General features: G+C 39.7%; 6 protein-coding genes across 6 annotated transcripts; 3 read left to right on the top strand and 3 right to left on the bottom strand.

The window, feature by feature from the left end:
• Positions 1-3,237: 3,237 nt before the first annotated feature.
• fanca (FA complementation group A) lies at positions 3,238-38,194 on the top strand. The gene is made up of 42 exons (XM_074677398.1): positions 3,238-3,484; positions 4,556-4,668; positions 5,646-5,724; positions 5,810-5,958; positions 7,861-7,956; positions 8,955-9,028; positions 9,826-9,935; positions 11,123-11,233; positions 11,401-11,464; positions 13,540-13,652; positions 13,787-13,863; positions 15,439-15,580; positions 15,740-15,873; positions 18,335-18,445; positions 18,781-18,876; positions 18,993-19,055; positions 20,865-20,947; positions 21,076-21,136; positions 21,242-21,291; positions 21,504-21,574; positions 21,813-21,911; positions 23,782-23,915; positions 24,033-24,103; positions 24,599-24,698; positions 24,824-25,011; positions 25,129-25,225; positions 26,490-26,693; positions 26,818-26,891; positions 26,981-27,112; positions 28,655-28,733; positions 28,964-29,139; positions 29,215-29,320; positions 29,450-29,509; positions 29,614-29,718; positions 30,749-30,864; positions 31,068-31,227; positions 33,070-33,132; positions 36,003-36,096; positions 36,227-36,308; positions 37,536-37,680; positions 37,840-37,938; positions 38,025-38,194. Exons 1-42 carry the CDS (start codon positions 3,424-3,426, stop codon positions 38,121-38,123), a joined length of 4,341 nt encoding a protein of 1,446 aa, XP_074533499.1. The 5' UTR covers positions 3,238-3,423; the 3' UTR covers positions 38,124-38,194.
• A 78-nt stretch (positions 38,195-38,272) lies between these two features.
• On the bottom strand, positions 38,273-50,712 carry znf276 (zinc finger protein 276). Its single transcript, XM_074677399.1, has 12 exons — positions 50,587-50,712; positions 48,863-49,168; positions 47,783-48,098; positions 47,652-47,698; positions 47,144-47,563; positions 45,234-45,309; positions 45,017-45,100; positions 44,809-44,928; positions 44,643-44,718; positions 42,927-43,044; positions 42,053-42,152; positions 38,273-41,966 (listed from the first exon to the last, which is right to left on the bottom strand). The coding sequence occupies exons 1-12, from the start codon at positions 50,669-50,671 to the stop codon at positions 41,693-41,695; spliced, it is 2,022 nt and encodes a 673-aa protein (XP_074533500.1). The 5' UTR covers positions 50,672-50,712; the 3' UTR covers positions 38,273-41,692.
• Positions 50,713-63,761: 13,049 nt separating this feature from the next.
• LOC141797164 (C-C motif chemokine 4-like) lies at positions 63,762-64,538 on the top strand. The gene is made up of 3 exons (XM_074678616.1): positions 63,762-63,858; positions 63,944-64,067; positions 64,368-64,538. The coding sequence occupies exons 1-3, from the start codon at positions 63,795-63,797 to the stop codon at positions 64,465-64,467; spliced, it is 288 nt and encodes a 95-aa protein (XP_074534717.1). The 5' UTR covers positions 63,762-63,794; the 3' UTR covers positions 64,468-64,538.
• A 2,939-nt stretch (positions 64,539-67,477) lies between these two features.
• On the bottom strand, positions 67,478-84,108 carry chst6 (carbohydrate sulfotransferase 6). The gene is made up of 2 exons (XM_074676843.1): positions 83,963-84,108; positions 67,478-73,336 (listed from the first exon to the last, which is right to left on the bottom strand). The coding sequence occupies exon 2, from the start codon at positions 73,232-73,234 to the stop codon at positions 72,038-72,040; it is 1,197 nt and encodes a 398-aa protein (XP_074532944.1). The 5' UTR covers positions 73,235-73,336; positions 83,963-84,108; the 3' UTR covers positions 67,478-72,037.
• Positions 84,109-88,222: 4,114 nt separating this feature from the next.
• On the bottom strand, positions 88,223-95,998 carry tmem231 (transmembrane protein 231). The gene is made up of 7 exons (XM_074677734.1): positions 95,538-95,998; positions 95,224-95,390; positions 94,918-95,046; positions 93,348-93,491; positions 91,206-91,287; positions 90,918-91,023; positions 88,223-88,880 (listed from the first exon to the last, which is right to left on the bottom strand). Exons 1-7 carry the CDS (start codon positions 95,674-95,676, stop codon positions 88,718-88,720), a joined length of 930 nt encoding a protein of 309 aa, XP_074533835.1. The 5' UTR covers positions 95,677-95,998; the 3' UTR covers positions 88,223-88,717.
• Positions 95,999-96,510: 512 nt separating this feature from the next.
• Positions 96,511-109,913, top strand: LOC141796757 (gamma-aminobutyric acid receptor-associated protein-like 2). Its single transcript, XM_074678017.1, has 4 exons — positions 96,511-96,730; positions 98,229-98,284; positions 102,845-103,017; positions 107,489-109,913. The coding sequence occupies exons 1-4, from the start codon at positions 96,697-96,699 to the stop codon at positions 107,601-107,603; spliced, it is 378 nt and encodes a 125-aa protein (XP_074534118.1). The 5' UTR covers positions 96,511-96,696; the 3' UTR covers positions 107,604-109,913.
• Positions 109,914-110,968: the final 1,055 nt, after the last annotated feature.

Genomic DNA, 110,968 nt, shown 5'->3' with positions numbered 1-110,968 from the left:
CTTCCAGACTAGCACAGAGAATTGTATACCAAAGAAAAATAAATGTTAGACCAAAATAGATTTAAGAAACTTTGATGAGAAAATGTCAAGAACTTTGAAGCTATCTTGACAGAAAACACGCTGAAAGGGATCATTTTAATATGAACATACTATGCTGTCAGGTGGAAGAAGTCTAGAGGTGAGAATACACCACTGCAAAGTGATAAAATGTGGAATAATGTGTGAAATAATGTGTGAACTAACGTGGGATCAGAACAGTTCAGTGGCACGCTCATGTGCTCCTTCTCAAACTTTATCAGACACACAGAAGAAATCCTGCTGAGGTCCAGAGCCAGTCAGTCCTTCATCAAAACTCTGCCCTGCAGTGACAGAGACAGACTTATGATTCAGAGCTGCCACAGTAACTGAACGTACATGTGTGTGTGTGTGTGTGTGTGTGTCCTCAGGTGTCACTGTGTGTTGGTCTTCATGGCGGCTGACAGGTGATGACGCTCTGCCTTGTTGGTAGGTTTGCAATCAGCGCTGTTTGCACATCAGCACTCCTGTTTATACTACTATCCTGCACATTAGCAGCACAATAGAAGGAGAGAGCTCTTAAAAATTTATGAGGACACATTGCATTAAGTTTTCATGAGTTCCTCTCACCAGCTCCCATGAGACGGTTTTCCTGCTGCCTGCCGCAATGAAGCTGGGAAATCCAGAAAAACACACGAGCAGAGAGAAGTATGCACGATGAGAGGAGTCACCCGAGACGTCAAGGGCAAGATGGGGCCTGCTGCTGCACTCATGGCTTCTCAGTGTACTTGGGCAAGATGTCTACCATGCAACATCTAAATTCCAAATTACATTCCCTCAAAGACAAACTGATTTCATGTTTGTTCCTATACACAGAGTCCAGGGCACTTTACCACTGCACTATCAGACAATCCTGTAGGCTTTGTAAAACCAGGTCATCTCTTTATCATGAGTCTGAGAAGGTACTCACAGTTTTCCTTCTATACACCACATTCAGGTTAGTGTAAATCCCTGAGAAAGTTTTGCATATTGAATGTGGTTAAAATATTAAGTACTGTGTCAGACTGGTGGATTAAAAAATGCTCTGAAACAGAGATCCTCCTATGATGACCAAACTCTGTGCTACTGCTGCAAACAGAGCACAGACTGTACTATTAAAATCATACCCAGGGAGAGGTTTATACATCTGATATTTAAAAACTTAATCAAAATTCCATTGACCACAGCTGTTATTTATGCTATATAATCACTTTTACGGTCTGATCCCTCCATCAATGACAAGAACATAAAAGGTCTTTGTTAAAAGAAGAGCCAAACTCGGCATGGGATGATAAAAAAGTCAATCAACAGATGACACGCAGTCATGGTAAAGTGCAGTAAACTGATCTTCTGGTGTTAAAAAAGATGGGAAGTAGGTCACTGAACAAAAGTTTGTGTAGAGTTTCCAAACCTGTTCCAGAAAGTCCCCTTTGGCTGTATTCAAGAAGAACACAATGTAGCGCAGTATGTTCACATGAAGCTTTCTGTTTATAATACCACAGTCACAGGGCCTGCTTTATGAGTCCAGATGAAGAATAGGTTTTCATAATAACGCATGTGGATATCCACAAAATTGTACCTGTTTAGTTTTAAACAAATGTGATGTTTGTGAAAGAAAACCCAAGACCCAATCTCATATAAAACATCTCTGAAACTTAGAAAAAAAAGATTATTTACAAACTCATTACTTGCTATCTGACATTTAATTAAATTATTCTGGACTGGAAACATGTTGGCCTAATTATAGCTGGATTGTTGCTTCATGCCAGCTGTATTACTAACAGTTACACCTCTGAACCACTCCTTCTTTCAGTCAGTCAGTGCTGACATCTGAAGACCTGTCCTTGTTTGGTGAACATGCTCTCTTTAAAATGTATTGATCTGTTTGTACCCCCTTTGAGATCGATCTGTCATGTGATTCCTTGAGGAATCCTTGTGCTTCAGTGATAGAAATGCACTGACAGAATCTCCATATAATGGCCACTGTACATTTAAGTGCCCGCTTAGGAGCAAAAACCTGCACCAAAGGGCCCACTAGGTTGGCAAAACACACTCAACTGCCCTCTTGTCTAGTTGAAACAGGATAAACTGCCGTCTTGGGAGGCAAGAATGTGTCATATGTGCTTTTTTCCCCCTTTAACTCTTTGGAAAAGTCTGAGCATGCCACAGAACACTTTGAAACCCACATGAAGTCTCTAAGTGGGAGTATGCAGAATTTCTAGAATCTTAAACTTGCAGCAGTTTGAGAAAGAACTGCAGAAACCGTCTATTCAATTTGATGGGGGGGAAACTTTAAAAAATATTAAATCCTATAAAAAGAAAACAACAAGCAGTCATTTCCTGAACATGCCGAGTATGATTCAAGTTAAACAGTGAAAATTGGACAAACTGTGAACACTTTGAGTGCTTAAACATGTACTTTAGATTAAAAGTAGGAAGAAAATGAAGCAGAAGAACAAAATTTTGAAAATCTGAATCAGTATTGTAACATTAACACAAGATACTATTGGTCATATTTTACTCAGACTGTTCATCATATGTTCTCCTTATTAACTGATGACATGGTAATCAATGATGCATGAATGAATGGTTCAAACTCTTTATTATCTAAGTAGAAGAAACTAAAAGAAAAAAAAAAGGCAGCACATGAACATACTCTAAATGGTATCATGAAGGTAGAAAGGGCTCTGAGTCATACCTGGTGGGAAGGATTGTGAGCGCTGATGGTGATAATAATGAGCAGTGAGACAGTCTGAGGTTCAGCCTCAGAGTAGTATGAAAATATTACTGTGAAAAGCATTCTCTAGTGCTTGAATTAAATCAGACAAATCAATAACAACATCACTGACTGTTCAACCTGCATGATGCTTTATAATTCAGCTTTTTTGATTCACTGCTGAGAATTTAACATCTATACATCCAATAAGAATTTTATTATATTCAGCAGTAAATAATGCCATTTATTACATTTCATGATTTTTTGCTTATCTTTATTTTCTTTAGGAAGTGAGCTGTTTTGTTGTTTTGTAGTGTGTTGACACAAGTTAAAAATCGAAAAAATCAACAACAAAAATCGGACGAGCGCTGTTGTAAATCTAACTCCGGGTTAGTTTTTGTCCGTCCCACAGCCCAGCGGTGAATTCTGATTGGCTGTGGACAGACCAATGGGAGAGAAGAGCGCGAGAGGCAACATGGAGGAAGAGCAGAATCAAAACACAGAAGTTATTCATATTATTTAATTCTAAATTACTGTAAATACAACCACAAGTGCGAAATGTCATTATTACCATAAATACCACGGTTTTATTTTTAAAACGCACGGTATAAGACCTGTTATTGAATTCATTTTACGCCGTTTGAAAAAGTAAAATGTCACTAAGTGCAACGTGTGACTCGGTTTCCCAGAAGAGGACTCTGTCAAGCCTTCTCGGTGAGTTGACAGATAGTGAATCTAAGTCCGAGAGTTGTTTTGGTGGAAACGTCATGACTGTAAGGCATCGCTAGCATTGTCTGAAAACACTACTGATTGATTATCGAGATATATTAATCTCCTCTGGCCATTAACTTTCATATGAAGACAGATGGAAGCGGTTAACTGAAAGTACGTATAATGGTTTTATCCATCCCCCTTATAAATGAAATAAATTTACATCACCTAATCTTAGTTCTTGCTGATTTACGAGTATCTAAATTTTATTCTTTCTGTGAAGCTGTGATGCGAGTGCAGGGGCGTTTAGGATCAGACTTGTAGGGGTGCCTTGCCCAAAGTGAGATTGCAATATCTTTTCTTACAAGTGTTTAAACCTGCAAATACACCCCTCTTTCACTGCATATTAACACCATATCTGTTATACTACATATGAGATTTCAAATTGTAACGATAAAACGAAATAGCTCATGTTTGACACCATTATTTTTTATTATTAATATCTAATCAGATCTCGAGCTCATCAGGACTATTTAATGGTTTTTATTGTCTTGGGGGACAGAATGATCCTGGTCACAATGGTGGCACTCGTCATTGGACGTTATGAGAATCATTTGAAGCAGACCCTTGCTCCTCACAATGGTAACTGGCCTGCTGTCGAAAACCATCTGGGGGGCTCATGGTCCTGCAGTAGGAGTCCACTCTGAGTTCAGAGGCTATAGTCCTTGTCACAGTGGTTGCTTATTGAACCCTCAGCCACTTGCAGTCTGCCCCTGTCTTCTTTTCCTCCTAAAGTTAGACTCATTGGCTTGTGGGGATTTTAATTTCTGTTGGAATGAAAATGACATTTATTGCTGTGAAACATTCTAAGTGGTAATAGATATACTTGCTAATCTGAGCCCTTCTATTGACTCATAAAGAAGATGGACAGTATCACCAAACTCTCAGTTTAAACTACAGGATGAGGAACACTAGCAGCGACCTGTTGAATCAAGTCCTCATAGTCAATAGTAAGAGGGGACGTGCCAACATGCCTCTGAGCGCTGTTTGTTTCCCCTGCTGTTGTATTTCCAGCTGGCCGTGTGCCGAAGAGGCCAAAGCAGGAGGATGGTGAGCGGCTGCAGGAGGCAGCGATCCAGCTGTTGGAGCAGCAGCAGAGCCTCAGAGGTCTGCTCAGGGAGGTCGGGGTGAGTGAGGATGAAGAGAAAACAACCAAACATCTCAACATTATCTAATGTTCTCTGCTTATCGAAGCAGCTCTCAACAGTTGACAGCATTGTGTACATAGACAGCTTGATGGCTTGAAATACTCAAGATGAGGCTTAAAATGGGGTTGAAAGGACTGTGTCATGTTATTGTCCACAACACTTCTCCTCCTGGCTGGGTATTTGATGTATGAAAATTAGGGCTGAACAATTAGTCGAATTTAAATCAACATCGCAATTCAATACAATGCAATTTTCAAATCGCAAAGGCTGCAATTTAAAAAAAAAAAAAAAGAAAAGTTTTTAAGTGCATTTCAAAACTGCAATCCACAAGTAGACATAATATCAGTGGTTGTGCCAAAACTTTGTTTTTATTTACATTTCTGCACTTTATTTAGTGTGAGATTCATAGAAGAGAGGATTCATATTGATTTTTCAGATTATTGTTCATACCTGGCCTCTTTTTCTGCAGTACTTTGTTCCTTTCTCTGATTTTATTTAAGGAAATTAATGATAATTTTATTACACGTCTACAAGGCTTGAAGTTAAATCAATCAGTCAATATTCTACTGTGTTTGTAATAGTAAAAGATACAATATTCATTCAGTTCATCTCATTTCATCATAACATAAGACTTGTTTATATGTTGACAATATCCTTTGTTGTGTTGGTCATACTACAGAACGTTGTATTGCTTGTGTTAAGTGAATAATGTAGAAGACATACATTCCCCATTAAAAATTGCATGCTAAATCGTATCACAATATTGGTCCAAAAAAATCGCAATTAGATTATTTTCCAAAATTGTTCAGCCCTAATGAAAATCTGAAGAACTGCTCTGGAAAATTTACTGCCTCACATACAAAACCGCTCAGGATTTAGGATGTGATAAATCAACATTGAGTTGTTCCTTCTTTCTAGTGAGTTTGAAATGTACCTTGCCTCTAACTCTCTTGTAGAATCCAGATCTGTGCAACGTTTTCCAGAAGCAGCCAGAGTCCGAGGGCATCTCTGCTACTTTTACAGGATCACTGCTGGGTGAGTTACTCGTGCTCAGCTGGCAAACAGCAGGCATGGGTAAATTGATGATAACAAATGAACATGTTTTGTCGTCTGTGGAAAGCGTGTGAGCTGAGGCGTCAGGCCTCGCAGCTTGGTGTCCCCGTTGCGGGGGTGTCGGTGAAGATGGTGCTGGAGAGGCTGATGGAGATCACTGAAACTGGAGAGGAAGACGAGGACAAGAGGAGGGAGCTGCTCTCTTCCTCTCAGAGAGTGAGTATCTGACAGTTGGATTTCCTCTTGGTGCAAAGTCTGAACAAACCTTCAAAGAACTCTCTGAGGTGTTACTGGCGGCCTCATTGATGGTTTGTCGACTGGTTGAAAACATCTGCCTGACAAAGAGATGAGACTTTGTGCCAAAAGCGATGCATCTATTAGTTGATTTAGCCACGTGTTGATAATTTATTTAAAGTTGTGTTTTTTTGGGCTTTTCCATCTTTATTTGGATAGGACAGAGTACAGGGCAGGAAACCAGCAGAGAGTGGAGGACAGTGCTTCTGAAGTTAGACAATAACACGATCAGAGGACTTTTGATCAAACTGTGAGCACTGTGGAATAAGAGGGGAAGGCCAAGCTTTAATATTTCACATCAAATATTGAGGATTTCACCAAAAAACTGATCAGTATGCCTGTCACGATAACACATTTTGCTAGACGATAATTTTCCATAATATAATTGCAGACAAACGATATTATTGTCAATATTATTTTGATTTTTTTTTCATTTTTTCATTGATGTAATTATGATAAATGGGATAATAAAGTGAGTACACCATATCAAAAGCAAGAAACTTTAATTTCTTAAGAGTATTTAACAATAATTAAAAGGTCAGGATCTTTTAAATAAAATAAATTAACAAAAAAATATAAATTTAACAAACAAGAAAGTGAAAAAAAATACAATGAAAATGAAATGGACTCTCTTTTAGAAAAAAAAACATGTCACTGAAAATAATTAATACTAATCAAAAACAATAAAACATAGATCCTGTCTCTAAAGAAAAAACGAAAATACAAAAAAACAACAATAAAAACTATAGCCTAGATAAAAGGGAGTTTATACAGTTCCTGAATTGTTTGTAACATGTACTTTTTCCCAGTCAATCCGTACTGTCTGTCAAACATTTTTAACATTTTTGGCTTTCAACCGTATTGAAGGGTTGCATTTCTTTGGCAATGTAGCTGTCTTTGAGCACCCTCCATTTGGCGCTTTTATTTCTATTTACTTTGCCGACCAAAAGCCTCAGTAAGAGCGGATTGTCAAAGAACAAGGCTCCGCTGCACCTCCCCTTCTTCTTCTTCGTCGCCACTATTTTCAAACAAATGTGACATATCAGCTCGTTGGTGTTCATGAGCTCAGACTTTGTTCATTGTGATAAAAAACAAAATATTCCCACACTGGGACTGTGGCAGGCAGCTTAAGAACCGTATCTTTCGTGCCATCACTCATATTAGCGTGTGTTTCCTCCTTACCCCTCAGGACGCTCGCTTCAGCTCTCTCCGTGTGTACGCGCGAGCAGCCCCGTCTTCACCCCAAAGATCACATTTTTGACAGATGCTCACTCTGCTATAAATCCGCTATAGAACCTATGCACCCCGATGTTAGGAAAGATAGACGTAGTGAGCCATCTTCTCATTCAGCCTCTTTGGTCGAAAGAGAGGAGGAAAACAAACATGCATGCACAAGTCAGTTTATCGAGGCTGGCAAACTTACCGAAGACGTTTTTATTTATCGTTCGGTTAATTGATTTATTGATTATTGTGACAGGCCTACTGGTCAGATTGAAGCCTTGACTGTTGTTGATCCATGAGGTTGAACAGTTGACTGGTGATAGCTGAAGCGATCTTATCTTGTAAGTATGTGTAGGGTGGTGCTCTGTTTTTTAACCCTTTGTCATTGTGGTGACATGCACAATAACTTTTTGTTTCTGAAGTGACAGCTTTACTGTTGAACCAGATGCCTCACGTCTCTGCTGCAGATTCCTTTTGTCTGTGGTTTAGCTCAGACAAAGTGCACTTACCACAATGAGTGTGTTTTCCACGGTTCTTGTTTAGAGCTCCCATGGTATGTCAAAGATGAGATCCTAACAGTGAAAGTCTGATCCTTCTCCACAGGCCCAGCTGTGTGTCCTGCTGGAAGCCTGCACCGAGCTCATGTCACAGGGAGTCCTCTGTCCTAAACTCCTCTGGCAGGAGTACAGAAGAGATCAGGTGTGTAGGGAACACTCTGAGCACGTTTTCACTCCTCTTATTTTTAATTACAAAACTCATGACAGGGGTCTGCAACCTTTACTTTCAAAAGAGCCAGTTTGCCCCCTCTTCCACCAAAGAAAAGTAGCCTGGAGCAGCAAAACAGCTCAGCTTGTTAAGTTTTGTAAGTTTTATTCTTTTTCTATTTTTACCTGTTATAACAAAGGAAACTTCCAAACAGAAAAGTAGTGTGTATGTGTAGGCCTACTTTGAAATGTATTTACATTGAAATGTTCAGGCCTTTATGAGTCATTTCCATATTTGTGTAAATCAAATAAATAAATAAATAAATACCTTGACCACTTTAATGTCTATAAAATGAAGAGCTGCAGTTTTCATGAAAAGTAAAAGAAAAAAATAGGATTTTTGTGACTTAAGTCCATTTTTGTGTGCCGTGTGAGCTTCTCTATGTCAGGGCTGTAAGATGTGACTTCGATCTCAATTTTTTTTTTGGAGCAATTCCAAAATTAATCTGTTTTGTTTCTCTTCAGTTTGGTTTCAACAAAATGCCTCGTGTTAAATCCAAAAATATCTTTCAATGTTACAGTTTCTGTTGTTTTCTAATTTCACGCCACAAATCATGTCCATATTTTAGTTGACAAACTATTATTATTTTTTTAATTTGATGATAAAATGGTATCACCTTGAACTCCTAGATAACTGCAACAAAACAAGCAAAAACAAAACAAATACAACATAAATGAAAAAATAAATCAATTTGTTTATTTATTTATTTTTTTTAAGTCAGAGGGAGCCACTACAGGGAGGCTAAAGAGCTGCTGGTTGCAGACCCCTGCTCATGAGTCAAATAGAGACAAAGCCAAAGGTCTGTTTGGTTATTAAGAGCAGAGCTTTCTCTCACATTCAGTCCTCACAGTCATCTTGATGTCCCCACATAATGGAATGGAAGTATGAATTAAATATTTAAAATATTTACCTGCTGTGTTCTGTTTTTACAGAGGCTCCCCAACCCAGAGGTGGTTTACCAACTTCATGTTTACAACATCGTTAGTCTGAAGCACATTCTGGAGAGGTAAGAAAAGGACGTGGATCAGCATCAAACAGCTGCAGCAACTAATATTTACAACAACTGTAGAAGCAGAGTTTGGATTTAACATCACCCAAACACATTTTTGGGCACATAAATCTGTGTTTGAAACATCAACTTATTCTGTTTAGAGACTGAACTCTGGATAAAACAGGAGTATGTAGTACAGTTTGCAAAGTCAGATGTTCCATGTGTTAGAAAACTTCATCCAGGTTTCTGATTCATGCCTTAATATATTTTCCCAATGTCTTGTTATGTAATAAATGTTTGTGTTTGTAGTTGAATAATTTAGAAGTCCAACAAAGAGCCCTGAAGGACATCAAGTAGCTTTTTAAAACTTAAGTTTAAATAAATAATTACAGACTTTAAGATAAATGTATTCATTAGAGGTCTTAGATCTAAAATATGTTTAATAGTTCATCAAGTCACTGTTTGGGTCATTTAATGTGATTTCTTGTTGTGTTTTGTGGATCTGTTTGTTAGTGAGACAGTTTACTGATAAATAACTTTTACAGTAACAACAGTTGGTACATCATAAAACTACGTCACTGATTTATTAGTCCTGTCACTACCAGCTTAGATCTTTGCTGATGTCACAAATAAAACAAACACCTGAATGTCTGTAACCCTGTTTTGTTGTAAAGAGCGCCCCTCTGTGGACAAACTCTGAGCTGTTTTTAAATTGTGTACTGAGTTCAGTTCACAGGAGACTTAAATCTGAGTTCTCACCAATAAGCTCGTCTCTCACTTCTGCTCTCCTCTTTAATTTTTTCTCTTCCCAGCAATGAAGGAGTGAGGCTGTGGTTGGGCTCTCAGCTGAAGTCTCTGTGCAGCTGCAAACTCCCACAGGGAGAGGAGGAGAGCAGAGGAGTTCAACAGAAAGTTTTGTTGAGTAAGGGACTGGACCACTGTCTCTTATCTGGCTTTGATTAATTTAAACTGATGGATTATTCGCCCTCTGTCAATGTAGCACTTTGCTCAAAAGCTAGTCTCCAGTTTGGTTTCACGTCAGACCTTTACTTTGTTGTCCTACAACAGAAGTTTGTTTTTACAGCAAGGGTCAGAGTGAGGGGGTCACAGTCTTAAAGGTACAGTGTGTGGATTTATGCAGCATTTTAGAGACTAGATTGAAATGGTATGAAATATTCAAAAGATGTATTGAATTAGTAAATAACCACATGAATATTAACATCACTGTGTCTTTGTGAGCTTAGAATAAGCCTTTTATATTTTCAGAAAGAGCAGGTTTCCCTTTCTGTGAATGTGCCATCTTTATTCATCCAGTATCCACAGCAGCTTTGAAAGAACAAACTCCACCACATGTACTTTCTTCTGTTTTATTTCACTGAAAAAATGCTCAGTTGTAGGAGTAAGATCATAGACTGTATAATATAGAATAGACAGAGTGGCTCTGCTTTTTACCATCATTTTTGTTTATCATCGGTTTTGAAGCCAAAATACCCCCATGACAGGCACAGCCACTGTGCAGCCAGAGTCTGCGCAGTAGAGAATCTGAGTGGACAAATAAAAGTGTTTTGTTTTTATTTCTAAAGTCTAATCTCTTCTGGGCTCTCCCTCCCAATGTATTTCATATTCCTGAAAAAAACTACTCGAGAACGGCAGCTGTCAATCATTAGTGATCACAGCCCATCTGGAATGAATGGGGGGGACAGAGTTTTTGACCAGTACTGCAGCCAATCACTAGGGGGAGCAGTTTTTGTGGAGACCTAACTTTTTTTTACAGTCTGTGAGTAAGAAGAAGAAAGTAACAGCTGTTTCCTGTGAACGACTAAGTATTGATAAAAGTTTTAAATTGTAAAATCCTGAAAACGGAGACTTATGCTCATCTCAGCTGATAAGAGCTTTTATTCTTGAAGAGTGAGCAGTATTGCTAAATATTAAGATGTCTACCCACTGTATCATTGCATTTTGACAAGACATAGGTGCTTATACCTACTAGGACTGAACTCCCTCAGAAAGAGTTGTTCCATGTTTTTATACCAAACCTCAAACACCATCTTATCTGAGGGATAAAGAATCTGTATTGCTTTGTTTGATCCACCATCTTTTGTGTTTCAGCTGTGGTTGGAGTCTTGGTTGGAGTGGGATTTGAACAAAGTCCTGATCCAGCGTCAGCAGAGCGGAGGACGTCCCTGCTCTGCTGCTCCGTGCTGGACGACATGCTCTTCTGTGAGTGCGAGGCGCTGTCCCACTTATCGTGCCCTGCCATGATAAAATATTTAGTACAGCTCTTTTCATTCACACCTCTGGAGCCTGAACTCCGGTTTTATTTAGGAGCTTTCTTTTTTTGGTCCTGGGCTTTGACGTTTTATTGTTTTGGTGTCTGTCTTCTGCAGGGCTGCTGGACTCTGTGGAGGAGAGTCAGAGCCTCCAGTCTGCAGGACCAGGGCCTGAGCTATGGTGCGTTTTAAAATCAAATTTTATCAAATTTTTTTACTTCTTCTGAAGGAGGCTTGTGTTCAAAGACTGCATAACAAGAAACAGACATGTATATATTAACAAGGACATTGATGCTGCAGCAGATATCCCAGAGCAGGGGCGGCCAACCAGTCAGAGACCAAGAGCCACAAAAATCAGTGTGGTACTACTACTGTTTGCAAGTGTGTTTAAATTTGTTCTTCAAGCCGCGTCAAAGACAAATTTCTATCTATCTATCTATCTATCTATCTATCTATCTATCTATCTATCTATCTATCTATCTATCTATCTATCTATCTATCTATCTATCTATCTATCTATCTATCTATCTATCTATCTATCTGAGCGCATGAGGAATTGAGAGGAGCACATGTAGAGAAAAGAAACTAAGACTTAAGTATCAACCTCATCACCCAAGTATTGATCAATACTGATCCCAATGTTGGCATCAATATATCAATATTTCAGATTGATCAGCACACCACTACTCATAATAATATTTTTTTATGAATTGATTGAAGAGCCGCACACTGAAAGGCAAAGAGCCACATGTGGCTCCTGAGCCTCAGGTTGGCCACCCCTGTCCTAAAGAATTCGTAAAAATAAAAAACAAATTGAAGGAACACTTGAAAAAAATTAAATCTTATCAATTGTTATTGTCTTGTTTTCAGTAGAAAATGTCTTTTAGACTCAATATGAGCCACATTCGCCTAACCAGTCCAAAAAATGTGTCAAATTTCAAGTTATTTAAAAAGAAAATGAGGTCTGAATTGCTTGTAGCAAGTAACAAAAATCTGCCAATGGAACAAGAGAAAAGTTAGTTGTAATAAAACATTATTCTAGTTTTAAGCAAATTTTCTAGCAATTTTTTTCTTGCTCCATTGGCTGTTTTTTTAATTTACTTTCTAAGAGTGATTTAGGCCTCATTTAGCATGAAATGACATTTTTCTGGACTGGTCAGTTGAATGTGGCTCATGTTGAGTATAATAAGACAATTTTTACTTAAAATAAGACAAAAACACTGGATAAGATTTGCAGTGAAATGATTTGTTGTTAGGTTTATAAAGTTTTATTCTTTTTCTTTAGCGGTGAAACCAAACTCTCACACTTTAAAAGTATGCATCTCTAAAAGCACTTATTTTAAACATAATTTAGCGGGTTTTTTTAAAATCACATCACCCTTTTTCTGTCTTTCTTCCTCACTATTTTTGCCTCAAATAAAACTAAAAAGCCTGAACTTGAGGCTTCTACTTTTGCTTCGCCTCCTCCTTGTTGCTCAAAGGCTAAACGTGCCCCTCACAAAGCTTCTATTTAGACATCTTTTCTACTTGCTTCACATGTTTTCCTGAGTGCTTCTAAAGCCTGATGACAGGCTGGGGAATGACTCTGATCTGTACAGTAAACTCTGACTCTGAAGAGTGAACATTTGAGGTTCCTGTGATCAGACTGTGTTTGCTCAGATCTTCATGAATAACTAAATCCAGTCACAGCTTCACACAGACACTAACACTTCCATCCGTCTCTGCCTCTGTCTGCAGCAGAGAGCTGTTAATTTAAAAACGTGAGAAGTCTCAGAAAGATGATATTAAAGTGCAGCAGTATGTCCATCCTGTCTGATGTATGCACTGCCAAAAGTGAAATATAAGCAAGTGTTCATGTCTTATTTTGAGTAAAAGCATCTCATTAGACTGAATATGAGCCACATTCACCTGACAAGTCCTGAAAAGATGTCTTAATTTGGGATTTTAAAAGACAAAAATGAACCCTGAGTTGCTTTAAAAGAGTAAAATGAATCTGACAATGGGTAAAAAACATTGTGTTGTGTACTTTCTTGTATTAAGACATGATTCTTATCTAGAGAAACTTAAAAAGCAGCTCCATAATAATATCTTGTTTTACTAAATATAAGACATAGGCTCTTCACTAAATATGGATTTATTTGTGCCGATCGTACAGAAAAAAAACTTTCTTTCACTTCATGTGCTGAATAATGGTTTATTAATGTTGTACATATCATGCTTTTGGTTTCTGCTCTCCCTTTTTTGTACTTGGTGCAGGATCCAGATATTCACTGCTTCATTGTGCGGAGTGTCAGCTTCAGCCGATGCCCTTCAGCGCTTCTTCAGACACTCCCTCACTAGCACTCTGACTTACAGGCCTCGGCTGGCAGGTGAGGACCAGTCAAACACAGATTTAGAGAAACTTTGAATGAAGAGTCCTGATCTACAACACATCTGCCCTTCTTTTGGAAACATAATGAATCATTCATTAAGTCCTGAATCTTGAAACTTTGTTTGTTCTCAGTGTCAGACGCCATCACTCTGCAGCATGAGTGGACCTTTGCTAAAGCCAGTCGTTTGTTGACCTCTCTTTTCTGCAAGGTAAAAGCTTCATGGTATCCAAGGATTTTACCAAAATCACTTCTATCTCGGGATAAAAAGATCAGTACAAGAGACTTATTCTCAAAGCTCCACCAAGGAGACAGGAAGTGATCAGATCATCTGAGGATAAACACATCAAGCTTATTAAAAGGTACAAGGAGAAAAAAACGTAGCAGCTTCATCAGGGTAAGAAATTAGAAAAGCACTCAGAGAGTGCAGACCTCCTCCAAGCATATTGTGATTGTCACCAACACTTTAGTCCTACTTTAATGTTATACTCCCTTTCAGCAGACTGTCTGCTACAATTTGGTTGTAGTTGCAGGTTTGTACAATCATTTGTTTCCTAACAGTGTTGAAAATGATGATGACCCAGTACATATTTCATACTCCAGATCTTAGTATCCAGATTATTTCCAGGATCTGGATCGCACTTTTCTTTTAATATTCTTACTGGGCTTTTCTGTTGTATACATCAATTACAAAGTGCATATTACCCAGTTTTATATTTTTATAAACAAACAAACAGAAACATATCTTTCAGTGTGATCAAAGTCCATTCCAATATGTTTTAAAACAAATTATCTTCAAATTAAAAAATCAAGAAGGACTCATAAATTAGAAAAAGATAAAACAAAAAGGAAAATGATGGACAAATAAGTAAAATTACAAAAAATGAATAAAATCCTATAAAAAAAGGAACAAGAGAAAAAGGATGAGGAAACAGTAGTTTTACAATTACTTTTAACAACTTGCTTTATGGACATACATTATATCAGTCTTCAAGAGAGGAAATAGAATTTACAAAAAAAAACACGGGCCCCCAAATCTTTTTAAAATCACCCAAACAACCTTTAATACTGTACCTAATTTTTTTCAATAGAGGAAGGACATTAGGTCTTTTAGCCAAGAATTTTTAGATGGCAGATTATTGGATCATACTTTACTGTCAGAAATGATGGTGACCTTGTCTTGTATTGTTTTGCAAAGCAATCTGATCATTTATCATGGAGTTATTTACACATATGGTGAAAACAGCCCTATCTCACAATGATAAAGATTCCTTTAAAAAAACAAAATCCTGGATCCAGACGGTGATTCAGATCACCTCCAAAATTTAATCACTCCTTCCTTATCCCATTTTGAACATTTCCTGAAAATTTCATCAAGATCTGTTTGTTACTTTTTGAGTCATGTTGTTCACAGACAGACTCTGCCAAAATCATAACCTCCTTGGCGGATGTGAAAAACCCCAAAGGACTTCACTGAGCAAGAGAAATGTTTTTGTCTCTGAGGTGGTGAAGTTGGTGTAAGACTGAGGAAAAGTATCTTTTAGTGTTGAACTGATAAAAGATATTGTATGCATGTGTTTGTCATGTTTCAGCTGACTGACTGTTAGTTGATGTTTCTGTTTCATCCTTCAGGGCGTCAGGTGGACAGCTTCAGTAAACCTCTCATGTTTCTCTCATCAGCATACAGCTTGAGTTTTTGCAGCGTGTACATCGTTAGTTGCTGTTTTTTGTTAACTCAGATTTGCGGTCAGCAGAATGTCATGTAAACATCTGTCTTTGTGCAAAGCTGGCAGTGGTCTTCAGCATGGAGCAGCTGTTGAGTCACCTGCAGCTGGTTCTGGAAACCCATGAGGTCAACTGGAAACACGTGCTGAGCTTCCTCTCTACTCTGCTGGTTTACAACCCCTGTGCCCAGTCCAGCCTGGGAGGTACACACCCATGAATGTTTTAATGATCTGAAACTGCTGAGAGGCAAAACTGGTCCTGGTTGAACACAGGAGAAATAACACGAGGTGTATCATTCCATACATTTCACACATGCTTTATTACGTTGTTTCTATAGATCTGTTGTTCTTTCTGCCGCTCAGAGCTGCTGTCCAGACTGCTGACTTCAGCCTTTGAAGGTTATGATTTGGAGAACATGATAACCGCCTTCCTATTGGCTCGACAGGGAGCGCTGGAGGGACCCGCCATATTCCAGTCCTACAGCGACTGGTTCAAGGTTTCTATGAGCTTCTAACAAATCTTTGGAATGTTGCTGCTTGTTTGGGTCAAATGTTGCATCATCATCTGAGGCCTGTTTCAGGAGATTTTTTAAAATGTTTTTAAAAATTAAAAACCCAAAGACAGGTCTTAATTGAACAAAAAAAAAACAGAGCAATGAAGCATTTCAGTTTCACCCTGTCCAAACATAAAAAGACAGTGACATATAACAGGGAGGACAGGAGCAGGAGGACTGGTGGGGTAGCCAGCGTGCCCAGCGCCCCGCTCATCAGATGTGAAAAAAAGTACACTACGTCTTCTGCCTCTCCACTGCAGTAGATAGTTACTTTACTGTATGCTGCCCATAAACTATATAATAAATAAAATCTCAAAGTATGTTGAAAATAATTTATTCCTAAACTTGATGATGTGGGTTTTGATGCTGTAAACATCATTGTTTTCTCTCTGTTCTTGGGTCAGTTAGTTTAAAATCATTTGAAGTTTAATTTTTACAGTGTAGCAGACTGATAAAATAATAATCATAGTCAGGTTTTGTGCAATACTAGAATTTTTATGAGTAACATTGGTTACACCAAGTGACATTTATCAGTTTCACCAACTGACCACGTTTTTCTACCAACAATTTTTTGCTACATTAGTATAATGTCACAGTAGTCAATACCCCAATAATATCACAATATTGTGATTTGGTGATATTATTGTATTGTAACCCAACTGCCTTGATGCGTATCAAATCACAAGGTTCTTGCCAATACTCATCACCATCATTATCCCACCAAAGCTGACACGGTGTAGTCGAATGAGAGATTACTACAACCACAACTCTTAAAGGGGTCAAGGAAGCAACACAAGACCAGATGTTAAAGGTAAATTAAGGATGTTTAATGAAAAAAGTGGCAGAAGGAAGGGTACAACGAAGGACCTTTTATCAAATTAAACAAATAACCTTTTATCAAAGTAAACTTTGCCAACTGTCTCCAATAAAGAGCTGAGCGCAGGCGAGGTTTTTCGGGCGACAGGCCACAGCAGGTCAGCCACCCCCGACTGAAACTCCAGCCAACTTTTCGAAACTCTCTGCCACTGTCCTAACTCCACTCCTGATTGGTGGATGCCGGGCAAACTCTAATCACCCGCACCACCTGGCAGCCTGAGTGAGGAGAGGGAAAAAAAACCTCACGCAACAGGGCACACACACAAGCTGTGTCCCAATTCAGGGGCTGCAGCGTACGGATGCTGTAGCCTTCGGAGGACCGGGCCTTTATAGCCTGCGTAGACCGCAAAGGCCGAACTGAATTGAGACGGTCTGGTCTACGAAGCATTTCCTGTTTGTCACCCTCGACGTCACACAGCGCCGCCCTCACCTGTCAGGCTTACATTACCTTTAAACACACGAAAACCAAAACCTCACATTTAAACAGGATGATTTCTACTATCTTTTTATTACTTTGCGTTGTTATTATTATTATTATTATCATTATCATCATTTTTATTATGATTATCCCTATTGATAGAGTATAGATCTACCATTTACATGAGAGTAAGGCAAAAACGTACATTTTCAACATTTGATCAAGTGCTGGGGGGATGATAAATAAATAAGTATAAAATAAAAGCTGCTGAAATGAATTAATGTCTTTTGTAAATTCCCTGTAAAAAATACATAAATAAATAAAAAAACTCCAAGTAAGTTTTTTCCCCAAGAGAATTTACATTTATGGACATATATTTTTATATAATAATGAGAATATTCATAAAGAACTGTTTTTCCACAGTATATTAATTGAAAAGAGCCCAAACAACACATTTTCTTACACAGAGAAACAAAATATTCTTTCACGTTTTAGAAACACAATCACATAGTTGTTGCCAGAAATCCTTCATATCTGGATAAAACAGGACTCCTTTAGGAGTTCGGCTGTGTCCATCATGTTCGGCATTCATACGCAATGAATCTTGGGATATGTGAGGCTATGAAGGATTCACCGAACCCGTCCTTCGCGGCCCCCGAAACGGAGGACGGATTCGTCGGCCGCATTTGGAGGAGCCTCCGTATTGGGACAGCCTCCGACGCACCGCTGTGACGTAATCGGTCTTCAAATCCAGCCTCCGTAGGCTGCAGCCCCTGAATTAGGACACAACTACATACTCACATACCCAGACACACACTCAGCAGCACACATAAGGCCAGGACCGTAACAGAGATAAAGATTGTTTTATCTATTTTCAGTTTGCTTTCATTGAATTTTTGATAAATGTTGATTTTAAAAGTGTAACCTGTGTGAATTTTGATTATATCTGCATAACAACCTGAGTTATGTTTTATTTGATCAGATTTTACAACAAAGGTGGATGATATGATGTGTCTCTTTGGTTGTATTGCAAACAAGTGATCCAGTTAACATAAAAAGCACCAGAGGGCTGATGATGATGATGCTGATGATGCTTTTTTACCTTTTCAGCTGTCGTTCGGTGGAGGCAGTAGTTACCACGCAGCCAGTAAGAAATCTCTGGTGTTTCTGCTGAAGTTCCTCTCAGACCTGGTGCCCTTTGAACCCCCTCAATACCTCAAGGTGACTTTCTGGTTCAGATTCAGATTCAGACAACTTTATTGATCCCTCATGAGGAAATTAGTGAGGAGCAGCTCAGATACATAAGAAAGAACAAAGACAGGTTGACATACAAGCGGCAAATGCCTGCACGTGTCTGTCTCTGAGACTGTCTTACCAGTACGCTGCAAAGACTGAAGTCACCAAGTGTTTATATCTTATTGTCAGTACAGAAACTTCAACAAGAACACTTTTCTTAAGATAATGAAATGTTGAAATGTTAATGATAGATAATCATTGCGTCAGCTGTTATAAGGCTCTGTAAGTACAGGTGTGATGTTTGACCCCTCACCTTTCAGGTTCATATCCTGCACCCTCCATATGTTCCCATGAAGCACCGCAGCCTTCTGATGGAGTACGTTTCCCTGGCTAAAACCAGACTTGCAGACCTGAAAGTAAGACCAGGCGTAAAAACCAAAGGTCTTTCATAAAAGAACATCTCCTTATGCTTTATTTCCATCATATCGTTTAATGCAGACTTATGATCAGTGACTGTCTTGTTCCCGTGCAGGAATCTGTGGAGGAGATGGGTCTATACGAGGATGTCTCTGCTTCAGGTGGAGCGTCAGCGCAGGTAACAGTGACACGTAGTGGTGTGTATGTGTTATGATTCCCGTCAAGTAGAAACAAGGCAAGGCAAGTTTGTTCATATAGCACTTTTTTTGCCAGCAAGGCAGTGAAAAGAGCTTCACACAGGACATGAAAATAATTTCTGCAAAGGTGAACAAAACATCATGATTGATCAGTTAAAGGAATCAACTTGAAAAGTTCAAGCAAAGAAAATAAAATGGAAAAATATGGAGGTTAAAATAAATTGAAATGCATTTTAAAATATAAAAGCCTAGTTACAATGCAGCTGTTACATTGATTTATTATTAAAATTATTTAATAAGCGGAAGTTATAAAAAGGTGAGTCTTCAGAGATTTGGAGCATAGAAACTAAACGCTGCTTCTCCATGTTTGGTTCTGACTCTGGGGACTGGGAGGAGACCTGATCCAGATGACCTGAGTGGTCTGAATAGTTTGTATTAGGGTTGCACGGACCACAATTTTCCAGCCGATCACCTATCTTCAAAAAGCCTGACCTGAAGATACAGATTTCGCCAATAACAATTTTAAATTTTCATAATTGACAGCAAATACCTTCAATGTTCCAATCTTATTTTATTGCGAATCATTTAACAATATATTTGAAACAATAAAATCTTAATGTTTTAACTTAAACAACCAATAAAGTGTCCTGAGTTTTAGGTCTCAGAGCAAAAAGCAACAATGGCTGGCTGTCAGACCTTTCTGGAGGAATATAAGATCAGTTTCATATGTAAGGATGGGCCGTTCACCAATCACTGATCACCGATCAACAATCACCCCAAAATGAAGGAAACTGGCACTGATCGATCAGCTGATCAATTGATCGGTGCATGTCTAGTTTGTACTGAAGGAGAAGGTCACTGATTTATTTAAGCCCTAAATCATTTATCAACCAGCAGCAGTGTGATAGGAAACATCAGACAGACGCTTTCCAAAAGGCTCAATGATTAACTTGACTCAGTGACAAAAACTACACCTGAATTGTTTGTAAAAGGTAAAATTATCTGCCAGTGGGGCGTCATTTTGCTTTTTAAGATCTTGAAATAAGACATTTTTGGGGGAATTTTCAGACAAACATGGCTCAAGCTAAGTCTAATGGGACCAACTTGACTAAAAGTGAGACAACAACACTTCTTTAGATTTCAATTATCGTAGTGGAGGCACATTCAAAACAGTTTTACAGATAAAAGTCAAAATAAATGAAATGTGTGCAAGTTAAAGAAAAGACAAATGACTAAAGCTAGAGTATTGTTAAATCACTAAAAAGAAAGATTAAAACACACAGATTTAAACCTCAACACAACCAGCAGCCCTCAGAAAACTCTGTCAGCAGTGATCCTCTTTTTTCTAAGGATTACGTACAACTGCTGCCAAATAATCCAGATTATTGCTCGTTTAATAGAAGTGCTGAACCCGGCCATCTGGAAAGATCGCAAAAAATATAAAATGAAGTAACAACAGCTCAGCCCTCTATAAACTCTGGATCATATCCTCTTTCTTTTCTGTTTTCCTCTTTGGTTCATTTCATCGAGAGTTTATCCTCGGGTTTTTGTTCTGTCTTCAGTCAAACTGTGAACAGCTGATCTATTGCAGCGTGCTGCATGCAGAGATCTGCAAAATGAAGCAGTTCATTCTGGATGACACTAGTTTCTGTGACTGTTACATGTTTTGCTGCAAACCTGTTGCTGCTATAAAATGATAAACTGTTTGTCTTGACGAACCACCTGTATCATTTTTAATTGAGTTATTAACACTGTGTAACAACATGATGTCTGTGTGTTTGCTGCTCCAGTGCCCAGCTGCTCAGGATGTGGAGAAAGCCGTGTCTCTGTTTGAAAGCACCGGAAAGATCTCTGCCACAGTCATGGAGGCCAGGTATTCATCAGATGATCAGCTCCTCTGCTGCTACACATTTATAATTTATCCATAAATAACTTTCAACTCGTAGATATCAAACTGAAGAGAGGTAAGCACAGGTCAATGACCTCTTTGTTGTCTTCTAGTATTTTCCGTAGGCCGTATTTCCTCACACGCTTCCTCCCTGCCCTGTTGACACCAAGACTGGTGAGTGACTTCACTTTCCTGTCATTAGTTTGATGTGAGGACCTGCCGTGTGATCTATCACAGGTCTTCACGCCTCATGCTGAAGTTTCTTTCTTTCTCTTCCAGCTTCCTGTGAAAGCTGACGCTCGTATGAGTTTCATAGAAGCTCTGAAAAAGTGAGTTTTTATCAGACGGATAAATGTGATCTCATTATGTCTTAATATCAAAAATAATGTTAGAAACAAGACTTTTATAGACTCACCTGCCAGCCAAGTATTTCAGTGTCATCTACCAAAAAGTCCAATTTTACAGCCTCGCTTTTAAAACTCTTATCATGACATTGCGTAGTTATTCTGTACTTTACAGTTTTGTTTTTGTTTGTGTGTAGAGCGGATAAGATCCCTGCTGCACAAATTTCCTCATATGTGGAGGCCTGCCAGAAGCAGAGGCAACAGCAGAGTGAGTATTTATGAACACAATTAGTTTTATTGGATGTGGTTTATTTTAAGAATTGACATTTTCTATCTTCTGATTTCATAACTAGTAAAAATTGCACTCTTTCATTATGTCCTTCCTTGTGTTTAGGTCACAGTGAGATGAACAAAGTTATCAGTCAGCACCAGCTTCAGTTTGATAATTGAGAAAGAGATTGACAGGCTCTAAAACTGTCCTGTGTCCTGGTGTGTTTCTTTTTCAGAGAGTGAGGTGTGTTTGGACTCTAACGATGATCCTCTGGAGGTCCTGAAGATTCAGCTGCAAGAGCTCACGGAGCTGGTTGTTGAGGGCAGTGATGGAGGTAGGCGGACACAAGGACGGCATACACACACACACATACACACACACACACACATAGACACACATACACGCAGAAACACATTACACAGTGGTGGAAAAAAGGTTTTGGACACCGTTAAAGTTTTACATTATCTCAAATATTATCTTGAAATCTTTGTGGAAGAATCTTTTTAGTGTTGGTGTGGCTGCATCAAGGCTATAATAGTTAACTAAAATGAAACTAAAAACTAAAACTAAAATTTAAAATACATTGCAGTTAACTGTAACTAATAAAAACTAGAAAAGAAAACAAAAACAATAAGTAAACTAAAACTGTATCTTGTGTTTACAAAACAAACTGAAACAGACCAAAATTAAAGACAAAATTCCCTTAGTTATAGTTTTTGACAATATTAATAGCCTTTAGGATTTTAATTAATCCGACACATTTTCCCAAACAATTTTACGACAGTTTTCGGCAGTTGTCAGCGCCGTACAGCACCATCATAGCGACATATGGAGACATGCTTGTTTACTACACTGACTGGCTGTGCGCTGTGCTGCAATGAAACGTAGTGGAGCAATGAATCAGAGCATCTAAAAAAGTTTTATTGTTACAGAGTCCAAGTTTTTATTTATTGAAGCTCATATTATATTGTTTTTTAAAATTTATGTTAATATTATTTTTATGTAATTTATGTAAACATTATTTTATATAATTGATGCTTATATTTTTTATACTAAGTTTATATTATTTTCATGTGTTTAAGGAAGCAGCCAACAGTTCAGTATCAGCATTGACTGAGCAGTGAGCACTATGTTGGACTTGAAAATAAACTGTATGACAAAATATTTACTCTGACCTTTTTGAATCTTCTACCTGGTTAAAAAGGTATGAAAAAACTAAAACTAAACTAAAACTAAACTAAACTGAGCCTAATCATCAACTAAACTGTTGCAAAAATCAAAACTAAATAAAAACTAGAATGCCTGCTCTAAAACTAATTAAAACTAAACTGTAATGGGAAAAAAATGTCAAAACTAACTTAACTTTAATGACAAATCCAAAACTATTTTAACCTTGGGCTGCATTAGAAAAAACACAAACAAATACAAATTATATATAGTTTATTTTTGTTCACGAGAAAAACAAACAAAACTAACACCCTAAGACCTGGATCCTGCATACAGCTAAGTTCTCCTGGCCCTGGATGCGTGGCATGTTAACATCCAGGTTGGACTTCCAGGCTGTAAATAAATGAAAACATCATTTTGGTGTTGCCACATGTATGGAGGGAGAATCATATCAAAGCTCTGAAGCTTGTGTCTCTCCCTTTCAGTGCTTTTCTTTTTGTGACACATGGCTGATGATGATTAAAGCTAGATTTGTGATTTAAAACTCTGCTCAAACAGTTTGAGTTTTGAACTTTAAAGTTGGGTAAAAAAAAAACAAGGAAAGAAAAATAACCAGAGATAAGTCAGAACAACTTCACACCTCAACCAATGAATGTTTTTTAAAGTACCATGAACTGAAAAAGTCTTTGTCACATGTCTGGGGAGTTAAACTGAAAAGTTCAGGGTCAAATGAAGCCATTGCTGGAACCAATTAATTGCATAAAATACTGAATAACCTTTGAAAAGTACCCGAAGGATTAAAACAATAACAACGAGATTGATTGAGAGTTAAGTTTCTGTACCACTTTGAATGAGACTCGTACCTAAACACCCGCGCTGCTGCACACTCAAAAGGGGGAAAAAGGGGAAACTTTGTACAATCTGTAGAACAGTCTGTAAATCCAGTCACTATCAGTTCCACAGCCTCAGATCCTCATGTTTTATCAGTTTCTTGGAGTCCTTCTCCACCGCTCACGTCATGTTTTATGTTTTGTCAGACATGTCAGCTCAGCTCTCCAGAATCTCTCACACGCTGAGCGTTGTCTTTCCTGGACGTCCAAACGAGTCTGTTGGACAGGAAGTCATCGATCTTCACATCGACGCTCCGCTGTCACCTGAGCTCCATGTGAAAGTATGGAAGTCCCTGTTGTTCATGTTGATGTAAATCCCCTCTTCTTTTATTTCTGATGGCTTCAAGTGTGTTAGGAAACAAATCTACTTTTCATGCTTCTGTTCTGTTTATCATCAGGTTATCAACATGATCCTGAGAAACTTTTGCCAATCTACATTAAATGTCTCTCGGGCAAACCCTCCTAATAAGTGAGTAATGCTGCTTTTTGAAAATTTTTGAATTCACATTTCATATCTTGAATATTTTCACTGTAAACTGATTGGTTTGTGCAATTTTCTGCCATCTATTTTTGAAAAAGTGTCAGCTGTGCCACTGGAAAAAAATGAAATCTTATCAAGTGTTTTTGTCTTATTTCCACCAGAAAATGTCTTTTTAGACTAAATATGAGCCACATTAACCTGACCAGTTCAGAAAAATGTCCTATTTTCAAGCAAGTTTTTCTTGATCTATTGGTGTTTTTTTTACTTGTTACAAGCAATTCAGAGCTCATTTTTGTCTTTGAATAACTTGAAATAAGACATTTTTCTGGACTGGTCAGTTGAATGTGGCTCATATCAAGTAAACTAAGACAATTTTTATTTAGAAGAAGGTGAAAACACTTGATAAGACTTCAGGTTTTTTTCTGTGTAATATGAGGATTCAGTGTTTCATGAAGTGTGTGTGTGTCCATTGTGTCTCTGCAGACAGAGTGTGTGGGCCTCCAGGTTCGTCAGCATGCTGCTCGGTAACACTCAGCTCCTCCCCAGCCTCCTGTGCAGACTCTGGGACCTGCTTCATAACCAGGTACATGAACACTCAGAGCTCTGTGCATTGATTCATGCTGTGGATTTTTTTTATTATTATCAACAGCTGATTTTAAATCTCTCAAACTGCTTTATTCATTCATGTAAAACTTTTCTGTGCTGAAGGGACCATCTCTGACTGGAGCACACTTACTGGGTCTGGCAGCGTTCGTGGTCCACCTGGATGCCTCCATGTCCCACAGTCTCCTGGTTCAGCTGGTCCCTCACACCCTGCCTAAACCTGTACCTGTCAGTGACGCTCTGAGCTCAGCGCTCGTCTGCAACACACACACAGACATGCTCTTCTGTGTCAGGTGAGGTTACAAACACCTCATCACAGACTGACTGCAGAGGCTTTGTGGCTCACATGTGATGTCATCAGTCTCTGTCCCGGACGCTGTTGTTTGATCTGTCTTTGTGTTTCTGTCCAGGTTTTGTGTGGCAGCTGTTTGTTATGGGATCTGCAGAGGAGACTCTCTTCCTGAGCAAACAAAGCTGGACTACATCCCCAGCAGCCTCTACAAGAAGGTAAACTATAGTGTTAGAATCAGAGCGGCGTCACCATCGGTTTTTAAACCATGGTTTATCACTGAACTTCACTGCATTTTTGATTTCATGTGTAAAAACCCATATTCTTGGATATCAAAACATGTTTTGAGGGCGTGGTCACACTGGCCTTTCAAACCATTCAAACCACACTATTCATTCTGTATATAGAGTCTATGGTAATAGACACTTTAACATCAGATTCTCCAGAAAAGTCGTGGAGTTATTGTCTTTAAAAAAACTCCAAAGGGGTCTAAAAAGTCATCAAATGTAGAAAAAAGTCTCTAAGTTGAAAACACTCAGTCGTGGTTTCATCCTCCACTTTCTTACCGCCGTCATCAGAGCTCACACTGAATCTAAAGAGCTCCCAGACCGCAGAACGACTCAACGCCACAGGTACACCCTCTGACTCTGTCTTCACTGCTCGTCAACACACGCTGTACTCCTTTACCTTAAAGGGATAGTTCGGATTTTTTGACATGAACCTGTATGGCATCCTCATCTCACGAAAATAAAGCTCTGTCCACCTCTGTCAGCATGACTTCATACTTCTGACAAGTGCACCACCATTTGTCTGTCACCCTCTCTCTCTTTCATGGCTCCAGCTGTGGCTCCAGGAGCGACATGACTGTGCGTCGTCTCTCTCCACCCGTTGTAACTCCATCTGACGAATTTCAGCATCAGTATATTCGGGTTCATAAAGATATCCCCTTGGCTCTGTGCTAAATGTAATGTCATCTTCATCAGGATCGTAGTCAGACACGTTATCGTTAACTTTTTTAAGTTGTAATGACAGTGACAATGCGCGCCGGTCAGCTGGATGCACCGCGCAGTGATACGCACCAGAAAGTAGTGCCAATCGATAATGGAGTCTGACTTTTTTCCAGTTTGCAGTTTTGTGATGCAAATGTATCACTCTTTTGAACACAAATTGTTTTGAGAGGAAAAACGCTTCATTTTCGTGACCCCAGCCATGTTGCCGGACTACTTTCGTCTGGACCAAAACCGCACCAGATCTCAGGTCACAGGACGCTGACAGGGGTAAGATAGCACTGATGCACGTAACTACGGATGAGGATGCCATACAGGTTCATGTCAAAAAATCTGAACTGAAGTGAATAAGTTTGGATTTTACTCATAAACCGTTCCATCCCTGGTCAGTAATAAATTATCTTAAATAAAATTCTTCTGGGCTCTAAAATAAATGAATGACTTAAACCTGACGTGAAGGTGTTTTTTTTTGTAGCTCCTGTCCCTCATCCCAAGGCTTCTGCCTGATGCCAGAAGACCTCCCATCAGTGCTGGAGGCACAGTCAGCAAACACCACGAGGAGAACCTGCCCAGCCTCTGGAGCAGCACTACAGACACAAACAGCACCTGGAGGAAGACTGCCTGGCACCTGTGGAGACACCCTGCTTTCTGTCAGCTCCAACACAAACCACCTTACCAGGTACAGTTTCCTGTGGTTTAGGTGCTGAACGTTAAAGTCAGTGAGCATCAGGCTCAGTCGGTATCTTTGAAATGTTTATTTGTTTGTTTCACTGATGGGTGGGTGGATCCTCTGGTTTGTCCAGGTGTCGTTCTCAGAATGGCTGGCCAATGAGCTCAGAGTTCAGAGGAGTGCAGACGCTCTCTCAGACCCAGAACGGTGAGGAAGGAAACACAACCTCACAGATATACAGCAGGAACAAGTATTGACCCTTAAAGCTAATTTTGTGTGTGTATGTGTGTGTGCAGTCAGGAGTACCAGCAGTGGGCCTGCTTGGAGCACTTCCTGCCTCTTCCAGAGGAGCGAGGGGGCTGTGGAGGAGACATGAAGATCCTTTGTGCTCATCTGCTTAATGCCATCATGGACCACCAGCTCCTCAGGTGGGTGTGTATTCATCACTAACACAGTCATGGACATGTGGTTACTCTGGTGTTAATTCTGCAAATGAGAATGAATCTTTGTGATGGGATTCGGACCAATCTGAACCAAGTATTTAACACACCAAGGTTATGAATTGTTAAAAATGTCTTTGTTTTGTGGAGCACCTCATTTTATCCCGCATCAAAAATCTGAACTATCCCTTTAATTCATGATTCCTTTGTGATTCAGGGACAATGCAGCTGAAGAAAATGTTCACTTCAGGTTCACTTCAGAGTGTTTCACAGACTTCACTTTGCCAAATCTAGATAGCAAACCATACATCCAAACATTCCTGCCATGCCATAAATGGAAACAATACAATGAACACTTGCTCATCAGCTTTAGTCTTTCCGTAATTACCCTTCTTTTGAAGCTATTTGATTGAGGACATACAAAACGCATTTCTTAAAACTTTCACTCCAAACCCACTCCCCTACTTTGGTTTGTAAGACACAAACTCATGCATTAGTTGATATTCAGGAGTAACTATGTCCTTCAGCCTATTGTTGGCCACACCTTGTGTCTTGAAAAAGTTAGAAGTGAGTCCTTTATTTTTTCAACAATGACTTCAATAGTTGAGAAACATTTGGCGTCTTTTAAAACACAGACCACCTCTGATATATCTGACTCCTAAACCACCTCTCATTGAGCTCAACCCTTTGACAACAGCAGCTCAGGCGACTCTTATGTTTATGCATCTGTCTTTAACCGATTTTTATTTTTACCACACTCATACCAATCAGTCAATCAACAAATCAACCAATAAATCAATCAATCAATCAATCAGTATTTTGATAAGCCCAAATCATAACAAACTTCATACATGTGCTTCATTTAATTATTCATTTGATTATTTGTTTTTGTCTCATTTTTCTGGCTCTTTTTTATTTGTAAATTTCATCAACTTGGTCACTGTCAGCTTTAAAGCGTCTTCTTGTTTACTTATTTATTTTTGTCACACCCTTCATGTGAGTCAGTTATTTATTGTTTTGTTTCAGCTTACCTTTGGGACACTAAACTACAAACTGAGTTTGCAAAGTTTGATTGTTGTCCCCTTTCAAACAATAGCTCACTAAAACTAAGTAAATTACCATCTTGCTTTGCATCCTGGGAAAAAGTTGTCTTGGACAAAGAAAAGTAGAGCTAAAAAGATTTTCTCTTAATTCATTTGGTTTAAAAAAACACACACACCTTGGAAAGAGTCAGGTCTCAGGACAGAGGGTGCAAGTGCTCATGGGAAACAGAGTTTTTAACCCCCCCAGAACTCTAGCTTTTCAAGATAGTCCTCACAGCACCTGTAATGCAGAAAATCAAATAGTTTTATTTGATAATTTTTATGTGTAAGTATTTTTTTGAGTTACGTTGTCATGTTTGACACTCGATGCTTTCATTACTAAAGGACATGAATGAATGAAAAGGTGACACTCATAAGCTGCCAAGCCTTATTAATCCAGTCATAGAGTAAAACAACCCTTAAGCTTTACCACATTTTATGTTGACAGCAGCCAGTGCCTGGAAACACCACATCCCAGAGAGTCTATCACAGGAACCTGTCTGCCAGACATCCTGTCCAGGTTACAGGTGAGAACATTGGTTAAAGAGAGGTTGAAATGAAACAGATGTCACTGAATCATTAACAATGACTGCAGAGCTCTCTGTGCAGTTTTTAGTATTTCAGCCCAGATTACACAGACTAAACCTGTCCATTTACTGTGGTCTGTGTGTGTGTGTGTGTGTGTGTGTGTGTGTGTGTGTGTGTGTGTGTGTGTGTGTGTGTGTGTGTGTGTGTGATTGTGTGTGTGTGTGTGCAGGAGGTTGTGTATGAGATGGAGGTGACCGACCTCTCCAGCAGTGGTACAAGCAAAGTTGATGTGAGTGACTTCCTGTTTGAGTTTGTGGGTCAGAGATGCTCCACTCAAAGGGCCTCAGCGTCTGCTGGCATCAGCAACGAGCTCAGCCTGCAGCACACCCTGAACACCTGGAACAGGTACACACACACACACAATGAGACACATACTTTATTTAATGTGTGTGTGCTGACAGCTGTCTGTGTGTGTGGCAGAGTGCTGCTGACTCTTCCTGCTGCTGTGGTTGTTAAAGTAAAGACTGAAGGAGGGAAGACGACTGTGGACTGTAACAAACTGATCGAACACGTCAACCAGCATCAGGTCAGCTGAAGAGAGCATCCTCCAGACCAGAAATGTGTTCACAGACTCTATGGGATCATCCATGTTTGTGCAAGAGAAATGTTTATTTTTTAGAAACTGCTCACGGCCTTTCTTCCCTTCCTGTCACAGAGGCAGGCGTGCTCTCCAGCTGGTTTACTGTCCTTCCATCTGACAGCACACCTCCTCAAAGTAACAATCATTTCACATTAATCCACAAATAAATACCTGCAGAGTCAAGATATCATATTTTGTTTACGAGTTCAAGGGTAATATTGTTTTGCTCCCTTCCTCAGGGTTTGTTATGTGCAGGTGCACGGTGTGGATGCTCCAAAGAGGAGGTCAACAGATCCTGGTCTCAGATCACTCTACGCTGTCCCCTTCTCCTCGTCTCCACTGTGGTAATGTTTGTTTCACCAGTTTTTCATGAATTATCTTCAAGAAATCAGAGTTTCTTGTGTTCTCCCTGGCACTTCCATGTTTAACTGACTAATGCTGCATGACATTAAACTCATTAAGAAAGGCATCCTTCTCTTTGTCCAGGACACAGGTGGGATCCTCATAAACTCCACAGAAAAAATCATTCTTCCACTTCTCCAGAAACACTCCGTGCCCAACATCAACCTCTCTTTTAGCCTTGACAGGTTGACAAATGTTTGGATTTAGTCCACTTGGATTCAAGCAGTGATTATGTTGCGTTCAGGGTCAACATGGAAATCAGATACTTCTTCCCTGGTCCCTACAGCAGACTGGGCCATGAATGCTGTGGGCCAGATTTTACTACATATTAGTATCAGGTTGTGGGTCGTATGAAATGGTTTTGCAGGCCCCAGGTTTGAGACCCCTGCTCGTAGGGCTGGCTGCAGGAAGACCAGAAACCACAAACTTCAACCTTAAGACACACAAAAAATAATGTACATGAAGACTTTGTCCATTTATTGTACAGTCTGTGGTCTAATCTCCACTAATAAAATGCTAGTCCTGCCCACCATGGTCCACTGAAAATTTCACGCTGTGAGGAGTGTGTGTGGACAAGTTACTGTAAGTTAGAGACAAAGATTGCACAAGTGATGAAGAAACATTTCATCAGAGCTTCTGGAAGTGAAACACTTGCAGGCTAATTTATTATGTTGTATTTTATGGCATGTCGTGGATTTAAGATTCAGATTCATGTTACACAGTATCCAGAAGAGCCCACAATACAAGAATACCTCAGAATACGTTCAATTAAAAGGTTGTTTTTTTTCACAGGAGAGAACATGTCAGATTGCCGTTCAGAGATGATGTGATTCAGTTTTATGATGTGTGCAAAGAGCAAGACATGCATGCTTAAGAAATGGTTTGTTCAGCGATTGTCCTTTGTTTTTGACTGACTTTATGTTGTGCTCTGTGTGTGTGTGTGTTTGTGTGTGTGTGTCTGTGTGTGTGCAGCACTGGTGGCAGCATCTGTCTCCAGTTTTGTTATCACTGTGGAGTCGTTTGTGTGATGAAGGGACTCTACCAGAGCAGCTGCAGATCCTCATGGACAGTCACAGCTGGGCCTTCAGGTACCAAACCTCTTTCTCCTGATGCACCCTGATTCATCTCCTCTGTGCCTCATTAGAGTAACACTCCTGGAGAAGTGCACAGATCAGGCACAGTGTCGCCCTGTTGGTTCTCTGGCTTGATGGATGATAAAAACATGACATTTGGCTTCCTGTTCTCCTCCCTGTCTCATGTCACTGTAACTTTTGATCCTGTCTGTGTTCAGTTTAGAGAGAGGACCCCAGTCCCCATCACCACCTGGATCTCCAGCTCTGCTGCTGGCTGCCTGCCTGCACCGGGCCTGGCAGAGCTGTGGGTACGACACGCAGGATGTCATAGCTGCCGTGAGAAGGCTGAGACCAGAGGGAGGAGCACAGAACCATCAGGTGTTTCTTTTGTTCAGAGAAACGTTCTGGTTGTGTTTACTGAATTAAGACAGTCAAATTCTTAATTAAAGTCAAGTCAAGTCAAACTTTCAGGGTGTCCGCGGGGTCTTAAAAAGTATTAAAAGTTGTTAAATCAATTTTGGGAAAATTGAGGCCCTTAAGAGGTATTAAAAAGTCTTAATTGCAGTTTTATGAGGTATTAAGTTTCATAGGTATTCAAGCTTTGACCCAAAAAATATCCATGAATATTTATTTTCCTCCTTGCAACTGTCCCCTGATTGGGACATTAAACATTCAGCTGATAAAGTTTTAAAATAGAAAAGAATAGAAAAGAATAGAGTTACTTTATTGATCCCAAACTGGAAAATTGTTGTGTTAACAGCAGAAATCAATGGAGTCAGTAGAAAAATACAAAAATAAAAAATAATAAAACAAAAAAAACCCATAAAGACTCTAGTTAGAATAAAATACAACATAAGGATTGTGAGCGGTATAAACACCAGCTATAAATTAACGTCATTTCTAGTTTCATAAAGAGAAATTAAATACAATATTAAAGCAAATCACACAATCTCCAGGACATGCTCTAAATTTTAAAAATGATCAAATAATTTTCTCATTTTCTTTAGAAAGTTGGCCTCGAATAACTGCTGCTTCTTGTTGTGGGAGTGTCGATAAACCTGCTTTTAGTTTAATTTGTTTAATTTCAAGCTTTATTCCTCCTTAGATTACATCATTTCTGTAAATATGTAAACTACAACTGTTAAAAAGTGGATGCCAACAACAACTAAAAGTTGCGATAAAGTCTTAAAACTTTTTTAAAAGGTTTTTGAAAAAGTCCTAAAAAGGTATTGAAATCAACCTCAGGATTTTAGCATATACCCTGACTTTATTTATATTGCACATTTTAAAACAACCGCAGTTGACCAAAGTGCTGTACAAGCTTAAAAACAAGTTCAGTAAAACTAACTTTTTAAGACTAACAACACAATTTTGTACTGGATCCTGAAAATGACAGGAAGCCAGTGAAGAGAGGCCAGTACAGGCGTGATGTGATCATGTCGTCTCTTTCCCATCAGCTGGCGCGCAGCCACGTTCTGAACCTGCTGGTGGCAGCGGAGGGACAACTGATCCACACTGACATACAGAGTTACAATAGTCCAAACGGGATGTAATGAACATGTGTCTCCCTCATGAGGAGGGAGATAGGCCATGACTTTGCTTAGAAGTGTCAGCTGGAAGAAGCTTGTCTTCAGCTGATCTGCTTATCAAATTTAAAAGAGACACAGAGGTTTCTGACTGAAGGACAGCAGTAAGACAGCAAATTACCAATAACACTGTCCACGCTATTCAGCAGATCAGGAGAACAAAAAACAACAATTTCAGTTTTCTTTTCATTCACACTCATTAAGTTTAACGCAATCCATGATTTAGCATCTGCCAGACAGGTCATCAAGGCTTTTATTGATTCATTTGTTTTCAGAGACAGATAGATTTGCAAATCATCTGCAAAACAGTGAAAGGAGATACCTTGTCTTTTAAAGATGGACCCCATTGGAAGCATTTACAAAGAAAACAGTAATGGTCCTAGAATAGAGCCTTGAGGGACGCCAGAAGTTAGAGGGGCCTTTGGAGAAGAATGTTGGCCAAGGTGGACAGAGAAGGATTTAAAGAAACTTGACAAGCAAATTTCTTTACTAGACATCAGTTCTTGCAGCACAGTCTAACCAAGACTCTGGGATGAGCTGCCAGATCCCACAGCACACCTCCACAGCAAATTTTTTCTCCTTACTGTTTTGCTCTCTTCATGAATCTGTTTACCTGTTAAACTTCTTCTCCCAGGTGCTGGTCTTCCTGTTTTTCCTCGGTGTACACGACTACCTGTCAGGACTCCTCTTCCCTCAGGTAACAGGCTCGTTTTCACAGAACAGGTAACATTCACATTCACACTGGGGTGTAGTGAAGGAGTTTGTATCATCTTTAAGCTGCAGCTTCAGTGTGTTCACACACGTTTACATTTATTATCAACATGCTCGTTATGGAAGCTATAAAGATAATGGAGAAGTTTCAAGCACACACTTGTGTTTCCTCCTGAAACACAGTGTTAATATCATGGACAGAGTGAAATGTAGCTGGAAATGTTTGAGCCTGTATAAGAATCTAAAGGAAACACTGAATGATAAAACACAATCAGTTCAGGTTTCTCTGTAGAGTAGACACGTGGGCTCCTGTATGGACCAGTGGTTAGAGGTCAGCCTACAAGGAGTCAACCTGGGTGAATCCAGACTCTGGCCATTTCCTGTTCAATTATTTTTTTAACCTAAGCAGAAGCTTTCTTCATCTTAAACTTCACCCAACTTCTCCTTTAAAGTGTATCTGGAAAGTATTTACAGCACCTCACTTTTCCACATTTTGTTATGTTACAGCTTCATCCCAAAATTGAATAAATTCATCTTTTTCCTGGGCAATCAATGCTCAACACCCTATAATGAGAATGTGATTGAAAAAAATATATTTTTCCAATTTTTGGAAAGTAAAAAATAAGACATCACATGTACATACAGTAGGTAATCACAGCCTTTGCCACAAAGCTCTGAACTGAGCTCAGGCTCATCCTGTTTCCACTGATCCTCCTTGAGATGTTCTCACAGCTTCATGTTATTCCATCTGTGATAAATTCAGTTGATTGGACATGATTTGGAAAGAGACACACCTGTCTATGTAAGGTCCCTCAGGTGACAGAGCATGTCAGAGCAAAAACCAAGCAGGAAGTCAAAGGAACTGTCTGTAGACCTCAGAGACAGGATTGTCTCCAGGCACAAATCTTGGGACACAACATTTCCTCTGATTTAAAGGTCCAAGTGAGCTCAATGACCTCCATCATCTGTAAATGAAGAAGTTCAGAACCACCAGGACTCTTCCTATAACTGGACCCCCACCTGGACCCTCCCTCTATCAGGGGAGAAGGGAGCCCACTGGTCACTTTGTCAGAGCTTCAAAGCTCCTCTTTGGAGAGAGAACCTTCCAGAAAGACAACCCCCTCTGCAGAAATCCACCAATAACGCTTGTATGGTACAAAGGCCAGATGTCTTTAGTAAACGGCTCATTGCAGCCTGCCTGGAGTTTGTAAAAAGGTCCCTGAAGGACTCTCAGACCATGAGAAAGAAAATCCTCTGCTCTGGTGAGACAAAGATTGAACTCTTTGGTGTGAATGTCTGGCATAATGTTTGGAGGAAACCAGGCACCACTCATCACCTGGACAGTACCATCCCCACAGTGAAGCATGGTGGTGTCAGCATCAGGCTGTGGGGATTTTTTTCAGCAGCAGGGACTGGGAGACCAGTCAGGGTTGAGGGAAAGATGAATGCAGCAATGAACAGAGACATCCTGGATGAAAACCTGCTCCAGAGCACTTTGGACCTCAGACTGGGGCCACGGTTCATCTTGTCACAATTGGCCCCACTGAATGACCACAGCGAAGGGGCTTAAGAGTTTGAAAGGCGCTGCAAAAAGATAATGGGCCAAACTGCCCAAAGAGAGGTGTGCCTGGTTGCCTGTGGACTGCAAAAAACTGAAATCAAGTGTTTTTGTCTTATTTACAGTAAAAATTGTCTCATTGCACTTGATGTGAGCCACATTAAACTCATCAGTCCAGAAAAATGTCTTATTTCAAGTTATTTTAAGACAAGAATGAGGTCAGACTTGCTTGTAACAAGTTCAAAAAATCGGCCAATGGAACAAGGGAAATTTACTTGAAAGCTTGCTTGAAACTAGATTTACATCTTCCTTTTAGTAATTTTATTCTTGTTCTATTGGCAGATTTTTTGAACCTGTAACAAGCAAGTCTGACCTCATTTTTGTCTTTAAATGACTCGAAACAAGACATTTTAGTGACCTAGTCAGGGGAAAGTGGCTCAAATTAAGTCTAAAAAGACATTTTCTACTGACAAAAAAGACTTGATAAGATTTCTGTTTTTTGCAGTGTGGCATCATATTCAAAAAGACTGCTGCTTAAGGTGGATCACCAAAGTATTGAGCAAAGGCTGTCAATACTTATGTACATGTGATGTTTTAGGTTTTCATTTTTAATAAACTGCAAAAAAATATATTTTTCAAGTTGTCATAATGGGGTGTTGAGTGTAGGATTTCAGGGAAAAAAGGCACAGGGACAATGACACAAATCAAGTCGAGGCTTGGTTTTGGAGGTTGCACTGCAAAAACTGAAATCTTATCAAGTGTTTTTGTCTTGTTTTCAGTTAAAAATTCCTTTTAAGACTCAATATGAGCCAAATTCACATGACCAATCCAGAAAAATGTCTTGTTTAAAGTTATTTAAGGACAAAAATGAGGTATGAATTGCTCGTAACCAGTAAAAAAAATCCGCCAATGGAACAAGAGAAAAGTTACTTGTATTAAGACATTGTTCTAGTCTCAAGGAAATTTTCAAGCAATTTTTTTCTTGTTCCATTGGCAGATTTTTTTACTGGTTACAAGCAATTCAAACCTCATTTTTGTACTCTGATAACTTGAAACAAGACATTTTTCTGGATTGATAAGTTGAAAGTGGCTCATATCGAGTGTAATAAGACAATTGTTACTTAAAAAAAAGACAAAAACACTTGATAAGATTATAGTTTTTTGCAGTGTGTCCAAGGAAATAAAAACAATGAGGACTCAGGCTTTTATACTGAAGAGAAGGAAAAACACTTTTATTGGATATGACTGCCACATGAAAGAGTCCTGGTACAGTTTTGTGTCTGTGATGGTTTCTGTAGGAGAGGAAGCATCAGAAAGCCGGCCCGCTCTGCTCAGACCTCTTGCAGGAGTTGGTGAACTCAGCTGACTGGCTGCTTCTTTTTGAGTCAAACGGTGAGTCCTCACGAGCTGTGTCAGCTCACTCTCTTCTGTCGTTACAAGTTTAGGAGCACTGACACTAACTGAGGTGTGTTTTGTGTTTCCTGTAAGCATCAAATAAGAGCTGTGTGTTGTTGTTTTCCAGCTCTAAGTAAAAGTGTGTACCAGTCAGCCGCCATGCTGACATCAGACGAGTTTACTCACCTGAAGCCCTGGGCCTTCTACAGGTGTGTGTGTGTTTTTATAAAGACGCGTCTTTTTTAGGGCTGGGACTTTAACGCGTTAATTAGATTAATTAATTACACCGCACATTAACGCGTTAGAAAAATCAACGCAAGATTAACTCATTAGCTACCGGTCATTTTCAGGGCATCTTGAACGATCTTTTAAGACCCCAATAATCATGTTTCCTATGACTATAACAACACCAAAGTTACCTTAGAAAAGTGGACTCTCTTCTTTTATGTCTCTCTTCTTATTTTTGATCCAAAAAACAGACAAATCAAACTTTTTTGATCGTGTTCATCTCGGGCGCTCCATCCTTTGATCCTCCCGATAATCTCCGTCGTCTTTTCTCACGATGGCGCTGCTCTTTCTCTCTGAGCTACAGCGACACATCTTCAGAGCCTGAGCTGCCTGAACTTTCCTGACTTGCAGCGTCTCTCTGTGTCTCTGTCATCTCACATTTCTCCTCATATCCATGCTGAGCTCTCATCCAAAGAGCGCACCACCCACAATAGTTTACAAGCAGGATTTTAATTGACAAGCTCCACCAGACCTCCAGCCTCCCTCCGCTGAAAAATATAAATTACTTCTATAGACGCAGTAAACAGTAATCGAATGTCAATGGCAGGGAACACAGACATTTTAATTAATATTGACCAGTTGAAAAAAAAAAGGATTTACAAATCTTCTCTTTTTCGTGTATTCATTCAAATACATTTATTCACTCATTAGTCATGCACTAAGATTTTGTAATGCCTTAGAATTCAATTTTTTTATGTGGGGACCTTAAGCAGATATAAGATTAAAATGTGATTAATTAGATCAATTAATTACAAAACCTGTAATTAATAAGATTGTTTTTTAATCTCCTGACAGCACTATTTACCACATAACGGCTGATGAATGTACTTGAAAGTAGTGTCCTCAAAAAGACATCTTCTGAACAAAATAAACAGGATTTTGTTGCATAAACTTGTGTATGAGAATATTCAATGATTTAGTCTTCTACCAAAATCTGTTTGAATTGAAAAGTGTTGCTTCTGATGTTGAATATTGATGTGATAAAAATGTGATTAATTAGGATAAATTGATTACAAATGGCATAATTAATTCGATTAATTTTTTTAATCAAGTCCCACCACTACACTGTAACACTGGAGTGTGTTTTCTGTCCCAGCTGCAGCATAAGTTCTTCTGTGTTTTCTCCGTTTGTGTGTGTGTGTTTTTAGTCTGCTGCTGCAGCAGAGAGCTGAGCTGTGTCAGAAAGCTGTGAGCTGTCCTGGCTTCATCCACACTGCTGTTCTGTGCTACATCAGTCTGCTGCAGCTGTCTCTGGAAGGACACACACCAACCACTGCGCCCTCCGACCATCAGGTGACCCCAGAGTCTCAGATTGATGTGTGTGTGTGTGTGTGTGTGTGTGTGTGTGTGTGTGTGTGTGTGTGCGTGTGTGTGTGTGTGTGCGTGTGTGTTCGTTCTCACCCGAAGCTCTGACACTGGTGTTGACTCTTGTTCTGTGAAATGTTTGGTCAGATGGAGCCTTTTCAGATCCTGAGCCAGGCCAAGCAGTTTCTTCTGAGAGCGGTGTCTCAGACGTCTCTGACTGCTCTGTCCTCCAGCCGACTCAGACAGGTATCACATAGACACACTCTCACACACACTCTCACTCCTCTGTCTCCTCTCCCTCACGGCCTTCATGCTGTGTTTCCTGTGTCTAGCTGCAGTCTCAGTGTGCAGAGCTGGACCCAGAGGTGGCAGCGGCTCTGTCTGAGCAGCCGGACCCTCACAGTGACAGCCCGGAGATGGACTTCCTGTGAATGTTCTGCACGCTTCGTTCAAGCTTAGACCAAGAAACATGTTCTCCTTGATGTTTTGTTGATTGAGTAAAGGCTGAACTCAGGTTTGTAAAAAAAAGACATTTATTTACATAATGCACAAAGGACTTTATATACACATGAACACCTGAGGCCCTGTCCACTGTTCACGACACAGGAGTGCTCTTAAAAGAAGCTCAGCATTGTGCTATGTTTGTACAAACAGTGACCAAATAAAGTTAATTAATGTTGTTGATTATTCTTCAGATCTCTGGACGCCACACAGCTTTACTGTTTACTTTATTCACACTGAAGATGTTTCTGCCGCTGGAAGCTGAAATTGAAACAAGTCTCTATGTTTTATATCAAGTAAAAACTCTTATTTGGCCAAATGAGCCACATTCGGCTGACACCTTAAGAAGAAATATCATTTTACAAGATATTAAAAGACAAAAATGATGCCTGAATTAATTGAAACAAGACATAAAAAAAGTTTTCTGAAAGGAATTTAAGGAAGTCATGGTGACACTGTGTAAAGCCTATGAGAATAATATAAACAGAGTGGTAAGTTAACTATTTATCATGATTTAGTAACAAAGGATTTTCAACACACTGTATTAAAAAGAGATGGGGGCTGTGTAATACGTTTGTCACCTGAAGATTGTCACATGTGCAACAAACAACAATCAGCTCCAGGAACTGCACTGCAAAAACCTGAAATCGTATCAAGTGTTTTTGTCTTTTTTTAAGTAAAAATCGTCTTATGATACTCGATATGAGCCACTTTCAACTTATCAATCCAGAAAAATGTCTTGTTTCAAGTTATCAGAGTACAAAAATGAGGTTTGAATTGCTTGTAACCAGTAAAAAAAATCTGCCAATGGAACAAGAAAAAATTGCTTGAAAATTTCCTTGAGACTAGAACAATGTCTTAGTACAAGTAACTTTTCTCTTTTTCCATTGGCAGATTTTTTTTACTGGTTACGAGCAATTCAGAGCTTATTTTTGTCTTTAAATAACTTTAAACAAGACATTTTTCTGGATTGGTCATGTGAATTTGGCTCATATTGAGTCTAAAAAGGAATTTTCTACCGAAAATAAGACAAAAACACTTGATAAGATTTCAGTTTTTGCAGTGTGGAAGGAAGTCTGCTGGAAAAATATGAAATTTTTCATGACACCAAAGACGAAAAGGGCGTTTTTTAAACATGACACACACATACTGGAGACGGTGTGGACAGGAAATGCTGACCACACTCACACCTTTTGGAAATGTAGAAAACAAGGAAGGTACTGGGAAGTGGTATGGACGGAACAAAAAAAAAAAAAACTGGGATATCAAAAACCAGTTTCTGTTTCATACTGGGGCAACCTGAGCAAAGACATAAGCAACTAGGAAGACCCTCCTACTCTCAGGACCTGGCTGGACAGTGTAGAAGAGATATGCGATATGTAGAAATCAAAATGAGGAAATCTTCTAAAAGGACAATTCCACTAAAGATTATATTTGAACAAAGGTGTGAATGTCCAACTTGGTACAAGGGTTTGGTAAGTTCATATGAAGATGCACTTGAGTACTTTCCCCATGTATTTTGAAATGTTTGTTTCTACAACAAAAACAACAATACAATGTGTTTTTTATAAAGTGTCTCGAGATATATATGTGCTGACATGTCTTCAGCAACAATCACTTCAGGTGTCATTTTTGTCTTTCAGTATCTTAAAATGAGACATTTCTCCTATACCCACATCGAAAACACATTTTAGAAATTTTTAGCTGATGACTCCCTGATTTTACTCTCTTTACTCATGGGTTTGCCCATGATACCATTTTTTTTATTTTCTGAGATGTTGTATATGGAAAACCCAAAGAAAAGTCTTTCTTTACCATAAAGTGTTGAAATATATTTTTTGAGACGCTTCTTTCTATATGGGTTAAAATATCCCTGATGTTAGCGATGGCTGTGGTGGAATTGCCCCATTGTCTGATGTTTCTTCTATGTTAACTCTGTAAATTATTTCTGTTTGTGTCACATAGTCTCAAACCTGCATTTGGTCTTAAAGTTATCTGTGCACACAGACACTGTGGCTCCAGTCTGAGCGGGTCAGATACACACGTTCCTGTCTCATTGAACTCATGAGACAGCAGCACACAGCCTAAGCTGAGCTGAACCTATTTGATCATCAGACAAACAAAGCGACCTCAGAAATGATAAACACTGAACACACAGAACTGGAACCAACTATTTCATCTTAAGCCATCTGGATCTCCTGAGTCGTCTTCTTTAAGCTTCCTGAAATTCCCTCAACAATGGTGATACCATGTGTTACGGTAGTGCACTAGGATTCAGTCAAATAAGTCTGTTTTTTCTACAAGACATACAGACTTGCTTAAATTTCAGTTTTTGGAGTGCATCAGATCGGTAACGGAGGCAGCAGATGTGCTTTTTGTCTCTATGATTTCAACTCAAATTTCATGATACTTTGATGTCTTGGTTGCCTTATAGTTTTCTTTTTAGGAGCCACTTGTTGAAATTACTCTTACAGTAATCTCAAACTCCCTCACCAGATTAAAAACAGAAAGACAGCTGTTTAGTGTGTATGAAATCAGATCAGGAAACCTTCCGCTATGATTGATTGGATTTTATGAAGGTACAGGTTAGAGAAACTGAGCAGTAAAGTGAGAAAACAAATGATTGATGTGTTTGTTTCTCATTTCTGCACTGAAAGATTGTTTTTGTCACTGGAAGAACTACAGATTGAGCCACTAAACTAAAATCTGAATAAATACACATGAGAGACGACGACATCCTGGTTCAGATGGAAGATCAGATTTACTGAACTGACTCAGACGCTGGTCAGGTTGAAAGGACACGGTGATCAAAGGGTTCTTTAAGGAGTTAATACTGAAAAGGAAAAGTAAATCCTTCTCTTAGTTCACGATATCTTGTAATCAGGAGCCATACCACAGTTTAAAATAAGGTTATGAGAGTTATTTATATTTTTCCTTAACATTACCAGAAAAGCCTTTAAAGGGAGATTCTCCTCTGACACCAGAAACAGCTGCTGCAGCTGCTCTATCTCTCTAAAGCCACAAAACTCTGCTGAAAAATACAAACAGGTTCAAAGAAACGGAACAAAACATGCTTGTCCTCTGCTGCCGTGTAACACTTAAATATAAAACATATAAAAACTCTGAGTGTGGTGGCTTTGAGGAGAGCAGTGCACGAGATGTTTCTGGTTGCCTTAATGAGGGTGTAGAAGAGAGTCCAGGTTAAAAACCCCTGAAAGCCTTTAAGAGCTGCCTTTGTTCATCCCACGCTCAGCGGTGGTCAGGATCCACTGGAAGGTCCATGAATGGAGAGGCAAACCTGGAGGCAGAGGCAGGCTTTGATATGAAGAGCTAAATGCTACGTCGAAAAGAAACTGAGACCACAGGTTAGAGTCGGGTCCTGTTTGAGTCCAGGAGCCAAGTTTGAAAACATGGAAGCTACTGTACAAGTCTTCAGAGCTGGTCCCTGTCCCAGAGTTCATGTACCCGTGCAGCAGATCTGGACCCTGCCTCCCTGCTGTCATCTGTCCTGGTCCTGCTGAACCACCTCCCCGGTCAGAGTGATGGTGTGCAGGTCGGGGTACAGCGGCTGCGTCTGTTCAGCGCTGCCTCTGTGGACGTCCGTTTGCGTCAGCGGGTGGACCATGGACATGTGGACATTCAGGTTGTGAGCCTTCTCGAAACGTTTGCCACACATCAGGCAGGCAAACTCCAGGTCGGCCTCCGCCTTGTGTTTGGTCATGTGGTACTTAAGCGACGCGCGCTGGCGACACTGGAAACCACACACCTCACATCTAAGCAGAGACGGCGAAGAGAGTCAAACAGGTTGCTGAAGCAGGTCATGAGCTCAGGTTATCAAACAAACATCGTCAGTACTCACTGGAGTGGTTTGGCCCCCGAGTGTCTCATCTGATGGACTGAGAGGTGTTTCCTCTGTTTGAAGGTTTGGCCACACTGGTCACAGATGTAGTTCCTCTCCTCTGGAAACACACGCAGGACTTCAGCACAAACAAATCCAGACCTCAAACTATCAGAGCTGTGTTTGTTTTACACTGCTTTAATGACATTTAGAAAATATGATGGGGACTCGATCCTGGATGATCCAGAGGCTATTCAGGCTATTCAAATGAAATCTTTGCTGCCGACTGCGGTAAAGAATGAGTTCTTTGACTTTGTGGAGCTAACAGTGCGCCCGTTATGGGAATGTAATCAGCAAAATACAAAAACTATATTTCTTTTTGGAGGACTTTAGGATTAAAGAAAGATCGCAACGCTTGAGTATTTTTAAAAGAGGATGTTAAAAGAATTTAAGACGGCTGTGTCGTCGACTAGTCTTCAATCAAAATATTCTTTGATAGCAGCAGCTACATTAGTGTCACTGATAATGCTTTTTTTTTTTAATTGCACTGAGAGGCAGAATAACTTTCTGTTTAAATGATGAATGGTGTCTTCGTCCAATCAAGTCCTCCCTGTCATCCAATCGGCGATGACTCATGTTGCTCACCAGCACCTGCTTTTTCTGGTAGCTTAATGTTGTGTTTAGTTACTTGCTGTTGTGGTTTGCACTTCAGGGACACTGTAGTTTTACGATCCAACAGTGCAAAATGTAAATTTGTGCAATTTTGTGACAGGTCTTAAAATGTTTATCTGCTTGTCTGTGATGTTTCTTTTTTAAATGTCCGAAATGAACCACTCTAATTCAGTTTTTTTCCCAGTAACCCGGTGAAAACACTGAGCCTTGGTGCTGAGCTCACCTGTGTGGATGAGCTTGACGTGTCGCTGCAGGTAGCGGTCGATCATGAAGACCTTGTTGCAGCCAGGATGAGGACAGGGTCGCTCTCTCATCTCCTCATGATGCTCCTTGATGTGTTTCTACAAATCCATCAGATGAAAAAGCAGGTCGGTTATTCAGTCTGAAGCCGAGTATATCAAAACTTGATACCTAATAAAACTTAGATATTATGGAAGTTAACAACAGGAGTCTTTTTTTATCCAGGCAGACTAGAGAGGTCTGGGTTCACAAGTAAAGAGTAATGGGTCAGACTAAAAATTGCTGACATGAATGGATGAGAAAAGAAAATTGAAAAAAAAAAAAAAACAGTCTATTTTGTTCCTGATATCAAGATACTATTCATAATTAAAGAAAGTCAATGTTTAAAAGTCATTCAGGTGTCATTTTTGTCTTTTGAAATCTTGAAATAAGTAGTGCTGTCAGGCGATTAAGAAAATTAATCTAATTAATTACAGGATTTGTAATTAATTGATCCAATTAATAGCATTTTAATCTCATATCTGCTTATGGTCCCTAAATAAAGAACCTGAATTCTAGGACATTACAAAACTGTAGTGCATGACTAATCAAATGAACACATGGAGAAGAGAAGATTTTTTTAACTGGCCAATATTAAAATGACCGTGTTCACTGCCATTGACATTGAGCAACCGTTTACTGTGAATGTGGAAGTAATTGTGTTTTTCAGCAGGAGGAGGCAAAATAATCAAAATCATGCTTGTAAATTACTGTGGGTGAGAGTGATGTGCTCTTTAGGTGAGAGCTCAGCATGGATATGAGGAGAAGATGTGACATGACAGAGACACTGTCAGAGAGACGCTGCAAGTCAGAAAAGTTCAGGCAGCTTCTGCTGAGGATGTGTCGAGGTAGTTCAGAGCAAAAGAGCGGTGCAATCGGAGGTTGAAGAGAGAATCAAAAGATGGAGCCTCAGAGACAAACGAGATAAAAAAAAACAAGAAGGTTTTGTCTGTTTTTTGGATCAAACAGGAAGAGACTTACAAAAAGAGGGTCCACTCTTCTTAGGTAGTTTTGGTGTTTACATAGTCAGAGAAAACAAAATGATTTAGATCTAGAAAGATTGTTCAAGATGAGTTAGTTGTGTTAATTTGTAATTTATTAATCTAATTTATGTGTTGAAGTGAGAGCCCTAGAAGTAAGACATTTTTCTGGACTTGACAGGTGACTGTGGCTCATGTTCAGTCCAATTGGAACATTTTAACTGCAAACAAGACAAATACTCACTTATATTTTTGTTTCTGCTGCGTAACATTGGATTATTTAACATATTTTGTTAAACCAGATTGACTGAAGTTTTCGCCAACTCTAAGTGCTTAACTGTTTCTTCTCAGTTTGGTTTTAGTTGGTAGATTTTGATAAAAGTTGTAGCAGGTAAAAGCGACTTATATTTCTAACTTCAAGTGGTCACTTTAGAGCAGGGATCTCAAACTCAAGCCATGGAGGGCCAAGAGGCTGCAGGTTTTCTTTCCAACTAAAAGCTCTACCAGTTGATTTCACTGATTAGTTCCTGCTCTCTGCTTGAAGGTGAGGTAATCAGTGAAATCAGCTGGTGGAGTTTTTGGTTGGAAAGAAAAGCTGCAGCCTCTTGGCCCCCCATGGCTTGAGTTTGACATCCCTGCTTTAGAGCGTCAGACATGAGAGAGTATCTGTGAAACCTCACCTTGAGACCATCTGGAGCTCTGTAGACGGCTGTACAGCCCTGGTAAGGACACTTGTAGATGTTGGGAAGCTCCTCTCTAGAAACAAAACACAAAAATAAAACCATTTAAATGATTGGTAACTGACACACAGTGAGAAATATAATCCGCCTCTAATTGATCTCACACCCTTTAGGTTTGAACTTGTTCTTCCAGCCAGGTTTGGGTCCAGGTTTCTTTTTGACTTTGGGCTCCTCCACAGCTTTCGGACTTCCTTTCTTCTTGCTGGGAAAGGTCACTCTGCGAGCCCTGGGAAAAAAAAGTCTTCACTCAGTCTGTTTTTAAAGTTTTGGACAGAAACTTCTTTCTTTTTTGCTGAAGAATTTTCTGTGCTCACCTTTTTTCTGGGAGAGGCTCAAACAGCTCATCGTCTGAAAACGCTGTTTTTCGCCTCTCCTCAAACTCATCTTCTGAGATCACCCTGAACACACACAGCAACAGGTCATCAGGATTATTTAACATCTTACCGTGTTTTATTTAATCTCTGTGAAGATACACATCCAGGTAGCTACCACAAATCTGCAATCGTAAGAGGAGGAGTCAGTGTGACCAACCTGTCAGACAGATCACTGTCAGCAGCTCTGTCCTCCAGCTGGGCTTCAGGGAGTGTGCAGGGACCCTCTGGACCCTCTGTGTGAGAGTGATGTTTCAAAGGAAAGAAACAGTTTAATGGCTTTTTAGATGACAATAAACTTTGCTGTGCTCTCGTTGGTTAGTTTATCCCATACACACAAGTTTGTCTCTAAATCCTATTTACTGTTTTCTTTGCAAGGGAGGCTGTAAAAAAGTTTAGGCCACATGTTTCTCATCACTTGGACTGGACCGACCTCTCATCAGGGATTTCAGACATAATACACACCAATAAATAAGATGACACACCCAAAGATTGACTCCAGCGGATTAACCATTGTGTCGTCCTGCACAAACAACAGCAGATCTTAGTGACATCGTCCAGTAACGTGGTACCATGACTAACAGGTGTCCCACCTAACGGGTTTTTGAGATATTAGCCATCTTTTGGACAATTTTGCTTTGAGTCGAGAGTTAAAATTCAAATAACAGGCCAGCTTCAGTTAACGGGTCTGACTCGGGGTCCAATACAAAAGGACGTATCCTACACTCTGCCATTTTATTAGTGCTATCAATGCCTTACGGTGAAGTTTTGGCAAACAGCAAAATCGCTCGGTCTGCTCCATTCAATGTGGCGATTTTGTAAATACTGCCATGCTGCAAAAACCGTCCCCTGGCTCTACCCCCTCCGCCCCTCTGATAGAACTAACCAATCAGAGCACAAAGGGCTGTGACGTTGCGAGGTTACTGGAGGTCATTCTGGAAACGGAGCGTTTCAACGAGATCTTCAGAATGGCCTAAACTGAGGATATTGAGAACGCTATTGTGGGGCAATGAAGGAACTAAATGACTTGTACTGAGGGCAGAAATGCTTTACAGGCATCCTAGTCTGGCAAAGCGAAAAGGAGAAACAAGCATGATATGTCCCCTTTAAGTTGTTTTCTCACAGTGGGAGCATCAGTGTTGTGCTCGCATTTGTGATTGTGGTTGTTTTGCAAGACTTTCAGACTTAATTCAAAAGAAACCTCCAGAAAAATTTGCAACTGCGATGGCGCTATTTAATGACACTTGCTTGACTCATTTTGAAACATTCTGAAAAGAAGGTGAAACAGAGATCACTGGACAGGTCTTGTGGAAAAATCCTGCAGATGAAAGTGAGGAAAGTGTGGTGAAAAGGGTAAAAATCAGCCAGTTCAGATTTAGTGATTTGGTTCAGCCTTTCTCTTCCACCTATGCCACCAAGGTCAATGCTGAACATTTAACTGAATAAAACAAGTTCATTGTGTTGTGTGTCTATACAATATTCACTATTTAAAAATGCATTTTTCTTATTTAAAAACCTGAAAAAAAATATTGCAGTATTTTTTAGGGAGTCCAGAAGAGACTAATGTCACTTGAGTTTGTTTCAATGAGGAACATTAATACAGCATGCAAGTAATTTAAGTTAGGAGCTCCGTCATGAAACAAATTAAATGATTCATCAAGGCACCACGGTATAATCTCATAGGATTTGGAGATTTTCCTCAGAAATTCACATGAAAGTTAGATTGTAGTTATTGGGACTTTTTTGAACTTGTCAGAGAAACTTGATGATTTAGCCAAAAGCTGCGTCTGTAGGATATATTCTAACACCAGAGGAGTATTACAATATGCATTTTTGAGACTTGGAGTAGAAATAAAAAGCTGAAGTTTGTGCTTTAAATATTTAGTCTCTCATGGACAGCTGATCAGCCTACACACTGGAGAATTAGTTAATAACCGTGATACAAAGGATACAAGTGGGAATGCTGAGGATCAAATGGTGTGGCTGTACTGCACGTGTCCTAAAAGTCCCTCGAATAGGTCCGCTGATTGTGCAGCCCTGTCTCACACCCTGTGAGGGTCTCAGGCTCACCTTCAGAGTTGCTGGTCCAGTCCGCCATGCCTGAGCTCTGGGTCTGCCCCGGGACTACAGATGAAGTGTGGTGAACCAGACTTCCAGCTGGAATCCTCTCGTTCCTGCTAGCTTGCTCAGTTTCCTCTTCCTCTTGTTCCTGGTCTTCCTCCTCTGACATCACTCCGTCGCCGTTACCGCTCTCCAAAGCTCCCGCGCCGAGGTTCAGAGTGTAGCCTGTGTTTGTGGTGGATGTGCACTGAGTGTCCATGATGTACCTGTGCCCATCAACACAGCCCCAAACAGCCTTCACCGAGCCCCAGCACTGACCCTCCAGCACCTCCTTCAGGTCAGGGCAGTAGTGGCAGCCCTCTCCGTGGTGGTGAGCCCAGGACACCAGACTGTGGAGGCACTTGGGGTCTGAGCTGAAGGAGGGTGGTGCTAGAAAGAAAACAGCAGAATGAAAAAGTCTAACATAAAAATAACCAGAGTTTTCAGAAGCAAACGATGAAGCAAAAATGTCTCTTACCTGTTGAGGCCTGATTTTCAAAAGGCTCTGAACACTTAACATTCTTCCTGAAAAAGAAAAAGTTGCTCATGTATGCAATCGCTGCTTGATTATTAAAAATCTTTTTTACAACAAACTTAAGATGGACTCACTGGCTTTTGAGATTCTCTTTCCCAACCGGCGGGAGGTTGACTCTCTGAAGGAACCTGATCAGGATGCTGTGGCACTTGTAGAACTTGGCGTGGCATTTCTTGCAGATGAACTCAGATAGGCGCGGGTCACGGTCCAGTTGGACACCCACCAATCGCTGGAAGTCTGAGTGGAATAACAGGGGCGACTGAGACGCTGAGTCCGACTCATCTTCAACGATATCAGGGGAGTCCTGAGGCAGCTTGATGAAGGCGTGCCGCAGGCTGCGAGGAGAGAACTTCCCATGGCAGAGTCGACAGATCGCCGCTGATAGTCTCCCTGCAGGGAGAAACATCTGATCAGTGATTTTCAAACTTGGACAAAGAATCTTCCTCAAGGAGTTTTTTTTTTTTCATTTTAGTATCACTTCTGGATGCTGACAAAAGATTTCTGAGAAACCATGTGAACACACTGCATTTTTATTGTCACAACAACCTCAAAGATAGGTTTAATCTAATCAAAGACGACAGTTTTCTTTCTTCATTGAAGGGGTCACGAATTCTTTTCAAGATACTAACAATGCTTTTTACAAGTAAAAATACTATTACAATTTTTAAAACTAATTATTAAAGACATAAAGCTAAAAATCCACTATTTTTTTTATTTGCAAACAACACTAAAAGAAATAAACAATCAACATTTCACCCATTAAAGTTTCTGTTATGGATTTCCATTTCAAAAACTGGATTCTGACTTTCTTTATGTTGATGATTGCCCGTTAGCTTTCATATCATTATTTTTTTATTTATGTTTTCTCCAAATCAGAGCTTTTAATATCTCCAACAATCATGGGAACATGTTGACGAGCTCTTATTTAAGATAAAATATTCAGCTTTTATCTACCTGCCATCAATCACCACAAACTAAAAGGTGAAAGTTTAAAATGTCATGATCCCAAACAGTTGGGTGTTTCCTTTTGCCTTTTTTTCAGTAAAACAGAACCAACTGTTTCAGACCACTCAATGTTGTATGAAAAGGAGCATTTGAGATTTGCTGCTATATATATTAAGTTTGATTTATTTTTCGGTGACAGAGCCTCTCACCTGTGGGTCTGGACTTGCTCTGTGGAGGTTTTTGTGTGTCATCAGCTGCACCCGTGTTGAACTCAGAGTTAGCAGTCTGGTCTTTTGCCTTGTTATCACAGTAGTAACTCTTTGCAGTCACAGGGGCAGTCTTCTGTGCTCTTCCTCTGTTTCCTGTCGGCCTCTTCTCCTCACTGAAGCTTTCTGTGGTCTGCGTGCTGCTGGTCTGTCCTGAAGCTGATGACGTCCTGAGACGTCTGCTTCTCTTCTTCATAGTTTTTTTTTTTGGACCCTCAGCAGCTGATCCTGAGGACAGAGTCCTGCTCCCTGTACCACAGAAAAAGATACAAATTCAGCCGAGGTTTAATTTGTTTAAAGAAGAGTAGTCTGTTACTAACATTTCAGTATTTGTAATTTTCCAGAAAAACTTATGCTCACTTTTTACACAATCAACATTGTTATATAGAATCTCTTCACATGATCTTCTCCAAACCATTATTTCCTTCTGACAATATTTTAACACAGTTCTAAGTTACTTAGGGAACACATCACATCAAGGAGTTTCAACACTGCAAAAACTGAAATCTTATCAAGTGTTTTTGTCTTATTTTTTTGTAGAAAATTCCTTTTTAGACTCAATATTCACATGACCAATCCAGAAATCTGTCTTGTTAAAAGTTATTTAAGGACAAAAATGAGGTCTGAATTGCTCGTAACCAGTAAAAAAAAATCTGCCAATGGAACAAGAGAAAAGTTACTTGTATTAAGACATTAATCTAGTTTCAAGGAAATTTTCAAGCAATGTTTTCTTGTTCCATTGGCAGATTTTTTTACTGGTTACAAGCCATTCAAACCTCATTTTTGTACTCTGATAACTTGAAACAAGACATTTTTCTGGATTGATAAGTTGAAAGTGGCTCATATCGAGAATAATAAGACGAGTTTTACTTTTAAAAAAAGATGAAAACACTTGATAAGATTTCAGTTTTTTGCAGTGAAACAGCTTAAATTTTACCCAACTGATACTTGACTTTTAGTGATTCTACACATGAACTGATGATTTGTGTGACTCAAAACTAAAAGAACATCAAGTCACGTTGATGATGATGTAAAGTAATCATCAGAAGGAAACACACATTACCAGACCCTCAGTTAATGAACTGATATAAGAGTCAATTAGTGGTTTTACCATCCAGACTGACCTACATGTTTTCTCGCCTCTTTGAAAGTAGAGACCAGATCTTAGAGTATAAAGCTTTTATTTCTGCTTGTCAGATGTAAAAGTGTTCGTCATAAAGTGTCATATATGAACTACTACACAACAAAACTGAAACCCAGCGAACATAATGCATTCGAAACATTCCAGTTTGGTATGTAGCAGAAGATCTATTTGATTTTACATAGAATATAATTTCGAGTGTTTAAATAATGTATTTAAAAATCAAAGCTTGTACACTGTATGTAACTAAAAACAATTAGATCATTCTCATATTTACGATGTCCCCCGTGTCAACAGTCAGCTCAGCCTGTTCATTTCTTTCAGGTCAAACCAACAGGTACACATGTCTAAAAGATGTAACTTTAACAACAACAACAAAAACCTCTACGTAAATATTTCTGTTTTTATGCAGATGTGAACTCGGACTGCCTGACGTTAGCAGTTAGCAGGACAGACAGTGTTACCTTTAACGGTTTAGTGCGTCAGGATGTGTGAGTGCGTCAACGGAAAAATTATAAATGCCTACCGTAAGTGCATATAACTCCTAAAACTTGAATTGCATGTTGTTTCTGACACCAAACATCTCTCTTTGAGCCCATAAAACAGCTCATTGGGTTTAAAGCTGCTCCCAGATGTAAACATTAGAACCCGGAAGTGCTAACTGAAGAACACACAGCAGAAAAAGATGATAGCGCCCTCTGCTGGGCATGGATGATAACCTGTTTTCTTCCTAAGAAGAATATTATATTATATTATATTATATTATATTATATTATATTATATTATATTATATTATATTGTATTATATTGTATTATATTATATTATATTATATTATATTATATTATATTATATTATTTTCAGTCCGTGGAAGAAATCCTTGCAAACTAGGTGGGTTTAAGTAGATTGTGACATAGGATAAATTGGAAGTGTGTGTGTGTGTGTGTGTGTGTGTGTGTGTGTGTGTGTGTGTGTGTGTGTGTGTGTGTGTGTGTGTGTGTGTGTGTGTGTGTGTGTATGTGTGTGTGTGTGTGAGTGTGTGTGCGTGCGTGCATGTTAACTTGTGTGATATAGGCCACTGGAGTGTTGGTTTAGGTAATTAGACTCAACACTATCTGTGGTACATCTTTCTCCTGCTATAGTACTTTATCTCAATAAATATCACTTTAGTGCATCTTTTTTTTCCAGCTCAGTACCTATTGTTTCTATGTATTGTTTTCATCTTTTTGTCTGCACACACTGCAACAATAAAAACTTAAAATTGTTGGCCTAAGAAATGATTTTTATGGTGAAGTAAACAAAAATTGTTCTATTTTGCTGCAAACTGCTTCAGAATAGTTATCTAAACTATCTTTAAATATCTAGTTTGTTGTGTGAAGTTTGTCTCTTTTAATAATTTAAGTTGGCAGATAAAAATTATAGTTTTGAGGCTATAACTTGATTCTTTAAGTATGCTTCAGCACAGGATGGTGTCTCCAAGCTAAATCTACAGGGGTCTCCATCCATATTTTCAATCACCCCTATACCCGCCATTGCCCCTGTTCCTGTGAATAAAATGGCGGAGAATAAATGAATTTGCTCTGAAGATGTTTCTGTTTGTAATGAGAATTTAGCTTTGCAGCTACTTAGCAGGTCACCATGACTTGATTAGTTTGTGGTTTGTGAAGTGGGGTGTCTGTGAGTTGAAACCATCCAAAAGGCTAAGTCTGGCACATTTACATGGATCCTGAATTATTCATTTATATGTAATGTCCCTTTAAAATGATAACTAAACAAGTTTTGGCCAGCGTCAAACTGGAAGGTGACGTGAAAGAGATGTAAAAGAATAACATGCTGGGTCTTACATCAATACCAGGGCACACATTTTAAAAGTACTATGAAATTAAAACCAAATATATATGATGTTTTAGTGTAACAAAATAAACAAAAACCGGTTTTAAGGTCTGTTTTATTTTATCAATTGGGGTGTTAAGTTGGGACACCGTTTATATATGAACACAAAACACCTAAACACCTTGCAGGCCAGCCTTTAACCAGAGCAACTGGACTTTTTTATCAGCACAGGGAGTCACAGAGATGCAGACAAAAAACCACTTTATATACATATTGTACAGATTTTTAATGATTTATAAATGTAAAATTACATTAACTATAGTATTAAAAATAAATTAGTAAAGAATTTAAATTTAGTACAATAATTAAAATAAAAGACAATGATAAAAGAGGCCACATAAGAATGTATAATATTGGTGTGAGTATGTAACAGTTATAATAATGATAATAGATTATAAATAATGAATTATACTATAAAATCTTATTCATCCTATAGCGGTATGAATTAGTGAGGAAACCCCCCACATGTGCTGTTGGTATTGCTTACCGAAATGACCAATGGTGAGTGATTCACTGGCCAATAACAAGAGATTTAACTTTAGACCTCTAGGTAAGCCGTGCCGGATGTCACTGACGAAGTTACTCGTATGCAAAGTGTGTTCACAGCTCCGAGGGTGTGAAGGTCCCCCACACACCCCCACACACACCCCCACCGCCCCCCGCTGTCAGTGACTAGATCCCGGCTGTTCACAGCACGGTGGACTCCTGGTAAACGGCTCCCCCGAATCAAGGCGGTTTACAGACGCTCAGGGGTCTGATTATCTTTTTTTCCTTTCAGTATTGTTTTTGTGACTGGGTTCTGACTTATCTCAACTAAGTTGTTCACATTTATCTTGTAACAATGAGAAATATGGTGTTTACCGAATGTCCAACAACGATCCACTCACTGACACATGCATAATTTTAAAAAAAATATCTCCGAATTTTTCATTTCAGCATCAAAGTTAATAGAAAAGTGTTGTTTAAGTATGTAAGTATATGAAATATCTGCTTCTTTCTTGGTGTATACACAAAAAAAAGGCAGAGTACAGGTTTCTGTCTTTTTCTTCTTTCTGTGGTTTCTATATGACAGAAGTGATCACAAATTCTATTCTGATCTATATTCCTAACTGTGTGAAATTGTAATGACATTGCAGTATTTATCAATTACATATAAAAAAATCAGTAAAATAATTGTTTTTATACTTTTCAACAAAGTGTGTTAAATGTCAGAGACCAGAGAGCTATGTTAGACTGAAGACAGTGAATCAGCAAAGACTGACCCAAAAACATCTTAAAGGTCCAGTAAAGGATCTTTGGCTTTGAGCTGAGGTGAAGTGATTGATCTGCCTGCTGATAAGAGAATCAAGGGTGTCCTGTTAATCCAGGTGTAGTTCACTCCTCTCCCCTGGATTTCTGATGTAGGTGCATGCAGTGTCTCATAAAACCTGAGCTGTTAGGCAGTAATCTGCAGGCAAGTATAACCCATTAAAAGTAATCCCAGCCATTAAATAAGAAAACTCAGCCATGAAATACATTACATTAAAGTTAATCTATGGTAATATAAACCATGAGACTCTGGAGGTGTGGAAAGGATTAAAAAAGTCTGTTCAAGCCTGTCACCTCCGCCCCGGGGTGTCAGATTTCGTGATTAACATCAGGGTGCTAAACAGCTTTTTCCTACACTGGAGGTTAAACATTGTATCTAGAAATTTGAAAAAAAAATCCACCATAAAAAATCCCTTATATGTGTACAGACAGATATCAGTGAAAAATCTGACATAGCCCTGATCCAAAGGGTGCACAGAAAGATCTTCAAAAGGGCTTTAACACATCTGAAAACAAATATCTGATACATTTGAAGTGTCAAACATCTATACAAAGGGAGACCTTAGTGAAACCAGTTATTCTGAGAATCGGTGTATTTGACAGCATTAAACCAAAAGCTCAGCTCATTCTTTCAAGTCACTTCTTGTTTTCAACTCCACAGAAGCTCAAAGAAATGCAGAGTCTGTTTCCTCATTGCTTCACAAGAAACTCCTTTTTTGTTCTGAGAACTAGAAGAGAGGTCAAGATGCTTTCACTCTAAGATTAAAAATGACTCTGCTACTCTGTTATTTTTGTATCTACACTGAAAAAGAACAGGGTCAGTTTCCTCTGCACTCGGCCACGTCACAGACATCACTGACACCATTTCTAATTATTACTGCCAGTGTTCTGGGAGGTTTTAATTTATCACCTGCTGTTGCTTATTCCTCTCGATGTGAAAAACCTGAGTGAATACTACCTCTGGGGCGAGGAAACGAACTTCAATTGATTTTTCATGCCATTAAAACAGTTTGTGAATATGAAGTCAACTTAAAATACCAAAAACTGCAGTTCCTCAAGTGGTCATAAAAGGCTGAAAGCATTTAAAGAGACAAATTTAAGATTCTATTGTCTATTTAGCCATTTACTCAAATAACAATTAATATAAAGGCTTATTTTTTTATTTCAGGAGTATTGGAGATTATACTGCCTCTGTCACTGCCTGTTATTCCAGCAAGTGTGGAACACTTCTTTTTAAGTTGTTAGTGATTGTTTTCCATGTAGATGCTGAATAAACGATATATGATGTAATTTTTGATCTGTTTCACAAAACAGAACTTTTTCGAGGAAGCCATTGGAGTTCGATGTTAATACTTTTTGCTCATGATTTGTAGAACATTAGGTTTGACTTTGAATTCAGTCACTTTTCTGAATCACTGCCTTACTGTGCTTATGTAATAGTGAACACAATTTACTATGACAAGCATAAGTAAAAAAAAAAACAACAACACACGAGAAGCATGCTAAATAGTTTGCACTATAGTCTTCTGATGCATTACCGACATGTCCACTCCAGTGGACTTCATGCACCTGAGCATTCAACATCAAACAGTATAAACTTAATGTATACATGAATTAAATTGTGTTTTATGCTAAATCTGTGAGTAGTTATCAATTTTTGTACTTTCTGGAACATTTTAAATACATTTCGACACATTCTAACTTTGTATAAACCAGTCTCATCGTCTCTTCGTCCTGGCAGACTACCTGGGTTTGTTTATATCTGGCACGCTGCGCGCGCGGACTGATACACTAAGCGGCGAGCGCCTCATAGCCAGCTAAGGTAGCGCCGTTTTACGACACGATGAGAACTAGAGCCTTATTTATCGGTGTTTTTGTGTGAAAGTAACGCGCTGAAAATAAATAAATAAATAAAGCGTGAATGCAGACCCATGTCAGATTTTTTCGGTGGGAGTCTGTTTATTTGTGTTTTTGGTCAAGTAAAATATGGCCCCGTCTGAGTGCAGAGGAAACCGGCAGAGGAGCAGGGAGGGGGTGTTTGGTGCGAGCGCTCTGGGCTTCTGCTGCACAAAATCACTGCTGTAGGGGTAATTTCTGCTCTAAACTTTGTGATAGGACCCAACTTTTTCCATCCCAGAGAATCACTTTAAACTACAAAAGTTTGTAAATAACTTTTCATATTTAGATATAGATCTAGTATTGTTAATATGTTTGTTATAAAGCAGATTTGGTTGCTTTTTGATCCTTCAATATTTGCCAAAATTGTATAACATTTTAGTGTATCAGACAGCAATGAGTTGCCTCAACTTTCCATGTTTTATAGGCTGCAAGAGCAGCAACATTAACCACAGTTAAATAAAAGACAAAAATTTCCTGTCATCCCTAAATCATTCTCCAGTCCTACCGCTCACATGAGGCTGACTGATTCATAACTTTTTCAACCAACTGGCAATAAGATTACCAAACTTAGCTCATTTTATAAAAACAGGGCATCTAGCAATAACAAAAAGAGCTTAAAGTGACAAGATTATACAATATTCCTCTCTATAACTATTTTTTTTAAAAGAAAGAAAGAAAGAATTTTTCCTTCTTGTTTTTTCAAAAGGAAAATTTGAGGTGGGCCTGTCAGAAAGTGGGTGGGCCTGGGACCTTTGGGCCCATCCAACATGATGTAACAATGAGCTGAATGGAGTTTCGTTAGAATATATATATATATATATATATATATATATATATATATATATATATATATATATATATATATATATATATATATATATATATATATATATATATATATATATATATATATATATATATATATATATATATATATAGTAATTCTATAATTTTTTTTATTGTTATGCTTTGGAAAAACCCTTAAACATGTTTTAAGTTTGTGTTGGAAACATACCTGGGGTGCTTCACTGTGTCCACTTCAGTAGATGCATAGTTAATCCCAGTTAACTGCCTGTTTGAAACAAAATAGTCTGATGTCATAAAAAGATACAACCAAATAGATGTTACTGTATCATCATATTGTTTTTACCTGTAGGTTTTTTTTTTGTGATACAAGGATTGACAGGTCAAGCCAGCAGGGGGCCACAGGTGTGGCTGTCTGGTGGTCATGTTGGAGTCAGAGAAAATTTACTTGCGGTTACAACGACTGACCACTGAATGAAGCTCAAAGGAGAGTGGCAGCAGAGAGCACGACCTAGGCTGATCTGCTATTGGACCATAAAGTGTGTTGTATTAAAGAGAAAATGACTTTTAAAGAGCTTCCCACTGCAGAGACCACCATACACCTGAGGGTTAACATGAGTCTAATTCTGCTCCAGGTTTCTGCCTGGTAAAGGAAGTTTATTCCTACCACTGTAACTAACTAAACAGTGCAAAGGTCTGTACTCATAGAGGGTAAGGATGAGACCAGACTCTTTATCTTGTCTTCATGCTGAGTCAAACTTGTTGTAAATGTTTGGGGGTAAGTGTTAGAGCTGGGACAAAATGCTTTCCTCCTGATCCAATTCTTTTAGGAATTTTGGGGTGCTAATTCAATTCAAACCGCGATTCCTCTTCTGAATCTCAGATTTTTGCAATTTTTAATTCTCTTTTTATTTTTTAACACCAGACCAAGTGAAAAAGTTGAATGATGATGATGATGATGATGTCTACAGACTATATCAGGAGCCATATTTTCCCCCAAATTTTTCCCCAAAAATGCACATCACATGAGTCAATTTTTAGGATTATTCAGGGGATCTGACATCTTATCTTTTTTCTAACCCAGCTAATAAACAAGAACTAAAATGAAGGACTTATAACTGAAAAAAACCCCAATTTATTCAAATAAATAAATAAATAAATAAATCATTTAAAATCATTAAACCAAAAATCACGATACTAGGATACAACATTTTTCTCCCACCCCTAGTCAGTGTCTAGAGATAATTTTTGTTGGGATTTAACATTATATAGCTAAAGTTGTACTCATTGGTTAACTGGAATAATTCATTTCCTGCTACTGAAACAGCTTATTTTTCATTTTATATGATAAAAGTTTACAGTGAGTGATTTATTTTCATATCAAAGTAACCGAGGCTGAGATCATTTTACAGAAAATGAGTTGCACATGTACTGAACAGAGTAAACCATGGGGAGACAGTACAGCTTTGTCCAGGGAGCAGTATGATTCACAGATTTAAGCACTATACTCTGTATTGTAGGTCTATGTAAAGTAAGTGTCGAGTTGTTCTTGTATCATTCCTCATCATATCATTATATCATCTCTAGTCTTTCCGACTATTCAAAGCACTTTTAATTCATACACATTCATACACCAGTGACCAATGCTGATGCTATTTGTTGTTCAGTGTCTTGCCTCAGAGCACTTTGGTGTGTAACTGCAGGAGCTGGGATCAAATCCTGAACTTCAGGTCGAGAGCTCCACCACTGAGTCACAGCTGATCCAAAGCCTCAATCCTCTTGTTGAAAACTCTTCAGCTGCTTTTTAACACTGACTGCTGGCTTAATTAAACTAATAGACAGGTGAAAATAATGAATGATACTATTACCAGGCTTATTTTGTCAACATGAGTTCTCTTCCACTTTGGAAACTTCAGTAAAACTCCTGACATTAAAAATTGCATTGGCCCATTTATAGATCGATAAATGTGAAGCCATCACAGATAATGATCATGAGGAAACAGGAAGGTTTGACAGTGCATGTAAATAGGTCATAGATGCATTGCTAAACATCAGTTTGTGCATGCATCTAAGTAAAGCTGAGATAAGATCTGGTGGAGATCTCGGTGTCTCTCTGCGGCGCTCAGATTTACATAAAGGGAACTGACTCATGGGTAACTAGAGATGTAATTTACCATGAAGGGGTAAGGGAATTTTTCAGGCTGCTTTAAATCTTCTGTAACTATTTATAATCCTTAAAATCCCTCACCTCTGATATTTGTTCACAATCTAAAAAAAGATTTCTGTTCTGGTATGTTTTTAAAAGTCACAGACCCTGACCTCTCATTCAGTTTAAGTCATAAACATTTCTGAGTAAACTGATCTAACTGGAAGATAACCGGCTGCTCAGTGGTTGTGCTTTTGTGTCTGCTGTGGGAACAAAGAGCTCCTCTACGAATCTACCACTGAAGACCTGTTCTGACAGAAATACTGAGATTTTATCTTTGATATTTGCTTTGTTTTAGGTATGATTATAAAGTAATTTGATTGCTTTGCTGTTTCTTTTAAATGGTTTGATTGTTTACTGTCCTGTTTTCACTGCCCACTTTCTATAAAAGTAAAGTATGATTAACAAATCCAGCAAGTCTAGACTATATGAAATCATCTACAGAGGCCTGATATCAATCCAGTGTTGAGCAGGCTGTAGCCATCAGATCAGGCTGTCATCATGTTCTTCAGAGGAGTTGTGGAGGTCTGCAGGGGGTTTAGAAGCAGCAGCTCATGTTTTGGACAAACCTGGTGAAAGTGAGCACATCACTTAACTGCTGGCTCCCTGTTCGGAGCAGATCTGGTTGTGCTAGTGTCAAGTTTCTAAAGCAGAGTCAGAGGTCAGTGGATGGAAACCCCATCTTCACATTTATATAAATTGATGAAGGAGTCATCCTCAGAGGTGATGTGCTCAGGAAACTACCCACACCACTAAAACCTGGTGGTACAGCTGAATGGCGTGGAAAGTTCATACTCCCCAGCAGCACGTGGTATGTTGAGTAGTAGGCTGCATCTGTGCATTGCATTCGATTAGGAGCTCATTTTGACTTTTATTTTGTGTGCTATTCAATTGCGGCCTGCGGGCCAGATGCAGCCCTTGAGTGGCCCAAAAGCAGCTGCCAAGTGATTGAGATTTAGGTTTGATGAGAAAAACATCTTTTACCAACACTCACAAGTACAAGAGTTCCAACATTATTACAAATATTGACTGCAACACCTATCGTAACCCAGCAACTGACCCTATGCATTATGTCATTGAGTCGGTACATTAGCATCCCTACACAAGTGGAAGTAGCATGTCTCTTTCTAACCTAAAACAAAAGTCAATTTAACCCTGCATGGACTGGAAAGAATTATTTGTTTATTTATTTTACCACCATGTCCAAAAACCAAAACTAATTTGTTTGCTCTGCAACAAGTGCATTGCAGCTCTGAAAGATTATGATGTCCAAATAAACCACACTGAAAAACATGCCACGTTTCTGACAAAGTTTCCCCTCAACCGAGAGGGCAGCTAAAAACTCAGAGCTTGGCTGTGTCTTACGCTGCGTTCGAGGCAACTCGGAACTCATACGTTTCCCAGTTGAAATCTCTGAGTTCCGACCTGAGAGCATTCCAGGCAATTTATGACTTTGGTTTGAGCGCAAGGAATTCTGGGATGTAAACAAACCAGCATGGCAGAAATTCTATGATTTATGCTTGGTCATTTCAATTACCAAAGGAGCCTGAAAGTTCTTTATTTTAGTGAAACCGAGGAGAGGATCGGCTCATGAGGTATTTACATCATATTTTACAGTATATGTCGTTATTTTAAAGTGTATTTTTTGTTGATTAATGCACTGAACGCAAGAGTTGCTGCCAATGGGCAATGTGTGAACATCAGACTAGAAGTTTACATTTGTAGCCCAGTGATGATAGCTCTCTCTCTCTCTCTCTCTCTCTCTCTCTCTCTCTCTCTCTCTCTCTCTCTCTCTTAACTATTTCGTGTTAGCGACACATTTGTCCACTGTTTCGGACAAATAACAGATTATAGTACATAATGGTGTATGTAAATTGTGATGGCAACATTTGAATTTACTTTACATTGTTGTAAAGTCTATTTCTCACCGTGTGTCACACTCAGCACCACTGCATCCCTAGAGGCCTATAACCCCACGTATATATATCTATATTGTTTTGGCACAGATGTGACGTCACAAGTTGTAACTGGGAGTGCATCGATCTGGTTTGAGTTCACGGGTCATAAGTCACAAGTTCGACTGCCATTCCAGGACATTTTCACGAGTTACAGGTGGGAAATATACAAGTTACGGGTTGCCTCGAACACCATCATAACTAAAGCTGTGCTACAACAAAGCAGACTGGCATAGCTCAGGGGGAACCACAGCAGCTGAACTTTGCTGTTAAAAATGTGAGGCCCAGCTCATGTCCATAGTCTGAAAACCTGGCCCCACCAAATTTTTAGGTGAATAGCGCTGAGATAAGATGCTGATGTGTAGCCTGGTTTTGAGAATTGCAGTTGATTTTGCTCTGACATGCTCATGTGGGGTGTGACGGTCTCTGCCTTAGCTCCTCAGACTAAAACCTTCTCTCTCTCTCAGTTACCTGACTGAGCAGCGGTGATTGGTTCGCCTGGTGCCTGCTGGGTATAAAAGCTGAAGCCATGTGCTGCGCTCGCTCTCTCCCATCCTACCTGGAGTCACCTAGGCCGTCGGATCAGCATTTTGTTTGTCTATCCTTAAAACCTCATACTTCATTAACACATTTGCAGTTCCATAACCTTGTTTCTTTCATTTGGTTTGTCAATAAATCCCATGATTTACTGTAAAAACAACGTGTTCCTCCCGTATTTGTCACGGCCCTGAGCCAGGTTATGACAAATTGGGGGCTCGTCCGTCTTCTACCCTCTCTTTAGGTAAGATTGAGAGCTTAGAATTTGTTTGTTTGGTGCTTGTTCTGCCTTTTCTGCCTTGTTATAGGCTTTGTTATAGAAAAGTGGGCTTTGATACAAAATCTTCTGTCAGCGTCAAATAAGTTATTCTGTATTGAACTGGTCTTACTTGTCTGTAGCATTATTGTTTGTGAGATTAGAATGATCTATTTTACTTTGTAAATTGACAGAACAATCGTACAACAAGTGTATTCTCTCAAGAGGCATTACTTATACACCACCGAGGGCAAGTTGTACCACAAGACCTTTTTTTTTTTTATTTCTATAGCTCTATTTCTCAAACCATCTATTTAAGATCCACAGTGATTGTACCCAGGGGTGCACCACACCCTAAACTATGAGTTCATATTTAGTTGGCGGCTTTACTGTCATCTCCTTGCTTTAGAGGCACTTCAAAAAAAAAAAAAAAAAAAACTGTCACAGCTTCCCCCAGTCTCCCCTACACAAACAGGACCATTGCTCATAATCAATTGCACAATAAAAGCAAGGCGGGTAGGGTAAGTCATATGTTCAGGAAATGTCCCGGAAACCTCTGACCAACAAATTTGAATTACACATGGGTACTGTGTGTCTCCAAAATCTAATTTTGCTGTACATTTTTTATTATTATATTTTTGTTTTATTTTATTTTTCCAGAGGATTTTTTTTCATTCCCAAATAAACCTTCTCTTTCGTCTCAAGTGATAAACCATGAGCACAACATCCACCATCTTCAAAACAGCCAAACAGGTGTGTTAATCCTGATGTTAGCACATGTAATGGTGAGGTCTAAAGCTGACCATTGAATTTAATGCTCTGTTGGTACTTTAATGCGGCTCATTTAGGCTAGTGTTTTTTTCTTTTCATTGGGACAAATGGTCCATTTTTATCGATAATGGCTGGACGTGCATAGGCGATTATATTTTCTTTTTTACTGTGTCTATGAAATACCAACAAATACCTCAAATACATAAATTGATAAGACTTCTTATTTTTCACTCAAACTAGTGAACACACATATCTGCCCCATCTTGTAGGTCTAAGAGTCTCTAAAAGTAGTCTGGGAGGTGGAGCCTTCGGTGATCAGGCCCCTCTTCTTAAGACTCATCTACCAGTCTGGATCCAGGAGGAAGACACTCTCTAGACTTTAAGAGCAGACTTTAAACTTTTATTCTTGATAAAGCTAACAGTTAGAGTCAGGTCTGGACCAGACCTCGGTGATGCTGCTATAGGCTCAGACCAACACACTGAGCTCCTGTTTCCCTCTCTCCTCTGTCCGCCACTAACTTTAAATCATGACCTACTGCTGTAGACTTGACAAACTCTTGCACCACCATCATCATCATCATCATCATCATCATCATCATCATCATCATCATCATCATCATCATCATCATCATCATCATCATCATCATCACCATTGTTACAACACAAATGTTAATGTGGAACTCCTAAGATGAGATCAGACTCTGTGTCTTGTCTTGGAGTTGGATCTTTGTTAATGAAACATGAGCATGTCTACAGACCTGTTTCTGTTTTTGGAAAGCATCTTGAATATTGTTTGCTGTGTCTTGGCCACCAGGCTTCTGTTTGTCTGGGTGTAAAAACACATTAAATGAAGCACACAGATAAGATTGTATTACAGCTCTTTTGATGTTGGGTTGAATAGAATAACGGGAGTACGGTTTATAGCACTCAGTCATTTAAATTAAATCTGAGCTCAACCCTTTGAGCCCTGGCCTCTTTTTTGGGTCTTAGCTAGAAAAGTGACTTACCCAAATTAAAAAATATATATCTCTGTATTTACAGGGTCTGTTTGAATCATTCTGGTGTCATAATAAAGGGAACACACAGGGGCCAGTTTTAGTATTTATGCCACTGGCTTAGAACAAGTATTACTCAAGTATTGCTCAAACCAACAAAGAGTTCAGAAGAAGTGTGAATCACAGTGTTTAGTTTTCCTTTTTAATCTGATGCACAATATGACTAAATTTAAACCTAATAAGTGCTTCATTGTATGGCTTGTATTGTGAAGAGACCTCGAAGTCCTCTTGGGTTTAAAGGGTAAACATTATGTTTGAGTCAGGTGGTTGTGTTGGGTTTGGTCCATAGCTGGGTACTGATAACTGCCTGTTAGGTGTCACCTGGACTGATTCAGCCCCTGTGGTTTTTTCATGCAGATTCTGGACACACAGATCTCAGTTTCCTACACACAGCCTTAGAAACTGTGGCAAGTTTTACTGTGATGAAGTTTGAGAGTTATCTTACTTTAAAATTGTCTTTTTTGTGTGACTGTACTAATTCCCAGCTTGTGAATATGTCTGGAGGCTCTGGTATCTGGTGTCTTGTCGCTGTTGACAGAATGATAAATACACCTATCAAATAAGGGTGTTTTGATAATGCTAGCAAAGTGGAGGTTTAGGCTGATTTATTAAAATAATGACAACAGAGCTGTAACACCTAGAATATCATCTCCATGTTTTAGTTTTCATCTTCTTTTTGAACTTGATCTGATGATCTGATGATCTGATGATGGTTTCAGAGTCTAAAGATGCAAACAAGATAACGCTGAAGAAGCTCTCCTCTCTGTGGTTGTGGAGTTCACAGCGAAACTGTTGTTGACACTGTCTGTCATGTTTCCTTCCCTTATTTGAAAAGTGAATAAGTTCTTAGAGTTTGGCTTTGGGCCGGAAAGCACCCGCCATGACACACATGTTGTGAGTCATGGAAAGTTATTTTGGATCGGCCCCCTCCTCTTAATTTCCTTCATGGACAGGATAAAAGACGCAGCGCTCAGAGTTAATCACAACCAAGACAGGAGAAGAAGATTACCATCACCATCAGCATCATCATCATCATCATCTCTGAAAGCAACATGAAGACTCTCTGCTTCACTCTGGGGCTGCTGCTGTTCATCGCCTGCTACTGCCACGCCATTCGTGAGTGATCTCAGTCTGTGTCTCTTCATTTTCACACTTTACTCAAAGACATGTTTGCATTAACTCTCTGTTTATCCCCTCACAGCTGAAGCTCTGTCTAACACAGCACCCGGGCAATGCTGCTTTGACTTCAGTGTCAGACCAATACCCATCAAGTTTGTAAAGACCATAACCAAGACCCACAGGTCCTGTGAGGATCAGGCTTTCATGTAAGTTTGTGCCCTGTTATTTTGTCCAATAATACCTTTTGTTTAAACTAAAACATAGATGATCAATGCTCTACAAGAACGACCATGATTCAAAAGGTTTCATGTTAAAACAAAAACAGTTGTTTTTTTTATCATGATTTTAAAATATGATCTAGGTGGATTTACTGTTTTATTTATCCAGAACAAGATTATCCTGCTGCCTAACCTTCTTACTTTTGTGCATAATCAAAACCAAACCACATGAGACCTTTTGTCAGAGTGGACCTCTCTCTCACACACACCTCTCCTCTTGTTTTGCAGAGTTCAGACCAACAGAGGACAGACCTGCTTTGAACAGTCTTTCCCGTGGGCACAGCGGGCCTACAGGAGGATCCAGAACAAAGAGAGCAGCGGCATGTAGTCCTGATGGTGATTTAGGATGCTGTGATCTATCCAAGCCTGGTTTTGCAGGCCCAACGTGTAAACATTTTTTCCAACTTTTACCCAAAATATCAGATTTATATAACACCTATAGGCTGAAACGACTGTGATGTACATTGTAAAACAAATATTTGAATGTAAAGGTTTTCTTTACCAACTTCAAATAAAAAAACATTTATTTTCAACCAAATTCTCTGATTATTATCATATTCCTAAGGTGTCCACGAGAAGCTGTTCACTCCTCTTTGAGCAGAGTGTGTGGCTAAATTACATTGGAGTTAGAGAAAAAAAGGGATCAGCTCTACGCTATTATTGGTATGATACCTAAAAAACATCCAGGATGTCATTTTACAGATAATTTCTGTAATTTTACAGTTTTGTTTAATGTTTTTGAAGAACAGAAAAATACTTTAACAATCAAAGGTTAATAACTGACCTTAACAGAAAATGTATAAATGGACACATCATTTAGAGCATGATTCATTTCAGTGATTTAATTAAAACATTGTTAACCCCTGGATGCCTGTCGTCACAAAGTTTGTGACGTACCCTGTCAGGTCTTGATGCAGCTGAAATGACCTTTGTATCTCATTATTACCTATTGATTTATATTCTACACAAACCAAAGATCATATTAGACCCACTATGTCACAATTTATTGTTCAGGGGATGAACTTCTCATGTCAATATATATATATAATAAAACTTAGTTATAACTATTTTGTGTACTATACTCAAATTTACAATCTCCTCTTAATTTAACATCTGCAAGAATGCAAAAACACATAAAACAATCTTTTTTTATACAGTTGTTAATCCAGGTTTAAGGGGTTGTACATGTTTGTAAATTATTCTGAGATTGATTAATCCAAATTCCTTCAGTGGTTAAATGTAATAAAGGATTATGAAGAACATCAGAGCCAGTTTTAAACACTTGATTTTAATACATTGGTCATCTCATGTCAGTGTATCAGTTTGACTGAAGCAGAAAGCCTGAGCTCTGGAGCAGTAACCTTGAGGTAGGTTTGAGCCTTCCACCTCTGAAGAAGTTCACCATAAAAGACACAAATGACTCTAGGACTAGTCTCGTAGAAAACTTCCTTTATCAGAGAGCCCCTCACCATGTTTCCTCTTCATACATTAAAACCTGTGATACTGAGTAACTTTGAAGTTCAAATCCAAGGATCATCCACTAACTACCATCCTGGATCCTCTGTGCCTTATTTTTCCAAAATGTTTTGCACCGTACTATGTTTGACAACCAAAAAACAGTCAAATGAGAGCAACACATTGTAAAGTCATCAGTCAGTTGGTTGGAATTGAGCATGATTCCAATAATTAAGATATCTTTGTTACAGTATTTCTGTGAATAGACAGAATAGGTAAGCGTGTATTTGCAAAGGGAAAAACTCACATGAAGCCAAACCTCTGGGGTTCCTCAGGGTTCAATCCTTGGACCTCTTTTTTTTTTCCTAAGAATAATCTACCTGCAGTGATTCCTTACTCTAATCATTAGCCAATGGCAAGTCTTTTTGCTTCACATGAAACGCTTTGCACAATGTTTTCTGGTAAATGAGAAACAATCGTTGATTTTAACAAAGGCTTGAAGTAGTTCTTTCATCACACTTGATGTCCAGGAAACAACCTGCTGTGGGTGTGAAATGCTGTGGGCTGAAAGGGTGGGTGGAGAAATCACCTCATTTTTATAGCAACACTTCTGACTCAGCTGTTACAATAAGACAAATATTTGCTGCCTACCCCTATTTAAAGTGAAGAACATCGGACTAAGTTAACTTGGTTTATTCATTGTTCAAAAGTCTGAGATACGGACCTCAGATGGCGTTGTGGTTTAGGTTGCACTCCATGCGGTTCATCTAAGCACAGGTGGCCTGGGTTCAAATCCAACATGTGGCCTCTTTCCTGTTGTGCCCTGTTTCCTGCTCTATCCACTGTCCAATTAAAGGCATGAAAGCCTTAAAAATAAAAAAGAATTAAGAAAAAAAAGTCAGCTGGTAGGGGCAGGCAAAAGTCTTCCTACCCCCAGAGATGGCCCTGCGCTCATCTGTTCCTGTGTCAGGAATCATTCCCAGACCTCTGAAGAGAAATGTCACTTGTTCAGCAAGGACAGTTAGAAAGTGACTTTTTGAAGCTGGTCTGAAGACACACAGGGCATGTTTTGAGTTGATGTCCACTCCAGCCGATTTACTGGTTAGGAGGAGGCCTGGAGAAGCCTGTAAACCAGACTGTCTGACCCCTACAGTAAACCATGGGGGTTGATCATTGATGGTTTGGGGTTTTTTCAGTTTGGGTGGAACAGGGCAAAACTCTTCCTGACTCTAATGACTGGGTTTTCCAACAAGACAATGCTCCTTGATACACAGCGAGGTCAGTTAAAGCCTGGATGGAGAACCTGAACACTTGAACCATGCCTTGGCCAGCTCAATCACCAGATCTTAATCCAGCTGAAAACCTGTGGAGCATCATCAAACTCCAAATGGAGAACCACAAGCCCAAAAACAAATCAGATCAGACTCACCTCAAAATTATAATTACCTCACAAATTAAGCTGTGTCTGCTTCAGGGAACTACTTCTTCACATGTGGACTAATGACCAAAATGTGCATGTTCAGAGTGAATCAGCTGATTCCAACTTGTTCCTGATTGTAGTAATGGCAAGTGTTACAACTGACCTGTGTTACAACTGTCCTTTTTTTTTTTTTCCTTTTTCTATTTTATTTTCTGAATATAACAAAACAATACATTCTGTGTCATTACTGCATTCTTTAAAAACAATGCAAAAAAACGTAGGAATTATGACAGCGTTCCAGCTTAACAGTTTTTTCCAAAGAGTCTCCATTTTATCCAAAGCTGACAGAGATACTCAAATGGTAAAATTCTCTCAAACAGTTTCACACACTCAGCCAACAGATGGCGCCCAATCTCATATAAAAGTGCAGCTGAGCTCATCATGTCCTTTTTTTCCCCTCCTTTATTACACAGATGTTAAAAATCATCATGTACCTCTTGGTTAAAAGCAACAGAACAAAAAGAACCAAACGTCACATGTAAATATTTATTGTTTCCATCAGTGCCGTGTCGTGTCTAATCTTAAGACGAAAACAGACTGGCAGGTCAGTGAGCTGAAACATTATCAGCTCAGCTCCTCATTCAAGCTGAAACATGATGACAAAGACAGACGTGTGGATCAACAGAACAGGCATCACGGCGTTCACATTGCAGAGGGAATGTGGTCAATGTTCAGGCACGTAATGAAATCACACATACGTTTTTCCAAGCTTGCAATGAAACACTCGTGTCCACCATAAAACCAGTCATACATTTCTGCTCCTTTCTCCGTCTCCTTTAAAAAAAAGAAGTTACACTCTCTCTCACACACACACACTCAGGAGCATCACACCCAGACAGAACATAGTGTACCAGTGAACTCTCTGTTCCACAGGCTCCATATGTCTCCAGCAGACACACGGTGAACAGAAACAGATGCTTTTCTTCAGCTCCACTCACTCTGAATGACTCTATGTTAAATCCTTCTTATAGAGCGCACTGAGTCTGCAGCTGTTCTCCCATCAGCTCGTCATGAATCTGTGCAGAAACACTCTCAATGTGTTTCTCATGAAGCCAAACAAGAGGCAAACTTGCTGTGTGAAATATTAATGTTACACCTCAGGGCAAGTGTTAAACTTGCTATAATTTGCCCACTGAATGTTCTCTGTTCTCATTCTGAAAGAAAACTTTAGTCTGATAGCTGATGTGTATCCTGCTGAATGCTCCGTGGCCCCATCCACAGGAGGACCTGTTTCGAGTTTCCTGCAGCGTTAATCCACATGCATCTTGTGCACCGGTGTGTGGAGATAGACCAGCTCTGTGACCCAGTTGCACGCTACATTTCTTTTGTTAGTGATTGAAACGTAGAGTAAAATAATACAGAGTAATTACAATCAGCTTTAGGTGGAAGAATGTAGCACAAAAAATGCATTGGTATGGACAAACTGTACAGTGAAGGAAAAAAACAGAGGAAGTTATCGCACCTGGAACAAATTAAAGACATACTGTACGTGTACAGTGGAGAAAAGAAACCCCTTCACCCAGGGAGACACAGCGTGCTCTGTACTGTGTTTACACCATCTGATGTTTCAGAGTTAAATGCTGTGAGGGCTGGTATGTTTTCTAGTATTAATAAAACCTTTTTTATTCCCTAATACGAGGATGAGACTGAGAATCAAATTCTAGTATCGTCAGGCCTTTCTAACTTTGTGAACTAAACTGAGATAAAAACAAATCTAAACTGATTGGGTTATTGTCTTATGGGATCATTTTGTGTAAATGACGTAGTACACTCACATGGTTGTTGTAAACAAAGAAAAGCATGGGCCTGAGTTAAACATATCTGTCCTGTGGATCAGCCCTTTGTCACAGATATCTGATCTAACTTTTTTAGAGTCTGTATGTTTGAACTGACACAGGATTCCACGACTGAATCGGTGCATCTAGGGATGGGTACAGATTTAGGTACTTTTATAGGTACCACCGACTGAATTCTGTCCAAGTACCAATTCACTTAAAATGAAGTGAAGGGGGGAGATACTGTAAGACTTTCTCTTTCAGCTCCTTTTCATTCATTTTTTTTCTATTGTACTTTTATTTTTTCATGATATCATGAACGAAATAAAGACAAACAAAATCAAAAGGTTCCATGTTTAGGTTCCTAAATGCATCCTTGTGACTGTGAGAAAGTGGACGTGTATGATTTTCCATGGTGGACAGGAACACAGCATTACAAGGTTATATAGCGAAGAAAATGTGTATTAAATTAAAAAAATTGAAATTGTGTTATTAAAAAATTAATATTTATTGCCACATAAACACTAGGGATGCACGATATTATTGGCACAATATCAGTATTGGTTGATAAAAGCTTAAAAACACGTTTATCAGTATCGGCAGATATGAAAATTTCTGCCGATAAGCACAGCCGATAACGTGCTATTTAGTTAGGATTATTATTATTTTCCATCTGAAAAATAAGCTCCTTAAATAAAATGCAGCACTTCATTTATTTGCACTGCAGAGCTGTGTGTCTGTCACCAGGTTGTTACAGTAGCTCTAAAATAATCAAATGCAACTTGGTCATGTTTAAAAATGCATTGTACGTTTAAAGTTCATGTGATCTAAAGAAATTATTTTTCTGTATTTCAATACTGAATGTCTTGAGTTTGAAAAAATAATACATTTCTTATTTATGGTAAAATCAAATGTTTTTTGTCTTGTTTTATGTGTGTTTCTTAAACAAATAAGACCGTCACAATAAGAGTATCATATAAATTCCAGTACAGGAAAGACTGAGCTTTCTTTACAGTGAAAAAAACAAACAAACTCGTGATTATCAGTATCGGTATCGGTTTCGGCCAAAAGGGGTTTCGATATATCGGCATATCGGATATCGGCAAAAATCCAATATCGTGCATCTCTAATAAACACACAAAAGTACCGAAAATTGGTACCGTTGAGTGCCAATACCAATGGCCAGGTACCCATCCCTCAGTGCATCCTTTGTAAAGCACATCAGAGCAGCTGATGCCAAAGTTGGCTGCTTCCAGCTCAGACCATTTGTATTTCAGAATTTGGTGTCTATGGGAGCAAAACACTGAACCTCAATAGCTGTTCCTGCCCCGCTACCAGGGGGTCACATTAGTTGCTTGTCCCAGACTGTGACAGGAAGAGCATCTGATGTAAAACTGTGCTGAATCAACATTAGAAACACAAATCTGAAACAAGTGATCCACTGCTCTGACCTCTAAAAGGAAACAGCCAGAGGAAGAAGCAGAAGAAGAAAGTAGGGTGCAGCCGGGTGTACCACGAAGAGTAGATTCTGCAGAAACGCTTTTTGTGCATCTCTCAATGTTATTGCTCCAGTTCCTGTTATTTTAAAACACCGTGAAATCATGCTTTCAACACATTCACAAATACAGAAAAAATCTTCAAGACACAGTCAGAGATTTTAAGCAGACAGATTTATCTCTTAAGATAAACTTGATCTCTAGTTGTACCGCATACAGTCCTTTTTAAAAAAAAAACTCCCATCATAGTTTCTTCAAAGCTCCAGCCATGCAGTGTTACAGGGTCATCAGTGGAGAAGCAAAAACTTTTAAACCATTAAAAAACAACATTACAAAGGAAGTCAGTATCAGGCTAACACATGAACAGTTAGCCTGACCTGTGAGCTGTACCAGGTGATGTAGCACCTGCTGAGTTTTCAGCATCAAGGGTTAAAGTTTGAAATGAATCCAGATTTTTAATATATTATGGGGCTAAATACATTGACACTCGGCTGTTTCAATATCATCTCATTAAATAATTTAAAACAGGTAAAAGAAAAAAACAAACATTTTTTTCTTCAGTAACAAGTAATTTTAGTCTCTATGTTTTAATATAACACATTTAATTTCTACAAAGAATCAAACTAAAAACACAAGCTTTCTTTCTCACCTGTCTTTGTCAAATCCTTCGATCGAGCTTTAAAGAAGAAATCAAATTTTATGACCCCCACACACACCCACACACTCATTCATACCTTTCACAGATAAGAAACTTTCACACATCCTGTCACAGCGTCACACCTTGACAGGGTCAGCTCAGGTGTTCAGCGGACACGTTCATGGTGCCAGCTTCAACAACGCGCAGTAAAGGAGGGAGCACGCTGAATGACGCTGACTCACTCAGACTGACACAGGAGAAGATTCAGAAACATCCCTCCAGAAGACCTGGAGTCACATTTTGTGGGTCTAATCTGTGCGACTTCAGGAGCAACAGAACATCAACAAGAGTAAACTTCACTCCACTCCCAACACTTCATCCTTCAAAAGATGTTTCCAGAACTTTGGACGCTGTTTTGTTTTGTAACCAATAAACAAATCCCAAGATAGAAAAAAAACTGAGCTGTTCTGAGTCAAAAATCAGTGTTTTTTCTTTCCTGCTGACACAAGATGTCAGGGTGATTCCTGGATGGGTTATGATTGGTCCATGTGTCCTCTGCTTGTTTTAAGGTTTTTACTTGAGATGAACATTTAGAGTACCAGCCTGCTGCCGACAGCCAGAAACAAAACTCCAAACAAAGTCTTTTCAAGGAAAGAAATCTGACTTTTCAATCGATCCTCTGTGTGTAGCAGTTAGAGCTGCTATCAAAGTTTTGTGGGTAAATGATTCAGGGAAAGATCAAAATTGGGTAAATTATAACCAATCAAGTGGACGTGTTTTTGTAATCCGGGATCAGCAGTAATAGTTAACTCAGTTAACCATGTGTTTATTGGGGGTAAACATGAGATAACTGATAACTAAGTGGAAACTTTTCTGACATCTCCTGCTTAAAATCCAATAAAGCAAGCTTTTCCAGGTTGATTTAGGAGCTTGTGTGGTGCTGAACTACAAAAAGGAAGAATCATGTCTCAGATCTGAACACTCAATAAATCCTAAAGGAAAAGCTGGTTTTTGCCCAGTTTAGTCTCATGGTGTTCACACCTTTGTTTTTTGTTTTATCCGGTTTCCGGGTGCTCTGTTTTTGCTGGTAACCAGCTGAACTGGTAGGGCTCTCGTGGCACCAGAAGGTCTATTTCCAGACTCTTCTGCTCTTTTTCACTGTCCACTGTCCTGTACCCGAGCAGAGACATGGCTCCTTTACACACTTCCTGGACTCGCTTGACTTTGTCGTGTGGCAGCGTGCCACGCCAAGCCTGGGAGACATCAGCGGCGTTTCGTGATGTAATTTTGAACGCCTCTCTCCTGGTGCCTTTGCCCCTCCCGTGGGTCACTTGGTAGATCCACTCCTCCAGCTCTGAGGTCATAGTCAGACCTACGAACTCGTAGATGCTATTGATCTCCTCTAGCGGGTTGCGGGCTACATCCTCATATCGAACCATTTTGTAGCGACCTTTCAGAAAAGGAGGAGGCTTCATGACGGCCCTCTCATTGATGCGCACGTGGCTGCGGCAGATCTCCTGCATGACCTGGTACTGCAGCTCTGCTGCTGGCGTGTTTTTTTGTTCCAACACAATGTTATTATCCCTCGCCAGGGCTTTCACCGCGGCCTCTCTAGACCGGAGAACAGCCCGCGGGTCTCTGACCAGGTGGATGATGCGGAGGTCCAGGCTTGGGTCTTGAAGGAGAGGATAGAGGGATTCCAGCTCAAAAAAGCGTACCTCCTTCAGCACGACGTGGCTGTACGTGCTGCAGGCGTCCTGCGCCCGCTGCAGACCCCGAGCATCACACCTCTTCTTACACAGAGTCTGGTTGCTGAACTGGCTTCGTGGCGTTAGAGAACAGGCTGGGGGCGAGCACAGAGCCCGGCTCTCAAACCACATGAAGAGGGCGGAGACGTTGTGATGGTCTGGGAGGTAGGCCTCCATCACAGAGAGGTCACACTGGAACACGCTCCGTAACAAGTCCCTCACAGCCATCCGGAGCACCCGAGCACCAGGTTTATGCAGTTTGGTCCACACGTGCCAGGCCGGCTCCATGAGGTAGAACACAGACGGGTGCTGACTGAAGACCTGACCCAGGAAAGACGAGCCCGAGCGCCACGATGACAGCAGCAGAACGTGGACTTTGTCGTTGGGGGGCGGGGAGCTGCAGGAGCTGAGCTCCATGTACCAGCCACAGAAGAGCACCACCGCGGCCCCCTGGAGGATCACCAGGAAGATCATGGTGCTGAGGTTCACCCTGCAGCGCCACATGGTGGATCCGGATCAGCGTCAGCTGCAGGGGCTTGATGGTGAATTGATCCTTTTTCTCTTTTTATGCAGCAGAGCAGACAGGACTGTGGAGGAGTGAGGGAGCTGAAGAGAGGACAGGAAGGAAAGAAAAAAAGAGAGGAGAAGGTGAGAGAAAACAACAGTTAGACAGAAAGTAGAAATGAAAACATTAAAACAACTTCCTGTTATCTTGGTGTCTTCTGCTTTCTTATTAATTTCAGTATTTAGTTTCAGGTATTTAAAAACAGCAGAGGTTCCTGTGGGAAATCTTTAGAAAGAAGAGGACGCTTCACTTTTCACACACCCCATGAGTCTGAACGTCCACAATTATTAATTCATAAAAGAGCAACGAGAGTGACAGAGAGGGCTTTGGTCTGTCAGAGAAGCTTTCATTAAGAAAGCTGGATCACCAGGGACTGAGGGGATCCATGTAAGCATACTATAATCTGCTGAGCTTATTGTACAAGTCCTGACATGAGCTGCTCACCCCCAAGCCCTCAGGACACAAAGGTAAATACTGTGACGGATCCTTCCTCGACTCTCTGCACTCACCCAGACACTCAGGCTCATCCTGAGCTACACCATCCAGCTCTCATTCACATATTAGCTGGCTGTGTTAGTAAACTGTGATTGGTTAAAACCCAATGACGAAGGGAAGAGACATGGATGAACTGACCATCATAAATACCATAAAAGATAAACCAGAAAGCATTCCAGCACATTCACCTCTGCTGACAAACACTACTTTCTGTCTCAGGTTGGTCCAGAGAGACTTCAAATTATCTCAGATACAGGCACAGGTGTGAGAGCAGCCCTGAGAGCCACTCTCTGACAGGGTCAAGTAGAGCAACATCCTGTCCTGCAGCAGAGCTGGTCTGAGCATTGTCTGATCTGAAAAGTAACTGAGTCTGAGTCTGAGTAACTTTCACCAGGAGTGACCATAGACTGTATATAGAGTGGACAGCGTGGCTCCGCCATTTACCATTGTACAGTTTTGAAGCCAAAATACCCCGTCACAGGCGCAGCCACTGGCAGTAATTGCAGACAGATTCTGCGCAGTAGAGACGATGAGGGATTCTGGGAGAATCTGAGTGGACCGGGTGACAAAAATAATAATTATTTTTTTTCTTTCGAGAGTCTAATCACTTTTTGACTTCACCTCCCGACATATTTTACAATCCCTGGAAAAAATACACAAGAACGGCAGCTGTCAATCATCGTTAAACGTTACACAAAGCCTCGTTTTTAACCTCGTATAACTAATGAAAACAAAACTTTTCAGAAAAAAGGAGACTTGAATACAAAGCAGCCAAATGTTATCTTCAAATCCCCACAACAATGGGGCGTGAGAAACATTTCTGTGAGGATGATGTTGAGAAGATTTTGGTCAGATTTCAGCTCCAGATGCAGTCAGAACTTCTCTTCCAGTGCTAACAGTTAAAGTCAAACCAACAGGGGAGCATAAATGTGAGAAAAGCACATATCTAGGTTGAAGTTCCTGAATATTTGAGTTTCCTCTTTGTTTTTATTTTGGCTTTTGTAGACGCTCCCTACATCAAGTCACAGCCGGCTGTGAGTTCAAAGAGTTCACCATGAAGTGTCTGGATTGCAGGACGGCTTGTTCTGATCAGGATCAGGTTCAGGCTCACGTTTGAGCTGTCTGTGGTTGGAAAAAGGTGTCAACTTTATCAAATCTCTGTTTCTCTGAGCAGTTATTGACCTGAAGGACCAACCTGAGGAAGGATTTGTTGTGATTTAAGGCAGGCACAAAACATCTTTAAGGACTCTTCATATGTTCTTTATTCAGGGTATGAATTTTTGCCCTCTGGAAGACGGTTCGGAGCAAGACTATTTAAGAGCTCTTCTTCCTTCTAACTTCTATCACTCGACTCAAACAATCTGCATCAACTCAACATTGCTTTTACTACCATAGTTGTATGTTTTGTATTTATTGCCATAAGTTGTGTCATTTATTTCACAACAGGCATGTTATTGTAAATTGGTATGAATGAATGAATGAATGAATGAATGAATGAATGAATGAATGAATGATCAATGTATGGACTGTAAGCAGCACTGCACTTATGTTCGTGACAAATTTCCCTCGGGGACAAGCTTATCTTATCTTATCTTATCTGATCTGATCTGATCTTATGAGTAGCATGTTTTTCTCTACCTCTTGATTTGTTTGCCTGATCACTGGACCACAGGTGTCAGCCAATCAGCTGCAGGCGCCCTGTTGATGGACAGCTTGGATACTCTCTGCTTTTCTATACTCACTTACTAATGAAATGTGAAATGTAGTAAAAAAATAAACAAACTCAAAAATAGGGATGGGTACTTTTCACATTTTAAACAATACGGTACTGATGTCCGATACCTGGCAATCGGTCCCGGTACTCAACGGTACCACTTTTCGGTACTTTTTTGTGTTTATGTGGTAAAAAATATTAATTTGTTTAATAATAAAATATTTCATTTTTCAATATAATATAATTATTCTACAATATATAACCTTGTAATGCTGTGTCCATGTCCAGCATGGAAAAGCACCCACTCTTCCACTCCCTCACAGTCACAAAGATGCATTTAGGTACCTAAATGTGGTACCTTTTGGTTTTGCGTGAATTGGTACCCGGTACTTTTGACAGAATTCGGTCGGTACCTATAAAAGTACTTAATTCGGTACCCATCCCTACTCAAAAATACCAAAGTACTGGTAAAAGTACTTATTTGAAAAACTACTCAAAAAAGTTCAAATACACATTACAGTTACTTTTTATTACAATAAACTCTGATCAGTACTCTTGCACCGTGGCAGCACAGAGACCATCACAACTTTGCACAGAGAAACAAAATTATTTCACAGAAAAAAAAAACTACAAGGGTCAAAATCCAGAGCTGATCTTTTTACTGAGCTGAACCACAAACCACTGATGTGCTTTAATCATGTGCTTTAACTTTGTAACTCTCACAGTTTGTGATTATCAGTCAATCCACTTCAAACTGAGGTTTACATTTTACACACAGGCTTTGAGCTGTCACTGGAGTTGAATGCATCAGGCCCAAAGTAAAAAATATCAAACTGCTGTTATATCAGACTGGACAACAAAAGATCTGTTGTTACTTGCTCTGGCAGAGTTAGGAAGATAAAGACATCAAACTGGACTCTAGAAAGAAAACTATAAAAGAGAGATATGTATCTTTGAAGACGACCAAACTACCAAACTACATAAGTTCAGGACTTTGCCGAGTCAGGAATTTTCAAAGTGTCAAAGAAGACAGTCACTAGAGCCCTGATGTCCCAGAAATGGAGTGCTGTGGGGGGTGCAGACCAAGAAAAACTGCACCTCTACAGAAGAGACAGAGACCTTCAGGCCAGCAGACTGAAGGATGCTGAGGATGATCTGGAGGTGGATTCTGCAGTCTGAAAGCAGACAAAGTGTTCTTTAAGGTCAGATGAGACCAATTTACCAACATTACTTCGGTTTGGGGAAAGAAGGAAGAAAGAGGTGTACAACTCAAAGAGCATCATCCCCCTGACAGGTAAACACGATGGTGGGAGTATCATGCTGTGGGGATGTGCCAGTTCCCAGTCTTGAACTGTAAATATTGTTAAGGTTGAAGGTTAAATCATGAAAAATCAGAATCAGAAAACTTTATTGATCCCTGAGGGGAAATTTCATTTCAGTTGCATCCCTTCCAAGACATATAAGAAGACAAACTCAGACATGGGAAACAGACAGGACTTGGGATTAACCTAGGAGCTCACCAGCTGCCCAGCGCCCCTTTGCAATACATATGACATAATGGCATAGGGAGAGGGGAAAAAATGACAACTCCAGATTGTTCCCCAGCAGAGGGCATAGTTTGAGATCAAGAAAAAAAGAGGAATTTGTAAAGATCTAGGGAGAAAATCTCAAGCAGTCAGCAGCAAAACTGGGTCTGGGTCATGGCTTTGTCTTCCAACATGACATCGAGCAATAACATACATGGCTCCTGGTGAAGAAACAGCTCCATGAGACCAAAGTGAACCTTACAGACTGGCCTGCACAAAGCCCTGGCTTGAATCCTGCTGAAAATCTGTAAGAAGAGCATCAAATCTGGAGGAGCTTTAAAGATCTGACTACATTCTGCACAGAGCAGCGTTTCTGGTGAGCAGCTGTAAGAGATGCCTTACAGGTGGATTTGACCACGCACACGTTTGGTTCCAGATGGAGTTAACATTATCACAGGACAAGGTTTTAAAATCCACCTGCAATAAAGAAATTAGTCTCACAGCTGTTTATCTAACACAACAAAAATTAAATTAAGATTTTTTTGTTCAAGATTTTTGTTTGGCACTGGAGACAGAGTAACCCCAGATTGTGCTGTGGGAAGCTGCTTGTTACAGTCAGCTGTCTTTGTGAGGTAACATGGTTGGAGGTTGTGTCAGGATCTGATGCAGCTGCAGAGAACAGCCGTGTGTGTCAGTGGGAAGACAACTGTGTTTAGAGGATAAATAAACCACTTAGCCAGGCAGTCCTCTTCAACAACAACCTCACACAGCTGCTCACTATATGCAGTATGAGTAATACTTATCATGAGTTACAGCCCTGAAAGATTGATTGACTGTGATTTATTTTCTAACAAAAACTTGGATTGATCATCTTTGTTTATGAACTCAAGCTAATCTTAGAATAAAGCTAGAAGAGGCTTTTTAATGCCTCAGACACTTCAGTCACTTGTGAGGATAAACTGGGTCTCTTTTAACTTGTGTGTTCCACAGATTTCACTTTAGAGACTCAAAGAGTTTTTGCAGCTACAGCCAACTCATCCTGATGTTTTCCTCTAAACACCTCTGTCTCCTGCTGAAGCCTACATTTAGACCCAGAGTAAAGCAAGAGCCACTGGTAGTTAGGGACATTACACAGTGACCACAGCACGCAGCTCTCTCTGTGCAGGACGGCTGAATGTACATAACTCAACATCTTCAAGGTGATGAAGAAAACATCAATCACATCCAACTATGTAGTTACCACGGCGCCACCAGCTACAGTGAACAGTAGAAGCAGCGGTGTTAACATGAGGCTAACATACATTACCGTCTTCTTTGACAATTAATGACTTGGCAAAGTCATGAACTCGTGTAATTTGATAGTTGTTCTTGGCTCTGTAGAGGTACACATGTCTCTCACATCTATTTCTCTCACTAGTTTTCTTTCCAGAGTCCAGAAGTTGAATCTTTGGGTTCCTACTTCTGACAGACCAGCTCTTCAAATTTTACTGGGGAGTCATTTTGACTGCTACTGTATGTAGACAAACTCACAGACTGCTGATATCGTCCTATCTAGATGGCTCTACAGGTTCCTTCACAAACCTGTTGACCTATACAGCAGTTGTTGGCATGAGTCTTCAACTGCTTCAGTTACAAAATTTGTTCGCTCATTAGATAAAATCCAACTTGTCATGTTTTCATGTCATGTGTTAATCTATTCATTTCCCAAGCAGATAATGACTCGAGCTGTTAGCTAAACTCAACAGCTGGATTACAGAAACCTGTTAGTGTAGGAGATAATAACTGCTGATAATCCTTGCACCCCAACATACAATAGGAGATAATTAGTGTTGAGAGAAGCAGTTCTTTTCAGTGTACTGAATCAGAAAAGTCATCTCAGTAAAGTGATTCAGAGGATTTGTTCAAAAACCGTTCAGTACTTCTCTGCAGCTCTGCATGCAAATCAGAAATAATGAGCTGAAAAAGGCCTGATTGTTTTGCTCATGACTGTGCTGAAGAGGGACAGTGAATAATGAGCCAATGAGCTGAGAATTCAGTGAGATAAAGCGACAGTTTGCAAACTGAAAGTTGCCAAAACAATCACATATTTTCCCTGATTGTTGTCTTTACTGCATTCAGTACACTGATCACTCACTGACTGTCTGACTGAGAGGAAGAGAGACTCGGAGGTTGAGCCTTCAGTGTTCAGTGAACAACAGTCAGTGACTGATTTATGCCAGAGCTCCTGTTCATCACATGTAGTGAATGCTGACTGAACATGCAGGTCTGTGAGCCACCAGCCTCAGTCACAAAGACACTGTACTGACTGAAATATGACTGAACTGAGACCGTCGTTAGTTGTTTAAACAGTCAGCTGACTGAAAGAAAGTTAGATATTTTAGCTGTTTGCAAACAGCAGCTATAATAAGCACATGTATTTTCACAAGACCTAACGTCAAATAAGTTTTTGCTGCCCTCTCAATTATGGAGACATGGGAGGAAGCTAAAGGGGCAGGCTTGACCTGAGTATGAGGAATGACTCTTTCCAGTGAGTGATTCAGTTCATTTCGTTCAGAATCGTTCACAAACGACACATCACTTCAGGTAATCATGGCTGAACCTGTAGATGACAGTTCAGCGCAGGGAATTTGTTAAGCCACCCAGGCTAGGGTGGGCAGACATTGTGAAGTCACATGCAAAAGGTCTGTAGACTTAGAGAAATACAAGGGGGCTGTGTTTGGATTTATAAACGAATGATTTAAGGGTGTGTCTGCTGTAAATACTGTCAAGCTGCATCACACTGATAAGCCTCGGCTAACAGAAAGGGTTTACTCCCTGCTCAGGCTTCCTGATGATGCATTTCGATATTTTGACATTGAATCAAAGAATCGAACCACAAACAACCTAAAAAAAGGGATCTGAAAAAGACGTATCATAAAAAAATCTGTGCAGTATTTTCACAGACACAAAGACACAAGGTGCTTATAGCAGAGTCCAGACAGCTACAGGCTACAAGCAGGCCGTACTCAACGGTCAATGACCCCTCCCTGCCAGATAACCACAACACCGTTTTCTCAAGTTTGAGGTTTCAAACAACATAGCAGTAAACAGGGGAGCACTTCCCCCACCAGCCAGGCACTACAGAGGGTCTTCACCAACATCAAACTTCAAGAAGCTGCTGGTCCAGATCACAGGACTGAGCAGAGCACTGAAGGACGTCTTTGTGGATGAATTGTTTTACCAAGTGAGTTGTAGTGGATCAGAGCCATGGATACTGTGAAAGACTTTTTTCGGTTAAACATAAAATAAAGACATGTAGGAACTTGGAGAGCTAAAGGTCCCACATTATGTAAAAATCACCTAAGTCTTTTAGTGAAATTTTTGGGTCTTTGGCTTTCCTCCCAGCCCACAAAACGTGATATCTAATGACAAAACCTTAGTAGTGCTTGTGAATATAAAATCCTGACCTAAAAAGAGCTGTTTGGATTTTGAAGATTTGTCGACAGTGATTCCCTTTTTTGACCAATCAGGAGCAAGTCTGTCCTGATTGGTCCAACGGAGCATATCCCCGAACCTCCTCCCCACCCACTCCCCTCCCCACTGCCAGTGTTGCCAACTTAGCGACTTTGTTGCTATTTTTAGTGACTTTCTGGACCCCCCAACGACAAAATTAGAGAAAAGCAACTAGCGACAAATCTAGCGACTTTTTTTGGTGGTTGGCGGCTCCAAGATCACGAGAGAAAAGTAAAAAAAAAAAAGAGCTGTTTTCTGTCTTTCCCCCTACATGCATGGCCAGCTGTACACTACAGGCACTCGGACAGCTCAGTTGGTAGGTTGCAGGTGGGCAGCCGCAGGCTCAGTCCCCCCAGGATGCTAACTATAGCTGTGGTTAGCCTGTTGTTTTAGCCTGTAATGTTACGGTAAACGAGCTTTGCTATTTTCCAAACATTGTGCACTCGGAGCTCATGGCGCCGCTCTCAGTGACGCTGAAGAGTGGGGCGGTATCAGCGGTGGCTCATTTACATATGAAGGTCACGCCCACTAAATCAGACCGTTCTGAACAGAGGGGCTATGAGAGCCTGGAAACAATGCTGCTGTGCTTGATTTATTGACTTTTTGGACCAAAACATGTTACTACCATTTCATGAAGACATCAATGATCCATATTAAACTGCAGAAAAGGAGCATAATATGGGACCTTTAACGATATAGTTTTAGCTAGCATAGAAACCAGTACCTGCTTATAAATGCTAATGCACTGATGCTAAAGCTACATCTTCACAGAGTTAAAAACAAGTGAACTGACCACTGGTATACATTTTCAAAAGTGACAGAAGCTCACAAAAAAGCATGCCCCCCCCCCCATTGATCCATTCAGTCATCCATCCATTCATTCATCTATTGATCCATCCATCCATAAGCTATAATCTACCAGCCGATGTGAGGCCATGAGTGATAGCATGGTCCATAACTGTAGCCTTAATTTCAGCAGGACTATGCCTCTTTACTTGGCCTCTTCTTCCTTGTCCCCTGTTCTGTCCCCTCCCCCTTCCTCCCTCCATCCTCACCCCTCTTTTACCACTCTGACTTTCCATTCCTGTGTCTCACTATTTTAAAAAAAAGGTACACACTATTTCCTGCTTGGTTCATATATTCTAACCTTGAGGGGGTTCATGGGATTCAGCTTTGAGTGACTGTGGAGAAGTGGCTGATCATCGGTGGCAACTTGTGCTTCACACAGTCCTCCTCATCAGTGAGAGCTGAGGGTCACTTGAGAGAAATTTTAGGAGAAATTTTCAGGAAAAATGATGACGAAATGTTTAAAATTTGCTTGACAGTTTTTGACAGCTGGTTTAACATTTTTGTACTTAATGGTTTGAGCAATGAAATGAGGACTGCTAGGTTTACATGGAATGACTATTTAGCATTTATAAGTATAGTTCATTTTGACTAGGGATGGGTACAGAATTAGGTACTTTTATAGGCACCGACCGAATTCTGTCAAAAGTACCGGGTACCGATTCATGTAAAACCAAAAGGCACCATGTTTAGGTACCTGAACGCATCCTTGTGACTGTGAGGGGGTGGAAGAGTGTATCGCTGAGTACCGGTACCGATTGCAAGGTACCGGTACCGTATCGTTTCAAATGTGAAAGGTACCCATCCCTGATTTTGACTAACATGACATAAGCCTTTGATCATTTAATAAAACAGCAGAGAATTTTATGAAAGAAAGTGATGCGCGTCCAAAAGCATTTGCAATTTTTGGGATGAAGGAGAAACTGCTGCTATGATGTGCACAAATGACTTAATGCTGTGAAAGATGAGAATTTAAATTCGGATCAGAAAAATGCACGAAAGTGACTGAGAAACACTGCAAGTGACGTCACAATATGATTGATGGACGGCTCCATAGCAGAGTGGAGGACATGTTGTGAGGAACAACTGAACACAAACACATTGACACTAGAGTCATTAAACTTCCCTTAACCACAAGTGTCTGCTTCAGATCAACACAAACTGTTCTGCTTGGGGCGACACTGACCTGAGGAATCTGTGGTATTTTATTGGACAGTAAAACATGGGTATTGGTTATAAAGGTGTGACGTCAGTTTCTGCAGCTCCACCAGCTAGACTGTTCCAGTGCATGTCTTGGTCCCACCCCATCAGTCCAGTATGTCAGTGCCTGTTCACAAGGTATATTGGCTTCACTTCTTGAAATGGGCGAACAAATACGTCCACACTGATATACAGTGATACAATACCAGGTCACCTTTGGAGTCCAAACACTTCCACTGTAATTGAGAATATCTGCAATCCAACAAAAGTGTGGCAGGAAGCTTTTGGTCTTGGCTAAGCCGTGTCTTTTGTCAGCCAGCCAGGTTGCAAAGGTAACAATGTGTGTGTGATACAGCAGTATGTGAAGAGCAAAGGGTACCGAAGATGCTGGTAGTGACTGTGGTGCAACTCCTTTAAGCAAACTTTAAAATCTCTGCACAGTTTTTATTCTATCATCATGATCAGAGCATGAAATCAGTAAATGCTAACAGGGATTTCACACAGGGTGGATTGAATTATGTAAGAGCACGCTTTGCATGGAACAGAAACATAAATCTGGCATAAAACAGCCAACCATAGTTCAGCAGGAACCTCTTCTCCCCAATCTGTCTTTCCTGAAAGGGATTTACTGAAGTTCGAGAGTTTTCCCATATGTTTCCATATATTCTAGGAGAGACAAGCCAAAGCCATCCTCCTAACCAGTCAGCGGGTGTTGAAAAGTCAGAAGCCAGGGTGTGCTTCAGTGTTTAGTTTGCTGAGAATAAGAATATCATTTAACCTTTTTTGTTTTTATCTTTGTAATATTGAGACTTCTTAGCACACAAAGGTAACACTGTGTTTTGTTAGTTCACTGAAACCTGTGCAGATTGCAGTGCACCTACATGACCTCCATGACCCCGTCAGTCCTCCTTAACCAGGTAATTAGAGGTTACTGAGCCCCTTTACGTCCCAGGTCATCAGAGGGTGAGTTCAGAGGAGTCCCTGTTTCTTATTCTCAATAAATGTTTTTACAGTTTTGGCTACAGTTTTATGAATGGCATGGAGTACTTTCTCTGAACCACCCAAACAACACAGGGGGTGTAATGGTGCCTCATGTGTCTACACTGGGGGTCAGGTTTGAAATCGTTTTACTGCTTCAAAGTTGAATTTGAAATAATCATGCTGCTGTTTTTAGACCACCGAACAAATCGCCCGTTTTCCCAAAGTACGAGTTTCAGTTGTGAGGACGAAATAAAAGTGCGTGAAGCCACCGCGATCTTCTTCCCACCGGTCCCACGAAAACTTGCACCACGAACCACCAAGGTGGGCAGAAGGAAACTTCCCCAAGGAAAAGAGAGGAATGAAGGGAACCCTGTGTGTTTTCACTTCCCTCACAGGTAAAAGAAATAACCTACCTTGAGCTTTGTTTGTCGGCTGTTGCATGTCTTCGGGACCGGTGCGGTGTGCTCTCTCTGCCCCAACACCCCGCGGTGCTCTCCTCTCCTCCCCTCCGTGTCGGCCAGCTGCTGCTCGGCAACTTCCACCGTCCCCTGTGTACAAAGCGGGGTTTGAGACGTGGCTACAGGCTGTGCTGGGCTTACTTGAGGTCTGGGAGGGGGCGGGTGGTCAGAGATAGAGGGGGTGGTGGGTGGGTGGGACCTGAGCCAGTTAACAGTGTCCCAGCAACTGCCCAATGAGGTGACATGAATTTATGTGACACATTGGTGGCTCAACAGGTCTGCAGCAGACAGCATTTATCCTACTCTTCTTAACACAAACTCACTGATTCCTACACAACAGCCGAGTTTCACTTTTTGACCAACAACAGCAATAACTAGCATGGTGCTGTAACACGAGCCTGTTCTAAACGGATTAATTCATTTTTAATTTAATTTAATTTATTTGATTTACAGGGACAATGCATATTAATAGACAGTTACAGTAAATATGCCAGAGTTAGCCAAAAGGCTAATTTTCATCTGTAGTCCCCGGCCAGATGTTAAAATGGGCAACCTAAAAAGCACAAGATGAAATAAAACAGAGCAGAATAAAAGAATGCAGAGTTAGTTATTTTTTTTTAAAAAAAAATCACACCCTAAAGTTAAACAGTACTAGGATCTGAGAGACAAGAAGAGAGAGACAGAGAGAGAGAGAAAGAGAAATGAAATAAAATAATTATAATACATAAGGGTAAATAACCACGTATATGAAAAAGAGAGGGAGCTGCATAAGGTAGGTTTCCAAATCATGCAAAGCATATAAAGATTATTCATTTGATGTTATGAAAATGAACAAGGTCCAGCAGCTCTTAATAACATATTCATTAACCATGAAAGGAACATATTAATGCTCTACTTTTTATCCATGTCTAAGTCCCTATTGTCAAACTTCCTTGTTCTATCATCACAGACTGATAAATTCAAACCTCACCTGTCCCTCAGGTGTCTCTGATCCCAGATGATCAGTGGTCAGTTTCCTGAAGTGTTACATGCTGTGTAAAAATAAACAAACTCTGTTCTGACCAAGGAACACGTTGTTATGACAGGATCCGAATATGCAAACTATTTTGACCTGTAACAGCATTTTACCCCAAATATTTCTTATCCTTCTCTCTGAACTATTTTTGTCTTTCTGTTTTGTACCAGATCATAGCATTAATCAAGTCTTGTGTCCTCTTATGTTTTTTTTTAAACTTTCACATTTTCACATCATGATAGATATATTCATTTAAAGATGTCAGCTGTTGCTGAGTTTCTGCAGAATGTCCAAACCACAGACTGTACAACACATGGACATAGGCTCCATGACATCACCCATCTGTTCATGAGCACAGAAATGAAGCCAGTCGTTGGCAGGGGCCATATTGCTGACTCAAGAGGCAGTTTAAAGACATGTCACTGGGTAGACTTTAGTTTTTTTTTTTACCTTGACAAAAAATAAAAATGTACATTTACAGCACAATTCATTTCAGTGACTCAAACAATACATTGTAAGATGACAGCTGGTGGCCAGACTTTGAACATGCCTTAGCTAGATGATAAAAGCTGTATTACCACTGCTACAACTAGGTACAAGGAACTATTAGGCTAAAAATGTGTGTTTTTTTCATCTCTTATACCACACTTACATCCATCAATAGCAAGCTGGTTTTCTTTTAATGTTGTGGTACTATCACACAATGATTCAAGGAAAAAAAAAGCATTAATGAGCGCTCTATAACTTGTCTAAAGTTTATTAAATACGTGTGGCTGAGGATAAACCAGTGATACTCTCATTAATGCAGTTTTAGGAATTTGTGGGCCCCAGTTTTTCTCTCTTGGGCATTTAACATGAGTCCCATCCAGAGAAAAACAAACACACTGGCAAAAAAAAGGATGCACCTGGTTCCTGTATAAAAGCGACTCATATCCTTTCACTCTGTTCTCTTCAGCCAATTCTAGAGTCCTTTGGTCACCAGTAAATGCCTGCTTAATGAAGGCAGAGGAGGAGGAGGAGGAGGAGAGGAGGAGGAGAGGAGGGCAACACATTGACTTTGCCCCAGAGCACTGATGTGGAATCAGTTTCAAGAAGTCATGATGGGAGCAAAAGAAGAAAAAGAAAACATGATTCTTCATTTAAAAAGATGTCCATCATAACTGAGCAGCAGTGTGCATCATGGTTTCCTTTGTTTGTCTCAAAAAATAATCAAAAGACTGTTTCTGTCCCTGCACAGCATCCTGTTACTCATTTAAGACATGACCACCCTTTCACAGTGATGGCATGTCTCCAAACTTTGAAATCTGATAAGCACAAATGGCAGTCCAAAATTCTTAAATATGATTTATCATGATTTAATTATTACAATTCAGATTTAAATTGCAGAAAATATTTCACACATCTATTTATTATTTTTTGGGAAGAGTCTTTCCACCAAAATTGTGGGCAAACTTATGCTTACTGTGTCAAAAAAGTACCAAAACATTTCCTTTTCCAATAAGCATATCTTTATGAGAAAAATTTCTTGTAATTCATTTAAGGTGTTAATTTGGACACACATCATTTCTTGGTCCCTAAAACGTAGCAGTCAAAAAAGTATCAAATGCACAGGACTATGACATTGCTTTGATACTTCATTGTGAGTCATCAGATTTTATTTAATTTGATTAGTGGAGAAAGAAATGGTATATTTATTAATTGCTACCAAGTGTGTATGCACATATCTCTAAAAAAAAGTCTGGACACACGTCTGTGGGAACATGGGAATTTGGGAACACTGGGCTGTGGGAACATTGAGCCACAGGACCATTGAGCTGTGAAAACATTTGGCTGTGGGAACATTGGGATTTGGGATCAGTGTGGGACTGTTGGACAGTAGGAACATAGGGTTTTTGGAACATTGGGATGTGGGACCATTAGATTGTGGAACTCTTGGACTGTGGGAACACTGGGCTGTTGGAGCATTGGGTTATGGGAACACTGGGCTGTGGGAACAAAGGGCCACAGGCCCATTGAGCTGTGGGAACATGGGGTGAGGGTCCATTGGCAATTGGGTCTGTGAAGTCAGCAATTTGTTTCTGAAACAGAGTTTTGAAGCCCATCGCCTAAAGATGCCATATTGCAAAAGCCAAACTCAATCTAGCCTTTTTCAAGTTGGGATGAGGTAAAGAGGCAGGCCTTAAGCATCTTTGCAGACAGCTACAGGGTGTCCACTTGTCTGCCAAGGCATCCATGCTCTCATATGGACAAAACTTGTACGTTAAATAACTTCAGACTAGACTAAACTAGAAGGTTTAACATACTGAGACTTTTTTTTCCTAGTCACGAATGAACTATATAATCCCAAATATAAAGAGAAACATACCAAAGATGTTTCCTTCAGCTCTGAAGCCCATCCCTGATGAAACCCCTTGGTTTAATAGCTTTCTCTCACAGCTTTATGACAGAACATGGAATAAGGGCAGATGAGAATGTTGAGGAGTCAGTTGAGCAACAGGGAGTGTCTCTTACTAAACTGTGTGACCCACCCTGAGCTGGCAGACAGAGTGGCCTGAATGAGCTAATATTGTGGTACTGGTCCAGGGCTACACACACACACACACACACACACACACACACACACACACACACACACACACACACACACACACACACACACACACACACACACACACACACACACACACACACACACACTCCTGGGGTGCAGAGACATGAAGAAAATGAAAAGCACAACTCCTCCTCTTCACTCTGCAGATTCACCTCCTGCTGAGCACATCTTTCATAAATCACTGCACTGAGACAACAGCAGACCACAGAGGATGCAGTCATTTTGTTTCTCAAGGGCAATAGGGTCCTTATGGTTAGCTTCATAACCTGAGTCGTGCAAATCAGTCAAGCAAAGATTAGCATCTCCAACGTTTGGTTAAAATAGAAGTCAGGTGAGTGTGTGGTACCAGGTGTAGTAAGAGCAGAATCAGTCACGTATTAACACAGCTTCAGAAAAAACTAAGGAATGTTTCCGCCCGCTAATTTCAAGGTCTTAACTTCTTTGTAAATATTCCTCATACTTGTGGCTACGTATCAGAAGAAGAGGTCAAACAAGAGTCACAAATAACTTTGATTCAAAAGATGACAGGAAGTTGAAAGACAAGATGTAAATAAATAGAAGAGTTAGGACAGCACACTAAAACGTACAAACTTTTTTATTATCACCATCTAAATCTATCCAAAATATATTTATAAAAAACAGACATTCAGAAATAATCTTGTTAGTACTGCCTCACAGTGTCATACAAATCAAATGGCAAAAAATATAGAAAAATCTGTTTGAATCTATCATAAATCCATCACTTTGGACAGCACTAAGAGGAGGAAATGTGTTTGGTCTCTGCAGAGGAAGTCCTGCAGGAACAGAGCTGTCAGGGACAAGGTTAATTAATGACTGGCCTCGTGTGTCCCTCTGGATGTTTGAAAGAAACACGTCTTAAAGGAATACAGCAAGTGCTCAATTCTGAAATTGCTTATTCATGAACACAGATAAGATGATTCCTACATTATAGCTGGCGCTGAGCAGTGAATAAAGTGTTGTTCTTCATTATTTCACACAGCAAACGTGTTAAGCCAGTGCTGGGTGTTATCACTCGGGCACTTCCGTACCCTAAACGACCCTGAGTCTCTGCACTACCACTGCCTCATGACATGTGAGGTTTCCCCACAGGTATGGGTACAGTGGTCAGGACCTGGTTCTGGAAAACAAATCTCTGGATGCGCTCAAAGACCCAGAGAAAAATGAGCAGGACACTGACGTACTGAATCCAGGCAAACTTGATGGTTTCCCAGAAGCCGGGGCGATAAGTGGAAGGAGAGACAGTTAAGGTCAAAATCAAATGGTATGACACAAAATATGACAAATGTTAAAACACATGAAGATCTTTACAGTTTTAAGTGTAAACCATTGAACATTAAAGTCAGTTAATCTGATGAAAATGATCAATATTAGGCAGGCAGATTGTTATTTTAGCTTTTTTAATCATTAAATTTATTTCCCTACCCTTCCTTTCCTTCAAAGCCTCACACGGTATACAGTTTGCTTTTACTAAGTATAAACACAGATAGCAGCTAGTTGCAGTACATTAAACCCTGTTACCTGGGTGACTTCCTGTTTTGGCTGCTGCCCTCTGGTTGCCTCTACATGGTCTTTCAGTCCCACTAAAACTGACTCATAAACAGTTTCTTCCCTAGAGCAGTCATTGAACCGGACACATAAAACAGTGCAATGCAGTGCAGTAATAACAGCGATATCTTTCCCTCGTTTTTAAGGTATGACTGTATGCCAGCTTTTTTTAACTTGTTGATACATTGAAATACTGTTTTTGTTCAACACTACTGTTTTTGAACTGAAAGGTTGCTATCACGTTTCATTGTACTGAAATGAACTTTTTCCTCCTAACAAACCTGACCTTATGCCTGTTTCCTAATCCAACTTATTCAGTAATATTTAAGGAGCTGGTGTAGTTTCATAACAATAGTGTAATAAACAGTGAGGAGCAAGCCAACATGTCTCGTGTGCTTGCTCCAGGGCAGAAGTGAACAGGCAGAGTTGATACTAATTAGAGGGACTTTGAGTGGCTGCTGTGACTGCGTCCTCATCGGCTGTGATGTAGGAATTGAACACTTGCTTCCTGATGGGAAAAAAAGTCTGGAAAAGAAATGTCTGCCTTCTAGTTATGACAACAAAGTGCATGTTTTGGCCACGGAAAACACACAAGTAAACACTAACTGCTTCTTTCATTGCTTCTTTGTTCCACTTGTTCTTTATACTTGCATAAATAGCTGTAAATAATCTGCCTATATCATAACTAGTCTTATTGTTAGACTGGAATATATCAGGGTGTGAGAGGGTGTCAGTCTTTCAAAGCCTTCTAGCGTAGAGCAGGTAATATCTGTGAGCAGACTGAAGTATCTGTGGATGTTTCTATCAACACCTGAAACTGTGGGCACCCAGAGGACAGTGGCGTTTTCTCCCGGAGGCCAAGGGAAGCCATACCTCCTCTCATTTTTTAGACTGTAGCTGTGATTTAATGAAAATATTCCTTTTTAACAGTTTCAATAATTCTTCTGTGTTTTGTCACTGTCATCTCTTCCTTATTTCTCTCCTCTAGTTATTGAGCATTTTACAATGTGTAAAACAGCGCCCTCATAAATTTTCTGTGGCGAATGCGTGGTGAAAATATGATACTGCACGCTGTTGTCCGCAAGGAAGCCAAGCTGAGCTGGCGTCCCTTGGTGGCAAAAAAAAAAAAAGAATGATTAACCAATCAGATGAGGCCGCGGTCATGACACTGCTCATCTGTGATTGGCCAAGACTGTGCCAAGGGAAGCAAACCCTGTCTTTGGCCTCAAACCAATCAAATCACAGTATCGTCATCATCGAGCCACTGAATGAAATCAGGGAGGTTAGCACATTAGCAGTGTGCATGAAGCGGCTGGTTGTGCGTTTAAGTGGGCGGTTGAGTTAATTAATACGATGTTTAAGCTAAGTCAAGAGGACAATGTACGTGTGTCAATGAGTGGGTGAGAGTGGGAGAGCTAAAGCGTGTGTGGGTGTTCAAAGTAAGTAAAATGAGCGCTCTCTGGGCGCTCTAACAGGTCGTTCCGTTACATGAAATAGCAATATACAAACTGCAACATAGTCTTTTATGTACCCCACTCCCTAAAAATCATACAGATTAGAGGCTTTGTCTCACTTGGCTTCCTCAAAAAAAAAACCCCACGCCACGCCACTGCCAGAGGACAGGGCTTTTTTTATAATCAGATAATAAATGAGGTAGTTAATATTACATTTAATCCCCAACACAAACACATCTCCTTCCTGTGATTACCAAAGGATATCTGATGACTTCTGTAGGATAACGGATTTCAGCATTGAGCTGAAAAGGAGAACCAGCAGCTCGGCCCACAGTCCACACTGGCATGGGACAGGACAGAACTGTGGTCACTGTGGGAGACAGGGACAAAGAAAAAGAGACCCAGTCAAAAACGACACCAATGATCCTGTGTGTTATAGCGTGAGGTTTAATGCAGCTGTTGGATGCAGCTTGTGTATCCTCTGTTTTATTTGACTGCAAATATTCACTTTTAATTAAAGAACAGAGAAAGTTTCAGCCGTTGTCAACTTACAGTTTCTCTTCTGGTATCTCCTGATTATGTCATCAAGGTCGTATGCACTTGCAAAAGGGCTGGAGCCATCGATCACTGACACCTTGGTGTGAAAAAAGGAAAAAACAAACATAAAAAAATCCTTAACAAATGCTTATCTGAGTCTGTCCATATTACCGTGGAGAAGAAAAACCCTGTGATGTGTGTGTAGTTGAACATTAATGTCAAAAATTACCATCCGATACTACACATTATATTTTGTTTCATTTTGAATCAAACTAACAATTAATGTCAATAGCAACAATGACCTCATACACACCACATGCAAAATAAAACAAGAACACTCACTTCTATAAAAATGTGTTGCTGAAACTGAACCAAAGCTGAAGGGTAAAACTAAAAGGAAAGTAAATGAGACCACAGAGTTAAACTCTGACTCTGATCCCATTGGTCCCATCTGGTCCCATTGATCAGAAATCGTACTATGCTTGACTAAGATCTAAAAATCTGTAGCAGATGAAAACAAGTGATTTTGAGTGTGATATGCTTTTTACAGTGTTGTTTCCATGAGAGTAAGTTACATTAACAATCCTAATGTTAAATGTCTATCTCAGAGTCTCACTCCTTAAAATGTTTGTCCCCAAAATGAGGGGCAAAGACTTTGTTTCTATAAAGTATTTCATAGGCTAACCAGGAAACCAAGGGACTCAGTCAAGATCAAACCAAACCATGCATAGCTGAGCTCAAACCACACTTCGTTAAACCAAAACAACTCATTTTTTCCATTCCTTCAGCTGATTACTCACATCTCATTCCCCCCATCCTCTTTATTTCCCTAAAGGCTTTCCTCCATAGATATCTTTGATTTATTTATCTTGTTTTTGAACCTTACCACACAAAGGCTTTGGGGCATTTTCTGTTGATTTCCAGCAGATGACAATGGTGAGAAGGTCCTTTTACACAGTGTAGAGCCAAAGGACAGACATTTACCGTTTCCCTCCTTCATTGGAGACAGAACTTTAATGCATTCACTGTGTCTTGATCTGCATCTAGTTTATAATTCTCACTCTGATTTATTTGAGGTTTATTTCACATCAAGGTTATAATAGTTTTGGATTCGTCATTATAGTTTAGTTTTAGTTAGTTTTGACATTTCTTTTCCATGACAGTTTAGTTTTAGAGCAGGCATTCTAGTTTTTATTTAGTTTTGATTTTTGCAACAAGGCTTAGTTTCGGTTTAGTTTTGGTTTTGGTTTAGTTTTAGTTTTTTCATACCTTATTAACCAGGTGCAGGATTCAAAAAGGTCAGAGTAAATATTTTGTCATACTGTTCATTTTCAAGTACGTCAATGCTGATACTACACTTCTTGCTGCTGCCATAAACACAAGAAAATAATATAAACTTAATAAGAAAAATATAAACATAAATTATACAAAACAATATAATATGAGCTTAAATAATTAGAAACGTGGAGTCTGTAACAATAAAGGCAGACTTAAATACTACTAAAGTCAGACTCACATTGAATTAAACTATTACAGATGCTCTGATTCATTGCTCCACTACGTTTCGTCGCAGCACAGTGCACAGCCAGTCAGTGCAGTAAACAAGCACGTCCCAGTACGTAGCTATGATGGTGCTGTACGGCGCTGACAACTGCCGAAAACTGTGGTAACGTGTCGGGAAAATGAGTCGGATTAATTTAAGTCCTAAAGGCTATTAATATTGTCAAAAACGATAACTAAGGACATTTTGTCTATAGTTTTAGTTAGTTTCAGTTACTTTTGTGAACACAAGATACAGTTTTAGTTTACTTATCATTTTTGTTTTCTTTTCTATTTTTATTAGTTTGAGTTAACTGCAATGTATTTTAAATTCTAGTTTTCCTTTTTAGTTTTGTTTTAGTTAACTATTATAACCTTGTTTCACATACAGCCAGTGCAACCCCAACTCCATCACCACTTGCACTAACTCGTTGGCTCATCTTAAAACTCTCCGTAAAATCTCAGGATGAGTTAAAGTGTCTTCGTTTTATACTGAGGAGGAGTATACTTCTGTCGTGCTTACAATTGTATTTTTATGATGCAAGAAAAAGATGAAGACGAAAGAAATGGAGAGAAACTGTAAAGGTGGACATAGAGAGATATAGTGAGTGCTCTCACATTGTAGATGTTGTACAGTCCTCTGTGAGGCAGGGGTGTCCTCTGCTGCAGCCTCAGGTCTCCACTGAGGAACAGTTTGGCTCCAGGGACGGAGGAAGAGTGCTGCACATAGACCAAGCTCTGCATCACCACTGTAGACATCCGCTGTGAAAACACAAGGACATTGAATGTTTCACTTTGGTCAGACCATGGGATTCAGATTGTGGTGGATAGTATGCACAGTGAGAAAACCTGAATGTCCTAAAGAGAGGCGGTTTGCAGAGCACAGTAACTATAAAAGACATCATTTACACACGACAAAGTTTAGAATGATTCAGCTGTCACTAGTATGTAGGTAAGTATTCCTAAAGATAGAAGTACCAGTGTGATTGCAGATGACAGGCCTTATCAAACTGGAATCACTGACTTTAGCAGCTGTAACAGTGGGCTACTAATAATTAAATTAAGAGTCAATTAGAAAAAAATACAAAAAATGTAAGCATTATAGCAAATTCATCTTTTATTAAAAATCAAACTCCGTTTTAACTCCCATTGTACCTTTTTTTATCTCTAAATTATGACTTATTTTTCTCTTTGTCTGATTCATTCAAAGGAAATAATACTATTTCAAATAACTGCTTCAGCATAACTTAAGACTTAACCATTTGATTTTCAGACTTTTTCCAATCATTTTTTCTAAAAATGATGTAAGATAATCCATTTTGAATTATGTTTATCAATACCTGCATTTGATGTGTCTGAAAAGGTTAATCTCAACTTTTAAAAATAAAAATGACAGTTTTGCCCTTTTATCAATTGTTATAACATTTAACTTTATCGGAACTCTACAATGGAAACTGAAGATCTATTTTTTTTAAAGAAACAAACAAAATGAATCAATGTTAATTTATTGTTTACTCACTGCAATCTGCCATTTATCTGGCTTTTAGCTGAATTTTGTTTTATTCTTTTAATCTGCATCTTACGAGGTTTACTCCATTTTAATTTCAGAGTCACTATTTAATGTTTTACCACTTTTTATTTATTAATTGTTTGGTTTTAAAATAGTTTTATCTTAATCAACTTTTAGCATTTTATTACCTTTGTCATATTTTATCATGGTTCTATTTATATTATCTACTTATTTATTGAGTCAGTTTAGTTTTAGCTCCAGTGTTTCCTCATTTTCAATTCAAGATAGCGTTTCCTCAGTCCTCTGTGGATTTCTAAAGAGTCCTGGCTTAAAGTCCTTGTCTGTGTGTGTGTGTGTGTGTGTGTGTGTGTGTGTGTGTGTGTGTGTGTGTGTGTGTGTGTGTGTGTGTGTGTGTGTGTGTGTGTGTGTATATGTGTGTGTGTGTGTGTGGGGGGGGGGCTTGGGTGTTAAATATGGGGTGAGAGAGTGGGTGGGATCCTCTATTTTCATCTGTATCTCCCTGATCTGCATGTTTATTTTAATGTACAGCACTTTGTGATACAACTCATGTTTGAAAAGTGCTTTATAAATAAAGTTTGATTTGATTGGATTTGATCAAGTATTCAAAAGTGGTGTTGGATCAACTGTGGTGCACAGACTGAGTTGAGGCATACATACAAAAAGCTGGTAGCTGAAGGTGAGCAGCAGTTGGACACTGAACACCTGTTCCTTCGGTTGAAGAGGAAGCTGGAGCTGGAAAATCAAGTGATCCAGTTTCCCATCCTGGTTCTGGTCCTCTTCTCTAACCTGCAGAGTGTGAGGAGAAACACACACACAGTTCAAATATTGACCAACCTAGATTGAATTTTCTCTGGCAGTTTTTTTTTTTTTTTTTTTTAGTGATTTTTGTTAAATTGCAGACAAAAATTTACAACCAGCTGCAGCTGGTTGTAAATTTTTGTGCTTATTCAGGGAAGCTCTTACAGACACAGAGGGGATCCGGAGGTTAGATCCCAGCATGTTGTTCAGATGAGGGAAGGTGCTCCAGGCGACGAAGTCCCCCTGAGTACTGGTTGCAGCCACCAACACAGTCTGGTACTGGAACCTCACGACAGGCTGTTCTTCGTATGTGCTTCTTTTTATCCAGAAACCTAGCATACCATATATCAGTGAGCTGACAGTGAACTGGTCTGGAAGCTTTACGATCCAGACTCATATCGAGAGCCCCATTTAATGACAGTGACAGAAGCAGATATCAAATGCGTTTAGCTTGGGCACTTATATCAGAGTAATGTTACCTTGGCTCCTGTAAGCGACGAGCAGGGGAGGGATGTAGGTGAGGCACAAAACCACGACCAAAAACAGAGTGGCTTTGGTGCAAACACTGGTTTTGTACCGGACAAGTGCCGGGTGGGAATAGACCTCATAGAAAGCCATTGATAAAGATACAAAAGCCGTACCGTCAAGACTAACGCTGGTCAGGTAGTGCACAAGCTAACATAAATGCTAGCTAGCTCTGTCGGTACACTGCTTCAAGTTACCCGTCTTAGTCCATAAATGTGAAAAACCTGGATAATTACACCTTCACAGACTCTTATATTTGATTTTCAAGTCACATTTTCCCCGAACATGACGTACACACTTGCTATCACCACTAATCATATAGCTAACGCTAGTATAGCACCATGCACCGCGCCATGTTCCAGCTAAGTGTAGCGTCTGATGGTTACCATGGCTGCCAATGCTAGCACCCTTGCTGCATTCAAGGGACAGGAAGGTAAGAGAAATAAAACCCCAGGTGGACCCACACCGTTTATTGTTGAGTCGTATTAGTTTCATCGCTTATACCATGAAATAGCAATTTTATCTGCTGCTAGACCCCGTAATAGACCCTAAAAGCGTGTTTTTAACAAGTCAATTTACATATAGAAGCAATAGGCTTAAGTTTCCCTCACACGCGTGATGTTCACTGTGGCCTTGCAGTGCCAAAAAGGATAGAAAACAAAAAGAATGATAAATAAATAAATAAATAAATAAATAAATAAATAAATAAAACGGGGAAATGCAAACGCAAGAACTGTTGAATGCTTACACAAAATCAAAAATGAGGATCTGTCTCAAAGCAACATTTTGAAGACCAATTTATGCAGTTTGGGGCTTTCTTACTTTCCTTGGTCCCATGTACAGGCCACAAACTGCATACTTTTAGGTCTCGATTCACTGACTCTTCCCGATAGCACCTGAAGGCAGCATCATCACCCCCACCCCGTCCTGTCAGACAGTGACGTCACCTCCCAGCTAGACAGACCGTTGAAGCTTCAGCAGAAGGGACGTTGTTGACATTTTGTTTTGGTCGCTTTTGTCTGGGTTTTTGGACGTAACATCGACAGTTTCCGCTGATTTTGAAGCCCGTCTATCGAGTCCATCATCACGCCTCAGTGCGGGGATCCAGCAAAGATGAAATGGATGTTTAAAGAGGACCATTCCCTCGGTAAAAGGGCTAGGATTGTTATGAAACATGAGAGGTTCTTGTCATGTCATGCTCCCTCCTCTCTGTTTTGCTCTCTCCGCGTCGATTTGTGCCACATCGTATGTGCAGATATGCATGCTTATGACAGGCCCCTGAAAATGAATCCTTTGAAACATTAATAGCTTACATTGCATGACTAGCACAACATGCTAACATGTACCTCCTGCTAGTCAAATGACTGCAGTCATAACCATGGTTACCTTTGACATGTCCCATACAGTTTATTATTATGTCATCTCTGTCCTTCATAAGGAGACATACACCATCACCAAATTCTGTTTAGGGACTAAAATGTTACATAGCCTGTCTTAGATTTGACCCCCTGCCATGAAACGAACTGAAATGAGCTATGAGTATTGGTGATGTCAGCTAAAATACTGTCCTCATATCATTACTCAGTGTTTCTACTTTGCTATACACTCTGCAGTACAGCCCTCTAGAGAAGGCTGCTGTTTAGGGATGAGGGGCTCTTTTTGTCCTCTTATAGTCCTAAACAGAGAAACTTGTTTTATATTAGGTGTTTGTGCAGGGTTTCAGCAGTGGTCTTTGCAGTTTAATGCATACAAGTTGCATCAGTACTTTGAATCATGACTTTGGGCATATATTTTGTAGGTTCACAATTGTTTTATGACCCATTTTTACATTATGTTTACTGTTGTTAGTAAAAGTTGCTCAGTGGAAATCTAAAACTAGACAAATGCCATCCATGTGTATGTATTCACACAAACTCTAACCCTCTCCTGCGTAAGTCAGCAACCTGCCCAGGCCCACCCAAGCCAGAAACCCAAACTACTACTGCAGTGAGGAAATCATCCACCCTGAATGTTAAAAACAGTGGTTAGCAGTGTCTGTGGTTAAATATTCCACTAACAATTAAAGGTGCCAGGGGAGGCTTTTCATTCTAAGTAGACTTTACTCTTTCAAGTAGCTGCAGCTGAATTTGACACTTCTTTCACTAAGCCCTTCATGTTCTTTCAGCTTCTGAATTCATCCTCTTTTCAGTCAACCTCAGGACTCCTTTATAAGGAATCACTGCATGTAAAGGCGTTTCCAAAAGTAGACCTCTTATCTAGGCTAATGAAAGCTTGTGACACGTTCAACCTCAGTGGATCTGCAGCACTTTATCACCTCGCCTCTCTGGCCTCTGTTCATCATCTACCCACTGCATCTGGCCCTGCTCACAGGGCATTTTTCTTTAATGATAGCGCGTAAACCACTGAACAGCTATGACTATAAGATGAGAGCACGTATCAAAATCTACAAAGATAACTCCACTTTGACGTGATGGACCTTACATAGAGCATCACTGCTGGCTAAAGCCACCATCAAGGATGGTGCAAGGACCACTCCGTCAGACAGGACTTGCTTGTGTTTAGCAGTAAGACACAACAATCTCCCAAGAGGCCTCACTCAACCCTTTAATCTCTGACTTCCTGTTTCTTTCCTGTTTCTCCCTCAGAGCACCGATGTGTGGAGTCAGCCAAAATACGCAACAAATATCCTGACAGAGTACCGGTGAGTGAGGGGAGCTGGTGGATCCCATGGTGGGGTGGGGGTTGTGTTGAGGCTGGAGCAGCGTGACAGGAAGAGTGACTGCCTGAGTGATGTGTGTGAAAGAGGAGACACGATGAACACAGTCTACTATCCAGCTTTAACAGCCAGGCAGCTCTTAGACTCTCCATAACTCACCTTAACATCATGAATGGAAACAACATAGAAATATTATAGATAGTTATAGTAATAATAAGTTAACAGAACTGTCAGATCTACAAGCCAAATCTACTTAGTCTTATATCTATCTTGTGCTCCTAACTTATGCAAGTTAACCAGGGTACTTTTGGCAAGGGCTAAAAATAAAATATAATATACTATTAACAAAGACTGAAAGACAGAAATGAAGAACTTAGATTTGGAAAAAAAAGATTTTAGAAAAAGAGTCCCAATTTCAATATTGTCAAACAAATATCTCAATTTTCGATTTTTTCTCCAACCCCGACTTTTAACCAGATTCAATGAAATATACTTGACCCTTTTTAGTAACTGAGTCACTTAGAGGTCAAGAAAGGATCTTTCCCCCAGGTGAATGCGAAATAGATTTGAATTTTACCAATACAGTCATTGTAAAAAGGGTCACAGAGGTATAAAATAAAACAAAAACAGTTAAAAAGCCTCAAAACAAGGTTCACTGATATGAAAAGATTGTGGTGGGAGGGTAAAATGGATGGGTCATGGTTTTAAATATTTGAATACAGCTTTAGATTTACAAAGGCTTGAATTTTGATGTGACTACTTTCCTTCCTTCAAAATTGTTTCTTTATCTTCACTTGAGCCTGGCAGTAAAACTGGTTTTGTTCTGACTGACTGGTTCTGTGAAGAACATATTTAACAAAACTTAAGTCCAGGTCAAACTTTGCGAGGCCAAACTAGCACAACAGGAGTGTGCAACAGCTCTGCTCATAGAGCAAAGCACTGAGCAGAAGGGGCAGGACCAGTGAGATTAATTGTTACTATCAAATAGTTAATTATAAGTGTATTAAATGTCTATCCTGTGGTGGATAGAGTGTCTTCTGCGTGTGGAATTCAATACAGCCACCACAGATATAAAAGCAGAGTTCATGGGTCTGCGTTATGAAAAAGAGTGTTATTTTCAGTAATAGTATTATTTCATTCAGTCACCATAATGACTCCTTAATACAATATATTTGTAGGTATACAGACACAATAAAAAAAAACGCAACAGTCATATATTCAGTGCTGATTGATAGGGGTGGAAGAAAGAAACAATGCATTTAAGAATCTGGATTTTTTGTTTAAAATTTTTTTTTTTTTTTTCAGATGTAATTCCTTCATTTAAGTGTTTGTTATAAGCTGGGTTGGGAAAAACGTTGAGATGCCAGATCCCCTGAATAAAACCTTAATAGTGACTCACATGTAAAGGGAAAATATGGCTCCTGAAGTAGTCTGTCGACATCATCATCATGCAACTTTTTCACTTGGTCTGGTGTTAAAAAAGCAAACCAAAAATCGCAATTTAAAATTGAATTGGCACCCCAAAAATCTTGAAAGGGTCGAATCAAAGAAAAGCTCATCTCCCCAGGCCTAGTGACTGAGCGGGCAGAGGCTAAACTGCCCTAAAGCGTCCTAATGAAGCAAACAGTTTCCAAACAAAAAAAAATAAAAATAGGATCAGATCAAATCAGATCTCTTAAAAAACTGTTTGTAAACCTTTGAAAAAAAAAAGAATGAAAATAAAAAAACAAAGTGTATCAGAAGTTTTTAAATGTAACCTCAAAATGTAACCACAGCAACAGACACACATCTCCTTTGATTTCCTGTCATGGCTTTTTGTACAGTAATTTTACAAAAATCCCTAAAACATATTGAGACTTCTGGATTGAAAAGACATTCTATGTAGAAGTGAGTTTGATATGGCCTTTAATATAAGTAATGTTATTTTGTCATAGAAAAAGTCATTGGACCCTCAAAACATGGGAATTAGTAAAAAGTGAGTCAGAGTAAGTGTAATAATCAGTCTTAATGGCCATATGTAATGTTTGTTTTTGCAGAATCAGAATTGAGTTTATGAATTTTTAAGATTTTTTATTATTTTTTATAAGTAGACCCTACAGCTCCACACAATAAGACGTGTAGGGAACAATCAGTGAGCAGTATTTTTATACCTGAGGTCTCATAACTCACTATATGTCTAGAATTGTCCAGGATTGCTCTTGATTTTGAGACACTTCCTTTGGTACAGTGGATATGTTGTGTCCATGTTAACTTGATGATCCACAACCGTCAAGAAATTAGTTCCAAAAACTTATTAAACACTGACATTACAGATTTTTAGATGGCTGATTGAAGGTAAAATAGCCACATAATGAATTTGACGAATTTGATCCAGAACTTCTGAGAAACAAAGTTAACTTTCTGTGTGAGGAATTCAGCTAACAGCACATGAAACATCAACAGTAACCAGGAGATCTGCTGGGGTACAGTCCTGATGATGATCTAGGATTGATGATTTTAAGTGTTTAACCACACACTCTCTAACAGTAGGAAGACCTGTCCCTGCTAGCAGGGAGAGTTTGTGGTGTCACCTTGGGTCAGGGTGCATACAAAGTGGTGAAGCAGACAACACAGGGTGTTAAACAGCCCACTACTAGGAAATGCTACCCAAAACCTTTTGTGTGCCAGGTAAACTGAGTCCCTTTTATCTGGTTTCTACATCCTCCACCTGTTTAAGACGAGGCTGCTGGGAGGAACAGGAAGCACAGTTAGCACAGACAGTTCAGAGTTTCTCCTATTGTTCCTGCTCACTGCATCCTGGGATCTGACATAAGACAATAGATCTGCTCTAACGGGGGTCATAAACAAAAGCAGGAGGATCAAATGGCCTGTCCTCATGTAATGGAGTCCTCCTGATGAAGCCACTGATGACTCTCCCTGAAGTCTTCTGTTTGTCTCTGTAAGGGCAGTCACAGAGTACAAACATGTTTGTGTTATCATCCAAGTCATGAAACGTCCATCAGCAGAATCTCCCCAAAATGACTTGTGTTTACACTCAAGCTTTGATTCTTTCTTTTTTTCTTTCACTGACTGACATGAATTAATACAAAAGTATTCAAACTGCAAGCTGGCTCTGGTATCCAGAAGCTCCAGGACAGGGACTAATGAAGTCCAGTTTGACAGGAACGCAATGGGAAACACAGTATCAAGGTGATTTACAGTGTTTCACACCACAACAACAAAGTCAGCAGGCTTGTGAGGTAACAGGAGAGGTGAGAAGAGAGGCAGGAGGGAGGCCAGAGTTTATTAAAGCCTGAGCAGGGTCAGCTTAAAGGGTGCCAGGAACCAAATCCAGCATGAAAACTTCCTGCTTCTGTACAACTCCTTTGTCTGGATCAGTGTCTGAGTGGGCTGCTTTGATGAAACTAAAGGATGACGGCAGTGAATTACATCCAGACCTCAGGAAACAGTAACTGATAACAGTTGATAACTGAGAAGAGTGGGACTTTAATGAAGTATTTGATCGTCTCACTGAGCGTTGTTTTCTGTCATGACCTCAGTCTGTTGTGAAACTTTTGCTCTTATCAAATCTGTACCTAAGACTTTCTTTTTAAGGCACTGTGGGAGCTCAAATACAGAGCTAAGATCAATCTAGAAAAGCACTCAGAGAGAGCGCAGACCTCCTCAAAGCATATAGTGATTGTCACCAACTCTTTAGTCCTACTTTAATGTTATACTCCCTTTCAGCAGACTGTCTGCTACAATTTGGTGTTAGTTGCAGGTTTGTACAATAATTTGTACATATTTCAAATTCTGGATCTTAGTATCCAGAATATTTCCAGGAACTGGATCGTACTTTTACATCTGTCAGAAATTATGGTGACCTTGTCTTGTATTATTTTGCAAAACAATCTGACCATTTATCATGGAGTTATATATAGGATGGGTACTATATTAGGAACTTTTATAGGTATCGACCGAACTATGTCAAAAGTACTGGGTAGGGATTCACGTAAAATCAAAAGGTATGTTTAGGTACCTAAATGCATCCTTGTGACTGTGACAGGGTGGGAGAGTAGGTGATTTTCCGTGCTGGACATGAACACAGCATTGCAGGGTTATATATTGAAGAATAGATATGTCAAATTAAAAAAGGAATTTTATTATTAACAAATTGATGTTTTCTACCACATAAACACAAAAAGTACCAAAAATTGGTACCGTTGAGTACTGATACCGATTGCCAGGTGCCAGGAATTGGTACCGTATCATTTTAAATGTGAAAGGTACCCATCCCTAGTTATATACACATATGGTGAAAACAGCCCTATCTCACAATGATAAAGAATCTTTTTTAAAAAGTTCTGGATCCAGATGGTGATCCAGATCACCTCCAAAATTAAATCACTTCTTTCTTATCCCATTTTGAACATTCCCTGAAAATTTCATCAAGATCCATTGGTTACTTTTTAAGTTAAGTTGTTCGCACAGCAATTCACAAAACTGTTGATAGGCCAAACCACTGTGTGTTCAAAAAATGTTTTTCTTTCGGTGTGTGTGCTCCAGGTGATCGTGGAGAAGGTTTCTGGTTCTCAGATCGTGGACATTGACAAGAGAAAGTACCTGGTGCCCTCTGACATCACAGTGGCCCAGTTCATGTGGATAATCAGGAAACGTATCCAGCTGCCTTCAGAGAAAGCCATTTTCCTCTTTGTGGACAAAACTGTACCCCAGTCCAGGTGAGAGCATCACACACCTACCATGATTGTAGTTCAGTCAGGAACACTCTCGTCATACATTGAACCATTTATTACCAAATGGATACAGTTAGAATTGATGTTACAGCTCTGCTTTTCAGAGTACTCCCTGGGTTAGCCGAGCAGCCTGCTCGAGCTTTCCAGGTTTCCAGTGCTTGGCAAACCCCCATACGTACATGCAGATTAAAAGGATGCATACAAAGTCTTAATAGGAGGAGGCTGGGGTGGAGGAGGAATTATTCAGACAGCAGCAGCTGGGTGGCAAAGAGGTAGCAGGGATAAGACAGAGTGAAGATGCGGTTTAAATACGCCGCCTTGTCATTAGACACACGCTATGATTGGTTGAGAGGGGTTAGAGATCGAACATCAGCCTGTCAGCTGATCATAGCTGGGTGTATGACATCCGTGTCCTGCATGGACCTTCGTTAACTTCATTTCTCTACGGTAATTCTGGTCACCTCTAAGTTGTGTTTGTAAGGATTTGTATTACCGCGGCTGTGCAAACACAGGCTGAAATTGTTGATTTACACAGGAAAGAGCAAATGTTTGTGTCTTATCAGACCTAAAATGAACCACATTCAACTGACAAGCCCCGAAAGCATCTTATTTCAAGATATAAAAGAGAAAAATGACTCCTCAATTGTTTGCATAAAGTAAAAAAACGTTGCCATTAAGGTGGGAAAAATATACTTGTCAGGTTTCTTGAAATCAGAACAATGAAACAAGAAAAACTGACAAGTACGTTTTTCTTACTACACTGTGTTGTGAGCTGGCTTGTTTGCTGTTGTCTGTTGTTTGATTTTTTGGGAAAAGAAATGTCTTAATGTGTCAGGTAAATCTGAACTTAAACTAACGCCTGATAAAACAGCAGCTCTGTATTAACATGGAAGAAAATATATTTAAACCCTCATAGCTCAACTCAATGTCTGTTACATAGATTTATTTCCAATAGTTGAACAAATAAACAGGAAGTGAACATATTATCCCGTAACCTCAAATGACAGACTGTGAGTAACTAGAAATGGCAGCCTGGGTGTTGGAAGGTGAGTAAAAGCTCAGATCTGACTTGCTCGTCATGTGTACACCATGTGCAGTGTTTTTAGTTTGAGCTTTTTATCTGTCCATCAGTGTTACTAGAGAGCAGACATGTGTGACCTCTCATTGTGTTCGTAACCAATAACCCTGTGAAAGAGGAGGAAGCCCCTCCTTTGTGCTCAGCTTACACAGAAAATAAAACTCCATTTTCTGCCAAAGCACGTAGCTTTTGTCATGCTGATGTGGTGCATACATACAGTTTATCTGAGAATCTGACCTGCTTCCCACAGCTTTGTTGTCTGTGGAGCTTTGGGTGTTAAAAACCACCAATGCTTTTTCAACCTTTGACATGTACTCTTATGCACACAATAGTATATTTAGAGAGGCGGCCAAAATCATTAGATCACCTGACAGATCTGGAAGTGTTGACCTTTTTATTGTCTCTAAATCCTGATCATGTAACATGCAGATTGTTGCTCTGAGCTCAGTAATAACAGATGAAGTTAATTCTTCTGTTTTTATTTACTTTTAGCTTTAATACTTGGTTTGTCAGCCTTCTGCAGCAGTCCCAGCACCTCAAGTCTCTGACACAGTGTTAGTATAAGACAAAGGCTTTCCTTTGAATGCACAATTGATCTGTTCTTATTTTTTTTTACTACAACTCAACCAGATCTGCTGGATGGGGTTGAGATCTGGACTTTGAGGGGACCAGTCCATCATTTTTAATATTTTTTTTCATCAAGAAAATGAACTAAATCTGCTTATGATGTCTCTGTTCTGTGGTGTGTAGAGCGCCGTGGTGACTTTGTAGGTGATTCACGTTTGTTTCATTTGTTTTCTTTCCCACTATAACAGCCAATTCAACAAAAACAACTCACACCTCTTAACCGCATAACACCAGAGCATTATGTTTGATATGTGAGTTTTAGAGCCCTGTATCTCATCAACATGATAAAAAAGTTTCATAAAAAACTGTTAAAAGTGGTTAGTCTGATATTCTACCCCTTCTATAGGGTTATCATACCACTTTAAGCAGAAATCATCAAAACTATCCTCACACTTTTATTCAGGGAGATTGTCACCAACTGTCAGGAATTTGCAGTAAGAATAATATCTGAAATGTTACTCATTCTTAAAAGTTAGTATTTTTGTGTTGAAAGAGTGCATATTTGCTAAACTTTTACTAAAAGGTTGCCAGAAACATTAAATTGATCAAATGTGACAGAAAAATGTATCATAAACTGGTATGGCAGCATTTTGGTGGATTTTGTTAAAAAGGTTAAAAAAAATCAGTTTCCAAAACTCAGAATTGTCTTGATAGGTCAGGATATACAGGGTTAAATATGCCAAGTTTTGGTCACCTCTTAGTACATCTAGTCAACACTGCTGTGCAGTCTGCTTGATTCTTAATGGAAACCATAGAAGCCCAGTGTATTGACATTTTGGTGTTTGATTTAAAACGCTCTGAAAGCAAACAGGGTGTGTGACATGACAGCGCAATCACCTGATGTGATCACCGGTTGTCCGCTAGAGGCTGGCTCTGAAGGTACCAGAAACCTCACACACACCAAGCCCCCCCAAAAAACCTGTTTACAGCAGAAAAAAAACATGTTTACAGCCTGAATATCTAATTTCTCTATTGGCACACACTATGCGGGGGGGGGGTTAAATTATTTTTATAACTTGGCAGAGTTACATATTGAGAATGCAAGTTTGCCCCATTAGAGGCACAGCTCAGCTGATTGACAGGTGGGCGCCCTACAGCTGTCAGTGAGGAGGCTCAAAGCCCCATATCTGATATGGCCCCTTCGACAAACTACTTCACAACTTTGCATCAGAAACAGACAACAAGGATACTGTATCAGTTTATAAGACAGTTTTTAGCAAGTATATTAATAATAATAATAATAATGATGACTTAATTTACATATCGCCTTTTAACAACAAGGGTTTGCATAAGAGCTTTAACAACAATTCAGCTGAAACACAAAGAAAGAAACACAAAGAAAACCTAAATTAATCCATCGACAAAAAAATGAAAATAAATAAAAATAAATAATATATTTATAAAGCCCTTTTCATCCAAGGATCTCAAAGTGCTACAACTTCATACAAACAGAGAATAAGAAATTAGAGAAGACAAGAGGGGGCAATAAGACAGTTTAAAAGAAGAGAGCAATTGGATAAAACAAATAAAAAAGTTTGGAACAGACAATCTCAAAAGCATCAGAGATGGCTAAAAGCTTTGCTAAAAAGAAATGTCCCAGAAGAACCCAGGCAACACCAGAACCCAACAAGTACTCAGACCACAGGGAGCAGGGAGTGAAAATGATTGAAGCAGTAAGAAATAAGACAGTAAAAGAGGAGTAAAAGCAGTTATGTAAAAATAAATGAATAAAAAGAGATGAAATCACAATATATCTAAGATATTAAAGAACAAAAGCTATGAAACAATGAAGGCAATAAACGGTTAAAGGAAGTGAGTTTTAATTAAAAGCTGAAGAATAATCAAAGAAAAGAAGGCCTATAAAGTCTATAGAGTCAGTTTAAATGGTGATGTGATTTAAGTTACAGATTCTGTCAGCCTTGTATCCCAGGACAGGTTGTTCAAAGCTCCCCTATTTTTCCTGTTGTTCAGGTCTGTGTAGCAGATATTGTCATCAGGTGGTTTCCAGCTCAGTCCTCATTTTCAGGAGCGTCTGCACACTCAGGTGTTCATGGGAAAAACTCTGAATCCTCACGGCTGTTGGTGGACGTGTTGAAGCAGATGAAATTATTTAGATAGCTGAGCGGATTAACCCTTTACTATAACTGTGACCATGAGTGTATCAGAGTGAACACGATGTGTAGTGTCAAACCTCTTGGAGAGGACTCTATGACTGCCGTCTGTTTACTGTTTTGGCGTCGCTCAGAGAGTGAACACCTCATTACCTCAGTGTGTGTCTCCAATTATTTAGCAGCCTCCCTTCTCATTAAGTTTGCTGCTAGCTGCTGGGACTTAGAGGATGTCCACTAAAACCACCAGGCCTCTGTCTTATCCTCCTGACGACTCTGTTGGTGCCAGAGCTGCAGGGTGCACTCAGCATCACCCACTCCTTTCTGTCTTTGTTCCTCTTATGTGGAACAGTGATGGGGAACAAAGGCGCTCTGAACTCACTGATGAGGGTTTTGTTCTATCACATCTGAAAGTGGACGAGGTTTTTCCTCCCACTGAGCGTCTCTCTGTATCAGCATTATCTCCCAAATTAAGCTGATTTTAAAGATTCTCAGCAGAAAACGATGGTGTCTGCAGACTGTTGTCCTCACAAAGCCATGCTGGAGATGAAGCTATCATCTGCTGTTTTTATCTGTTCATGTGATCTAAGACTCTGCTCCCTCTCTCTCTCTCTCTCTCTTTGTCTGTGTGTGTGTGTTGCAGTTTGACTATGGGCCAGCTGTACGACAAGGAGAAGGATGAAGATGGCTTTCTGTATGTAGCCTACAGCGGAGAAAACACTTTTGGTTACACAGCCTTTTATACAACAAGGGGTTAAAGCTTCACTGAATACTACACACACACACACACACACACACACACACACACACACACACACAAACACACACACACACACGGACACAGTAGGACCCATAAAATACTGGTGCACAACGTCTCAGATACTGGCCTTTAAGTGTGTTACGAGTAATACACCTGTGTTCTTGGCACAGTCATTTCTGGTTAGTTTTTGATACCAAACAGTCCACAGTCAAGGTGCAAATTAACAAAAATGCAACAATTAACAGGATGTTTGACTCCTTTTTGGGAGGCTCAGATGATTATTAGTTTCCGTCGACTCTCGTGTCTGATTCAGTCTGAGCTCAAGGTCGGTTGTGGAGAGAATAATCTTTAACACTGCCGTTAACAAACAATCATACACTAAAGCCACATCATTGTTATTTTCAAGTATTAAGTATCACGCTCTAAGCCAATCATCATACAGTCATGGTACACTTTCCTTTAGTCCAGCTTGTGGTCACAGATGTTGGTGTTCAGCTGAAGTGAGGGAGAAATCCTATAATCATGTAAATAGAAGCATTAACCACTTTATGGATGTATATGTATGTGTCATCTTATCATGTATAACAACTCGACTCTGTAACTCTATACCACAGGTTCACTTTAGTTGCTTCAGTAAGCTGTGGAGCTGCTGGGAGCATATCACAGATGGAGGCTCCAGCTTTGGGATATAATCACACAGTGGGCTCTTTTCTCTGATGACACACTCAGATGGGGTCTGAAAAGGTGTAATGAGGCTAAAGAAATCAAAAATCAGTCTGTCTATGACTCACCATTTCACAGGTGATGATCCTGCAAACACAGGAAGTCTAATTGATCATATTTTATGAATTTAATCTGCTGCTGAAAAACAATGAAAGTAAATTCTTGCCTCTTTAGACAGCAGTAAATATGAGTGTTGATCTAAAGCTGAGATGGTTCAGAGCTTCCTAACCTGAGCGTGACCCCACAGGAAAGCTGGTGAGGAGGCAGAGAGGGGAAAGGATCAGGGACCAGCACCAGGACTGACTGTGTGTTCCCCTGCCTGGCTGTTTGCACATTATGTTCAGAGCAGGTTTTGGTACCATGAAGGATTCAGACAGGACTCAAACATTAAGCCATGCCATCAGTCCAAAGACCCCAACTCTTTACTTGTGGTTGACTGTGATGCTTTGCACTTATTTCCTCTGATATTCCACTGAAGCCTCATTTTTAGTCACTTAAATCCTCATTTTTGAATCAGCTATCACTATTTACTGTGTAAAGGTCTGTACAGCAGGTGACTCCTCCTCTTGAACCCCTCTCCTCCAGATAGGAACCCCACCCCCACAACTTTTGTCAGGGTAGATTTTTGTTGTGTCTAGAAGGAAAGTAACTCTCTTGGAGAACTATAAGACATGAAATAGCTGCTGGATGTACATTATAGTCCAGAATGATAATCAGAAATAGCTAAATTTAAGATTGACACAGATCACAAAATGTGTGTGAGGACTAATGGATTTGAGAGGACTTGTACTTTCAGGGGTCGCCAAACATTACAGCCTGAAAAAAGGCAAAGTCAGACTTCATGACATGACTGATGTGATATAAATAAAGTTGAAAACATTAGTTGGAAAGATAACAATGAGTCTCACTTTAAAGGTCGGTGGGCCTGGCAACCTTGTGTCAAAACCAAATGTCTAAATAAGGTTTAGTAAACTCTACCAGGCTGTGAGCCATGCATACAGTAACTCAGTGTTCAGCTTTGGTTAGCATCAGAGAAAAGGTTCTTCTCTTTGTTACCAAAATTTCCATGTCAAACACATTAGGGATATTTTAATTCCATACGTTACCTGAATTAATAAGTCATCTGACTCGTACCAGAGCGACCCCATGATTAGACCCCATTCACCAAAACGACTGATGTGGAAATGTTTATTTATAAAACCACATAATCACTGGTGACTCAGACACCACAAATAAAGAGTTGTTTGGTCTTTGTCTCTGCAGGTCTCAGAGTCACTTCCTGTCAGTACCACTCGTACTCTTTTTCACTCTGATAACTGAAGCTGCAGCTGTAGTTCTCGGTGCTGAATCAGAGGAAGACGTCTGATGTCTGAACTCGATCAGTAGAAGTGTTCCTGTTAGTGCACAGCCATTCATGCTCTTAAACTGCTATGTAGATGTGTAATATACAGAAGGAATGCTATCATATTCAGTATTGTTTCATGTCATCATTGTTGTATGATTATCAAATATATATCTTACAGGAATTTTAGATAATTGAGAAAGGAAAGGTAGCTGGAAGACCTGACCAATAAATACATTTAAAATGAACAAAGTCTGTTTTGTCTCATTCCAGTTCTCATCACTGTGTCAGTTCTCATCAACAGGTGCAGCTTAGAGAATGAGAAAAACGATGTAAAAGTTTATTGTTCTGATGATTTAGATTCACCTCACACAGAGTGAAATATTTTAAGCTTTTTTTTTTCAAATACTACAAATACTACTCAGCTGATTAACTGGAAACACCTGCACATGTTTCCTGAGCCTTTACTGCTAAAGAAGCAGGCTGTTCACAGGGTACTGAGTCCAATCACTAAAAGAGTGGAAGGAAAAAAATGGGAGAAAAAGAGCAAGCAGCTGGAATAACTGAAGCCTGTTCAGGAACTTCACAGGGATCGGACTGAGAGTGGAGTCAGAGCATCAAGAGCCACCACGCGCAGAGGAGCGAAAAAAATGAGCTACATCTATCTCAAACCTTGAGTCAAACCTCTTGTGAACCAGAGATTTCAAAGGAGTCTGACCTGGTCTAAGGAGAAGCAGAACTGGTCAATTACTCACAAGAATGACTCATTTAAATTTCTGAATCAAGGACCCAGAGTCTGGAGGTACAGTGGAGAGGAGCAGAGTCTAGAGTGAAGTTTCCACAGTCAGTGATGGTTTGGGGGGGGGGGGGGGGGGGACATGTCATCTGCTGCTGTTGGTCCAACATGTTTCCTTGAGTCCAGAGTCAACACACAAGCTTTACAGAGATGCTGGTTTCATTTTCCATCATCTTTTGGCTCCTGCCTACAGCGCCAAAAGAACCAAAGGCTCTGATGACCATGATGTTACTGTGCTTGACAGGCCAGAAGAATCACCTGACCAATCCAGGTTAATCACTTTGACTGGCATCCAAGGATCAATAAAACACATTAAAACCTCTGTTGAAACAAAAACACAACATTTAAAAAAGTGGGCGAAAACAGCATTAGGATTTTAGAGGGCACAAAATGATCAAAAACTTGATTACCAAGCTGGTTATAAAAAGTGTGATGATTGTCAGTTTTGGTGTGGCTTAAAGCATTCATCAGTCTGAAAACCAGCTTTCTGCTTTGCATTCTG

Source organism: Halichoeres trimaculatus, unplaced genomic scaffold, assembly GCF_033239565.1.
Source record: "Halichoeres trimaculatus isolate MK-OKI-2021-1 unplaced genomic scaffold, fHalTri1.1 fHalTri1_scaffold_10, whole genome shotgun sequence".
Lineage (NCBI taxonomy): Eukaryota > Metazoa > Chordata > Actinopteri > Labriformes > Labridae > Halichoeres > Halichoeres trimaculatus.
This window is presented reverse-complemented; position numbering and strand designations above follow the sequence as displayed.

Excerpts from the sequence above, each read along its gene's own strand:
- fanca (XM_074677398.1), top strand. The coding sequence starts at position 3,424 with ATGTCACTAAGTGCAACGTGTGACTCGGTTTCCCAGAAGAGGACTCTG. Across the intron at positions 29,719-30,748 it reads TTCTCCTCGTCTCCACTGTG|CACTGGTGGCAGCATCTGTC; the intron begins GTAATGTTTGTT and ends GTGTGTGTGCAG. Across the intron at positions 36,097-36,226 it reads GCTTCTTTTTGAGTCAAACG|CTCTAAGTAAAAGTGTGTAC; the intron begins GTGAGTCCTCAC and ends GTTGTTTTCCAG.
- znf276 (XM_074677399.1), bottom strand. The coding sequence starts at position 50,671 with ATGAGCTGTTTTATGGGCTCAAAGAGAGATGTTTGGTGTCAGAAACAA. Across the intron at positions 49,169-50,586 it reads AGGAGTTATATGCACTTACG|GGAGCAGGACTCTGTCCTCA; the intron begins GTAGGCATTTAT and ends TCTGTGGTACAG. Across the intron at positions 44,929-45,016 it reads GAGCCTCTCCCAGAAAAAAG|GGCTCGCAGAGTGACCTTTC; the intron begins GTGAGCACAGAA and ends TTTTTTTCCCAG.
- LOC141797164 (XM_074678616.1), top strand. The coding sequence starts at position 63,795 with ATGAAGACTCTCTGCTTCACTCTGGGGCTGCTGCTGTTCATCGCCTGC. Across the intron at positions 63,859-63,943 it reads CTGCTACTGCCACGCCATTC|CTGAAGCTCTGTCTAACACA; the intron begins GTGAGTGATCTC and ends ATCCCCTCACAG. Across the intron at positions 64,068-64,367 it reads TGTGAGGATCAGGCTTTCAT|AGTTCAGACCAACAGAGGAC; the intron begins GTAAGTTTGTGC and ends CTTGTTTTGCAG.
- chst6 (XM_074676843.1), bottom strand. The coding sequence starts at position 73,234 with ATGTGGCGCTGCAGGGTGAACCTCAGCACCATGATCTTCCTGGTGATC.
- tmem231 (XM_074677734.1), bottom strand. The coding sequence starts at position 95,676 with ATGGCTTTCTATGAGGTCTATTCCCACCCGGCACTTGTCCGGTACAAA. Across the intron at positions 95,047-95,223 it reads TCCGGATCCCCTCTGTGTCT|GTTAGAGAAGAGGACCAGAA; the intron begins GTAAGAGCTTCC and ends CACACTCTGCAG. Across the intron at positions 91,024-91,205 it reads GAGATACCAGAAGAGAAACT|TGACCACAGTTCTGTCCTGT; the intron begins GTAAGTTGACAA and ends TGTCTCCCACAG.
- LOC141796757 (XM_074678017.1), top strand. The coding sequence starts at position 96,697 with ATGAAATGGATGTTTAAAGAGGACCATTCCCTCG. Across the intron at positions 96,731-98,228 it reads TAAAGAGGACCATTCCCTCG|AGCACCGATGTGTGGAGTCA; the intron begins GTAAAAGGGCTA and ends TTTCTCCCTCAG. Across the intron at positions 103,018-107,488 it reads AAAACTGTACCCCAGTCCAG|TTTGACTATGGGCCAGCTGT; the intron begins GTGAGAGCATCA and ends TGTGTGTTGCAG.